We start from the raw sequence: 142,340 nt of genomic DNA on the forward strand, positions 1-142,340 counted from the left end.
ATTATACGGTTCTTGGAGTGAGTGCATACACTCATGAAGTTTAGTAACTTCAGGTCACTGCAACAAGCCCAGGTACAGTTTACCGACGGATGGGACAGGACCTTGAAATGCACCGTGTAGAACGAAAGACCATCGTACGAACAAAGGTAAGTTTACCAGTCTCACAAATCATCGTCATAAATACACATTCGTTAATCAAAGGAGCTTGTAAAGAAAGGCGTCTGGACTTCTTTAAGTTACTTGAAGACGTTTCACCTCTCATCCGAGAAGCTTCTTCAGTTCTAAGGTCAAATGGCGGAGAGTCCCAGATATAAACCTAGTGGGAGTAACCCCCCACAGAGGGACAAAAGGACCCCCTGATGATCCTCTAATCGCCTGAGCCAAGGTGTGAAACTGGGTGTGGGTCCCAATCAGCCAGAGTTTCGGGTGTGTTCATTGTGAAACCTGGCCCCACCTTATCATGCGAATTCCTGAGATCAGATGGCCCAGGATGTGAGTGGGCATTAAGGCGTCTGGGAAGGGATCTCAAAACTGGATTATAGATGGCAGAGAGTTGGTGTCGTAAACCCCCGCCTCTGTTCAAAGATGGTCGCTCACAGTGGACATAGATGGCTTCTTTCACTCCTCTTTCAAACCATCTGTCCTCTCTGTCCAAAATGTGAACATTGGCATCCTCGAAAGAGTGTCCTTTATCCTTAAGATGCAGATGGACTGCTGAGTCTTTTCCTGTGGAGGTGGCTCTTCTGTGTTGTGCCATGCGCTTGTGAAGTGGCTGTTGGGTCTCTCCAATGTAGAGGTCTGAGCATTCCTCGCTGCACTGTACAGCATACACCACATTGTTAAGTCTGTGTTTTGGCGTTTTGTCTTTCGGGTGAACCAGTTTTTGTCTGAGCGTGTTGCTGGGTCATGCTTGGAGAAAACTCTCCTGAGTTTTTCTGATACACCGGCTACATAGGGGATGACAATGTTGTTGCGTCTGTCTTTCTTATCCTCCCTCGCTGGTGTCTGGACTTCTTTTCTGTGCCTCTTTGCTGACTTTAAGAACGCCCATTTAGGATAGCCGCACGTTTTGAGTGCTTCCTTTACATGTGTGTGTTCCTTCTTTTTTCCTTCAGGCTTAGAGGGAACATGTTCTGCCCGGTGGTGTAGGGTCCTAATTACTCCAAGTTTGTGTTCCAGAGGGTGATGGGAGTCAAAGAGGAGGTACTGGTCCGTGTGTGTGGGCTTCCGGTAAACTTCGATGTTGAGGTTGCCGTTCTCTTCAATGTGCACAGCGCAGTCCAGGAAAGGCAAACAGTTGTCCTTTGTGTCTTCCCTGGTGAACTTGATGTTTTTATCCACCACGTTAATGTGCGCAGTGAAGGATTCCACTTCTTATGTCTTGATTTTGACCCAGGTGTCGTCCACATATCTGTACCAGTGGCTGGGTACTCTTCCTTTGAACTTTCCACTTTCCTTTCAACTTCCTCCATGTAAAGGTTGGCTACAATAGGTGACACGGGGGAGCCCATGGCACAGCCATGTTTTTGTCTGTAAAAGCCTTCGTTGTACTTGAAATATGTAGTGGTGAGGCAGAGGTCTAACAGTGTGCAGATCTGATCGGGTGTGAAGTTGGTCCTGTCCTCCAAGGAGCTGTCTTCTTGTAGTTGTTTTCTGACAGTCTCCACGGCCTCCGTGGTGGGTATGCAAGTTAAGAGAGAGACTACATCAAAGGACACCATGGTTTCATCTGGATCCAGGGTAAGTTTCTGGACCTTGTCGGTGAAGTCGGTGGAGTTCTTGATGTGGTGTGGGGTGTTCCCCACAAGAGGAGCAAGGATGGTAGCAATTTTTGCCATTTCTCCACAACAGTTGCCCATAGTGGACCTCATCACAGCCACAGAATCTGTCATACGGATTAATAAATTATCACAGACAGAAGCAGAGCAAATCAGGATGAAAGTCTCAGCCACGCTCCCTCCATCCAACCTCACAATACAGGAAAAGAAGGCCGTCGCTTCCCTGAGCAAAGACCACAACATCACTGTTTTACCAGCTGATAAGGGAAGATGCACCGTGGTCCTAAACACTACAGATTACCATACAAAGATCACTACTCTCCTCAGTGACAACAATACCTACGAAGCCTTAAAGCGAGACCCCACAAGCAGCTACAAAAAGAAAGTTATAGCTTGCCTTCAAGACTTTGAAAAGGACAAAATTATTGACCGCCTTACATATCACCGCCTTTACCCAGGGGATGCGATACCCTGCATTTACGGACTTCCTAAAATCCACAAGGAAGCTGTCCCACTCAGACCCATAGTCAGTAGCATAAACTCAGCCACTTATAACATTGCTAAACACCTAAAACACTGTCCAGACGCCTTTCTTTGCAAGCTCCTTTGACTACGATGACCTGGATGACTGAAAACCTTCACAGACATACACATTTGTTAACCGTTTATTAATATAACCTTTGAGCTCAACGGTAATTAGGGGGGCGATCGTGGCTCAAGAGTTGGGAGGTCGCCTTGTAATCGGAAGGTTGCCGGTTCGAGCCCCGGCTTGGACAGTCTCGGTCGTTGTGTCCTTGGGCAAGACACTTCACCCGTTGCCTACTGGTGGTGGTCAGAGGGCCCGGTGGCGCCAGTGTCTGGCAGCCTCGCCTCTGTCAGTGCGCCCCAGGGTGGCTGTGGCTACAATGTAGCTTGCCATCACCAGTGTGTGAATGGGTGGATGACTGGATATGTAAAGCACTTTGGGGTCCTTAGGGACTAGTAAAGCGCTATATAAATACAGGCCATTTACCATTTAATTAATTAGTAGTGGAAATAATTTCTGGTAGCATTACAGAAATGTAGCAGTGACAATAATATTGTATGTTGTAATCGCAATGGACAATTAGTGATACAAAACAACTGTTTTATCCTGTGAATAAAAGTATATGTTTTTGTCAATGTACCATAATAACAGAAGTGAAACGCAATATTGTGTCAGGACAATTCACTATTTATGCACAATAAATAAAGGAGCATAGCGCGACAATTTCTGTTCAGCGCCAGACTTGCTTGTAACCTATATCACCAATTATGTTAAGAAAAATGACGTATTTACTACTACAAAACTCTGACCTTTGTGGGAATGCTTGGAGCAGACTAACATGTGAGCTGGAGTGTTCTGAGACGTTATATTTGGTATATCCAGGCCATCCGTCGCCTCTTTGTTACTTCGGAAACATGGCTCGAACAATTTCTCTTCAACGACGTAATCCGATAACAACCGATCCCTTTACCCGTCGGCTTCCCGTGGCTGTCATGCGACCGGCTATTGCAGTTAATAATACAACAGCTTCTTGCCATCTTTTGGGTTTCTTTTAAGCGCTGTGTAACTGAGTTCAATTGAAAGCCTGCGTGCGCTAGTACCTCTTGCCACAAGTTCCCAGAATCCTTTGCGGTTTTACCCCTGAATGACATCACATTTTCAATCTTTATCCTGGTGGGCCGGTCTCTAGTCAAAATGCCCGGGCCGATTTTTTGTCCCAGTCCAGCCTTGGATATGGAGGTCCCCCTCTGGCTTCTGCTCCGTGGCTGCTGGGTGACCCCTTGTCTGGGGCTCTCCTCAGCTCTTCCCAGGAGGGTGGCACGGATGCCCCTCCGATGGTCCTCCTTGGGCTCTCAGACTCTGGGGCCTCTGGATGTCTGGTGCCTGGATCACCTGCTTCATGCCCTGGGGGACGGGGCTAGGTCAGTGCTGACAGGAGCCTGAAGGTGCACCCTGGGGGTGTAAAACTTGAACGTCCATGCAGATTTCTGCTGCACCGATGAACTGCTGACCAAAGATGATCTAAAACACAGGACCCGACCCCTGTGACCTCTCAAAGTGTTCACAGTATGAAGGTTAAACAAATATGCTGAAGTAATTGAATTAAACTAAAAGACATGAAATAAAAGTCAAAATCGTGACTCATTTCTAACAATTATAACAGTTGTCTTCAAAACCTTAAAAAGGTTAAAAACTTAAAAAGTTCAGATCTTTTCAGTAGAAACTCTGAGCTGCAGACACATACAAACACACAGACAAACACACAGAAACACTCACACACACACGTGGACCGTGTGCTGGTGCAGGATCGGCAGCTACCAGCTGGATTCGGGAATCATTAAATCGGACAGCGCACTAACTGTTTTATCCAGAAGTTCACTTTATAAACATCCACAATCTACCTGTCAACTGTTACAGCAGCTGGCAGGTAGAAGCCCTGACTGTACCTGCATTTCAACAAACACCAGGTTAATTATTTCATTCGGAGGGATAAAAGGTCCTAACGGCTCTCTAAAAGCTTTAATTTACATTTTAAAGGGCCTGAATCCCCCAGCAGCAGCCGAGCTGTGCTTACAAAAGCTTCATATGCACTGCTCCTGGTTTCTTGTCACGTTGTGTGTAAATTCTTTTTTTATTTTATTTTCTGGTTTAGGAACTTTATCCACAGAAGGAGGTTTTTTTATGTGATTTTTTTTTATTGAAATGTGACCTTAAACACATGTTCCCAAGGACTCGGACCTGTGTCAGCTGATGTCTGGATGTTTATTTGCTGTACAAGTGGGAATCTCTGCAGGGCGGCCGGGGGGGCGTTGTCTACCTGACTGTCCTCACACGCTGCTTACAGATGGAAATTTCCTGTAGGGCAGTTAGAAAGGCTTGGTGCTGGGCGAGGGGGGACTGAGGGCACTGGGTGAGGACGGTTGTTCAGCTGAGGGGGAGCAGTTTTGGTTTCAGACTTCTTTTACCTGAGAGCATTAAAGCAGTGCAGCAACAACAGTGACCTGTGACCCCCTGAGAGGCAGTGTCTCTGTGGGGCTCCTGTGTGTGTTTGTTTGTGGTCGTGCACAGGAAGTCCTTCATAACTGTAACGTAAGCAAACACGGTTTGCTCAGTTTCTGATGCTGACTGTCTCTCCTGATGAGCTCAATGTTCTCCTGGGGTCCAACTGTGGTTCTGGAAGAAGCCAAACCAGCTCCACATCAGGAACTGAGATTATCTAAGCAGAATAACTGGAACTCCTTGAAGACTCCAGGAACCTCCCAGCCTTCCTAAAGGATTCCTGGGATGTCCTTAAGGACTCTTCAAGGAGCCTTAGAGGGCTTGTTACCTGAGCGCTGAGCTTTTCACTCATTTAATATCAGAAACACATGAGATCCAGCTGTGATTGTTATTAAACAGTGAAATAAACCAGGCTTTATTCAATATGTAAGTGACCACCAGTTTGTTCACACTGAACCATCTCTCATACACACACACACACACACACACACACACACACACACACACACAATGGGAATATTTCTCTTTTGTCGATAGAGAGCCGCAACCATTGATTACTTTCACTGATTGATCTATTGAGAATGATTTGGAGTAACGGCCTGAGGCGGGTGAGCTAACACGCGGGGGAGGAGCTCTACACTGTGACTCGCTGAGGGCGAAGCGGAGGCGGGAAGGTGTTCTTGCAAAACAACGCTGATTGGTTGAGGGCGGGAACGACTTCTACTTCGGTTAAAAAGACGCCGGTTTGAGAGCTCGCGCACGAAATGCATTAAGCGTGACTGAGGGGCGCGAGTACAGACAAACTGAGAAACTGAAGGAAACCGCGGGAACATCAGCGGGATCAGCCGGTCCGGCCCGGTGGCTTTCAGGGATTATTTCAGACGATGGGTCTGCACAAGGAGCCCACTGAGGCGAGGCTCACCGCCGGCTACCGTGAAGCAGCTGCCCCGGAGCGGAGCCGGACGGTGGGGGCCTGTGCCGGCAGCCCCTCGCCGCAGAAACCGGAGCGGCGTAAGACCGCCTCGGGCCACATCAAACGGCCCATGAATGCCTTCATGGTGTGGTCTAAAATCGAGCGGAGGAAGATCATGGAGCAGTCTCCGGACATGCACAACGCCGAGATCTCCAAGTGGCTCGGGAAGCGTTGGAAAATGTTAACCGACAACGAGAAGGTTCCGTTCATCCGGGAAGCGGAGCGCCTCCGGCTGCAGCACATGGCCGACTACCCTAACTACAAGTACCGGCCCAAGAAGAAGCCCCGGACCGAGGGGAGGTCGGCCGGTCAGTACCAGGAGAGAAACGACACACCGTCTCACAAGACCCCTGCTGCGGCGAAGAAGTTCCCCCGAGCCGGCAAGTCGGTGGGCGGGGCCGTCAAAGCGGGCAGTCTCCCCCCGCAAGACCAGCAGACGGACTCCCGCCACCAGCGGAAACCACAGGACCGAGATAAACCACACCAGCAACTAGACCCCCGGTGCCAGCAACTAAACTCCCGGTACCAGCTGAAACACCAGCAGCCGGACCCCGAGTACCAGCTACTGAACCCCCGCTATCAGCTCAGCGCCCGGCAGACGGATCACCGGTTACGGTACGTGCCGAGCGCTATTACACTCAGCAAACGTGACTATACGGACAGCGAGGAGGAGGACAATGACGACTCATCCTCATCATCCTCAGAGGAGGAGGAGGAAGAAGAGCTGCCCTGCTACAGTATCACCAAGCTGCCCCCCCGGGATTCCGCTGTGGGACCCAGCACGCTCCCGTCCTCTGGCCGTCTCTACTTCAGCTTCACACGGCATAGCACGCCGGTCCACCCCGCCTCCCTCTCCCCAGCTTCCCCCTCCCGCTCCGTCTGCACCTCCGCCTCCTCCTGCTGCGGGGAAGACCTGGATGACCTCCCCGTGGAGCCGCTGGATTTCACCTCCAACTTCCTGGGCGGCCTGCAGTCCTGCTCTGACCCGTGGAACTCGTCGTCTAGCTCGGCCTCGGGGAGCTTGAGCCTGTCGCTTGTGGATAAGGACCTGGACGCCTGCGGATGCACGGAGGGGGGCAGCCTCGGGTCCCACTTCGAGTTCCCGGACTACTGCACGCCGGAGCTGAGCGAGATGATTGCCGCTGACTGGCTGAAGGCCGACTTCACGGACCTGGTGTTTACCTGCTAGTCTGACCCTTCACCCCCGTTCGAGCTCCGGTCAGGGAGCGGGGTGTCGCGGCTGCTGCTGCACGGGCTCCAAGCGCTGTGGCTGGCTGCGTTCTGGCGTGGACTTGGTGCTCGTGAGCAGATGAACCGATAGGCTTTTATGGACTCGTTTCTGCCGCTCGGGTCGGACCCGGACGACACCGACTGACTTTTTTTTTTTTTCCCGTTCAGGTGTGGATATTTGTGATATTACCGAACCGAGCATACCTCATCTTTTTAAGGAAACTAGATTAAATATTTTCAAGCCTATTTTTGTACAGTCAAAGGGAATGTCAGACTCTTCCACTGGTCTCCTATGTGAGGGTTCAAACCCGTGTGGCCTGCCTTGCTTTACTCCCTTGTTTTACTGGTTACACACATTCAGGCCTGTCTGTACCTACTGGTGTTTAAAAAGGTTTGAGGGAAACAAGAAGTTTGTTGCTTTTTCATGCTGTTGTTTGCTCATTATTTTTGGTGCAATATGAAGGAAAAAAGGGAAATCCAAAAACCAGTGATTCTGTGCGTTATGATGGAGTGTGTATGTGAAGCTGAATAAATCAGCTGCAAACTGATCAGCGCCTCTGTCTCATTATTGATCCTCCTGGGATCTGATTGGCTCCTTTAAGAGCCCTGCTGCTTTATTAAACCTTCCATCAGTTTGTAATGTTCATGTTTTTGACTGTTGGTTAGGTCAAACTCCGTTTTCAGTCCACGTCGGGCAGATTTGTGCAAAATGAGCTGCTGCTGTGGACAGACGCGAAGTCATCGATGGTTACAGCCTCGTACGGTGAACACAATTTGTGTCACAGACACAATGAGAGGCCATAGCAACATTTGGACTTTTTTTCTCTAAATGATCAGTAACTTAATTTTTAATTCATGCTGTGATCATTTAGAATTTCTTGAGATTTAAATTTTTAATCACACGATAGAGAGAGAGAGATATCTATATATAGATTCTTCCATATGTTTCAGCTGGACAGCATAATTGCACCTGAGACATCTGAAGCCTGTCTGTGTAAGTGAAACTTTATTTTTTTTCACGTCTGGTGTTTCTGAGGCTGTTTGCAGGCATGCATCACATTAAATGAGATTAAGCTTCCACACTTTGATGACCCCAGTGATGTCTGACCTCTTCTGGCGTTTCCAGAGTGTGAACTAGTCCTCCCAGTTTATCAGAGCAAGGCAGAGCAGGGCATGATGTTTTCAGTGGTCACATGACTCATGTTAACAATCAGTGGACTTCAAAACTGATCATGAAAGAGTCAAGAAGTTAAGATTTTTAAGGAGTCAGAAAAGAGAAAGTGACATCATCGGAGGCACTGTGAGGGTTTTTCCTCACGCAGCTTTAAAAACAGGACCTTCTCTGACCTACAGTATTCCTAGGACCCTTAAACAGTCCCAAAGATGTTATACAAACATGGCCGCTACAGCACAACTCACTGGCCTGTGGACAGTCTTATCATTTTTTTTTTAATTTTTAAAAAATTATTTAAAAAATAAAAAGGACAGTCTGTTATCAGCCAACTCTTGATTATTGTACTACAGCCAGAGACTGTTTGGTACCATCAGATGCAAAACTGGAGTACTGTCTTCTTGGACCATCTGTTAGTACAATGACCTCACAGCAATCATATTATTGGTCACATGATGTCATTAAAATGTTCAAAAAGGCTCCCACAGCACAAACATGGGCCAGAGGTCTAGTCCAGGTGAAATTAGCAGACAGCTAGCAGCTACAGCCACCTGTATCACCATTCACCTGTCCGTCACAGAGACCACACCCCTAATAACGGAATTTTTAAATTAGCTATAGATACCAAAAGAGTTTTTGTATCAGGTGGAAACATATTTATTTCTACTGACTGACTCACTGCTACCTCTGCTAGACGCTAGAGGAACTGCAGCTTTTGTTCTTTTTCCAACTCCTATTGATGTTTGGTCTGAACTTCTAAAAAGCTCTGTCTCAAAATGATGACCTTACATGGACCTTTATCTAACCTCTATTTAAGCAGGAAGTCCCAATGATCTATATTCAAACCTGTTTTAGAGGACTGGCCTGACCTAAGCAGCAACATGTTCATGCTTTTATTACGCACTGTGAAAATGTGTTATCAGTAAATATACAGAGGAGGAGGGATGAAGATGGAGTTTGCTTAGATGGCAAATGGAGAGCTCAATACCTGCTAACCAGGTGTGTGTGTGTGTCTTGTCACACATTATGGTAATGCCTCTGGACAGTTATTTTAGCTAGTACCACCCTATAACTTTAAAGCCAACGCTCGAAAGATCATAAAAACTGCACGCACTGGTCGGTTTGGCCCAGTTTTAAGGTTCTCTGCAGATTACTCTTCCACTCACATCCACAAACACTCAAATGTTAACAGCTTGGTACTTTATTTGTTATATTGTAGAAATTAATAAAGAAAACACTTTTGAGTTTCATACAAACCAAGCCATCGTTTTCTTTTTTTCTCCACATTTTCTCCACTGGTCAGCAGTGTTGATCCTGAACCAACATAATGATGATAATGGTGACGACACAAGTGTATCAGATACATTATTGTGTTATGTGCAGTAATGTCTAAGGTCAAGAGTACCACAGATTTCAGACACATTACTGGTGTCTTTTCTGAGAAGGTTGGTTTTGATTGGCTGTTGTTTGCAGAGCATAGTTTGTCTTTGTTCAGTTGTTTGCTGGTTGTTAACTCTGACATCAAGGCCTGATAAACAGTCAATCAGAGAGCAGTATACTTTCCTTCACCTCTAGGTTGTTAGAGAAGATCCTCCTTGGTTTTCACCTGTGCATACATCACAGAGGTCGGGAAACGTCTGGGATTTGGAGTGAGCTGACTTCAGCGCATGTCGCTGCTCATGGTCAAATCAGAGGAAACAGTCAGACTGCTCACCTCTCTATCCCCACTACTCTCTGATCAGATGTTTGGCAGCAGATTAAAGGCAGCCGGATCCCCACCGGCCTGATAAATCTGAAGGTTCTGCTCTGGATAATTGAGGCCAACACAGCGGCATTCTGGGTAATGAGAGGACGAGGTCATTGGGGAAGTAAAAATATATTTAAAAATGTGCTTTTAGCAGCAGAAAGAAGCAAAAGTCCGAGAGGCTGAGCAGTGAATCATATCAATAATAGATCAGTGAAGCAGGTCGGCACCAGAAACACTGTCTCTTCCCAACAAACATGTGAGTAATTAACCACAAAATAAATATTGTATAAGGAGCTTGAAAGAAAACCAACTAGACTTCTTTAGGTTTCTTGAAGACGTGTCGCCTCTCCTGCAAAAATCAGAGCTTTGTGAAATCAAAGGTAAAGCTCATCTTCCTTGGGCCGACTCCACCTCCTCAAAAAGTTTAATGAAATTCAGCCTGGAGGTTTTTTTTATCACTGACGTCTGAAGCAAGAACAGCAGAGACAAACGAAAAGTAACCAGTAAAACATGAAGAGAAACAAACACATAGGAGCCGACGCCGGTACCATCACAGACCACGGTGACTGCAGCGCCCCTGTCAGGCTGGCAGGTGTGGCCTTGTGTCTGGTGAGTTGTGGAGGCGAACATCTGGGATCTGATCTCAGCTCTGATTGGCTTCCTCTGCTGTGTTTGCATATTTTCACCAGAGCGTGAAATCGCACTCTTATCAACCACTCGCTTTTATCTGAAACATCAGAGCAGCAGCCGCGATGCATTCACTGACACCCCACAGGGACTGCCATCAAGTTCATCTGCATAGCAATGCATTCACTGACGTGCATTTTTGAGCTTCATGTTTTAAAAGCATCTGGACTTCTTTAAGTTGCTTGAAGACATTTCACCTCTCATCCGAGAAGCTTTTTCAAATAAGAGGTGAAACGTCTTCAAGCAACTTAAAGAAGTCCAGACACTTTTCTTTCCTCCATCACTGACTACAATGACCTGGATGACTGAGAACCTTCACAGACAAAGTCACCCAGACTTCTTCCTACATTTCCCATCATGCTTCTAACCTTCTTTGAAGCTGATTGAGGACATCTAAGCGTCAACTGACTGATCAGCTGTGTTTACATTTGTGATGTTTGATAAATTAACAACAATAACTCAAAAAATAAAAGAATACAAAATAAAACTTAATTAAATAAAACAAATATCTTCAAACAGCTCATCTGTGGCACCTGCTGGACAACAACTCCCATCTTCCACTCTGCTCCTGCAGTTTCAGAAAAGAGCAGCTGAAGAAGAAACTTCACAAGTCAAAAAAATTGTAAATGAAGAAAAAATACATTGAACAAAGTCAGCATTTAGAAATAAAAAGTGAAATGTGTATATATATATATATATATATATATATATATATATATATATATATATATACACGATATATATCCAATCCAATTAAATCCAAATATAAATCTGAATTTAAGAAGTCCAAAGAAGTCAAATTAAATATGTGAAGAAAATAAAGTCTTTAAAGTCCAACTTTTTAAAATTATCCTAATGGTTTAGATTTGTTTGCCACAAATGTTTGTTTGCTTATTTGTTTGTGAAGTGGAGACATCAACAGATTTATTTCCTCACAGGAAGTAATTGATGAACATCAGCAGGCTCATTTGGTTCAGTTCATTCCTACATTTCACATCATACCCTCACTTTTACCTGGTTGGCTCAAATTAGAGTCAATGAAGGGGAGAGTTGTGTCATTCCAGTCACTCCTGTGGACCATTTTTTGCAATAATGGCAGATCATGGAGCGTCGCCATAGTTACAATAGTTAGCAGTCTATGCTAGTCATGCCCCAGAGATGTATCAGTACAGACTCCAGGGCCGTGCAGAGATGTTTGAAAGGGCGGGTGCTCAAATTTCCTTCACATCCCCCCTCCCCTGCATGTGTCTGACAGACTCTGAGGCATTTATAAAAGGTCAAAACAGGTCTGTGTCACAATCCAATGGGCCGCTCAGCACTGTGGGAATTATGTGATGGCAGCAAATTCTGCCCCCTGCTGACACGTCTCTGATTTAACATTTAATCAGCTTCAGACTGTCTGATGAACTGCAGTTTTAAATAAAGCACTGTTAAAAACTTTAATTATCCTTCAGCTCCACAGACAAAGGACGAACAGCCTTCATCATCATCACATCTTCACCATCAACATGTTTACCATGTTTCATTGTTGCTGTTTCCTGCTATAGTCCAGGCGGATCAGAGTCATGTGATTGCAGGAGAGGCAGATGTTTGGCATCTTATCACCCATGGTAACAGCATTCCGATCCAGCTGGAACATCCAAACCAGGACACACACACACACACACACTTGTTTTTATATCTTTGTGGGGACATCTAATTGAGATAATACTTCCCCTATGCACTAACCCTAACAGTCAACATGAATGCCCAATTCTAACCCTGAGCTTAAACCTAACCTTAACCTAACTGTAACCCTGACACTAAAACCATATTTTGAGTCTCAGACATGTCTTCAAACTCGTGGGGACAGACATTTTGTCCAGTAACGGCTGAAACTTTTAAAATATTGAAATGTAAATAGTTTATGAAAATATTTTTAAACATTAATTCTAATAAAAATATTTTTCCACTCAAATGAAAAAAGTATAGGGTCTGTAAAATGAAAATAAGAAACCTAGCATAAGTTTTTGGATTTTTCCCTTTAAACTAAGGAAGGCCAAAAGTTAAAAAATCCAAATGAAATACTGAAATAAAAAAATAAACACACAAAAATAAAAAATGTCTTTTAGAAACTGTAAATATTTGTTTTTGCTTCTTTATGTCCAATTTCCTGTAAAAGTTCCTAAAAAGTGTTCAGAACAAAATAAAATATTTATTTATTTAAAATGCTCACTACTGTGTTCATTGTTCAATAAATGTACTCTGATACTTTCAACATGCAGGTTTTTTATTTTTAGTTCACAGAAACATTTTTTCCATTAACTTCGTCCTGAGACAGGTCACATGATCACTGAGAGCGCGAGACACAAACGACAGCGTTACAGAAACATGCTTTTAGAATCTAACACTGAAAACAGCTATATTATTCATTATTTATTTTGAAGGAAACATTTATTTTTGTTATTTTATTCTGAAATCTTAAGATATCTGGATAATTTTGGTATCTTCATTTTCATTTCCTGTCGTTCATAAATGTCCGACAAAGCTCACGTTCACTGCTGATTGGTCAGAATTTTTTTCCTGATGATTGGAGGACGTTAAACTCATCCATGATTTCAAAGATTTTCAGACCAAACGACATGATCACAGATTCACTTCACTGTAAGAGCACCACGTCAGTGTGACACCAAACACAAAAAGCCGATTAAATACTCGTTCACGAAGATCATTGCAAAATAGTTAACAAGGTTTTTTTCTGATTATAACTGACTGCAGTACACCTCAGCAATGGGTGAATAACCCATTTGTAATGCTGAATATCACCAGGGGGCGAAGTGGAAGTCTGCGCTCACCTGTCCAGGTAATTTCTCAGGGTGCTAGTTCACTGTTTGATCAGTTAGAGCAGGTGTTGTTCCAACTCTTTCTCCTGATTGGTCCTTGAAGGATATTCTACTAAACAATCAGGAAGCTCTGCTGATGTTTCTGGACTCACAGGAAGCTGGTGATTTGTATCACCATGGAAACCTTGCTCTAACTGATGAAACACCAGATCATTCCCATTGGCTGGTTTGACCCTAAATAGGTTAGGTGTCTGTCTCTAATTGGCCAATTAGTTTGTGGTGTTCTGACAGCAGGAAGTCACCTCTCTCGCTGTTAAACAATTGGATGCGATGTCAGTGGCGATCGCTTTCAGGGGCGTGAACGATAAGCATCAATAATGAACTCTGTCACGATGTAAACAGGCCGGAAGCGCCCAATCACATCAGAGCAGGACAATAACGACATGCAGCAGCTTCACGTTACGTCTCTACGAAGCTTCATGTTACCTACGGACTACAGGTGAGCATGCACAAACATCTACCATTAACACTGAAATTGAGGTCCTCCAGCAGCCACTCTTCTTCTTCTGCTCAGATTTAAAGTCCAAAACTTCTAAACATATTTTTTCTTCCTAATTTCAGATTTTTGATAATTTTTCAGTCAAATTGAGCTTTTTTTCTTTTTCACTGATCAAATGTTTTTTTTCTTCGTCAAACTCGTCAAACCATTCTAGAGTCCTGATTGGTTGCAGAAGTTGAAAGGCGACTCTCAGTGGACCCTTGGCGCTCTTCCCCTCCTCGCTGTGAGGTCACAGGATGCTCTCACGCTCCTCGCCGAAGGTGACAGTGTCGGAGGACACAGTGCAGATCTCCGGCGGGTCTCCGGGCTTCAGGCCACGCTTCAAGTGAACCACTCTGACGTTCTCGTTGTTTGGCCCCGGCCGAGTAGAAGTTGTGGTGGTTGTGGTGGTCCCGGAGCTCGGGGGGATGATGACCTCGCTGGTGGAGGAGGTGGAGGAGGAGGGGTTGGAGGAGGTGGAGCCCTCTGGGGGCTGGCGGGCGCGGTTGGCCTGCTGGGCATTGGTGTTGTTGTTGAGGGTGACATTGCTTGGCGTGCGGTTCAGGTTGTAGCTCCTGGACGACGGCCAACTCTCCTCCGGGCTGCTCGCCAGCAGGCTGCACTGATCCTCGGAGCAGATGGACATGCGCGCCACCGCCGGGTCCTGCAGGCCGCTGAGGCTGCTGGGAAGGCCACGCTTCTGGGCTAGGCTCTCTTCATTCAGCTCAATCAGGTTGGCCCTGTCCAGCTGCGACAGGTCCGCCTCCTCGTCCTGCAGCGAGTGGTTGGGCGAGCTCTCATTGGACCTCACGCCAGAGTCAGACGAGTCTTTCTTGTCCAGCATGGCATCAGAGAGGTAGTCCTTCCCTTTCAGCGCCAGTGAACCGCCGGGCAGTTTGGGGTCCACCACCTTCTTGCCATCTTTCAGCAGGGGGGCGTGATCCGACTCTTCAGACTCCTCGTCATCGCTGGTCAGCTTCTGGTAGCGCAACCCACCACTGGCCTTCAGCTTGAGATCAGCAGCGCCCTGGAACAGCCCGCCTCTTTCAGCTGAGGACTTGCGGGTGAGCACTGACTTGGAAGACCCGTGGTCACCCTTCTCGTCTTCTTCTCTGATGGGATCTAGCGCCTCACCATTGGAAGCAAAGTCAGTGTTGTCCGCTGCCGGTTTGCTGCTGCTCCTCTTGTTGAAGGATTTGCGTCCATCCTGCTCGGTGCCATCCTTGCTCTTATCCTCAGATGATGATGTCATGAACTGTCCCGGTTGTGGTTGGATGGGCTTCTCCCCAGTGATGACGCCCAACTCCAGCTGGGCCATCTGGGCGATGTATTCCTGGTAGGCATCGCGGTACTCTGCCTGCTGCTTGTCCGTCAGCTTGGAGATGTCATTGGAGGACTCCTGCGAGTTCAGACTGGTCATGCTGGCGGTTCTGTGAGCGCCACCCTGAAGACAGACAGAAAACAACATTCTTCAGCATCAGACCCCTCACATCTGACATCACAGATCACATGTTCTATAGTTACCATCCACGGCATGTTTCCGTGTCGCTGCGGGTCATCCAGTCCCACCGTGCTCAGCTCCTCGAAGCTCAGGTTGAAGCTGTACATTGGTGATGCATCCGTGTTCGGGGCGCCAGCGTGGGGTGGAGCCATCACTCGCCTTACTGGCTCGATGTGACCGCCAATGACGCTACCTTGCTCGCTGGCAGTTTCCTCATGTAGCACCTGGCTCTCAATGTGACGCATGTCCAAAACCTTCAGCAGGAAGGAGGAGGTGGATCTTATTTTAAGTCATTACATAGCAGTAAACCAAGATGTGTTTTATGTGGAAATGAACCCAAAAGCTGCTGCAGGTCACTGAAAACTGTTTTAATAAACCCCAATTTTTTGGTTTTCCACTGCTACAGGGTTTCTGTTTTAGAAAATTCACCTATATGGAGATAATTTTACGCTATTAGTCAGTAATGCTAATGATATTCTTAGCATTAGTGACGCTCTATGGTCCTAGTTTTACTGGACCTCTCTTCGGCCTTTGATACGGTGGACCATAACATTTTATTACTAAGACTTGAGCACACTGGGTATTAGAGGCACTGCCCTCGACTGGTTTAAATCATACCTCGCTGATAGATCCTTATCAGTTCACTTAGGCACCTTCTCCTCTTCCTCTGCTCCGGTCTGTTGTGGTGTGCCTCAAGGATCAGTTTTAGGCCCTATTCTCTTCTCATTGTATTTGCTCCCTCTAGACGCAATCTTTGAAAAATACAATATCGCCTTCCACTGTTATGCCGATGACATACAGATCTATTTTGAACTTACTGACGACCTTGCTGTGTCCCTGCACTACTTTCAAGAATGCATGCGGGAGGTCAAAGAATGGTTCCTGAGTAATTCCCTCGTTTTAAACGATAAGAAGACTGAGATTGTGGTGTTCAACAGTAATATCCCTCGTGCCCAACTCTGTGCTGCCCTGGGTTCCTTTGCTAGCTTTTCTTGTGACTATGTCAGTAACTTGGGTGTACTGCTGGATAGCTCGCTCAAACTCGATAAGCAAGTGTCTGCTGTAGTGAGATCTAGCTTCCACCAACTGCGCCTTATCTCTAAGGCTAGGCATTATGAGGACCTGGAGAAGCTTATTCACGCTTTTGTGACCTCCAGGTTGGATTATTGTAACTCTTGGTACTACGGTCTTCCCTCTTCTCTTCTTCTTAGACTGCAAACAGTCCAAAATGCAGCAGCCCGCCTTTTGACTGGTACCAGGAAATTTTGCCATATTACTCCTGTCCTAGCTAGCCTGCATTGGCTGCCCATAAAGTACCGTATTCAATTTAAAATATTACTCCTTACTTTCAAAACTATTAATAAATTAGCGCCAAGTTATCTTAGTGAACTTCTCAAACCACATACTCCTGCTAGAACACTCAGATCTGCCACTCAACTACTTCTGACCCAACCCAGATCTCGACTGAAGTCCCGGGGTGACCGTGCGCTTGCTCTGGCTGCCCCGGTACTGTGGAACACCCTTCCTCTCGACCTCCGCGCATCTGATTCCATTGCACTGTTCAAATCACGATTAAAAACCCACTTATTCAATCTTACCTTTCCCTCTAGTTAATATTTCTTTTATATCATGCACTTTTATGCTCATTTAAATTCTTGTTTGCTCTGTACCTGTTGCTTTCCTATGTATCAGTGAGTTATCTGCTTGCATACTTAGTACTTACTTTAATCCTATTTCTATTATCCTCCACCTATTCTCTATCTTACTTGTTAAGCACCTTGGAATAACCTTGGTTTTTAAGTGTGCTTTATAAATAAAGTTTATTATTATTATTATTATTATTATTATTATTATTATTATTATTATTATTATTATTATTAATGCATTCACTGCCTGGACTGACCGTTGCCCTGAAGAGCTGCCAGTCTCCAAAGTTCATGTTCATTTCCTTCTTCAGCTCGTCGATGTTACACTGAGACAGAACTCTGCCGTTAACGTTTGCCTGAAAATGAAAAACATTTGTATTTCAGTCTCAGGTCCCTGGCTTTCTGCTTTCCTGTGAAGTTGTGTCACTGACCTTCCTGATGGTGGCGGTGTACTGTCCTATCATGCTCTGGTCGATGCCTTCCATATGCCGCACGCGCTCACAGACAGCCTCTGTGGTCATGGAGCTTAGGAGGACGGGCGGAGTGGCAGACGCAACGGAGGCGGAGCCCTGAACACAGATATATTTCCCAGGGAAAAATATCCAACATTTTTTAGATTTTAATAACAAATGTCATTATTTTCAGATGTGACATCCAGCTGTGAGATGAATAGAAACTTCATCCAAATCCTGGCAGGTTAAAGTCTCAACCTGAGCTTAATGCTTTTAGCTCAACATTTCTCTTCAGTGACTCCACCAGACTAAAAACATAAACGCTAACTCAGGTAAAAGTACACCTGACAGACATGTAAAAGACGGATGTAGCCACTGTGAGATCGCCCACTGATCAGCTTCACCACTGTTAACTTGGTCTTTAGAAATCAGATGTGAGGAAGAGCAGCAGCTCTGAAAATCATCATGCATAATTGGAAAATTTTCTCTCATGCTCAGAATGACCAAAATTTATTGAATAACCTTGTTTTGACCCGATATGAGAGACTAAGCAACATAAGGAAGGTATTTATAAATGTCAGAGGTCATCCCACAGACTTCTATAGAACCAGAAGAAATTTTACAGTGTCACCTCCTGGCGGCCATAAAATCCAAAACAGTTTAAGGCACACGTGACTGCTTTATTTTTTGGACCCAGAAGCTACGTCCATGTTTTGTACTACCTCTGATGTACAGTTTATCTGGATCTGGATAACCATGTCACGTGACTTAGCACAGCTAGCACAGGACTCATCTGTTTCTTTTAGGCCAATTTTTAATTTTAAGATAACTTTTTGCTGAAACGTGGCCTGAAACACAGAAATGTCCCCAATGACGTACAGAAAATTACTGTCCAACAGATGTTTTAAAGCTTTGTGAGCACCTTTAACTCACAGTCAGGACATTTTTTCACCATGCAGAGGTGGGGCTGGGGGAGTTTGGGGTGGTGAGCAGCTGTGTGGGTTAGCAGTGAGGGGTCAAAAGTCAAGTTAAAGTTTCTGAATAGATCAAACAACAAATTTTTGATCTATGCCACTACTACTTTTTGAAGCCACATGCTAGTAGAGGCAAGGTGCATGCTGGGGGGTTGTAGTGGTTGGAACACTTCCTCCTTTGGTCCACAGCATCCGGCTCAAGTCCGGCTGAAGTTCAGATCGGTCACGGCTCAATCACTGGCTCATGTTCATGCTTGGATCTGTTTTTCATTTCACTGTAACTACAAATCAGAAATTTTGCTCCTTAAATAAAAACAGAGCATGCTCAGTTGTGAAGCGAAGTATTTCATAAAAAGTCACTTGTTATGTTTCAAGTGTTCCTGTGGGAACCTGTTGTGTCTGAAACATCCTTGAGAACCTCACAGAAAACTTCTGAGGCCGATTTGTCAGCTGGCTGAACGAGAGCAATCAACACCAAAACACGCGGACGCTTGCTGTGGACACTTCAGGAAGGAAGGAGGGAAAGAGACAAGGAGGGTCATGTTAGGTAAGGTTAAATACCTGCTTCCTTTTCAAAGAAGAACTCTTAGACTGCAGACAGACAGACAGTTTGGGGATGAAAACATGAGGAAACACAGATGAACGACAGGACAGCACAATGATTTCTACTGAAGGCACAGTTTTAAGAAACCGCCACTGGTTCAGTGTTTCCAGAAACCAAAGAGGAGAATAACAGCAGCAGTAAAAGAGGGGAAAACAGAGGAGCCTTCACAGACCACAAGCAAAGAAAACTAAAACTCTGACTTAGACTCTTTCTAGATTTCTAGAGGAAAACCTCTGAGCAAACAAACATCTGGTGGGCGGAGTTTCGAAAAGATTTTATTCTAAAATATTTTATGTTTCTTCTTCACCAGGTAATAAAACTAAACATTTTAAGTTTCAGATTCAAAAACTGAAAACAGACAAGTTTCATTATTTTTTCACATTTTAAGACGAAATATCAGAAAAATAGAAACTTGTTAAAAACGTTCATGTTGAGTCATAGCTTCCAGCTACGGCCGTACTTACAGGAGCGGCGGGAGCAGCGGCATCCCTGCTGAAGGAGCTTTTAGGAGGTGGTCGTGGATGGAGGTGTGGTGGGAAGGAAGCCACGAGTGGGCGTGGCAGCTGGTAAAGATGGTGGGGAAAATATGGCTGAGGGGGAGGAGGTGAAAAATTTAAATAATGTCGGTGGATGTGATGAAACATAAAAAAACCTGTCAAATCAAAGAGCGAATCCCTGCCGCCTGACACCCGGTCAGCGTCAGCAGACAATTGACAAGAATAAAACAGGAATGTAAAACTTTGAATTTTTATTTCAATGTGTTTCATGAACATTTGTGTTTTTTGTCGTTTCTGTTTGTATTTCTGTGCTTTTTTTGTTATGATGTCAAAACTTTTGACGCATTCAAAATAAAAAAATCATCATTAGCTGAAGCTAGCTGAAAGTTGAACTTTATTCAACTCTCTGTGAAGCTTTCTGTCGACTCCTTTTACTCTACGGAGCTGGACGGCAGCCTGTCAGCTGATCGGTGGGCTGTGTGAGACAGCAGGGATTCAGTGAAACAGGAAATGAAATCAAATCAAGCAAAACAACACAAACGATGAAAGGGACTGAGGCGGGACAGTCGTCACGTGAACCGATGACATTGCTACGCTACCTGCTGCTCAGCCACCTACAGGATTCAATGACATCATGAGGTGTGGGCAGGGGCGGGGCCTTTACTCACTCTGTTGTAGAAGGGATGCTGTGTGCTGGCCATGCCGCTGTAGTAGCTGCTGTGAGGTGGCGGGGAGACCACGCCCCCCGCCGGTGGGTTGAAAGGCCCGGTGAAGGACGCGGAGGGCGAGCACGTCGACGACACCTGACTGTAGACTGATGTGGGGCGGGGCTGAGCTTCCTGCAGGGGCAGGGGTGGGTACGTGACTCCGCCCATGTTCATCTGCTCACGGGCAGCGCGAACATCTGTGGAGGAATCTCAAACTGATGATGTCATCAAATCACGCCACGCTCATGAGAGCAACAGGAAGTACAGTCAGCAATACACTGAGCAGTATTTTCAGCAGTACTGAGCAGTACTCGTACCTGCAATGATTTCACGGAGTTTGGGGTCCAGGTTGACGGTGCAAGGCAGGAAGGTGCGAATGTCCCTCGCTGTAAGGACAGGTGTCCGTGATGACAGGAAGACCTCGAAGCTGCGCACGTCTCCGTCGATCTCCAGCAGCGGCTCCACGTCCTTTGTGGTTGGGATGTTCTTAGACACTCTTAGGGAGAGAGGACACACTGATCAGCTGACGCAGTGTCGTTTTACACCTGTGGAGGGAGGGTGACCTCTGACCTCTCATAGATGGTCTTGAGCGTGGCATGGTCAGGGACTCCGTCGGTCTCCTCCAGGTACAGGATGAGCCAGGACGTCCTGTAGGGCCACTGCTCCGTCAGGTTGATCCACGACGCCAGGCGGTCCCAGTTAAAGCTGATCTGATTGGCTCGTAGCAGACGGCCTGGACAGGAGCAGGCGGGGTTAAAAACTGCATTATTATTATGATAATAATAATAAAAATGTTTTTTTAATGAAAAATACTGGAATGAACCAACAAGATCAGCAGGAAGTGGCAGACGGGCTGACGGCAGTCAGACCGTGTCCTGCTAATAATGAAGGTGATGGAGGTCACCTGTGACGGAGACAATGTTCAGCAGCCTCCTCATCGTCTGTGGGCTGATGTCGCTGAACCAATCCTCCGTCACCATCAGCTTCGTCAGGTCGAACGACATCTGACGCGTCACCGAGCGCTGCACCTGGCGGCGCCGGTACGTTTCCTGCAAAGTGCACCACACAGGTCACATGACCACACGCACAAGGGATAGAGTATATTTACACAAGCTGTCAATCAAGAAACAGCAGCTCATTGACACAGTCAATAAACGGACCTGATCACATCTAATCACATCACACCCTTTTCAAATTAAAACCTGAAAAGCAGCTGGATTTAATTCAATCAGAGGAAACATGAGACCACCTACAAGTCATTAGATTAACACACACACACACACACACAGACACAGACACACACACTCACCCGACGGTTGAGCGTCGTCTTGCTGCCAAACTTGGTTAATTCTCCCAGACTGTGCTGAGACAGCTTCCTGTCTAGCTCCTCATGCCACCCTGCTGACACACAAACAGATGTAAACATTATGTCGTTCTGTAACCACAGACAGAGGTGAGTATGATGTGTGCAGATATTCTGGGATTACAGAATAGCCTCTGCACTCCTGCTCCTCTAATTCATACTTTTATCTTAGTAAGAAAAATAAAACCGAAGGTTTATTTTCAGGTCCAGACTGAATCTGAGTGAATCTCTGTGAGACTTCATCGAACATGATTTCAGAGCAGACGCGGTCACGTGACAGCAGAAGGATGTGACAACAGGCTGCTGATGTCACCTGCACGCTTCATTAATCGGCTACGATAAAAAGCGATGTAACTGCAAGTCTCGTATAACGTAGTCATTGTGTGTGTGGATACCATCGGCGGTGGTGACGTCTCCGTTGGTGGGCGTGGCAGTGCACATCTTCCTGGCGCTGGAGAGGCCCCTGCTGTTGAGAAAGACAGGCAGGTGCACGATGTTCCTCATGTAGTCGTGCCCGTTGATGTTGGAGTCGCGTAGGACGCTGTTCAGGTTCTGGTTGATGGCCTTGATGATGATGTGCGGGTCACTGGCAAAGATGGAGATGAAGGGCCCTTTGGAGAACAGCACACGCACCTGCAGGAGGGACATGCCCACACTGACCATCTGAGGCAACTTTCTGCCCTTTCAAAGTAAATCTGACCCACGTGATGAGAGCTGAGCTGTTCCGACTGATCACATTCATCTAATGAAAACACGATTCAGCTTGACTAAGGCTGTGATGTCACAGCTAACGTTTGCGTTAAAGATGACGATGAGGTCAGACTGTGTCCATGCTTCTGCTCCGTTATCTTTAAAAACACTGACTGAATGAAGCCGTGCGAGCGTCTCACCGTGTCGAGCATCTGCAGAACTTTGTCCTGTTCGCAGGAGTCCAGCCCATCAATGACCACCGCCAGCCTCGTCTGGTGCTGCGTGAACCCGTCGATCGTCTTCGCCATCCTTGCCATCAGCTCCACCTCGTGCTTCAGGACCTGCAGGAGAAAGTGTGCAGAAGCATCAGAATTCAGCTCAGACAGACTCTTCAGTCTCTGAGCTCACACTAACAAACTCAAATGACCACCCCCATGCTCTTATTCTGAAAGTTCACCACAGCACACAAGCTACATGAAGCTTTTTCCTGTGTGCAGAACCAGCCAATTACGTTCAAGGGCTCATTCAGAACCAGGAAGACTCCTGAGCTACACCCTTGCCCCCGCCTCTTGTTTCCCTCCACCAGAGACATCAGAGGATTAAAAACACTGAAACTAAAGACCCTCAGGCTCAAGGAGACCCCCTCGCCGCTCCATAGACTGTGTCCTCTCCTCACCTTCATGAAGCCCTCGCTCTTCAGCTTGTGCATCCTGTTGGCGGCACTGTGGAGCCTCTTCCTCTGCGAGTTCAGCACCGAGTCGGTCACCTGCCACCACGTCCTGCAGTTGAGCAGCAGAGCAAGGCCAACCACGCTGCCGATGGCGATCAGCACCGCGTTCACTGTCCGGTTCTCGCCATCCACCTTGAAGACGGCCAGCAGCGCCATGCCGGTGACGAGACAGGCCAGCACGACGGTGAAGAGGATGAAGGACGGCACGCAGCACGTCTTCTTCCACTTCCTCTTACCTGAGAGCACCGAAGAAGAAGAGATTGAGCCAAACTGGACTTGGGTCAGGTGACCTCAAGAAGCGCAGGCTGCCAGACAGGACGTGATGCAATACCTTGCGTCTCCTCGGTCTTAAACACTCTAAAGAGTCGTGTGGCGAGGAAGCCGAACTCTCGCTCGCAGGCGTCCGACAGCGTGGCGATCATCTCGGCCATCGATGTTTCTCCTCCAACGCTGGACAGCCGGTTATAGTCTGTGAACAGGAACCTGCAGGAGACAAGTGACATCATCATGACATCAGCGTGACATTACTGTGACATCATGACCTCCCTATGTGGTGGCGTTACCTGACGGGCAGCGCTCGTGTGCTCTGCTCCGGAAGCTCCGGCGGGTTCACGAACATCAGCTTCAACAGCAGCTCCAGGTACCCGATGTGCCGCGCCAGGCGGGTGCTCAGCAGCCACGCCCACGTCCAGTTATCTCCCTCCCTCCGGCCGCCAAAGTACACCACCACTACAGAATGTAAAAGGTTATGTGAACACCGGTGGCAGTACAGGAGGTCATGTGTTAACGTGCGGCATAACATCGAAGCGTTTCTCACCAAAGAAGAGGTAAAGCAGGGCAAGCAGGCTGAGGGAGACCGCCATGGCGAGCTTGGGGTCCACACTGAAGCCGAGGATGATGGCGATGGAGCCACAGAGCAGCAAGGACAAGAAGACAACGAGCCAGGAGAACTGAAACAGCGGCTCAATCTGCTGCCCAGCAAAAGTCTTCATCTCATCTGAGGAGAAAGAGGAGTGTCAGTACGTGTTGGCCAGGTGTACCCTTAGTGTAACGAGCGTGGTGAGCCTGGCGAGCGTGGCGAACACGAACTCACCCTCCAGCTTCTTGAGCAGGAAGGACTTGCCGCTGCCCCACTGAGCGTACAGACCCACACAGATGGGCGGCTGCATGGTGGGCTCGCTCAGGATGTCGGCGAGCGCCGAGCTGTACAGATCGTAGCCCAGCATGTCACCGTCCGTCTCCGAGGGCGACAGGTGACCTGGAGGGGGTGGAGACACAGAGAGTCTTTTATTCTTTTGATTTGAGGATCCCTGAGGACAGAACAGATAAAAGTAATCTGCTGTGGCATTGTAATCAGATTTCTGGAGTCAGAATGATTTTGGTAAGATGAGCTGATCGATTAACACGAGCCTGCGGAGCAGTCCCAGCGTGGCTGATTTCACTCTTTGTATCAATTTACAGCAAACACCAAGTCTGAATGAGCAGAGAGTGCAGAGGGAACTCAAGCCTGCAGCTTCTGAACTTCATTTTCTACTCATGACATTATTTCCTGTGAGTGGGTGTAAATATGTCAATATGCTGATGATACTTTACTGTTCATTCACTCACTCTGCATTCAGTAACCATAAATCAGCTCTTATTGCAGATAAACTACAAGTTTTTCCTTCATCTTTGTTTTTTTTGTTTTTGACTGTCCTATTTGGTTCTTTAGCCATCAAAATTGTCTGAAGGCCAACAAGGATACCCAATAGATTTACTTTACCAAGTGGATCATCACAGCCTTGCTGTATTGGTCCATTTGATCGACCTTTGGTGTTATTATTTATTTATTTTATTTTCCGGAAGAGGTCCGACCAAGCCACGGGCACCAGGCCCCGCCACGCAGCCACCGGGAGTGAGCTGGTACATACTTGAGCACCCAGCCCCGGACACCAAGAACCACCAACGCACTGAAACACATCAGGCAGTGTGGTGAGGATAGATAGGCCTCCATACCTTGGAGGGCCTGAGATGTTCCCAGAGAGGTGCAGTCTAAGACCCGACCTGACATATAAACACAGACGAACAGGCACACAGAGACACAAACCTGCATTCCCACCCTCATGCACACATATACGAATACTCAGCACTCACCCAACGGGAAGACAGACACAAATGGACACTGTACACACAATCACACTCCCCAAACATACTCTATACCCCGGGTCCAGGTACCTTCGCCCGTAGAAAGCAACTAGACCCAGGAGATGTTACCCTTTCCCCCGGGATGGAGACAAGCAGACCGCCCCCGGCTCCGTAGCAGCAGGGAGGCCCCGCATCCGGGACCCCAATCGGACGGTCAACACCTCCTCCCAGCCCCTCCGCCCTGATGGCTAGCAGAGAACAGGGGTGTGTGAAGACCCCATACATCCCTTCACCTGCTGATGTGTAGTGTTGCTGCGTGTTGTTCTAAAGTGCATTTAGAACACGGGAGGGCATGGTGCTTCCTGCCAGAGAACAGCAGGTGTCAGCACAGCCCCGAGGTGTCATTGAATGCACAGACCATCCTCTGGACGCTGTATAACGTGCCCGTTCCCAAGGCCCTATATGTATGTGTTATGAGAGGGTGATAATGTGGATGTGTGGAATAAAATTGAGGCACAAGTGGCCATAAGGGGACAGAGGGGGAATGCCTCCCCTGCACCGTGGTGGTAACCCAAGCCTCCAAGGTCCAGCCAGGGCCCCAGCCCGGAGGCAGAGCACCCCCAGAACCCCAAGCCCCCACGCCTGCCCCAGACCCACCCAGGGCAGCCAGGCTACCAGGCCAGTAACCTACGTCTGCCAGCACAGACCCTCCCCCAGCCCTGCAGCACGCAGTCACGAGGGAAACACCATCTAAGAGCCACCACACCCCCTAACCATTTCATGACCACAACCCCCGGGTTAAGGCCTCCAGGGAAAATGTCCCTAAGTAGGAGAGGAATGCCAAGACCTCTACGTTGGAGAGACCAAACAGCCACTTCACAAGCGCATGGCACAACACAGAAGAGCCACCTCCACAGGACAAGACTCAGCTGTCCATCTGCACCTTAAGGATAAAGGACACTCTTTCGAGGATGCCAATGTTAGCATTTTGGACAGAGAGGACAGATGGTTTGAAAGAGGAGTGAAAGAAGCCATCTATGTCCACTGTGAGCGACCATCTTTGAACAGAGGCGGGGGTTTACGACACCAACTCTCTGCCATCTATAATCCAGTTTTGAGATCCTTCCCAGACGCCTTAACGCCCACTCACATCCCAGGCCATGTGACCTCAGGAAATCACTTAATGGGGTGGGGCTAGGTTTCACAATGAGCTCACCCGAAACTCTGGCTGATTGTGACCTACATCCGTTTTCACACATTGGCTCATGTGATTAGGTAGAGGATCATTAGGGGGTCCATTGTCCCCCTTGGGGGGGTCACTCCCACAGGGCTTAAATCTGGGACTCTCCACCTTTTGACCCTAGAACTGAAGAAGCTTCTCCGATGAGAGGTGAAACGTTTTCAACCAACTTAAAGAAGTCCAGACGCTTTTCTTTCCAAGCTCCTTAAACTACGATGACCTGGATGACTGAGAACCTTCACAGACATGTCCCTAAGGACTCTCCAGATGCCTAAGCCAATCCCTACCTCCACATCAACCACAATAGCGAAGGCAGGACCAAACTACCAGCTGCTGCTAGTGGTTTGATAAAAATTGCAAACAGTGAAGGGGAGAGTGGGCATCCCTGCCAGGTACCCCTCAGGAGACAGAAGCTGGAGGATGTTTGGTCATTTGTTCTGACGCAAGCTGTTGGGGAATTATATAATAATTTTAGCCAGTTTATGAAAGAGTTTCCAAAACCAAATTTGTGCAAAGTTGAAAATAAAAATTTCCAGTTAACTGGAAACGCTTTTTCAGCATCTAGAGACATTATTGTGGTTTCAATGTTTTTACTGCATGAGTAGTCTATTAAATTAAGTAGTCTACGCGTGTTTGTTGATGAGTGCCTACCTTTTACGAAGCTGGTTTTGGTCAGGATGAATTAAAAGGGGGGTTATCTTCTTATCTTTTTGAGAAAGTTTTGCAGATTATTTTGAGGTCTACATTTATAAGGGATACTGTTTAGAATGATCCACATAGTGAAACAGTCTCACAACTTTTAAATATGAGAAAAACTAAGAAGTTTGGTTTCAGCCGAGGATGTTATCACTGTGAGCTGTGCACTGAGGCCAGGCTTTGATTTCTTCATAACACTCTGATCTCTGACTGCAGACTGATCCAGTTATGTGTAACAAGCTGAGGATATCCAGTCTGGCTCCCTGAGCAGCCGCAGCCTACAAAAACACAAAGCACCATGTAAAGCTGCCTCATTACTTCATACTTTCCAATTACAGCTTCTTTCACCTGATTCACTCTTAAGTTTCAGCAGTGAGATCGGCCCAGGTTCATTTAAAGGTTGAAGGAGTGACGAAGAGACTCAAAGCTGAGCAAACATCAACCATAACACTGCGTTTGCGTGCAGTTCAGGCCCACTATGAGGTGAGACAGAAAAAGACGTACGTGCTCCAAAAATCTGCGTCAGGATGCTTTTCTGGTGGCTGCAGTCAACGTTGTACGGCGTCTCTCCAGCCTTGTTGGGGCGGTACAGCAGGCGACCATCTTTGGGGTTCCTGAGGAGGAGCTCGGCCAGGCGCCGGCTCCGCCCCCGGATGGCAATGTGGAGAGGAGTGTCCCCTTTCTGTGAAAACAGGTGTCAGCATCAGGTCCTCTGTAACCTGTTCATTCATTTCACTCTGTGACAAATCTACAGACTAAAAAACAAGCTAAATATTTAAACCTGCTTTTACTTTGAAGGGCAGGTAGATACACGTGATGCTTGTGTCTATGGACTGATTGGTAAATGGTAAATGGACTGATTCTTATATAGCGCTTTTCTACTCTCCCAGAGTACTCAAAGCGCTGTATACAACATGCCTCATTCATTCACCCATTCATAAAAGCACTTCTAAACTCAAGTGCAAACTAACCAACATACACACTCCGATGAACGCATCGGAGGGCAACTTGGGGTTAGTATCTTGCCCAAGGATATTTGGCATGTAGAAAGCCAAGGATCGAACCACCAACCTTCCAATAAGTAGGTCATCTGCTCTATCACCTGAGCCACAGCCACCCCTAGTCTATCTGGCTCTCACCTTGTCCACAGCAGACACCTTTGCTCCTTTGTCAAGTAGTAGCTCCACGATCTCGATGTTCCTCATCTTTGTGGCTTTGATCAGCGGAGTCTCTCCATCCTGAAAGCAAAACTCAGGTTAACCACAGAACCCCACCCCCTACTCTGAGACAGGTGTTCTCAGGTGTGCTGGGCTCTCACCTTGGTGCAGGTCTCTGTGTCGGGGTTACACTGCAGGATGTCTCTCACCATGGTGGCGTTTCCTTTCTCCACGGCCCAGTAAAGAGCCGTCTTATTCTCCTGGAGGTGGAGCAGAGAGATAACATTAGCAACATCACTTTACGCTGCATCTGATTGGCTCCGATCCTCAAGTTCTTCTTTACTGAATGCTCGCAGAGTAACAGCAGTCGTCCTTCTCATCAGAATGTTGAAGACACCAGCAAATCAAAACAGAGACAAAACTGCGGAGGACACCAAGTGCCAAAACAATCAAACCTAAACCTGCAACTGAATTAAGTAATGATGACACATTTATAAAATATCATCTGTGTTAGTCTGACTGCAGCGTGCGTGAAATTGGGAAATGGGAAAGATTTTTCATGTTCATAAACATCTAATGAGCTAAGAAATGAACTCACTGTTTCCAATGTGATGAAGGAAATGTGTCTCCAAAACCTCACCTGCCCTCTGATGTCGATGTCAGCGTATTTGTGCAGCAGAGCTCTGACGATCTCCACGTGCCCGCCCCTCACGGCTCCGATCAGTACCGTATCGCCGCTCTGGAACACACAGGACGCCGTTTAGTTTCCCTGTTATTGAAACCGCGTGTGTCATGTGACGATGCCTGTTGGCGCCTCACCCGGTCAGGGATGTTTACATAGGTGCCGGCATCCAGCAGATCCTGGACGATCTCGGTGTAGCCCTCCTTGGCGGCAATCATCAGTGCCGTATTCCCGTCCTTGTCGGTCATGTTGACGTTGGGGTTCCTCTTCAGCAGCTCCTTCACCACCTCCGTGTACCCGCCCCTCACCGCCACGATCAGTGCTGTCATCGAGTTCTGGGGACAGACAGGAAGTAGTTAACAGAGGTGGGCGCGTATTATTCTGGCATGCCGGCAGTGATGGTGATGATGAAGGTGGTGACGGTGATTAAGGTCGTACCGCCCCCTCCTGGTCAACGTCAGCACCGTTCTCCAGCAGGTGCATCACGCAGTCAAAGTGTCCTTTCCTCGCCGCCCAGATCAGAGGGGTGGTCCCGTACTGTAACACACACACGAAACACACACACCTCTCTGAGCTGCTTTATTGTGAAATATGGCATAGTGTTTGGTGTGTGCTCCTGTGTTGTGTCACTTCCTGTTGTTGTCCATCATGCTACTTATTGTTGTATTGGTGTTATTTTGCAGGACGTTTCCTGTGCAGGTGTTTTTACTTTCTTACTCTCGATTCACTCGAGCCCACAGAGATTAATTTATTTGATGTCAGTCGGATGTTGTGTTGCACTGTTTCCTGTGGTTTCTTGCTGTTTCAGGTCAGGTCATGCAGGTGTGTGTGCTCTCTGTTGGGCTCTCGCCCCCTCACCTTGTCTGAACAGTTGACTTTGGCTCCATTTTGCAGGAGCAGCTTCACGATGTCAGCATGTCCTCGACCTGCGGCCCAGATGATCGGATACACACTGTACTGCTGCGAGGGGCACAGGAGGACATGTCAGCACCATCACTGAAACACTGTGGACTGAAACCGTCCAAAACACAACAAAATCTTCCTGCCAAAATCAATTCTCTCGTCCGTGTGTGTTACCTGTGTTGTCTGTGTGTTACCTGTCCTGTAGTGTTGGGGTTGGCCCCGTGTTCCAGCAGCAGTTTTGCAACCTCCACGCGACCTTTATAAGCAGCCCATGTGAGAGCTGTCCAGCCACCCTGGGACACACACACACACACACGTTAACCCTCGGTTTAGCTACTCCATTCTCTGCACGACATTTCCCATGAGGCTTTGCTCCCACCATATCCCTGTGCTCGATGTAGGCGCTGTTCTCCAGCAGCTCCTTCACCACCTCCACGTGACCCTCCTTGGCTGCGGAGATCAGAGCCGACCAGCAGTCCTAAAATACACACAGACAAGGTTACCATGGAAACAGGAGCCGGCCAACTTGCCCACCTGTCTCCTAGCAACCATAGCACCGGAGGATGGGGGAGGGTTTTTTTTCCTCATTGGTGACAGAGCACTCGTTTCGCTCACCACATCATCCAGGTTGACATTGGCTCCTCTCCTGATGAGCTCCTGGACGATCTCCAGACTGCCCTGCTCGGCCGCCAGCATCAGAGGAGTCTGACCATTCTGCACACATAGGCAAGTACACAAACAAACAGGTAAACAAACCAGAAAAATAAAACAAGCACTAAGGTAAAAATCACTAAAGAATAAAAGTCAAATAAAAAGTGACCAGAAATGAAAATAATATAATACAACAGCATTAATGAACTGAATTCAAAGAAAAACTACAGTACAAACAATGACACTGAACATGAATGTCATTAAATACAGTTAAAGGAGGGATATCTGTGCTCAAATGCTCTAAAATGTCTTCTGACTGTGAAGCGAGCGCTGCCACCATCACAGCGCAATTACATACGTCACTGCGTCCATCCACTTCCTTGAAGCGATCCAGGTGAGCCTTCAGGGCGGACAGGTTCTCCTCCTCCACGTAGCTGAATAGGTTCTGGATGGCCAGCGTGGTCATCTTGATGGACGTGGTAGTGTCCATGTCTGCGGTCTCTCACGGCGCCCCCTGCTGACACAACAACACGGCAGTGAAATGCTTGGCCTGCTGGGTAAAACTGAGCTGAACTTCTGAGATGAAACTCTTAGATTCACTCAGCTGTTGCTCCTCTAACTGCAGCCAAACAGTGACCTTTGAACCTGCTGCAGAAACATGCCGTCCTGTGGTATAAATCAAGCTGCCCCCGTAGCTCCCCCACTCCACCACCACCACCGCCTCATTCCCTCATCATTAGTTTTTATTTGAATTCTGTTTAAAGGACAAAGACGTGTTTCTGCATGTTGTTGTTTGAGTTTATGAGACAAAGAAGATTTTAATTACTGATAAAAGCAATTAGCTGTACTTGAGTACTTCCTGTTTGTCAATAATCACACTGAAGTGTCAGTTTTTCTCCTGGTTTTCGGGAGCTGAGCAGCCTGCAGGAGGCGCTGGCAGGTTTAGTGAGAGGCAGCTGCAGCCTGTTTAAATCTCTGTGACATTTCTGTGGTGCAGACATCAGCCAGTGTCTGAAGACAGTTTCCTTTGAAACAAGCTGACCTGAGATCTGCTGGCGGCTCTGCTCTATGCCTGATAAAACAGGAAGTCATCATCTAACGGACAAACCGCCATGAACAGACAGCCTGAGGTCTGTCCACATGAGCGAGCGTTTCCCTCTAATCAGCCACAAACACGCCCACAGCTTTCTGCCAGGAGCCGAGGGATAAAAACAACCCAGGTGAATATGTTCCAGGATTTCTCCAGTCGTGGATCCTCACTTTTACACCTCAACTCATCCTCTTTTACACTAAAACCCATTTCTCCTCATTCGCTGGCTTCTGGAAGCCTACTGAGGGGCACGGCACAGATCTGCTAATCTGTAACATCCAAATAAAATTTTAAAACTGGAGCTTGTTGGACAGTTTGTCTAGAGGCCAGAGGTCACACAGAAGAGTCAGAAAAAGGTCAGAGCTGCTTCAAAGTCCCAGAACAAAGATTGAGATGCCGGCATGAGCAGAGTCACAGATACTGAAATCTTTATGGATTCATACTGAAGAGCAGACAATAACTGTGTCTGAGGAGCAGCTCCAATATGTCACAGAATTCATTAATGTGCTAACAGTGACGTCTTCGATAATCCCACTGTTTACAGCTCAGGACCAGCAACAAATAAATAATAGATAAATAAATACATGTAGATAAATCAGACAATTTTAATCCAGTCACAATAATAATGATCGATTAACTGCGGAGTTTTTTTTTTTGTCTGTAGTTATATTGATTGATCAGGTTTTATTGTAAGCTGAATAAGTAGGTACCTGATGACGTCATTTAATGATTTATGTTATTATGTTGACTCTCTCGGGTCCAGTGTTAATAATAACAACCACACTGTAAATGAAGAAACCGCCATGTTTCCGTGCAGTGGTGTATCTGACCGGCCCGGCTGGTCCCGGTGAGGGCAGCGGACTCTCGGACTCATTACCGGTGAAACACCGCCGCCATGTCACCTTAACAGCGCCGTTATCTCCCGCGGTAACCGGGATAACCTTCACCCATTCACCGCCCGGAGCCCCCACCCCTCCCACCACCCCCGAACCAACCAGCAAAAAGCCCCATATTACACCGGTAGCACTCAGATTTTATGTTTTACCGTCGGGGCGGAAATCAAACCGAATCACCCTAATCTGATTTTTCTGACCGATCCGGCGACGTGTCAATCAAACAGCGATCGATGGCAGGGAGGATGCTGCAGAGAGAGCGACGGGAGCAGAGCCCCTCTACCTTCAACGGAGAATCAGAGTGAGTTCGGGCGGTCCGGGTCCGGGGTTTGGCTCCCGTAGATCAGCGGGTCGGTGCGCGTGTCCTCGGCCTGTGTTCGGATGTCAGCCTGAGCTCACTCTCCATCCCCGACAACAGCAGCCATCTTGATCTGATCAGAACAACAGCAGGAGGCACGGAGACAAGGCAGCCAATCGCAGTCCACCGCCCGTCAAGCGTGCCAAAGCCAGCTCGCCGCTTCCGCTCTCGGCTGCTACGATAAAAGCACACATGACAGCAGTTTCCTGTTAGTTTAAAATGACTTAAAATAAAACACCCGCACTCTAAGCCCAGTGTGTTTTTCACTTCCAACGCGTCTTCATCACACATCACCCCCGACCCCCATCTCCACCCAGCCTGCACTCTCTTCTTCACCTCTGCTTAACCTAACTTACACACCTGGTTCCCGTGTTTTCATCACGCTGTACTTCCTTCAGCTCTGCACATCACCATGTTCTCGAAACTCAGAACTGGTACACGTCTTCTTCATTTCCATCATCCGCTCAATTTCCAGCATTGTGCTGTACTTTTTAAACAGACTATTAAAAAGTCCACCACCCTCTCTCCCAGACCTCCCCATACCTGCACAAGTGTCGTCTGGACCAACCTCCTTCAAGTCAAATCAAGTGGCTTTATTGTCATTCCAACCATGTACAGTGGTACAGTACACAGTGAAGCGAGACAGTGTTCCTCCAAGACTTTGGTGCTAAATATAACAGACAATAAAGACAGGACTACATACAGTGCAAGTGTGCAAAAATTGCAGAACAATTGCAAAAGAATAAAAGAATAAAACAAAAACAGTGCAACACCAGACAAAGCACAGCAATACAGACACAAGACAGCACAGTAGAAAAGCAAAACAATGACAGTGGGTTGTGCAAAATGACTGAGCATTTTGCAAAAGTAACTTGATGTATGAAGGTATACCTGTGTGTGTCAGTCCAGTCACTGAGTGTTCAGGAGTCTGACGGCTTGGGGGAAGAAACTGTTTCAAAGTCTGGCAGTGAAGGCCCGAATGCTCTGGTACCTCTTGCCAGAAGGCAGCAGGGTGAAGAGTGTGTGTGAGGGGTGTGTAGGTTCCTCCACAATGCTGATGGTTTTGCTGATGCAGTGGGTGCGATAGGTGTCTGTGATGGAGGGAAGAGAGGCTCCAATGATCTTCTCAGCTGTTCTCACGATCCATTGTAGGATATTGCAATCCAATACGGTGCAGTTACCGTACCAAACAGTGATGCAGCTGCTCAGGATGCTCTTGATAGTCCCTCTGTAGAAAGTGGTGAGAATGGATGGTGGGAGATGGGCTTTTCTCAGTTTCTGCAGGAATTAGAGATGCTGCTGGGCTTTTTTAGTTATGGAGCTGGTGTTGAGGGACCAGGAGAGGTTTTCCACCAGGTGAACGCCAAGGAATTTGGTGCTCTTGACGACCTCCACAGAGGATCCATCGATGTTCAGTGGACAGTGATCTCTCCGTGCTCTCTTGAAGTCGACAATCATCTCTTTTGTTTTGTCCACGTTCAAAGACAGTTGACTCTACACCAGTCTGTTAACTGTTGCATTTGTGTAGCACTTTTCAAAACACAGAGTTGCAGAGTGCTTCACAGTTTCAGTAAATGCCACACATTAAAGATAAATATACATATTTCAACATACACACATGCATTTATGCAGGGTTGCAAACTATGGGTGAAAATTAAGTGGAAAAGATTAAGGCACAGCTAACCTATAAAAATGAGTTTTTAGCAGGCGTATAAAGAAAATGAAAAACAGTGATCCTGATTGCAAAAACCACAAAAGCACAATCTTCTCTGGTTTTAAAATCAGTTAAGAGACCCTGGTTAGAGGGTCAGAGGCCAGCTGCCGTGACAAGGTTTCAGAGACTGCTGGATAAGCAGGGGCGAGTCCGTGTTGACATTTATATGTTGGTAACAGAATTTTAAAGTAGATTTTAAATTAATATGAATTGTGCAACATGAATTCTGAAATATCTGTAGAAGCTGGTGAAGGCATGCCTTCGCCAGCTTCTACAGATATTTCGATCAAAAATGATCAAGGTGAGAGAAAAGTGTGAACTACAGCTTCCAGATGATTGAATGACAGTAAAGGTGCAATTTTTTCAATATTTCTGAGGTGAAGGAAAAAAGACTGGATGAGCTCTGAGGTGTGAGAGTAAAAGTTAGTCAAAGATGATTCCAAAGTTTTTAGCATATGATTTCATGTTATTGGCAAGGGGGCAAAGCAATGGCTAACCTCCTTAGAGAAGCTGTCTGGGCCGAGCACTAGAACCTCAGTTTTACTGGAACTGAGATGGAGGAAATTTGAATATATACACTCAGTAATGGCAAAGAAGCATTTGTTGAGTCAGGAGACGCTGTCGAGGTTGCTGGGCTTTACAGAAAAGTATAGCTGTGTGTCATCTGTATAGCTGTGGTAGGAGATTCCATTAAAACCATTAGACAGGTGACCCAGGGGTAATGTATGTAAAGAAAACAGAACTGGTCCAGGGACTGAGCCCTGTGGGACTCTACATACGAGTGATGAGAACTTACACTGCAGCAGAGCTTGGGGAGAGTCTGTGCTGGCGGACATGGGTTACTGGACTGGTAGTCAGGTTTGGGGGCTTGGGGCTCTGGCTGGGCCTCAGGGGCTTGGGTCCTGATGGTGGTGTGTCACCGAGGTTGTGGATGGGTGTGTGCATGGGGGCCCAGCCCTGGCATGGGGGGCCTCTGGTGCATTTGCAGAACTGAGGGTCCCTTCAAATGGCGGGGAGGTTGTTACATCCTTGCAGGTCTCTGTTCTTCAGGAGTTCACTCTGCAGGTGAGGGAGAGATATAGGAGAGGTGGAGAATGAACTCAACCTAGGTGTCTATTGTCTTACAGTGGGGCAAAAAAGTATTTAGTCAGCCACCGATTGTGCAAGTTCCCCCACCTAAAATGATGACAGAGGTCAGTAATTTGCACCAGAGGTACACTTCAACTGTGAGAGACAGAATGTGAAAAAAAAAAAATCCATGAATCCACATGGTAGGATTTGTAAAGAATTTATTTGTAAATCAGGGTGGAAAATAAGTATTTGGTCAATAACAAAAATACAACTCAATACTTTGTAACATAACCTTTGTTGGCAATAACAGAGGTCAAACGTTTACTATAGGTCTTTACCAGGTTTGCACACACAGTAGCTGGTATTTTGGCCCATTCCTCCATGCAGATCTTCTCGAGAGCAGTGATGTTTTGGGGCTGTCGCCGAGCAACACGGACTTTCAACTCCCGCCACAGATTTTCTATGGGGTTGAGGTCTGGAGACTGGCTGGGCCACTCCAGGACTTTCAAATGCTTCTTACGGAGCCACTCCTTTGTTGCCCGGGCGGTGTGTTTTGGATCATTGTCATGTTGGAAGACCCAGCCTCGTTTCATCTTCAAAGTTCCCACTGATGGAAGGAGGTTTTGGCTCAAAATCTCACGATACATGGCCCCATTCATTCTGTCCTTGACACGGATCAGTCGTCCTGTCCCCTTGGCAGAAAAACAGCCCAATAGCATGATGTTTCCACCCCCATGCTTCACAGTAGGTATGGTGTTCTTGGGATGCAACTCAGTATTCTTCTTCCTCCAAACACGACGAGTTGAGTTTATACCAAAAAGTTCTACTTTGGTTTCATCTGACCACATGACATTCTCCCAATCCTCTGCTGTATCATCCATGTGCTCTCTGGCAAACTTCAGACGGGCCTGGACATGCACTGGCTTCAGCAGCGGAACACGTCTGGCACTGCGGGATTTGATTCCCTGCCGTTGTAGTGTGTTACTGATGGTGACCTTTGTTACTTTGGTCCCAGCTCTCTGCAGGTCATTCGCCAGGTCCCCCCGTGTGGTTCTGGGATCTTTGCTCACCGTTCTCATGATCATTTTGACCCCACGGGATGAGATCTTGCGTGGAGCCCCAGATCGAGGGAGATTATCAGTGGTCTTGTATGTCTTCCATTTTCTGATGATTGCTCCCACAGTTGATTTTTTCACACCAAGCTGCTTGCCTATTGTAGATTCACTCTTCCCAGTCTGGTGCAGGTCTACAATACTTTTCCTGGTGTCCTTCGAAAGCTCTTTGGTCTTGGCCATGGCGGAGTTTGGAGTCTGACTGTTTGAGGCTGTGGACAGGTGTCTTTTATACAGATGATGAGTTCAAACAGGTGCCATTCATACAGGTAACGAGTGGGGGACAGAAAAGCTTCTTACAGAAGACGTTACAGGTCTGTGAGAGCCAAAGATTTTCCTTGTTTGAGGTGACCAAATACTTATTTTCCACCCTGATTTACGAATAAATTCTTTACAAATCCTACCATGTGGATTCATGGATTTTTTTTTCACATTCTGTCTCTCACAGTTGAAGTGTACCTCTGGTGCAAATTACTGACCTCTGTCATCATTTAAAGTGGGGGAACTTGCACAATCGGTGGCTGACTAAATACTTTTTTGCCCCACTGTATGTAGTCCGGAAGATAATTGGATGATGGGGTGGGAGTAGAGCCCTGGGCTCTGTGGGGCTTGGTGGTGCTACTGCTGTGGGTCCCGGTCTGGATGGGCCTGGACCCCCTGCCCTTGGTGGGGGTCCAGGCCCAGGGAATGGGGGCGCCTACTGAGATCAGCAGGGGATCAGATAAGTCGAGCGGGACTAAAATAGAAAGCTCAGCTTTATCTGATTGTATTAGAATACCCTTAGTCAATAAAGCTGGTTCAGTGCTGTGGGTTTATCTCTAACCGGACTGGAATTTAAACGATAAACGACCTGACAGACTTTCTCAAGGATTTCAGAAATAAATGTGAGTTTGGAAATTGTCCTGTGAGTATCTGAAACAGTGGGATCTAAGTAGGGTTTTACAGCAGAGCAAAGATGCTAGCTGTAATCTGGAAGGCAGCCAGATAAAAAGGATTGATTCATAATAGAAAGAATCTGAGGGAGATGAGGCATAACGCCTTTGATGAATTTAGGAGGGATAATGACCGCTGGGCAGGATGACAGCGTCCATGTGTGAGACTATATTGAGAAGATCTGTTGAGGAAACTGGTTTAAAGTCAAAGAACAGGACGTGAACAGCAGACTGACGAGTCTGCTGATGGCGTCAAACAATAACCTTGGATTGTGTTTGTCGTTAATCAAATCAGCAAAATAAGATGTTCTCACATCTTTTATAAGCTGGTCGAGGATAGTTAGTAACTCCTTCACATGGGAGGGAGTCACTCTCACCTGCTGCACATCCTTTTCAGCTCGGTCTCTCTGCCTCTACAAGTCCTTCTCTCCTTCCTCAGAGTCCAGCCTCACTATAAACCTTACCTTTGCCTCATAATCACATTTATCTCAGTGTTTAACATTTTGAGCATGTCAGGCTGTGCAATTCATTATTATGACTGTTTGTCCTTCAGTCATGACTGTACTATGTAAAGCACCCAGATACTTACTGAGGTTATACATACTGTAACAGACTGCACCCCTGTACAAAAGCCAAAGTTAGTGCAGTGGAACATTTGGTTAACTCAGAATTAAGGAAGAAGCAGGAAAATGCAAGCTCAGGCTGAAAGGCCGGAGTGTGTGAGGATAGCAGAACATCTGGTGTATTTGATAGAAATCCACTGAGTGATAGCTTTAAATAAAGTGTTTGTGCGTGCATGTTTGGGGGTTTAATGCTGTGCTGGTGAAATCTCTGAACCACAAACATCACCCAGCGACTTTATGACCTGATATTTGAGGAATTATTAACAGAGTTGTTCTCTAGTTTGATTCCTATCAGCCTGCCAAAGTTTAAAGTGCAGACTCAAACTTCCACCCATCCCAGCAACAATCACACATGTTCACTTGGTCAGGTGTCAAAAATCAGCTTTAATTCACATTTACAAAACCATGAAGCCCACAGAGAGGTGTCTGTGTCCCAGAACATCTCCACCAGGAACAACACTGACGATACAAATATGGCAACAGGAAACAGAAATGTGTTTTCCTCAGTTTACAAAAACACACAGCAGTAAACGCATAGCACTTCCTGTCGGAACGTCCTCCTAGATCCGAAGACCAGACTACAGAACCACGATGAACCCAACCCGAAGCACTTTCTTTATTTTCTTACATAATATTAGCATGTGTTCATACGAAACATGGCCCAAGGTCAAAGTAATAACACTAGCATGTGAACGTAATCCAGAGTAATCTAAAGTAACCCAACGTAAAGTAATCTAGTCTCAAGCCTGCTCTTAGCACTCAGCTTCAACGCTGTTCTATATTTTTGTCATTACATTAGATTTCTTTATGTGGTCATCTCCTGTGGGCAGCACAGCTCACAGGTACAGAGTGCTGCCCCTCAGTGGGTTTTCAGAAGCTGGCCAATCAGAAGGAAGTGGGATTTTAAAGAAGGATGACTTTAAAGAGAGAGGAGCTAAAAGAGTTTATTGAGCTGAGAAGCCAGAGTTAAATAAAGTAAAGTTGTTGTTTTTTTTATTTTATTATTTTTGAATCATTGGAGGGTAATACAGCTGAGTAGAGCTGCAGGTTAGCTCAATGGTTCTCCTTTAACGTGAAAGATGATCATATGACCCTTACTGATCTTTCAGTTCATTTAATCTTCGAGCTAAATCTGCAAACACCTGACTGCTTGGAATGAAATGACATAAATCACCTGATTCAGACATCTGCTAATGTAAACGTGATGCCACCCTCTCCAGGTAACACCTGCAAAAACCCAAACGGGTAAGACTGCTGAGTGGACCTTTATCGGCCCCTGTGAACACTGTCATGCTGTGGTTTAACCTGCCTGACTTCCATTTGTGCATGCTTCACTCATCCAGCCACTCTTCCCGTCCTTCCTTTGTTCTTCTTCCTTGCAGATGAACAGTCAGCAGGTGTTTAACCACAAAGAAACACTACACAGGTGATCATGAGAGTTTGGGGCAGCTCAGCTTCCCACACAGCAGCTCCATGTCAACTTACACTGTATGTATTTATACACATGAATCCTCCATCACCACACATCTGTCTGAATCTGAGCAGTCACGAATCCTTTTGAAGACAACACGGGGCCTGTTTCCATACCCCTCCCTATGACTCCAAGTAATCGTCATCATGTTTCTGTACCCAGCCAGCAGGAAGCTCCATCTGCCCACTTTCTGTACACGTCCATGTAATGCATGATGTCACATCATCGCTCTCTGTCCTCTGTCTCATGTGGTTTTCGCCTTCTGGCTGCAGGTCCTGTCTGTAGCCTCTAGGTGGCGCTGAAGCGATTCCTGCACTGGGCTCTTCTGCTGGTCTTTGAGAGGGAGATTCCTCCGTTTGACGGGCAGCACGAATGCGACCAGAATGCAGCCGATGTGGAGGCTAAAGTACCAGGAACTGCAGAGAAGATGAAAATTCAGAAATGCTGCTATGAGCAGTCAAAGTTACACATGAATTAAACCTGGGTTAAACAAGGTTTAAACCTGGGCTGCACCAGCAGTAAACCTGAAATATATCTGGGTTAAACCTGGAATAACTTATATTAAACCTTGGTAAAACCTGATTTAAACCTGGGTTAAAGCTGTGTTAAACATGCATTAAACCTGGATTGAATCTTGATTAAACTTTGGTCAACCCTTTCTGACTTACTGACCTGTAGAACTTCATGGATGGACCCACAGACAGCAAGACAAAAGGTATCACCGTGTAGCAGATGGCAATCTGAGTGGCTGCCCACGTGATGACATCATAGACCAGTTTGTGTACAGAGGAGTGCAGGAAGTATGGTCGAACGTTGTGTCTGACCTGAGGATGAGAAGTTAACATGGATGACTGCTAAAATGGACACAGGTCTCATTTCAAAGGCTTAGCAGCAACATCAGTTAACAGATAACAGCTAACTGCTAAATGATAATGGCTAACAGCTAGCGGCTAATAGCTAACAGCGGCTCACCGCTCTGGCTGCCAGCGTGATGACGATCCCTGTGAGGAAGGTGAGGTAATATCCTGGATAGGCTCCGTGCCACATGGCTGACAGGATGAAGGTGGCTGCTGTCGGATGGTAGGGACATCGCTCATAACACACCCTGTCAATCAGAGATAAGGGGTCAGAGGTCACAAACAGTCATTTTTACACATGCCAGGTACAGATTCCAGATCAGGTAACTGAGTGTGACCTTTTGAGCCAGTGTGCTGTCTGAATGTTCCAGTTGTCCAGGAAAACTTTGAAGCTGGTGGCAAACTGGAAGCAGACAGAGATCCATTAGACTGATGTTATCAAACCATTTTAGTGACTCGTAAATAGGGATGGGTACCGGTATCCGGTGCCATTATGGCACCGGTTCTGACATAAACGGTAGTAACCAGACCGAAAAGCAGTGCACATTTCGGTGCTTTATTTCGGTGCTTTTTTTTCCTGAGCTGTGATACACTTTAGATTCTAGCCAATCATTTTACGTTTCCGAGGATAGTAGGCGGGTCCAGGTACGTACGTTCTTTTAGAGCAGAGCTACAGATTAAAAATGACCAAGGCAAAGCGGTCAAAAGTCTGGCTGTACTTCACAGCAAAAGATGCAAACTCAGCAGCCTGCAACAAGTGCTTTAAGCTGATACTGTGATACTGTGCAAAGGAGGTAACACCTCGAATCCGATGAAACACCTGGCGACGCATAGCGTTTTTTTTTTAAAAGCCGAGAAATGCGCCGTATTTGATAGCTTGCTGTGAGACCTCACACTGTGCACATCTACTGCGGGTGTGGTGCCTGTTATCGGACCCTGAGTTAGCAACATCCCCCAAGAACCCGAAGAATAGAGTCCTGGCCCCTAGCCCTGCCAGTGTAGCAGAAATGATGACGGATGATGATGGCAGCAGCAGCCGTTCTTCTCTGCGTGAGTAGCTTAATGTTGTCTGTGTGTAATTTACGCTGAGTAGGCTAACAGCGTTATCAAATTAATGCATGTAAGGTGAACTAGCAAACATCATCATAGCTACATGCGGCTGTCTTCTTGTTTGATGGCAGATTCTCCCTTCACCCTGGCCAAAAAGGCTAAAATGACCAAAGAAAAAGTGGAAAACAGTTAAACATGAGAGGTTTTTGGACAAAGTTTGTGTTTTTTCCATTGATTAAGCACTGCTTCCAGCCAAGAGTGATGCCATAAAAAAAGGCTAACATTGTTATCTTTTTACAAAAAAACAGCTGAAAATGAGAGGTTTTTGGACCAATTTTGTGTTCTCCATTCTTTCAAATTCAAATTCAAATTCAAATTCAAATTCAAATTTAAGCACCGGTTTGAGCACCGTTTAAGCACCGGCACCATTTCAAAAGTACCGGTTTGGCATCGATATCGGATAAAACCTAAACGATACCCATCCCTACTCGTAAACTTGTCCAGGTCTGTGATGGTCCTGACCTCAATCTTCAGGATCCTCAGATTGGAGATGAGGTCCCAGCGAGCAGAGCCGTCACTGTCGTAACCATTGAAGCCAAAACCGGCGGCGTTGTTGATGGCGTCAGCTGTAGCACAGATGTGACTGGTCAGAAATTTAGGTATGAACAGTGTGTTTGTGCTAACAGTGAACCCAGCATTTTCATTTCAGCACAAATGATCGGTTAGATTTTGATTTTAATCCAATTTCTCTAAAGCAGCACATGAAAGTTTATTTGCACAAAGCAGATTTCAGCCACCCACCAAGCGTCCAGACGAAGTAGTACTTGGGTCTGGTAGTCAGCATGGACAGGTACAGGTAAACCACTTGAGCATAGAAAGGTGTGTTGGCAATGAAGTTGTCGTCGATGTTTCGCTCCACTGGGAAAACCTTACACACTGACAGAAACACCAGCAGGCAGAAGAAGGAGGTGGTGACCTTACGTACGACCTCCATCTGTGGAGAAACATAGTATTCATTCAGGTTCAGTATGTCTTAAATTCAGTCAGCAATCATGAACAAAAGAAGAAATGGATTACGCTCCTCAGTTTAAACGTCTCAACGGTAAATGTCTTAAACCTGCTTTCTGTTTAATGTCAAGCGGGGGCGACTGCTCATACTGTAAATACAGGTATACCTTAGTCATGCGACCTACGTTTGGGGAGGGCTCACTGTGCCTCAGCTTGCTGCTGGACTTCCTTTCATCCTTGTAGTCTCTGCAGCGTCGAGGGGCTCCCTCGATGAAGCCGATGTAGTCGTTGTAGGAGCAGGTGGGGCCAGCCAGGATCCCCATGAAGTTACAGTTGTAGCTGAAGTACTCCAGCAGACTGGGCATTCTCCTAAATAAATAGAGGGTTAAGACCATTTCACCACAATGCTTTCTATTGGCAACTCCTGTGAATGTTGTATGCTATGGAAACAGCCGTGCTCCGAAAGAAGGCATGGAGAACTATTCAATTTTCAATTCAGTTTTATCTATACAACGCCAAATTACAACTACAGTTGCCTCAAGGTGCTTTTTACAGTAACTTAGACCCTACAAGAATACAAAGAAAACAGAGAAAACCCCAACAATCACATGAGCCCCGATGAGAAAGCACTCTGGTGACAGTGGGAAGGAAAAACTACATTTTAACAGGAAGAAACCTCCAGCAGAACCAGGCTCAGGGAGGGGCGGCCATCTGCTGTGACTGGTTTGGGTGAGGGGAGGAACACAGGACAAAAGACACACTGTGGAAGAGAGCCAGAGATTAATAATAAATGAACAAGTTGTATATGAAAGATCTGTTTTCACACGCCCTAATTTCTATCACTGCTGGGATTCTGTTCTGCTGTGGTGGGCCATCAGAGTACATGCAAAATGGTTTCATTAAATTCTGTATGTCAATAAATAATGTTCAGTTTCTTGTACTAATCTCTTTTTATTGAACCAATGATTTAATGCGAGAGGTGTACGAACACATGAGTGACGTGAGTTAAGAAGAAACACCCAGTGCATCATGGGAATTCCCCAGCTACCTTCACCTATTGCAGCATAACTAAGGGAGGATTCAGGGTCACCTGATCCAGCCCGAACTATATGCTTTAGCAAAAAGGAAAGTTTGAAGGCTAATCCTAAAAGTAGAGATATTGTCTGTCTCCTGAATCCAAACTGGAAGCTGGTTCCACAGAAGAGGGGCCTGAAAACTGAAGGCTCTGCCTCCCATTCTACTTTTAAATACTCTAGGAACAACAAGTAAGCCTGCAGTGTGAAAGTGAAGTGCTCTAACGATATGATACTATAAGGTCGTTAAGATAAGATGGGGCCTGATTATTCAAGACCTTGAATGTGAGGAGCAGGATTTAAATTCTGGATTTTTAATGGAGCCAATGAAGGGGAGACAGTAAAGGAGAACCAGAACACAGAACAAAGAGCTAATGTGATTGGCATAGTGAGACTTGTAGTAAAAACCTCAGTTAGAAAAGCTCTCTAAAGTACATATCCATTTATCATGTCTGATATTTAGCTAACATCTGCACAGACAGCATGCTAATGCTAAGCTAGCCAAGAACCTAAGAGTGATGAAAGAGTGGAGTATATGCAGACCCCAGTCTAGCAGCCAGACCCTGAACTTCAATAGGTTAACAAAGGCAGTTCTACCTGTTCATGTTTCTAAAGCAGAATCACCATGACGACTGCTCTGAAGTCTGTTTGGCTCGTTTTAACTTTGCTTTTATTCAAACTTCAAGAGTGTGTGTGTCCTCATTAGCACAGAGATCTGTGTCAGTGTGCGACTGTAGCTTCAGGTGTACACTGTTCATTGATAATTATCAGACTGTGCTTCAGGTTGGAGTGACATGGAGGTAATGTAACAGGTTGTGTAAGAAATTACTTTCTTCAGTGAGTAATTAAGTAACATACAACACTACTTTTAATATAAGTAACAAGTAATGTGCAATAGATTAGTTTTTTGAGTGACAACTCTAACACTGTCTTGATGCATGCTAAATCACCCAGGGAGGTAAATCCCAAAAGGTGATTCTGTTCATCTGGATGTAACGTTTTTAGTGGGGGAAACATTTCGTCATTTATCCAAGCGACTTCTTCAATCTCAGTTGACTGCAGGTTTCCCTAATCTTATAAACAGTAGATTTGCGCAATAATTGAAACCAGCCCACTGATTGAACAATTTGCTGTGAGGTTGGTTTATGATCATTAATATGCAAATTGTCGTCAAAGGAGCTTGCAAAGAAAAGCGTCTGGACTTCTTTAAGTTACTTGAAGACGTTTCACCTCTCATCCGAGAAGCTTCTTCAGTTCTAAGGTCAAATGGTGGAGAGTCCCAGATATAAACCTAGTGGGAGTGACCCCCCACAGAGGGACAAAAGGACCCCCTGATGATCCTCTAATCCTCTAATCAATCATCCAGGTCATCGTAGTCAAAGGAGCTTGCAAAGAAAAGCGTCTGGACTTCTTTAAGTCCAGACTTGATCTTAAAAGTTTATTTTGTGACCCAGAAGGAGCAATAAGAGTGATATTAAAACTAAGTAGCTGCCACCATTGTTGGAAACTGGAAATTGGCTGGGCCACACTGTGAATTCTGAGATAGGTTGGGCTACGAAGGATACACCTGACCCATCCTTCAAATCTGGGGAAAAGCAGGACGCATTTGTCAACCGCATTTGGAGGAGTCTTTGAATTGGGACAGCCTTTGTCGCGTCACCTTTACGTACTCGGCCTACAAAAGTGCAGCTGTCTATTGTAATTTTTGAGTGTATGCTAAAATAAAAATAAAAGTGTTCTATATCACCTGTTTGTTTTTATTCAAGCATACGTGTATACTATTTTTATTGATAGAGAGATTAAGCTTGTGTTTCAGTCATGTAGTGACTGTGCTTATTATGAGGCTTATTAGACATTATAAAACAGATGAACGTAATTTTGCCAAAGTGCTTAAGGTCGCATTTGGAGGAGTCTTCAAATTGTGACAGCCTTCGTTGCATCGCTGTCACATAATCTGCCTACAAATGTGGCTTCCGAAGATATGCAGTCCCTGAATCTGGACACAGCTATGATACCGGAGACTGCTTCTTCTTCTTCTTTGGCGTTTAACGGCAGCTGGCATCCTTGTAGATGCATTGCTGCCATCTTCTGTTTCAGTCCGTTATTACACTCTTAAATCCTACTGCTTATTCCTGTGTCTTGCAGGATCTTAAAAAGCTTAAATTGATGCATCGACTATTAAATTACTTGGCAACGATTTTGATAGTCGACGTAATCGTGACTAGTCGACTAATCATGGCAGCTCTTCCTCCCTTGTGAATTTGATGTGTTGGTCCATCGAGTTAATGTGATCCATGAATTGTGGTACGTCCCGTGCTGAGATTTGATTTTCACCCAGGTTTCATCCACATACCTGAACCAATGACTTGGTGATGTTCCATAGTAGGATAAAAGAGCCCTCATTCCCACTTCTTCCATGTACACGTTGGCCACAGTGGGTGAAACTGGGGAAATCATGGCACACCCATGTTTCTGACTGTAGTACTGACCCTTGTATGCGAAATAGGTGGAATTAAGACACAGTTCCAAAAGTAAACACACTTGGTCAATGCTGAGAGTGGTCCTGTTGCTAAGGTTGGGGTCATCCTGTAATGTCTTACGAACTACCTCCAACGCTTCAGTGACTGGAACACAAGTGAAGAGAAATGTAACATTGTATGAGACCATTGTTTCATCTGCCTCCATAATGACATCTCTCACCTTCTCACCTGATCAAGGAACTGACCTCACAGCTGATTGTTCATTTAGTGGCTAATTTCAGTTATTGTGTAAATGTACTGTTTGTAAGGTTGAGGAAACATGCAGTCAGCTGAGACTGAAGAAGTCACCTGGATGAGTGACGAAACGTCCAGACGAGCAGAATCAACAATTTTGAACTCCAACACTGCCGATAACGTGATGAAAAATGAAGGCCACAGAATGAGGATTGTTCATGCAAAGATCTACTAAGAGCAGGAAGAAGACCATTCAAAGGGTTCCGCTATGTCATGAGTTTTGAAGGACTGATCCAGTAAAAGTGACTCAGCCGAGTATTTTTTGTTTTTAGTTTAGGTGAAGCTATTTTTTCATACTAAACCTGTTTTGCATGAACAGAAGTACAGCAGGAAGTTGCATTACTTTTAGGGAGAAGTATTAGGGCGGAGATACCTTTGATTGACAAGTGTCTACCATGGAGGCATGGATTTTGTCTTAAGCTCCACCCTCCTGCCTAAACACAGTGATTTCTGTTCCAGTAAATAATGTTTCTACCATGAACAAACCTTATTGCCAGAATCTTCTGTCCCGCCGTCAGATGTTCCTCCTTCCGAGCCATTCCTGTCAGAAACACAGAGTGGACAGTAAAACCTGCAGGATTTACGGAAAACAGCCTGTCTGAGAGTGCAGCTCACCGTCATGGATCTCAAACGCCAGACTGGTGATCTTCTGAGTGATGACCATCATGGGGCTGGAGAGAGGGCAGAGGCAGAGATTAGAGCCTGGACACGGAGAGGCGTTTAGGAGTGAATGGGCCACAGAGCGGAGGCGTTACCCTGTGAAATCGGCGGTGTACATGCCGTAGTCAAAGACGTACACTCGAGTGATCTGACACAGACTCAGGTATGTGAGCGCCACCACTAGGCAGTACCTGGAAAAACACAGAGAACAGGCTGTTATTCAACTTGGGGTCGGCGGTCCTGACAGAGGTCCTCAGACTGAGGTCTGAGGACCTCTGTGATGATCTGGCTCACTCAGGTTTCTGGCTGTAGCTCATGTGAAGCTCCACGGGTTTAAGACCTTCACCAGTCTGAAGTTTGCATCCTTTTGAGGACAGAACACCTGGTGCAGTCATGTTTGTTTGGCTGAAAGGAGCACATTGTTACTTTTACAACATCAGAATCTGTGGAAGTCCTTTTGTGCCAGTATGCATGACCTAATGTTCACAGAGCTGGAAATAACAGAGGTCCGACTGTGAGCTGCTCTCCTGACATCAAAGGTGATAAAAGGTTTCCTCATTAACCCTGAGCTTGTTAATGGCTTGTTAGCAGCGTTTTAATGCATGTCGTGTGTGACGCTCACTTGTGCATGTGTTCGACTCCGGTGAGGATCATGATGCCGTAGGTGAGTCCGCTCTGAACCAGGAAGTGGAGAGCATACCTGTAAAACAAGGAGAACACAGAGCGTCATCTCCAGACACCAGCTGACCAGAACACGTGATGTGTCTAATAATAATAATAATAATGGATACTTTATTGATCCCCATGGGGAAATTACTTGTTTTTCTCTGCATTTGACCCATTCACTCAGTGAAGCAGTGGGCAGCCCACTAAGCAGGCGCCCGGGGAGCAGTGTGTAGGGACGGTACCTTGCTCAAGGGTACCTCAGGGTAGCCGTTAAGTGGATTCGAACCGCCGACCTTCCGATCATGGGGCGACCACTTTACCTACCTACTACCTACTGAGCTATCCCTGCCCCTGCTGCTCCTGTGACGGATGCTCACATTAAACATAATCAGCTTGGTGTACAAACAGTAATCTCTGTGAGCCAACGCTCAGGCTGCCCTCAACACTCAGTCAGTCACAGCATTTTTCCCTCTGGGATCTGGATGATGTCATAGAGAGTTTGTTTTAGGGTCATCTGACACACAGACCGAATCAGAAGAAAGCTTTCTTAAAGGGGGAGAGGAGCTAAAAGTTGTTTCAGACGGCGAGAAAATGAAAGAAGGATTATTATGACTGCGAGTCATGCAAAGCTGCTCTAACAGCGGATTCTTATTTAGTCCAGCCACATCTGATGTTTTCTGCTCCTGACAATCATTATTGTGTAATTTTTCCATTACAGGTGAGATGAGCGATGCACGTGTGACCTCTATCAGAGTTCAATTTTAGGATAAGTCAGACTTTGGAGAGCTCAGTTTTACTGATCCTGAGTCGTAGTTGGTCTTACCAGCCGAAGCAGAACATGGCAAAATAGAGTCCCAGCAGCGTGGCCACCACGTGCCGGATGATGGGACTGGTCTTACTGGGATGGAGGAAGAGACGAAACCAGAAGGCGGAGATCAGAGCGCAGAGCTGGCACGCTACGAAGTTCACCTGCAGGTGAAGCAAACAGACAGCACCTCATTGGTGCTTCAGTACATCCAGGTGAGAGACTGCTCCGCCTCCCTCAGGCTGACCCCTCACCTTCTCTAACACCTTCACAGAGGGGTGCTGCATGCTCATTGGCTAATCCTGCCTTCCTCCTGCTGAGGGGACCAAACCTGAGCGCCACCGCCCCCTCCTGGGTGTGAGAGAGGTGTCACATGACTCTTTCAGAACCAACACAAGCACAAAATGGCTGCCCTTTTCTCCAAGCAGCTCCTCCTGCAAGAAGGCGAGGAGGAGGATCTTCATCATCATTAGCACAGTAACACCCATGTTATTGTCCAGTCACCGTCTACTACAGACTAATACCAGAATACTAAGAAAATAACATCAGAGTGCTATCTGACTAATATCTGTAGTAATGTCAGAGTATCAATAGCGCTGTCAGTTTTTGTAGTATTGTGTGTGGTATTGTGAGTGTTTGTAAACAGAGCAATGATATCACCACCTGCAGTACTTTGTGTCTCTTTGTACTTCAAAACTCAGAATTTGACTTTCAAAGTTCTCTTGTGTTTTTTTGCAACACTGTGAAGTCGAAGTACTCATCACTGAGTCACTGTCACGAGGTATTTTCTTACAGTGTGAAGTTTTTATCAGAGTGTCCTGAAATATAAGACGTTACAAGACGCCTTGAAACTACCTAAATGATACTCAGGCAGGTTTTACTGTGCCTGTCCCAAAGTACACATCTGAGTCAGGACGATGGGAATAAGGAGCAGCGAGATCTCTGGCTTTGATCTTTTACAGGTTTGAGATTTTCATGTTTGAATGTGTGAAAAAGGCCTGAAAGTTTGCTGATGCAGCAGTTTTCAAACAGTTCTCTGTAATACTCTCTGTTGTACTGTTAGAGTATCTACAAACTGTTTAAAGGTTACAGCGGCCGTGTGTTCACACTATGGACGATAAATATTTATGAAAATCAGAGACGGTCGAGCAGAAGATGAAATGTGCTGTTTGAGAAGGAGCGACCTTGGTGAGGGTCGCACCCCCCGGCCTCCTTCTCGGAGCACCTCTGGCAGTGCCCACTTCCTGCCTTGGAGGGAAGTGACACCAGAGCCTCCACTCAGAGGCGTGAAACTTGCTGTGTGGTGTAGAAACAGGATTTTTCTCTGAAGACTCACACACAATGACATCAGCCCACAGGAGATACTGGTATCATCAGTACTTCCCTGTAAAACTAGTAAACTGAGGCAGCTGGTCACCTGAACCGGCTCCAGAGGCCTGGCTGTCAGCCAGTCAGAGGGTAGGTGTGTGCAGCAGCTCACCAGGATCACCTGGTGAAGGTCCACACAACCACACTCTGATCTACCATCTGCTGAATGAGTAGCTGCTCCACCCCCTCTGAGCTCTGGACTGAGGAATGACCAATCAGGAGCTGACGTGGAGGTCATGGCTGTGCCTGGTTATCACCTGAGCCACACCTGCGTCAGAGAAGCTCCACACCTGACCCCAGCGCAGACGAAACCTAAGAGGAAAGGTGGAGCCTCAGGAGCATCACGGGTGAGAGATCACCCCCCCTCCCCTTCCCCCACCACCACCGACATGCCTTTCCCCTTCATCATCATCACAATAGGAACAGTCCGCACAGCTACATCCCCTTCCTCCTCCTCCTTACGTGAATGAGCAGCATGAAGCCTCTCATCCATCACAGCTGCAGGAGTCTGCACGAGGCCTCCGCCCTTTACTTTTACGGACAAAGCCCTCCTCCCTTCCCCGTCCTCGCCTCTCTTTGTACCCCCGTGTCGGACCTCCGGAGCGGCGGCCGCCGAGGTCCGGCGGCTCTTACCTGGTCCAGCGGCAGGTCGGTGAGCTCGCTGAGCGGCTGCAGAAGGCTGGAGCCTGTGCAGGCCGTGGATGGAGCTCCGTCGTCGGCCATAGTTCCGATGTTAGGCCGACCGTACTGCTTCTGATACCGGCTGCAGCTGCGCAGAGGCGGCGGAGGCTCCGTGATCCACCGGAGGTCCGTGCCCGTGCGTCTGCGCGTGCTTCTCTGCTTTCTGCTCCTCCTCCTCTCCCCCTCCGTCTGCCTCCTCCTCCTGCTGCTTTCTCTTCAGATCAGTCTCAGAAACATCTGTTGGCATCTGGCTAAAGAACACACACACAGCTCACCGCATCTGAAGGCAAAGTCTTTTTTAATCGTTTAAGTCTTCAAGGATAAAACTGGCAAAACAGGAATCAATAACTAATAAATTAATAAATTCATTCATTAAAAAAAAGTCTGTCGGTCGCACTCAAAATTGAGGGACTGAAGGTGTTTTACTGTATATGAGAGCCATTCCTGATTTGATCAGAATCAGAATACTTTATTAATCCCTAGGGAAATTATATGGGTTACAGTTGTGTCAGTACAGTAGCATTAACAAAAACAAACTAGACTATTTATCAATACAGTATGTTAAGATATGAGAAATAGCATAATGTATACAATACAAGTCACCAAGTAATAAATATTCAGGGTTGACATATGTGATTATAAATAAATATTAACAAATTGACAGAAACATTACAGAGTAAGAAAGAGTGTGTGCCAAAAGGATGTAACTATTGTAGTGTTTACATTGTATTAGAAGGAGGAGAGATGGCCACAGGTAGGAATGATTTACTGTGGCGTTCATTGGTGCTTTTTGGTCATTTCTGGTAACCCTTTTGCATGCAGTATTCTGTGCAGTACAGCAGGCACGTGCAGAGGGGGGGGGGGGGGGGGGGGGGGGCTAGAGGGGCTTGAGCACTCGCCCCTTTCCTGGTGGGTGCCCAAAGTGCCCTTTTGTTGAGGCAACTTTTAAAAAAAAAAATTTATGTGTGCGTGCGTGCGGAGTCCTGTCTGTACCCCTCAACAATAATATTTAACTATTAATCACAGTTTTGCTAAATAAAAGGATCTGGCTTGCATCAGTCACATGATCACATTTAACCAATGATCGCCCTTGACGGCAGAACGCGCTGGTTACGAGCCGGGAACGAGCTCACAAAGAGCACGCGTATTTTTAGCGGTCCGGAGCTGTAGGAGAAACACAAGTTAACTCAGAGACACAGACTGATGCGACAAAACCAGTAAGTAGGTGTACAGCGTACACTGTAGTGTGTAGCACACAGGAGTATTAGCTTATTACGTACACGTTGGTAAGTTGTCTTGTGGCAACTGACGAACTGAAACAAATGAGCGTGCTGTGTGTGCAACAGCGCGACAAACATTACCTGTCCTTTTATTAACTGCACAAGTAGTGCTGGTCATAGCTGCTGGCTACCTGGCTGTCATGGGTCTGTAGCTCTGTCACCGTTTTAGGGAACATATTTAGTTTTAAAGTATTAAGAAACATATTTAGTTTTAAAGTAAGTTACAGGGCTTTTCCTGCCTTTCTGGAGGGATTATATTTCACTAAAAAACGATCTAGTATGCATGTCCACATAATTATGCATTATTATAATTATAATATATTAAAAAACACGCTGTATTTTAAAGAACATACATTAAGAAGCAGATTATATTAGATTTATATTTTAAATAAGACAAAATTTGGATTTTACAGCAGTAAAATTATTGTATCGCTACAGTTTAAAAATGTAATAAGCTTTGCCCCTGCACAGAGTGGATAGTGAAACAAATGGAATCATCATAAATACATTATTTCATATTTATTACTTCCCCCTCCTCATTGCTTTATTATTGTAGCTCTAGTAATAAATAATAATGTAAGGATTCTGGATCAGCACCATGATGCCCATAGTATATACAGTATTCTGAAGAAGGTCTAAAATGTCACTGTGTGTGCGTGCATGTGTGTGTTTTATTTAGATGGATTTACTCATGATATAACATTGTCCAGACATGCCTGGTAAGGACATGAGGAGGAAACAGCAGGAGCTGTGTGAGGCTACTAAAGGCAGTGCTATAACATTTTTCTGTCATCATTTTATTAAAGATTAAGTGCAAGAGTTGTTAGGTGTGGATAATTAGATTATAGTTTATTGCAATAGCAAGTTGTGCCTTGTTCTCAGGTAGACAGCAAGTGGAGAGTGATATATGAAATGATGGGATGGAAGGAAGAAGAGAAGCAAAGAGTGATTCACAGGCAGAGCCTAAATTATTTCTCACAGTTTTTTGTTGCCTTATGGTTCCAAGCGCTGTCACCAATCTTTGCATTTTGTTATTATCTCATGACACTTGTTTAATCAGCTACCATCTCTCCTATGGACTTTTTAATGTCTACAGTCTCAGATCAACACAGCCCTGCCCTTCCTATATTAGATTCTTGATGAATGTGTGTTGTTGTTATTCAGCCTGGTTCAATGTGCCCCCTTTTAACTTCGAGCACCCGCCCCTTTAAACCTCTCTGCACGGCCCTGCAGTACAGTGCAGTATTTCTACTCACCGGGGATCTTATGAGTCTTCTGTTTTATTTTTCGGCCCCTCTGAAGCTTTTTGTAGCAGACGTGCAACGATTGCAGTTATTAATTTAATGTGAAGACAGACTCCGTCTGGAGAAATAATAAATACAAGGTCACAAACTAGCTCAGAAACTTAGAAATCATAAGATAAAATAACCTTTATTAGTCCCACACGTGTGAAATTTGTTTTGTCACAGCAGGAAGTGGACAGTGCAAAAGTTATGTAGCAAAAATTAGAATATAATAAGAATAAATACAGTACACAACTGTACAGAATAGAATAGAATACTATATACAGTAGAATAAAATAGAATAAAATATACAATAGGATAAAAATAGAATACAAATTCTATATACAACTGAGTAAAAATACAACGATGCAAGAAAAGAGAATTGCACTTAGTGTTATTGCACATGTGTGGATGTGTGTGTTTGATCAGTTGGAGTCTTTGTTGTACAGTCTGACAGCAGTGGGGAGGAAAGACCTGCGAAATCTGTCCGTCCCACACTGAAGGCTTAAATGTAAAAAATAATAAAAGTAGAAATAACATGAAAAACGTGAGGCTGAATCCCTCTCACGGACCGTGAACGCCGTTTGTTAAACTGGTAAATTATCCAGCTGTAGTTCCGACTGCAAGCCAGAAGATGGCATTCAGGCTGAACTGCGTACAGATCGGCTAAAGAGCAACAGAAGAATAAAGGGCGGAAGTTGCGTCAGGTTGTTTTGGCGTGTTGTCCTGGCAGCAGCAGTTAGCTACGTTAGCACCTTAAGCTTCAGACAGAAAAATGTCAGCAGCCGAGGACGACACGGAACTGCGGGACCTGCTGATCCAGAATCTTGAGAACAGCGGAGCTCTGAACAAGCTGAAGGTGAAAGGTCACGTTTAACGTGAGACGCCCTGACGGCGGGATAGGCTACAGCTACTCGCAGCTAACGACTGCTAACCGGCTGCTCAGAGACTGTTTCAGGTTTATTTTATTTAACCTGAGAGGAGAGATGAAGTTCTGACTGAGTGTAGAGGTTCAGCAGCTGTGTGAGCTCTGTTGCTGCTGTTGTCGATCAAGCAGGATCTAACCTTTGAAACCGGTTTAAACATCCGTGAGAGTAGATGAGACATTTTATTACTAATAACGTGTAACTGCGGCTCAGCATAGAACCTCAAAGCTCACAGCCAGGAAGAAGAAACCTCACAGAACAAATAGAAATAGTTTTCCTTTTTTATTTCCTTTCACGCCCTGTTTTTGTCATGTGACTCGACAGCGTCAGGTGCTGAGAAAGACTTACCTCCAAACCTGAAACCACTCTTATTGATATCTGATCAGTTTGTGACTGATATCTGATCAGTTTGTGACTGATATCTGATCAGTTTGTGACTTATATCTAAACTAAGCGCTGTGTGGATTGTGCAGGTCTAGTTTCGTGCGTGCTAACTTCAGCACAGTTGGAACCCGTCAGCCTAAAATCTGATCCAGGAACCAGGAAGATTTGCGCCGAGAGCTCATATAAAAATAATGTGAAATACAGCAAATGAATGAAACGCTGTTAGTCCTGCAACACGCTGGTTGGTCCAGGTGTGTCCCACCTCTGGGAGAGGCTCCACCCCCCACGACCCTGAATACGATGACTGGAAGAAAACTGATGAATGGAAATGAAATAATATTTAGGAAACCCTTTTAGTTTGAAATATCTGTCATGAATGACATGTATGAATTTACTGATAGGTTTCAATAACTACCTGTATTGATGACATGTTCCTGCAGGCGGAGATGAGAGCGGCGGTGTTCCTGGCAATGGAGGAGCAGGACAAACTGGAGGTGAGTGATTCACACAGAAGTTCCAAGCACAGTGTTGATCAGTCAGTGCTGTCCGTCATAGTCCAAGATCAGGACAATGCCGGACAATACCTCCCACTCACTCTGTGACATGCTGGCCAGTCACAACGAGAGCATGAGATTATACGTAATGTAGCACTGAACAACTCCTCCATCTAATACACAGCACACACTAAAATATCTGCACATAACAAGGGCAATCTTAACCAAATATATTTAATTTGTGTAGCATACTGGAATATTTATAATAAGAGCTATTTTGCTATATTTTAACTTTAGTTTAGTCAGTTCCAGTTTTTAGTGTCTTGGAGCGACTATTACTACGTCATTAATAAAGTATTCAAATTCAGGAATACGTGAGACAGCAGGTTCATGGTGTGTTTAGATTAAAATCTAAGTTTGTAGTCTGGAAAAGTGAACAATGAGGTGGGAGGAGTCAGGAAGTTGGGAGGGGTCAATGATGGTCTTGATGTGTGACTGACAGCTTTGACCTGTTCTGAGCTCTCGCTGATGTTTCTCCTCAGAATAAAAGTCCGCTGGTCAACGAGAGCCTGAAAAAATGTCTCAACACCAAAGACGGTGAGTTCCTCAACTTCCTCTTCCTGCCTGCAGCCGGTTTCACTGAGCAGCAACATTTCACGAGCAGGTTAGCAGTGATGAAGGTCATACTGCTTCATGGCTGTTATTTTACAGTTTTACTAAAATTAGTCCAACAGAAAGACTCATCAGCGAGAGAGTTCATAAAGGTTTAAATAATTTCAAACATGCTCTAAAGAATCCCTCACTGATCCAGCAGCTTGCACTAAGAGTGAAACCGCCCGTGAGCACCATGGCGGAGCATCCGCAGGTCACCATGCGTTTCTTTCTTATCCTGATGTCATTGATCATCAGACTGCAGTATTTGTTACAATGGCAACAAGTAATAATAATAATATTAATAATACATTTTATTTGAGGGCGCCTTTCTAAAACCCAAGGTCACCTTACAAAGAGAAGAAGACATCAATAAAACAGTAGATTAAAATAGATTATAATAAATTAAAATACAAAAAACACAAAATACAACCACAAACAACAAATTTTTTTTTCTAATCTTTATTTTCATTTTTAAATTGGAAACGAACAAAAAAACAAACATACACACAAAGCAAGAAAGAAAACAAAAACAAAAAAACAAACAAACAGAAAACTCACAACTGACCACAGAAGCACTCCCAGGTGCACACTCTTGTATCTATGCCTTTCATGGATAACCTCAAACATCTGAAAACCAAACACAGAAAATACAGGCATAATAATAATAATAATAATAATAATAATGACAATATTGGTAATTACAGAAATTTAAAACAAACACACAAACAAACAAAGAACAAAGAATTCAAAAAAAATAAAATAAAAAATTGAGCAAAACAGAAAACACATCATGTGAACCCCTCCCACCATCCCCCCACCCCTTTACCCCTGTATGGCTCTCAACCTCATCACATTCGTGTATCCAGACAGCCCATATTTACACCTATCTATAGAAACTCTCATACACAGGAATCAACATCCCACAAGATAAAACTACAGCATTCAGGAAATCAAGTCAGAAGGGCCTAACCGGGGATCAACTCAAGGCAGACCCAGGGGGATTTGCGTCATCTCTATGATCTGTTAGGTCCAAAGACGGTAGTACTGACAGGAAGGGGCCCCAAATTTTTTCGAAGGTTCCATATTTCCCTTTTACACTATGCAATATCTTCTCAGGTGTGCAGTAGGACGCTAGCTCATTAATCTAGTGTCTCAGTGTTGGAGAGTTTTCAGATTTCCAATGTAGCAGAATACATTTTTTCACTGCAGCACTCGCAAGTAAAATAAAAAATTTCTTGTGATAATTCACATTTATAGAACCTGTGTCACCTAAAATCCATAGTTTTGGGTCCAGTTCGATTTGGATCCCCATTACCCTTGAGATTATTTCAATGGCCCGTCTCCAGAACTCTTCTATCACTGGGCAATTCCACAGCATGTGGAGGAGATCACCATCTGTCACCTTACATCTCAAACATTTGGGGGAGTAATTAATATCAATTTTATGTAACCTATAAGGGGTATAATATATCCTATGAAATATATTAAATTGCATTTGCCTGTGATTTGTAGAAATTAACATGGTCTGTGCCTGTTCCAATAAATGGTGCCATTCTACCTCTTCATAGACATAGCCCAGGTCTGTCTCCCATTTTCTTTTTAAAGACGCTTTATTATAGTCAGGTAACTTTTCATTGATAATAGTGTATATAGAAGATGCTATTCCTTTTATTGACTTCCATGGTTTGGTGCAAAGATGCGTTTCAAGAGGAGTTTCTTTAGGAATCTCGGGGAATAATCCTTTGGATTTCTCTTTGACCCAATCTCTTATTTGTAGGAATTTGAAGAAATTTTGTCCTGGGAGTTTGAATTTTTCCTTTAGTTGTTGAAAGTCAATAAATGTATCATTATTGTATAAGTTGGCAACAGTTCGAATATTTCTGTCTTTCCATCCCCGCAATATTGGGTCAGCAATATGATAAGAGAGATCAGGGTTGCCCCATAGGGGTGTCCTTCTAAGAAAAGAGATATTTATTTTCAGAAGTGAGTGGGATTCCTGCCAGGCACAGAAGGTGTTTAATATTATCAAATTGTTTGTGAGCTTGGATAGACATTTTTTTTGTACCTAAAAATGGAACATCTTTTAATGGTATGGGGTTCACCTCATGTTGTTCTATTGGAACCCATCGAACCTCACTCCTCTCTGCATGTAGCCAGATCCAAATTGATCGGTACTGGGAGGCAAGATAATAGTTCCTAAAGTTTGGTAAATTAAGTCCTCCCCTTGAATATGGGGCCTGTAGTGAGGAGAGTTTGACTCTTGGATTTTTCTTTTGCCATATGAAAGACGTTATGAGTTTGTTAAGCTCTTTGAAGAAACTTTTAGGAACATTTGTAGGGAGACATTGAAATAAGTAGATAAACTTAGGCAAAATGTTCATTTTAACAACATTAATTCTCCCTATAAGAGATAATGGAAAATCCATCCATCTCTGAATATTAAATTTGGTTTGCTCCAACAGTTTGATATGATTTAATTTGAATATTTGATCCTCGGATTTACCAATTTGTATACCCAAATACGTAAATCCATTATTACACCACTGTAATGGGTCAGTAAGAGCTCTAATACGGCTATCTTGTATATTTAATAACATAATCTCACTTTTGGTATAGTTTAACTTGTATCCTGAGGCTGCACTGTATTCTTTAAGACACTTCATTAAAGAGGGAATTGATTTAAGAGGGTCCGTTATATACAGTAGGAGGTCATCTGCGTATAGAGAAAGTTTATGTTCACTTGTGCCGAATTTGATTCCAGATATGGAGGCATTAGTATGGATGGCAACTGCTAGTGGTTTGATCGCAATCGCAAAGAGCAAGGGGGAATTTGGACAACCTTGTCTGCAACCTCTAGTTAAAGAGAAAGTGCCAGAAAGCACATTATTTGTTATGATATTGGCTCTGGGGGCATTAAAAAGTGTCCTAACATAGCGGGTGAACTTTTCTCCGAAGCCCATGGCTTCCATTGCCTGAAATAGAAAGTTTGGCTCAATCCTGTCAAATGCTTTATTAGCGTCCATGGAGATTATTAGCAGTGGGTCTTGGTTTTTTTTAAGCAGTATTCAGTATATGGAGCAAACGCCGCACATTATCTGCTTCATGTCTGTTTTTAATGAAGCCTGTTTAGTTGGCATTTATTATCTTAGGCATAATGTCCTCCAATCTAAGTGCAATTATTTTAGATAATATTTTATAATCTGCATTTAAAAGGCTGAGGGTAAGAGTCACATCTCTGTTTGTCCTTGCCCGGTTTTGGCAATAATGTGATTGTTGCAATTTCCAATGATTCTGGTAATTTATTATTTTCTAAAGCTTCTTTAATCATATTTGTAAGTGGTGTCAATAATTTATTAGAAAAAGCCTTATAATAATCAACTGGAAATCCATCTGGTCCAGGGGTCTTATTATTTTGTAAACACTTGAGGGCTTGAAGAACCTCCATCTCAGATATATCTGCATCAAGCAGTTCTTTGTCCTCATTATGTAATTTAGGAAGAGTTATTCCATCTATAAATCTTTTTGCAGCAGTACTGTCGACCTAGAGCTGGGCGATATGAGATTTTTTCATATCACGATATGTTTTTTTCATTTCAGGCGATAACGATATCTATCACGATATAAGCCAAATAACTATATTTGTAAGATTTAAATGTGCCGTTGCTCACAAGTAAAATGTGAAATAATCAGCAGCTTGTTTTTATTTAAATATTTATTTCCCATAATAAGTTCAACAGGGTAGATGTACTTAAGGAACATGAGACTTTTTCAGATAAATAAAGGCAAATATTGCAAACTACACAAAAGGCAGCCGCTAAAGCGTTTAAGTTTCAAAATAGAACAAACGAAACAGACTAAATTGTCAATTCCACTTAGAAACAAAATATTAATTCTAAAAATAAATCTTAGTTTGTTTTACAGAAGAACAGACAAAACTGACTAACCTTTGTTAATATCAAATAAACTGAGAACTAAAAGGAAATTCTCAATCTCTCCTTGTTGTATAGCTTAGCTTTTCAAACAGTTTTAACAGTTACTTTAGTCTGACAAAAGCCGAATGACGAATTAGCGCTTCCAGTCAGAGACTGAGGCTACGTCCACACGTACACGGGTATTTTTGAAAACGGAGATTTTCCGTTTTCGTTTTAAAAAATAATCCCGTCCACACATAAAGGCAGAAATGAAGGAAAACGCTGCTATGAACATGCCAAAGCAGCAGGTGGCGCTAGATTCCTAACCGTGCAGAAATGTTGGCCAATCAGAAGTCTAGAAGCCTCGGCGGGAAAAAGTAAACAAAGCTGGGGCATAGAAGCAGAACCGAGTCGTATGTGTGGAGGGACAGTAACTGTGTGTATATGTAAGCATTTAAACACTGCAGAGAGTAGAATTAACAGTAACAGTATTGTAGAAATTAATTTCACCGAAACAATAACGTGGCGCACAGTGTGACGCATGCACCAGTTTATTGTATTTCCAGACTTGCTTTCGGCACATTTACAGTGCACGCTACTCTGTTTTTTGTCAGACTTGAAATAGCCGAAATACCTTCACACTACGGAACTTCTATGGCTCTTCCGTTCGACAATCTCTCCGGCATTGGACCCATCATCTGTTTTCTCTTCGGTCACGCTCGGTTGATTTTTCTAGTCGGCACACTCATTTCCTCCATTACGCGCTGGCTCCATTACCCGCTGGCTGTTTCCCAAACAAACACACGTGCGGCTTGGCACTTGTGCTGTACGTAACAAGTCACGCGACGTGACGCTGCGGCTGTGATTGGTTCGGCTCTGCGCTGCTTAATTTGGATTGGCTGACCTTTTTTTTTTTTTTTTTTAAGAGGACAAGAGCGGCGAGGTCTATCGCGATAGCTTAATTTCTCTATCGAGTAAAAGTTATATCGCGATACATATCGTTATCGTTCTATCGCCCAGCTCTATGTCGACCCCTTGCTCAGATTTATACAGATCTTCATAGAACCGTTTAAACTCTGCATTTATGAGTGCTGATTCATCAAGAAGTTTATCATCTTCCGTTAATATTGTCCGTATAAATTTATCAGATGTTTCTTTCTTAATTTGCCAGGCCAGTAGTTTACTTGTTTTGTTTCCAAATTCGTAGTTCTGGCCATGGCTGCTTCTGCTCTGCTGGTGCATAAATTATCATATTGCAACCTTATTTTTGTTAATATATTGAGGTATTCTTCCTTTTTGGTAGCAATATATTCCTGTTCCAAGTTTTTAATGTCAATCTCCAATTTAGTTATCTTCTCTCTGACCTTTTTAACCTTATTGGCACCGTATGACATAACCATACCTCTCATATAGGCTTTGAGGGCTTCCCAAATATTGGTATGTGAAGAGGAGTTTGAATTGGCATCTAGGAATATTTCAATATTAGTGTTCATATATGAAATAAAATCAGAGTCTCCTAGCATATAATTTTTAAACCTCCACCTGTAGGTTACACTTTGCGACATATTGGTAGCCCAGGAAAGTTTAATGGGATTATGGTCTGAAAAAGTAGCTGCTAAGTAGGAGCAATCTATCACTGTTGCCATCATATTTTGTGGTACAAGAAACATATCAATTCTAGAGTGTGTATTATGTACTGGTGAAAAAAAGGAGAAGTCCCTCTGGCCTGGATGGAGGTTTCGCCACACATCAATTATGCCTATATCCTTCATACCTTGGTTCAGTGCTGTTGCTGCCTTGGATAGTGAAGCTGACAAACATGAAGGTCACACTGCTTCATGGCTGTTATTTTACAGTTTTACTAAAATTAGTCCAACAGAAAGACTCATCAGCGAGAGAGTTCATAAAGGTTTAAATAATTTCAAACATGCTCTAAAGAATCCCTCACTGATCCAGCAGCTTGCACTAAGAGTGAAACCGCCTGTGAGCACCATGGCGGAGCATCCGCAGGTTCACCATGCGTTTCTTTCTTATCCTGATGTCATTGATCATCAGACTGCAGTATTTGTTACAATGGCAACAAGTAATAATAATATTAATAATACATTTTATTTCTAAAACCCAAGGTCACCTTACAAAGAGAAGAAGACATCAATAAAACAGTAGATTAAAATAGATTATAATAAATTAAAATACAAAAAACACAAAATACAACCACAAACAACAAATAAAATAAAAAAAACACGATTTGACAGCAAGTAAAATCTGTATTAAAGCGAGTAAGCCAGTTTAAACAAGTAGGTTTTGAGTTGTGACTTAAATAAGGGAAGGGAATCTATATTTCTTACGGCTGAAGGAAGTGAGTTCCAGAGCCGAGGAGCAGAGCGACTGAAAGCTCTGTGCCCCATAGTGATAAGGCGAGTAGAAGGAACAACAAGATGAGTGGCAGATGAAGATCTGAGTGAGCGGGTAACAGTGGGGATATGAAGCAGATCACAGAGATAAGGAGGGTAAGATGAGGTTATGAATACACTTAAATGTGAGAACTAAGATTTTAAAGTTTATCCTGGCTTCTATGGGCAACCAGTGAAACTGTTGAAGAATTGGGGTAATATGGTCTCTTAAGGGAGTAACGGTGTGTTCACACCGAACGCGATGGACGCGAATAAAACGCCCCAAACGCCCCTAATTTGACGCGTGTACATTCGCGTCTCAACGCGTGTCCAAGAAAAATCCATCGCGCGTCAAAATATTTTGACGCGCGTGAACCGGAAATGTGGGAGGAATGTGGGAGGGAGTTGTGCCAGACCGGTATCTTTGCAAGATGGCAGCTATCGAGCTAGCGCTTGAAGAGAGAGTCTCCCTTCTCTATGTACTGTGGAGAGCAGAGCAGCAGCGTAAAAGACGTCCTCGCCGTACCTGGGTCCATCAGGTCCTCCAGAGGCATGAGCAGTTTGGTGAGTTTCACCACTTGCTCCAGGAGCTGCGCCTGGATGACGGCCGATTCCAGCGCTATCACCGTCGGCCAGTTTGAGGACCTGCTTTCCCTCGTCGGTCCCAGCATCGCCCGCCTAGACACCAACTACAGACGCTCAATCCCACCTGCAGAGCGCCTGTCCGTCTGCCTGAGGTTAGTAAAACTATTTAATACGGTAGTCCTTTATTGATATCTGTGCTAATATGCTAATCCATCCAGTTATACACTGCTAACATGGATGTGCTATGCTAACAGTGAATGCTGTCGGTGTTTACTGAAAGCAAACTGTGGTACAGAGACGACTCTTTATAATATTTCTAGTGATACTCAGAAGCTCTCATCAAGTCCCGATTTAATTCGATTTATGCTGTTATCAGTGTTTGCATGATAGCATGGCTGTGGTGTCACATCAATGTATGCGCTCGGTGTTTGCTGATATCAAACTGTAGCATTAGGACCACTGAGTTAACCTTTGTAGTGATACTCACTCCTTTTTATTTAGACCTGGTTTAATTCTGGGATAGTTGAATATTTGTATATAATCCCTGCAGCTGTCAGACTCTATAGCAGGGGTCACAGCCTTTATTAAAACAGAGTTAGATAAAACTGTGAACAGTTTGGTTCATCTCTAGTTACATGGTTCTATCTTGATAAGCTGTCTTATCACAGATTAATTTTTCAAAAATATTAATGATTTAAGCAAGGAAAGGGCTACATGTCAACACACAACTCTTTATTTCTATTAATGTCTCACTTCATTCCTACCTGATTGACATGTTTAGGAATTATGAGTGATTGGCTCACTGTAGTTGTGAAAGTTGCTACCAATCAAATTATGATATGTTAAAGTTAAAACAAAACACAACTGTTTTAGATATTATCTAATATACATTTTGTAATTATCCTTATAATTACAAAATGTTTTATGTAAGATTTAAGTTTTGTGATTTATATCTGACATCACAAAAGTATTTTGGAATTTGAATAATGTATTTTGTAACTGCAGTACACATAATACTGATTTTGAACAATTTTGTCCAGGTTCCTTGTCACCGGGGACTCCTTCAGGACCATCGCGTTCAGTTTCAGAGTCGGTGTGTCCACGGTGAGCCAGATCACCCCCCAGGCAGCGACGGCCATCTGGGACTGTCTAGTGGACGACTTCATGGCTGTGCCTTCACCTGGAGACTGGCGGTCCATCACAGAGGGATTCCAGGAGCGCTGGAACTTTCCTCTGTGCTGTGCAGCTCTGGATGGGAAGCACATCCAGACAAAGGCACCCCATATATCATATAGGAGACACACACATTGATATACACTAAATATTCATTTCATTTCTTTTTTGTGGTGCCCAAATTGATGCACCTGCTTGATTTTGTTTAAACAATTATTGCACACTTTCTGTAAATCCAGTAAACTTCTTTTCACTTCTCAAATATCACTGTGTGTGTCTCCTGTATATTTAACTGACATTTTTTATTGTAACAACCAACGATTTATACAGGAAAATAATGTCTATTAACAAGGTTGCCCAAACTTCTGCATCCCACTGTATCAGTATATTTTGTCATTAGTATAATATGAAATAAATTCTACATGTGTCAAGTTGTGTGCCAACATTTGCTGTGTAGTAGAACTGAGACATTAGTCATTATAAACATTTATTTGAAATAATATTAAAAGTCTCAAACAGAAAAACATTAAACATAAATATATAAAATATAAGAATTTACAGAGAGACAGGAATAAAAAGGACCAGCTGCTCTCCAGAGCAGGAACAAGGCTGAGGAGGAAATGCTCCATTGGAGACTGGTGTGGCCTCTTCAGGGACTCCAGGATGGCCAGCTCCACCGCCGATGGACCGTCCTGGGACCCGTCCCTCATCTGCCTCGGAGCCGTCCTCCTCTGTGGGCCTGTAAAACAGCACAAAACACAAAGAAATGAGAAGGCTGCTACTAGATTTTAATTTCAACATTGAAAAAAACAAAAAAAACAATAACAGGATATAATCAGATGGGTTGTAGATATTTAGTAAAGGTGATCACAAGGGAATCCCACCGACTAAAAAGGTATCAGTGCTTGCTGTACATATCTGTGGGTGCAGCAGCAGGAGCTCAGGGACTGGGGATGCTCTGCTGCAGAATCAGTTGGTTCTATCAATACAGTATTAAATGTTAACAGGTTGGATATAATAATCGTAGAGTAGACAGTGGTCCCTCATTTATTGCAGGGGTTCTCAGAATAACTAGCCCCTGGTCACAGTTCTCACAATTGATTCTCAAAGTGCAAACCTTTGTAGATTGCAAAACGTAAAAGTATTATTATGCCGCGGTTTGTCTTCATCTGCCCGCCACTTTCGTGCGCCTTTTTCCCTCACGGTGCAGGTGTCTCCGAATGAGGCTCATAGTTATGGGTGTTTTTGTGCTGTTTTTTCTATTGGACGCGATGGTTATCAAAACCAAACGTGATAAATTTGGCAAGCGCAGGAGATTTGTCAATCAGGCTGCAGAATGCAATGCTGTACTGTGCAATAAAAAATCAGCGAAAAAGCAAAGCAGTGACGGATGAACAGCGGGACCACTGTGTGCTGTTTATTAATAAACAATAAAATATATTCCTAAATGACGACATGCATAAAAGCAGAACGGTATTTGTACGTCAGTGGGAAAATAGCGGTGGCTTGCTAGCTTTTGTGCGGCTTCCCCGGGTCAGTGAAAACTTTCAAAAGAGAAATGAATGAACTTACCAGGTTGCCCGATCTCTTCACATATCTTCCTCCAAGCTCGGTCCTTTTTATTCCTGTCTCGGTACTGAAAGCAGCTGGTGTTGTACAGCTCCGAGTTGTTTGCTACCGCATTGATTAGCCTTCCCCTCCATTGAAGTATGAAAGGCTTTGGCTGGATCTGCCCCTTTGACCTAGGTAACAGCCACGTCACCAGGCTCCTGATTGGTTGTCGCGGCGCGATTTGACGCTGGAGTTCAGATTTTTCCAACTCGAGCGGTAGACGCGAAACGCGCGTATGCACAAAATGCAACACAAAAACTCACGCGCGTGGTTTTATTCGCGAGTCAAACGCGCCAGACGCACTACACTGACGCGCTACACTGACGCGCGTTTCACGCGTTTTGGCGTTTTCGCGACGCAAATCTGCTTCCGAATTTTCGCGGGACCCGCAATCGCGCGTCATCGCACCTTTCCATTGACTTTACATGTAAACCTGACGCTCTATTCGCGTCCATCGCGTTCGGTGTGAACACACCGTAAGAGTTATGACCCGAGCTGCAGAATTCTGAAGAAGTTGAAGTTTATGGAGGGACTTATTAGGGAGACCAAATAAGAGAGAGTTGCAATAATCGATCCAGGAAGTAATAAGACTATGGACAAGGATGGCAGCAGTAGGACTGGGCGATATATCGAGGTTTTTTTTTTTTTTTTAAATATCGATATATTTTTATACGAGATATAAGATGTGACAGCATCGTTTATATCGATATGGTATATGTTGCGTTATAATTATACTTGTGGAGCCGCAAGTTTGCCTCTCTTTTGTCTCTACTCGGCCTCGCCTCTCCTTCACTGAACACAAGTCCCCCTCCCCCATCGCTTCACCTGCAGGCAACAACAAGACGGACACAGCAAATCTCCGTTACCGCGGATCGCCCTGTGCGTGGGGCTGGACGCATCAACGTGTTAACGAGCTAACCGCGCTAACAGCTTTCTCAAAAGTTGACAGTGCACGTTATGTATGAATTCTGGTTGTTCTTAATGACCGTGAACCGATTTTATGTGGTACACGGCGCTCAGCAATCTGTCAAAAAATGTTTTAGTACGACTTTGGTAAGCTACGAACTACGAAGCCGCATCGCTTGATGGATGATGTTGGAGCATTACGGCTACCGTAGTCTGGAGCCTCACGGAGCAGTAGCGGTTTTAGATACGGGCGACACGGGCGGTTGCCCGGGGCGGCATCGTGGTGGGGGCGGCATCACGGGCATCGGCAAAAAAAAAAAAAAAAAAATGCTCGTACTTATGCTGCCCCGACGTCATGCCAGCGCATATTGGGAATGGCATAGGCACCGATCGGTTTTCTATCGCCCATTTGCTGGGAGTAAGGTCGCCCTCGTCTGCGATGCGCGCCTGCGGCACAGGGAGTTGAGGGCGGGGCGGCGGGGGATTCTCTGACTGGCTGGAGCAGCATCTAATAACCAACTCGCAAAATAAAACAAAATAAAAACAAACCAACAAACACGAAAATACCAGACATTATAATACAGACTTATAATTTGCACCCATGTTTTTTCGAAATTCTATACACGAAAAGTGGTGCGCCTGCTCGCTGCTGAAGTCAAAGTAAACTTTATTGTCATCTCCTCTAAATACAGTCCAGTATACAGAGAGACGAGACGACGAGGCTCCAGTTACAGCAGTGCAAGTAAACAAACAATAAATATAAGAATAGTAAGAAAATAAATATACACTTTAGGACCAGGGGTAAAGGGATCAATAACAATTTAAAATTTACAGTTTGATGATTTAAAGTCTTACACACAACCCATCGAAAGGGGAGGGGGCCCTGCTGCTTCCAAATAGAGCACATTTAATTTATAATGTTGTAAATCCAAGCCCATTATCTATTCACGATTTGAATCCTGGGTTGTGTGAAATCTCAGAAATGCACCCTAGACAAAGTGAATCTGTGAACTAAGGCAGCGGTCCCCAACCCCCGGGCCGAGTCGTTTGGTACCGGGCCGCGAGAGTTGAGGCTCGGGTGTGAAATGCATGGTTTTCAGGGTTTTTATCAGTTTTTGGCGTTATTTTGTTATCATTTTTATTGTTAACTTGGTTTTCCTGGGTCTTTTCACGTGTGTTATGAATAAATCTTCTTTTTTTTCGGTGCCGGTGCTAGTTTTATGTTGTTGTATTTATCCGCGACACCTTAAAGGCCGGTCCGTGAAAATATTGTCGGGCATAAACCGGTCCGTGGTGCAAAAAAGGTTGGGGAACGCAGAACTAAGGTGTAGGTGTGTTAGATTATGTTGTGGTGATCCTCGAGTTGAGGGATGGGTGTTCATACTGGAGTGCAAAATTAAAACCAATGGAAGATGGACAAGAAAAGTGGGGAGTGTTCGCCCAGAGCGCCAAACAGGCTAGGACCGCCACTGTTGCGGAGTAATACGTACTGTGCTTCAACGTAATGTTACCGTATTGTGTGCGTATTGGGACCTCAAATGGCTCCTGTTAAAAGACACGGTTACACAGAGGATTTCAAACTCCAGGCTTTCAGTCACGCTGTAGAACTTGGGAACAGAGCAGCTGTGAAATCTGTCTCTTTGTTATTATACTCAGCGTCTGTTAGTTTACATTTTGATTGCACAATTGTGAGATTTTTGTTATCACAAAAACAACATTGTTTTCTTTTATTTATGGAGCACTATTAATAAATGCTGATAATTTATTTTTGAGTAATTTTTTAATGTACATCTACGCTGTATGTTAATAAAAGTGCCTGTGTTACATCTGGGACACAGCTTTGACTAAGGATGGGATGAAGCTGGTTAATGTTACGTAAGTGAAAAGTATGCAGATCGGGTTATGAAATGAGAGAGGACTGTCAAGTATGACACCCAAACTCTTTACCTGCGGGGAAGGAAGGATGGGGGAATTTTTAATGGAGAAACTGTTAGATTTGGTTAAGATAGAGGCTGTGCCAGTGAGTAAAACTGTTTTATTACTGCTAAGTTTGAGAAAATTGGAGGAGAACCATGATCTGATCTCCATAAGACGGTTCAAGAGGGAGGTAGGTGGAAGGGATGAATTAGGTTTGGAGGAAATGCAGAGCTGGGTGTCATCAGCATAACAATGAAAATTGATATTATATTTTTGGAATATTTGGCCAAGAGGGAGCATGTAGATAATGAAAAAGGGCCCTAATACTGAATCCTGGGGCACACCAGCAGAAACGGGAAAGAAACTTGAAGAGTGTGATTTAAGTTGGATAAACTGAGTGCGGTCTGAGAGCTATGAGGTGAACCAGGCAAGGGGGGTGTGACTAATGCCAATGGATGCTAATCTGCTCAGGAGGATACCATGAGAAATTGTGTCAAATGCCGCACTAAGATCGAGAAGGATGAGGATGGTTAAAAGACCAGAATCAGCTGCCATCAGAAGGTCATTAGTAATCCTTAACAAAGCCGTTTCTGTACTATGATTGGGGCGGAAACCAGACTGAAATTTCAAAATAAAGGGGAGGTTTGATATAGGGCGGAGATTATCAAAATTATTGGGATCTGCACCAGACTTTTTGAGAATTATAGTGACAGAAGCAGTTTTCAGGGATGGAGGAATGATTCCAGTGTTAAGGGAAGAGTGGATAATACTAGTTATAGGAGGAGCCAATGAAGGGAGACAAGCTTTAACTAACACAGTGGGAAGAGGGTCGAGCTGACAAGTGGTTGATTTTGATTTTTGAGTAAGATTTGGTACATCAGCTATGGAGGGAAGAGGAAAACAGAAAGTCTACTTCACAGCTAGAAGCTCCTACAGATTTAAGTTGTTGGTGGATATCAGCGATTTTATGAGTGAAAAAAGATATGAGAGTTGCAAAAATCAGCAGTCCGGAGGTTTTGTAATTTTACTAAACAATGAAACGAGAGACCTGGAGTTACCTTCACTAGAACTGATTAAACCATAGTTTAATAGAATACATAGAATAGTATGTAGATTTGGCTGAAGCAGTGCAGTCCTTATACAACAAGATATGATTGTTATACATTTCTTTGTGTATGGTAAGTCCGGTTTTCTTGAACAGACCAGTTGGCGTTCTTTGGAGCTGTGACAGCAAAGGTTAAGGCTGCAATGACCTCGGTCAGCAGGCGTTGCAGCTCCTATGTGCCCCACAGGGGGGCACTGTGGCTACAGCTGTCAGCTGGTCTTATCTCAGACCACTGCAGGGAGCAGACAGAGTTGACGAGCAGGAGTTCACCTGGATTTTAGGTGTTCATTGTGACGTTTACATGGTGTCAGTATTTTTATAAGGTGTGCTCCATTAACAGGAATCCACCAATCAGAGCTAACTCCAACTCACACCCTGAGATTCTGGGTCACTCCTGCATTATGTGACTTCCTGTTGGTATGTGATTTTCTGTCCTTTATTTAGCAGCAGTCACGTTGATGATGATGAAGATCAGAGCTTTGATCTCTTTGGCCCTTGAGGGTGTCACACAAACACACAGCAGCAGGACGCCACAGACATGCTCACACATACACATACATGCACACAGACATACGCTCGTTTAAACCACTGGGGTCAAACTGGAGGCCTGCAGCTGAGTCCTGGTTGGTCTGTGGCATGAGTAGTGACCACGTTCAGTGGTGTGAAAGCCGAGCAGAGAGTTGGAGGTCAGGACGTGTTCGTCTGACCAAAAATGGTTTTCTGGTTTCCTAGTGACATCACAGTGCTCATCACAGTGTTCCCTGCTTCAGAGGCATGTGAAGAGTTTGGACATCTCCAGCAGGATGTTTTTCACCTTTTGGGATTAAATTGTGTGAATAAGTGATGAGATGCTGATGCTTCGTGTGGCCTTCAGGAATTAAATGATGTTAAACAATGAGAAGAAAAAAGCTTCATTAAAATTAGTGTCAGGACAATGCGAGCAAAGTCACATCAATCAGATTTTAGTGTTTGATCAGTCTTACAGATCATGAGTAGTGACACGCCAGGTAATCAATCAATACGTGAAGTGATTGATGAGTGATAAGGATTGGTAGATTGTCTCTGAACACAGCATCAGATGATCTCAGCTGCTGAGAGAGAAGTTTTCCCTGTGATGCATCTTGATTATGGTGATAGTGATGATATCATGCCCTTGCAGGTCGTCTGGTGGCGAGTCTGATCGTGGACTTCCTGCAGGTCTTTAACCTGGACTTCAGCCTCGCCGTCTTCGAGCCAGAGATCAACTCTGTGAGTACCAGAAGCTTCTCCTCCACCTCTTCCTCCTCGTCATTGCCGCTGACTCCTCATGCTGCTTTCAGGTGTCATGAAGCTGTGAAGAAAGTGCAGCTGTATTTGCTGTTTGAGTGTTTGAGCTATGAGAGCTGTGGTATCAGTAGAGGATCCATAATAATACATATTCCAGTGTATCGATAAATCAGAGGCGTGATGATGGCGGCTTGTGACTGGAAAGAAAATGTGAGCGATGATGTGTAAATAACAAAGGACCGAAGCAGCTCCTGAACGCCGTGTTCAACACTTGAAGCTCAACGCCACACAGCGAGCGGTTTCCTCCTCCTGTAGCCGAGGACTCGCTGAGGCGCGCTCGCGACCACAAACTGACTCAATTTTCCTTCTCGTGGTTTGTGGGTTTGAAGCTTAGATCACTGGTTGGCTTCCCCTCGACTGTGTGACGGTTTCTGTTCTCTGTTTAGTTACAAACTCTGGAAAGCTCACAAACCCTCGAGGACGATGCGATTCTCCCACGTTAGAACAAACTGCTCGGCCCAAGCAGAGAAGCATCCAGCTGCACCTCCACCTCTGCATCCCCTCATACAACCTTACAGCAGAGGTGTTTCAAGGACCAGCACAGATGGAGCTAGACGTGCAGAGAGCCATCGGTAACAGTAATGACTGTCAGATCGGCTGATGATGATGATTTTACTGGTATGCTGAGATTAAACTCTGTTAGGCCTGACTTTACTCAGCAGGAGCTTCCTGCTGTCGTTTTCAGAACACTTGATCTCTGACCTCTGAGGACACTAAGATTTGAACTCCTCTGAGATTTTTAGTAGATACACTGATGGAGTCAATTTCAGGCTCCTGTGTCGCCTTGTTTTCAAGTTCTCACAGTTGCAAACTAGCGTGTTCACGCCGCCCACCCTGCATGGTGACAACAGTAAGAACTTTGTTTCTGTTTTAGATGAAGGGTTCAATGAGAAGCTGCAGGGCAAGGGAGGCCTGCTGACAGGTGTGCAGACAGCGCCGGTGTCGTTGGGAGGCTCAGGGGTGATACATTCAGCCCACTCGCGAGTTCAGACTTCAACCTGTACGCTGTCAGCGAGTAAGGGTGCCGATGGCTCACTGATGAGGGTGAACAGACTGCAATAATGCAAACATTATTGCTGACAAATGCAACACGACCTTTAAGTGTCCGCTCCATGTCTGCTCAGCGTTTAAATAAAGTTTTGTCTGTGTGGTTTTTTTTTTGTTTTTTTTTTTAAACAAAGAAGCCAGTATCAGCCAATAAAGGATGTTTATGCTGTTGCTGAGCGTGAGGCCTGTGCCGGCTGGACGAGTTCTGGTTTAGTTTTATTGATAAAGCTTTATTTGCTTCCTGCTGCTGTGTTTGTCCAGGCGAGCTGTCTGGATGGGCGGGATCAGGTCTCCAGGGAGCTCGGCCTCTCCGACTTGGACCTGAACAGGAAGTCTCCACTGCTGCTGGAGCTTGTCAGGAGGGGGCGCCACCGGGACAAAACGGCCTCCTTGGCTGAGGTGAGACAAACCTCCTGAGGATGATGATGTCAGTGAAGTGATGAAGAGTTATTGATGGAATGTGTGCGTGTGAGAGCAGGGAGACCAAGGAGGGAGCATTCCCAAGATGAGCGGACTTCTCCTTCACTGTGTGTGTGTGTGTGTTGGTGTGTTTGTGTGTCGGTGCGTGTGTCTGTGTGGGTTATTCTGGGTCATGATGTCAGTAGATGGAGGGTTTTGGTTTCCTGTTGATCTCAGGGTGTCCTAGTTTCTGCTCCGAACTCTGCAGCACACGCAACCAGCCCACAGTACTGGTATTACAGTACTGCTACTGACACTAGTACTGATAGTAACGTGCATGAAGTCTTCTGTTCAGCTCTGGACTCTGACACGGCAGCTTTGTATGATCCACATCAAGTTTGTTTAATTTTTGTGTAGTTTGAAGACATTTGGACTTTTATTCGTTTAAATGCTAAAAAAGTCTGTGGATGACAGAAGCTAACCAATCACATTGGTGGTTACATGCAAGTAAACAATGAGGTGATCAGTAAGGATTATTTGAAGCAGCAGGTGGGCAGGGCTTCACCCCTGACAGTCAGGTGGAGCTAACATGAAGAACAATACAGAAGATCAGAGCGACTATGAGAACTGAAATGGACCAAAATGTAAAATTAGGCTGCACACGTTTGATCCTTCTGAAAGAAACGGCTTAGCTGACACAAACATGAGAATCTGACTTAAAATGATTCATTTAACTCACTTCCAACTGAACACTGACGCCACAGAGGGATGAGTCAGGAGGAGCGTGGAGAGGAGGGGGGGGCTCCGTGCTATTTCTGGAGCTCGATTGGTCAGTTCGTCAACCCGTCCTGCTGTTAGGGGCATTTATGGGTTAGTGTGGGCGTGGTCTCTGAACATTTTTCCATCCGTGGCATCACTCAGAGGCCAATTTGAGTGTGAGATTAAATAATCCAGAGTTATCCCTTAACCCCCCAAGGTTTCTGTTCAATGTGTGTCTGTGTGTATATATAAGGCGTGTGTTTTGTGTGTGTGTGTTTGCTTGCACCGGTTTGGTTTAATCTGTGGTTTGTTTTCTGTGAGCTGCAATCTAATCTCAGCCAATATCTTGCTTCAGCTCTTTGATCACTGAGCGTGCTCAGAGAGGTTTAGCGTGAGGTCACAGGTTCACACGTGTCACATCTGATCCTTATCAGCAAATAAACTACTTCCTTCCTTCCCCTCGTTGTAGGAGCTGACTCAGAAACAGATCACAAATGCCAATAAGAAGTTTGACTTTTACGACAAGGTGAGCCCCACACTGTACCTGTGTGTGATGTCATCAGCTATTGTCCAACCACAGGCTGCAAGTATTGATCTTTTGTCTTTGACCCCCGGCAGGACCACAGCGGCTCAGTGCTGAGAGAAAATCTGAAAAACATCTTTACTGATTTGTTCCCCGCTGTGAACAAGTAGGTTTTACTTCCTGTTTCAGACAGTGAAGAGGGACACGGAAAGAGTCTGAGGATGATGACGATGATGATGAAGGTTAATCTGTTTGTGTGATCTACAGGAACTTGTTGGAGAGGTTCGTCACTGATGAGCTCAGAGCCTCAGACAAAGACTTCTCTACAAGTAAGAAAACGATTTTAAACCAATCACACTGATGAGAAACTCTGATGGCGCTCTGACTGATCTGTGTCTGATTGATCTGGTTGATTTGATCAATACGTTTACAGCTATAGACTTCCAGCAGTTCCTCGGGATGTACCGGCGGCTCTTCTCTCAGTGCAGGAGTGTGGTGAGACTCAATTTTTGGTTTCTGATCACATTTTATGAGTTAATGTGAAACATTTAGAGTATAAATCCGAGAAAATGCTCTTCAGAAACTCCGAGTCTCACAAGGTCTCATCTTTGTTCAGGTGCTTCAGGACTCTGATATGGGTGTGACTCATAGCCAGTTACCTGAGCAGAAAGTCAGTAAGGTACGTTTGCTCTGTCATCTGACCGGTCAAAGGTCATTCCGCTTTACTTCATCTCCCTGTATTTAAAGCTGGTGACATCACAGCGATTCTGGGTTTGTATTTTTGTTTTTTTCCCAAACGCGACCGCCTTGAGGTGACAGTTGCTGTAATTTGGTGCTAGCTAAATAAAATAAAATTGAGTTGGATAAGGAAAGAATATTTAAAAGAATATTTAAAACACATACAGAAACAAACCTAAAAGTAAACAGTTCACTAAAGGTCAGGTTGCAGCAGACTTTAGCACATGTGTACACGATAGAAGGAAAACTGTGGGATAAATAGTTCACAAAATAGAATTAGAACAGTTTAATTTGTGTTCTAACACAGTTACAGCTGCTGGCACCAAGATGAAGATGCTGATGTTAGCCTGTTAGTTCTGCTGGTAGCTGCATTGAGTTAATGCTAGCACTGATTTCAGCTTGTTAACTGCCATGTAGTGAAGATGATGGCCTGTTAGCTCTGCTGATAACCATTTAGCTGTAATGTTAAGAGCTGATATTAGCACTGATGTTAGCCTTTTAGCTGATAGCTGTGTAGTGCTGATATTAGCCTGATAGCTCTGCTGATAACCATTTAGCTGTAATACTATCCTGATAGCCATGTAGAGCTGATATAACCTGTTAGCTGATAGCCGTGTAGCACTGATGTTAGCCTGTTAGCTGATAGCTGCTATCCTGTCCTGCACAGATCCCCAGGTATAAAGGCCTCAGAGGACAAAGTCAGACAGCAGCCCAGGTAACACAATGAGGAGCAGATGAGAGACTCACTTTGTGCTATTGCTAACCATCACCATAAACAGCAGCACTTCTGACTAACGCTCCTCTCTGGCCTCCTCTGTCACAGCTCAGAAACAGGAAGCTATTCATGTTATGACTTATGTTCATCTCATAAGACATCAGCTATAATGATCACAGCTCTTCTGGTTAGGAAATAAAATGAAAGGCTCTAACTTTAAATCTTTTAATATTCAAACATCCCCAACTTTCCAGAGTACTTTTGCATCAGTCGTAGTTCAGAATAATCAGTTATCCGATTATGGGAAAATACGTTTTACCTCCTTCCCCTCACTGCTGTATTTCTCTTGATTGGCGGACTTCAGGAAGCCTGCTGAGGGGCAGTACACTAAGCCTGTGAGCGACAGCATCTGAATTCACCAGACACTATCACTGCCACCATAAACCTAGTTTATTCTGTGTTTATGTGGTAAAATGGCTTCTTCCTGTTCGCATCTTTAAGAATAAAAGCTGCAAAAGAGTACACATCTTTAGTTTTACTGATTAAATAGATTTGTTTATTTCTGAATGAAGACGTGAACATTTTTCTAACTTGTGTTGCTGCCTCTTTAAAAGCTTGTATTGTGAAACATACAGGAAGTTCCCGGCTGCTGAACATCAGCTTTTGTTTGAGACCTGCAGCTGATTATGATCAAATCTAACTTTTTTGCTCTGAAACACTGTGACCTCGTTACTACAGCTTTAATCGGCCTCCACATCTTCCTCTTTACCGCGTCTTCATCACCTGCTCACCTCCAGTCTGGGGTGCACGGTGTGATCTGAACTTGTCATGTCGCTGCTTAGGACTCAGAACGCTCTCTGAGTAAAGGAGATTTCCAGCAGAAGGAGGAGATCTCTGCCGACAAGAGGGAGCACCTGGACCTGGAGGAGGAGGAAGACCTCGATGAAGGAGATTCTTTCTTTGACGACCCCTTGCCCAAACCGCAGAAGACCTATGGCTGGTGAGCTTGGCTGACCTTTGACCTCTGAGTCAGTGTGAATTTGTGGGTCAAACGTATTTCCTTTCAGCTTCAAACCACAGTAGTTATCCTTCCCCCTCACATTTACCCTCCCCTCCAAAATAAAAGGAAAATTTCCAGAAAATATTTGCTGAATCCAAAAAAGGAAAATAATTTTAAGATTTTCTTTCCTACAAATTGTTTCAATAAAATAAATGTTGCAAACAATCTGAACATTTTGATACATGCAAACATGTTGTAATAGAAAACTGAATTTTCTGCATTTAAAAGAAATTGTTCCAGCTTTCTCTCTTTCATCTCACACCTGAATTTTATGGGGTTATATTTGTGCCACTATTTTGAAATAGTGGCAAATAGTTGCACAAAAATAACACCATAGAACTTTACCTGTCTGTGCTGTTCACACCTGTGCTGTGTCTGAACGTGCTCCCTGTCCTTCCTCTCCTCCTTCTCCTCCTTCTCCTCCTACTCCTCCTGCGGTAGTGCCGTCCCTGTGTTGGAGGAGAGTCTCTCTGGCTCCAACGTGTCCTCCATGAGACGAGGCAAAAGTCTGAGCGAGTGAGTGTGCACGTCCCGTCATGCCCAATCAGAGGAGCTGTACGTTCTTTATTTAAAGAACTTTAGTGAAACAGATGCGCAGAGACCAACACAGACACACTTCACTACAGACTGCGTAAAGAATCGTTGTTGTTGTTGTTGTTGTTGTTATTATTATTATTATTATTATTATTATTATTATTATTATTATTATTATTTATAATTTATTTGTATTTGTTCTTAATGAGCAGATTTTCACTGAAGTGTCTCTGTGCTCTGGGCTGTTTCACTGACGAATGCAAACATTCAGATTTATCCAGGATGATGATGATTGGCTGGAGAGTTTCCTCCATGGTGGGAGCGATCCTGTGTTTCTAACAGCTTGTCAGGAGGCGTTCAGAGCTGTGAGCTGGGGTTTGAATGTGGAGCAGGATCACGGTGTTGGTGTTCCCTAGATGGACTGGGTGTGGATTGAGCCCTCTGTGGCTGTGACTGAGCCCTCTGTGGGTGTGACCGAGCTGTCTTTGTGTGTGTGACTGTTTTATGTGGGTGTGGCCAAGCTCTATGTGGGTGACCTCCTGTAGAGCGTGACGCAGGTCTCAGCTTAGCGTTTGTGATGAAAGTGGAGCAGCCGGAGTCTGGGCAGCACCTGAAACCATGTCAGTCTGATCAAACAGTTTTTAGATCAGTGATCGATCAGCAATGAGCAGATGTTATTGATCTCCCTGCTCCCTGTCTACGTGACGGGCTCTGCACGCTGCTGCCCATTAATAGCAGGGGGCGTCACACCCACAGATGGACACAGAGATACAGGAATAACACTCGTGTAAGCACCGCCTGACGGAGCGACCACAGAAACACTTGCCGAAGATCTCCCTGCTCTTACCTGTGCCCGCCCTGCTGTGCCTCGTGTCACGTGTTGGGGAAGGTAAACTCGGAGCTGCTCGCCTGTCTGCCTCATTACGCGTGAGTTAAATCAGCATCCCTGTTGACGCCAGTCCCGTGGACTAAGCTGTACTCAGCTCAGATTACAGTTTGATGGTGGCGATGTAAAACTTTATTGACGTTTGTGGAGAAAGTGGGTCACGGGGGAGCTCCAAGCTTCTCTTCCTCCTCTGCTCATGACTCTGAGGGCGTTTAACAGTTTTCATGGCTGATTACGTCCTCCTCAATAGAAGCTCAGACTTTGATGTTCACTGACTCCTTTCTTTCCTTCTTTTCTCCTCTTCCTCTTTCTCCTGGCTTTAGCCTGTCTGTGCTGGCTGCTGACTCAGAGGGCGAGCGAGACGAGCCTCTCTCTGATCCCTCTGAGCTCAGGTGAGCTGCAGGTGCACCTCTCTTCATGTGATTGGCCACTGATGAATCCTTCCAGGTGAAGCAGGTCAGCATCAAACCTCTAGGCTTTCCTCTCTGCTCTGACATTTTGGTTCCTCTCGTGAGCACGAAAGTGTTTTGATAAACCGTTTTTATATTCCTGGAACTGTCTGATGTCAGAGAAAGGGGATCTCCTTACATAGTCAAATGATTTATAGGCTTCATTAATAGGTCAGCTTTGAGTTTCAGGGATGACTTTAGAAATCATAAAGACAGGATAAACTGATTAAACACCATGTTTTCTATATTTATTTTTGCCTTGAAGCTGTTGCTGGCTTCTCTTTGTCATAAATCAAGTGCACCCCTTTCGGTTTTCAGTCAGACTCTTGCTGACTTAACAGGAGTGTTTGATCTGTGCAGAAAATGTAAAATCTACGAAAAGTTTCTGAGTGTTCATATTACGACCCCTAAGGTTTATCTCCTGACCTGGTGAAGGGCCATGCCCCACAGCATGGGAACCAGCAGTCTGAACTGTGCAGCTGTAGGCGGAGCTGATAGACCAGCCGCTTTACAACCCTCCTCTTCTCTCGCTGTTTCTGGTCCATGTTCAATCTGCTGTTTGATGCTGTCTGCTCTGGTTAGGTGGAAGAGAGGATGTCTAATCTGGGGTGGAGTGGGGGGTGTCTGATTAATTTGACTTGCTGGACTGTCTGTCAGGGTCTTCAGTCTTTGCGGTCTCCTCTTCACAGGAAGGGGGAGGTGTCCGGATCCAGGGGGAGTCAAGGAGGGTCGCTGGAGGGTCAAGGAGGAGGAGGAAAAGGACAAAGCAGCATGTCGGAGCCAAACCTCAGCAGGAACGGTCAGTTTGATTTCTCTCGGAGCGAGTTTGGGTCGAGTGTGTTTCTGTGAGGTCACCTGATCTTTAACAAACTGATTGTGATCCTGAACATGGCCGTTCTCTGGACTCCAACTGGTATGGTTGTGTGTTTGGATGTTCGTGTGGTTGGATGGTTGTGTGGTCTGGTGATGTGGACCTTCCTGTTTGATCTGGAGCAGTCTCAGTCACGCTGTTGGTGCTGACAGATAAAATGGAACTCGTGATTTCTCTGCAGGAGCATCTCAGGACAAAGACAGAGGCTTCAAGGCTCCAAGTGACAGAAGTGGATCTCTGCACTTAGGTAGGATTCAGGGCTGACACGCATCAGGTTCAGATCACATAACACAGAGTACATGAAACATATATAAAACACGTTAACAATATATGACTGGACAAACACCCGAACAAGGTCAAAACTCCTTTTTATAAAATGTTTTTCTAACCCGATTGGTTCTCTTCTAATATTGTCCCAATCTTTATGTTTGGTAATGTAGTCTGTTAACTACAAATATCTCTAATGGTCCCCTGGGGATAAAGCATATTTAGCCCTTAGTTGGGCAAAACTTTTAAGAGTATTCTTTTCAAACAGCTGATTGACTGTAATCAGTTCTTTCTCCGCCCACCTCTCAAAACTCCGATCTGACAATGATGGAAGGAACTCAACATTTCCATTTATGGGAACAGCTCAAGACATGGTCAAATTCCCTTTTAGCATTTTTAACACTTGGTTCCAAATCTTTACAGTATGCTTGACCCATGGATTAGTTATTAAAAAATTTTTTCCCGTGATTGTGGGTTGAGAAATGGGAGACTCCGAAGGGAGATACCTGGTAATGAATACTCTTCCATAGATACCAACTGCATTTCTGAATTATGAATAATCCAGGCAGCCATTGATTTTAATTGAGCTGCCCAGTAGTACATTCTGAAGTTAGGCAATTTGAGGCCCCCTTTTTCTTTTCCATTAACATTTTGAGTCTGACCCTTGGTCCTTTATTCTGCAAAATAAATTTAGATGTAATGCTTTGTAATAATTTGAATGCAGACTGTGGGATCAAAATGGGTTGGTTCTGAAATAGGAATAATAGGTGTGGAAGCGCCTTGAGGTGACTGTAAGCGCCTTGAAGCGACTGTTGTTGTGATTTGGCGCTGTATAAATAAAATTGAATTGAATTGAATTATTTTTATTCTCAATAATATTAAAATTTCTATAAACAAGGTCTTAAGAAATCTGTGAAAGAGTGGTGATTTATAATTAATAAGAATATTCATCCTTATACATTCAATCCTCCCCATAAGAGTGAGTGAGTTTGTTTACTTCTGAAAAACATTCAGAAGTAAACAAAGAACATTAAGAACAGTAGCTTCCACGTACCCGACTGAATTCAGAACAACCTGAGTAATCCAGACCCCGGTGTATCCAGGGCGGAGGGTGGTGACGAGTCCTCCGAGGGGGGAAAACACAATGTGTTACGTCGTCACTGTTGCCCGCTCGCAGATCGGTTCATTGCGGCTATATAAGTGGGGAATTGGTATCTACTTGTGTGTGCACATTCCATCCACTGAACAAGCAAAATTTGGTTACCTTTTCCTAACATTTATGTCCAAGAAAAACTAAAATGAACTCGGCAAGAGTAATATCTCAGTGCTCCATAAAGACATTTTTCATTTTCTGCAATGGAGAGGGTCATACCTGCCCTAGTTCCCTCAGCTGACCATCGGCACCGGGATAGCTCCGCTTCCATGCACTCCGTCTGGTCGACTCGCACTTGTATCCCCAGCTCTTGAAGCGTCAGCAGGGCATCCATCAAACTTGAGAACGTCTTCTCACCACCATCCTTGAACAGTCTCTGTTTTGCTGGAAACACACACTTGGCTCTTATGTTTTTCAGATTTAATTGCTTTACTGCATCTCGTACCAGTGCTCTCCTCTTTTGCAGTTCCGGGGAAAAATCATGGTCAAAATATATCTGTGTGCCCATATATAAGACTCGCTTCTGATCCCAGGCTTGTTGTAGGATGGTCTCTTTCACAGAGAAGTCCCAGAATCTGACCACCAGCGAGCGCGGTGCTGACAGGGTTCTTGGGCTTAGCGGCGAGGGCTCTGTGTGCTCGCTCTATTCCAATCTTAGTCTATATTGCATGTCCTCGCATCGTGCAGTGAGATCCATTTCTCTATGCAAGAAGTACCGGAGGGCTCGTTTATGGCACCTGGTGGAGTCTTCGCTGTCACCAATACGCTCCTCCATCTCCGTTGTTCTGTTTTCCAGCTTTGTCATATCTTCTCTCAGATTCTTGACAGATGCCTCCAGTCTTGTCAGAGCTTGCTGTGTTTCCATATGCCCATCTTTCTTATCTTTTCTTATCTTCTCTAGTTCTGCTAGTATCCTCGTATCTGCATCCCAAGTGCTAGCAGTAGCATTAGCATCTGCATTCAAGGACAGAGTTAATTGCGTCAAATGCTCGCCTTTATCTTTATTTTGATCCTGTTTGCTGGATCCCTTGCCTCTCAGGGACGATGCCATGTTGGTTAGAATGGAAATTGCATTTTTAAAAACTGCAGTTTTAAAAACTGTAGTTAGGAGTATTGTATTAATCTGGACGGAGCTCGTTCCTTATGCTGCTTGACTAGATCATGGCGTCAACGGAAGTCCCATGGTGTACTCCTTTAATCAATCAGATGCTGCTTTCTTTGTCTGATACTCTGTCTGAAACTAACTGCTTTAGCTCCTTCCCCTTCACAAAATGTTTTCCTGATAACTGCCCCCCCCCCCTTCTGTGACATCATACAGGTGCAAGATTAAAAAAACAATTTACTGATGAAGTTCAGATGAGCCTGAGCTTGCACACCTTTAGCTGGTACTGACAACTTCCTGTTTACACAAGTGTCCACCGCAGGAACAGGAAGTGAGCAGCAGCAGCGCATACAGCTAGCTGTATGTTCTTCTTGCTCAATGACAGAAACATAAATAAAACGCAAACAAACAAATAGGTCCTCAACCACCCTGACTCTGAACTGGATGAAGTCAGACGATTAACGAGGTTTTCACTTTTTTCCCTCAGATGACGAGGTCGAGTACGACGACGACTTCAACAGGTACGTACCAGTGTGTGAGTTTCTCTCTCTCACACACACACACACACACACACACACACACACACACACACACACACACACACACACACTTGTTTTTTATTCACGTCCTTTTTATTCACGAGGATTCAGAGGGTCTGATGTTCCTGTGATATCTGTGAGTCGAGCACTCACACTTCGAAGGTGCTGCTGGATCTGCTCCACGCATCATCATCATCATCATCATCATCATCATCATTATTATTAGTAGTATTATTATTATTATTGTTATTATTATTATTATTATTATTACATCAGAGCGTTTTTTCTACGGCATCGTGTTTGTACTTACTTTAGTACTTTATTTGATCTTTCACTGAGAAATCCAGCCTGCTCCAGATGTCTGATGAAAGTCCAACCCCGAACACAGCTAACGGCAGTCATAGCACCATCTAGTGGCAAAATGAAGTTATGTTTCATAAAAGCGTGTTAGACCAGAGTTTAGACATTGACAGGAAAAGTAGTTTGTGTTTTTTCTTGCATGGTAACCACTGATGTGCATGATGGATTAAATCAGTGTTTGATGTCACAGCTGTGATTTTTGCAACGTTTTTGCTGCTCCCAGATTTCAGGGATTTTTAAATGTTTCTGCACAAAGTAAGCTCGCATCCAAACAGGTTTTAACTGACTTTTATTCAAGTTTTGAACTTCTGTGGTTTGAAGTGGGGCATCCTCGACCGACACTTGTCACAGCAGTCTACAGACCTCCAAAATACCATAAAGATTTTATCAAAGGCTTTTCAAATTTTTTAGTAGGAAATGTCCCAAATATTAATTGTTGGTGATTTTAATATTCATGTGTGCTGTTCTTCAAATCCACTGGCCAGAGACTTTTTTACCCAGTTTGTGTCGGGACCAACCCATAAACAGGGTCACTCTCTGGATCTTGTGCTGTCTCTAGGTCTACCAGTCTCAAACATGGAAATATGTGACGTGTTTTTTTTTCTGACCACTGTCCCGTTGTGTTTGACATACTTTTATCCTATTGCCATACTACATTTTTTATTCCAACACCCTGTATTTAAACCATCTGCAACAGGACAATTTTCTATTGCTTTTAAAAAAGTGTCAAGAGCAGATTGTATCAGCTTTTAATTATAAATGCAAAATTGTTCTTGATTAGATTGCCCCGTTTAAAACTTTTTTCATTCAGCCAAATGAGAGTGCAGGTAGGCTGAACGTAAGTGGAAAAAAGATGGGTTGCAGGTGTCTTTCCTGATGCTGAGAGACAGCCTGTCTAATGTCCTGTCTAATACCAGGACATTGTAAAAGCAGAAAAATCAAAGTTTTTTGCCAGTATTATTGAGAATACCTTCAACAACCCCAGGCTTATTTTCTCAACCATTGACTCTGCCCTGAATATTTCTCCTGCTTCCCACATAAATAGTTCCACACAAACTTGTGAAAGATTTTTGCATTTTTTTTTTATAAATAAGATAAAACATCTTCGATTTATGACCGCCCTGCCTTCACATGACATTTTTGCAATATTCATCTGATTTTGATCAGTTTGAGCCTGTGTGTTTTGATCAGGTGGAAGAACTTTGTAATGGCATAAAGACATCTTGTCCAAATGATGTTGTTCCAACACATTTCTTAAAAAAAGGTTGTCAGTTCTGACATTTTTAATAGCCTTAATAGTCTTAAATCAGGTGTTGTGCCAGCTTGTGCTTAAAAAAACCTAATCTTGATTCCTCTGTTCTTGCAAACTTCGGGCCTATTTCAAAGCTCCCATTTCTGTGAAAAATTTTAGAAAAGGTTGTATTTGTTCAGCTGCAATCTTTTCTATATGGTCACAATGTTCTCAAGAGGTTTCAGTCTGGTTTTAAAGCTTTTCATAGCACTGAAACAGCACTTGTAAAAGATCGTTAAGAACTTTTAATAGCCACTGTCTCAGCTGTGCTTTTGCTTTTGGATTTGACCGCTGCATTTGATACTGTTGACCACAACATCTTAATCTCTCGGTTGGAGCACTGCGGCATCAAAGGTACTCCATTAGAGTGGTTCAGATCTCATACCTCTGTGATAGGACTTTCTCAGTGAAGGTTGGAGATTTTATTTCTTCCACAGCCCCCTTTACTTGTGGTGTTCCCCAGGTTTGTGTACTGGGGCCAATTCTATTCTCTATCTATATGTTGCCTCTGGGTCTTATTTTCAGGAAATGTAATTGTAACTACAGGGGTCCAACAAAGAATGGCCACGCATCATACTGATGTCTTCGGAAATTTATTTCTCTCTCTCTCTCACTCTTATTGTCTTCAGACACCGTGAAAACTGAAGAAACACAAAGTTTACAACATAAATGTTTTGAGCTTTTCAGTCTCTCATATCAGTGTCCATAAACAGTCTTGTGCAAGCAGAACAGAAAAATGCACAATAATGGATATCACAAAAAATGTCCTCTCATTACCAGTGTAGAACACGTATGCAACATTATACAAACAATATACATGAAACCATACCGTGTGCGCCTCTTGGACCACATGCAGAATAACATTAACGCTGAGGCTGTAGATACATCTGTAGCCATGTATCCATGCTAGCTCCACAATGCCATGGTTGTGCTCTCAACCAAACTCTGGTCATGTGACAATTACAAACTTTACCTCATACAAACTTTACAGCACTTTACATATTTAACAAACCCATATTTTGTAATCACATATTTTAGACATGTTTTTTAATTAATGTTACACTTTTATCATCTTATCTTGTAAATAAAAGAACTAAATTAAGCATGAATCTATCACAGAAACATGAAATAACCAACTTTATTTTAACTGTCTCAGGGACAGTTACACTCCCACTCCCACTATGATTTATGAAATCTGTAAATAATTTGAATAAATCTAGGAATTTACAGAACCAAACAGTACTTAATTGTGACAAACTTGCAAGTCAATCCTAATACTTTAACCATCCCATACACACTTACAGAAGTTCCACTGGAACATTCTAGTTACTTTCTATTAGGACCACTAATTTATGTATAGGGCGTTCAAGAGTGGATGGTTTATTGAGCCTTTCACCCTCTTTCGATAGTTTTCTATTTCCTAGTTGTATTCTGGCTTTCCGAACCAGACCATCTTCATCTTTGCAAACATCCAGTACTCTCCCAAGCTTCCATTCACTGCGAGGGATTCCTTCGTCTTTCACAATGACAATGTTGCCTATTCTAACATTTCGTCTTGGAGAGTGCCAGTGTTGTCTTAGTGTGATGTTTGAGAGGTACTCATTCCTCCATCTACTCCAGAATTGCTCTGCCAAATATTGAACTCTGCGCCACCTTTTCCTGGCATACAGATCTTCTGGCACAAATTTTCCAGGTGGAGGCAGTGGTACAGAGGTTTTCATGGTGAGTAAATGGTTTGGGGTGAGTGGCTCTAAGGCTTCGGTCGGTGGTGAGAGGACGGCTATTAACAATTGCCATGGCTTCATAGAAGAATGTTCTCAAAGAAGCATCATCTAATCTTCCAGCACTCTGTGAAAGGACCTTGGTTAAGACACCCCTGACTGTCCTTATCTGCCGTTCCCAAACACCTCCCATGTGACTGGCGTCAGGCACATTCATGACAAAGTCACACTGTTTCCTGGCCAGGTAAGCAGACAGTCTGTCCTTATCTACTTCCTTTAAGGCCTCTGTCAGTTCATTTTTTGCCCCCACAAAGTTTGTTCCTTGATCAGATCTGATTTGTCTGATGGCTCCACGAATAGCTATAAAACACCGCAAAGCATTTATGAAGGCATCTGTCGTGAGATCTTCCAACATTTCTATGTGGACTGATCTAGAGGACAAACAAGAGAATATAAGACCGTACCTCTTATAGTCCTTGCGGTTTTGCTTTGTATGGAAAGGTCCAAAGCAATCCATCCCGCAATAGGAAAATGGTGGTGAGGGGTCAACACGAGTGGCCGGTAAATCAGCCATCCTTTGTGTTTCTGTTGGCCTGCGAGCTCTCCTGCATGTAACACATTGCTTAATGTGATTAGCCACAACTTTGCTCCCACCAACAACCCAGAAACCATTTGCTCTCAGCTCATTAAGTGTCTGTCCTCTGCCTTGATGTTGGGTTTTCTCATGGCACTGATCTAAAATCAGGTGTGTAATTATGCCATGTTTGGGTAGGATTATTGGATGCCTCATGTCAAGCGGTAAGGAAGCCTTCCTTAACCGCCCTCCTACCCTGAGAACACCGTCTTGCAATATTGGGTCAAGTTGGAACAAAGGATGGCTCTGTGGTAATTTACCATGGTTCAGTGCTTGGATTTCCTCCTTGAAAGCATCTTCTTGTGCTAATTTTATAAGCACATGACTTGCTTTTCTCCTGTCTTCCACATTTATACCCTTTGTTGCATTGGCTCTTTTGGCTAGTTGCTGAATCCTAGCAACTAGATTTACTGCTGTATGCCATTTTGAGAACCTTTTGAGTCTCTCCAAGAAGTTCCTGTCCTCTACTACCTTTGTTTGTAGTATTTGTGTCGTTTTGACCTCTGGATCACCTACCAGAAGGTCTGGAGTTGAGTCTGGTGTGACAAGCTCTCTTTCCCACAGGAAATGAGGTCCAATGAGCCAATTTGAACTGATGAGTTCCGCTACTGTGAGGCCTCTGGAAGCGTGATCCGCTGGATTTTGATTGGTGTCAACATAGTGCCACTGTGCAGGATCAATTGCTTCTCTGATTCTTTGCACTCTATTAGCAACAAAAACGTGAAATCTGCGAGCTTCGTTGTTAATGTAGCCCAAAACCACCTGTGAATCAGTCCAGAAATACTCTTGGTCAATTTTGAGCTCCAGTTCCTCTTTTAGCATTCTGCTGACTGCTGAGGACACCACTGCTGCTGTTAATTCCAGCCTTGGTATGGTTACAACTTTTGTGGGTGCAACTCTTGCTTTGCCCATGACTAGGGAGCAATGCACTTGGTCTTCACTCATCACCCGAACATATGAGCACTGACCATACCCACGATTGCTCGCATCTGAAAAGTGGTGGAGTTCTATTCTCTGGACTTTCCCAAGGCTTTCAGGTACAAAGCATCTTGGGATTTGGAGTCTCTGCAGGTTCTTCAGATCAGTGACCCAACTCTCCCATTGTGGCTTCAATTCACCAGGCAGTGGCTCATCCCATCCAATGCTCTTTAGACACATTTCCTGTAGAATTTTCTTTCCTATTAGAAGTAGAGCTGGGCGATATGAGATTTTTTCATATCACGATATGTTTTTTTCATTTCAGGCGATAACGATATCTATCACGATATAAGCCAAATAACTATATTTGTAAGATTTAAATGTGCCGTTGCTCACAAGTAAAATGTGAAATAATCAGCAGCTTGTTTTTATTTAAATATTTATTTCCCATAATAAGTTCAACAGGGTAGATGTACTTAAGGAACATGAGACTTTTTCAGATAAATAAAGGCAAATATTGCAAACTACACAAAAGGCAGCCGCTAAAGCGTTTAAGTTTCAAAATAGAACAAACGAAACAGACTAAATTGTCAATTCCACTTAGAAACAAAATATTAATTCTAAAAATAAATCTTAGTTTGTTTTACAGAAGAACAGACAAAACTAACTTTTGTCAGTATCAAATAAACTGAGAACTAAAAGGAAATTCTCAATCTCTCCTTGTTGTATAGCTGAGCTTTTCAAACAGTTTTAACAGTTACTTTAGTCTGACAAAAGCCGAATGACGAATTAGCGCTTCCAGTCAGAGACTGAGGCTACGTCCACACGTACACGGGTATTTTTGAAAACGGAGATTTTCCGTTTTCGTTTTAAAAAATAATCCCGTCCACACATAAAGGCAGAAATGAAGGAAAACGCTGCTATGAACATGCCAAAGCAGCAGGTGGCGCTAGATTCCTAACCGTGCAGAAATGTTGGCCAATCAGAAGTCTAGAAGCCTCGGTGGGAAAAAGTAAACAAAGCTGCGGGATAGAAGCAGAACCGAGTCGTCTGTGTGGAGGGACAGTAACTGTGTGTATATGTAAGCATTTAAACACTGCAGAGTAGAATTAACAGTATTGTAGAAATTCATTTCACCGAAACAATAACGTGGCGCACAGTGTGACGCATGCACCAGTTTATTGTATTTCCAGACTTGCTTTCGGCACATTTACAGTGCACGCTACTCTGTTTTTTGTCAGACTTGAAATAGCCGAAATACCTTCACACTACGGAACTTCTTTGGCTCTTCTGTTCGACAATCTCTCCGGCATTGGAACCATCATCTGTTTTCTCTTCGGTCACGCTCGGTTGATTTTTCTAGTCGGCACACTCATTTCCTCCATTACGCGCTGGCTCCATTACGCGCTGGCTGCTTCCCAAACAAACACACGTGCGGCTTGGCACTTGTGCTGTACGTAACAAGTCACGCGACGTGACGCTGCGGCTGTGATTGGTTCGGCTCTGCGCTACCTAATTTGGATTGGCTGACCTTTTTTTTTTTTTTAAGAGGACAAGAGCGGCGAGGTCTATCGCGATAGCTTAATTTCTCTATCGAGTAAAAGTTATATCGCGATACATATCGTTATCGTTCTATCGCCCAGCTCTAATTAGAAGGAAAGGAGCCAAGAAGCCTAATGGGTCAAACACAGAGGCTATAATGGACAGAATTCCCCGTCGTGTTACTGGTTTCTCCTCCAGGGCAACTTTAAAGGTGAAGGTGTCACTGCTTACACTCCACCTTACTCCCAACACAGTCTGAACTGGGAGTTCATGATGGCTGATGTCCACATCCTGGGCTCCACTAGCTCGTTCACTATGTGGAATTGACTCCAGGACTTCTCTATTGTTGGATATGAACTTGTGGAGCCTTAGTCTTGCCTTTGCACACACCTTCCGCACATCTCTCACTAGTTCAATGGCTGCATTCACAGTTTTTACACTGATTAGCCCATCATCAACATAGAAACTACTTCTGATGAAGTTGGCTGCTGTGGGATGTTCCCTTTCATTTTGGCTCGCAAGATACTTCATTGCATAATTTGCGCAGCCTGGTGAGGATGCGGCCCCGAAAAGATGGACTTTCATGCGATATTATTTTGGCTCTGTGTTTGTTTCACCGTTTTCCCACCACAGGAATCGCAAGTAATTTCTGTCCTCTCTGTTTACATGAAATCTGTGAAACATCTTTTCTACATCACAGATGATTGCAATTGGGTGTTGGCGAAATCGGCAGAGTACTCCAGTCAAACTGTTGATGAGATCAGGTCCAGTCAAGAGGTGATCATTCAGAGCTGTGCCACTGTACTTTGCAGAGCAGTCAAACACAACCCTGATTTTTTCCGGTTTTCTCGGGTGATAGACGCCTTGATGTGGAATATACCACATATTTCCTTCTCTGGGATCATCTTCAGCTCTTTCAGCATCACCTTCCTTGAAGACATTGTCCATGAACCTTACATAATCGTCCTTAAATTTGGGATTTTTCTCAAACTTCCCTTTCAGGTGCTTAAGTCGCACCAGAGCCAGACGCTTATTTTCTGGCAGCTGAGGGCGTGCCTTAAAGGGAAGTGGCATCTCTAGGTGCCCATCAGCATTCTGGTGTATTTTCTCATTTAGCAGTTGCATGAACTGTATGTCATCTTGTGATATGCTCTTTTCTCCACGAGCTGTGTCTTTGAAGTCTGACTCAAGCACTCTGATGATGGTGGCTGGTGTCAAGGGTGGAAGTTCCTTAACAGATAAGCGATGGCACAGGCCTGTCACTTCTGCTGATGTTGCCATTTTTTGTGAACTGCCAACAATGCTCCAGCCCAGGTCTGTCTTGATTGCATATGGCTCTTCGTCACCTCCCGCGATTACTTGCCGTGGTGCCAGTGCTCTAGGACAGTCGTAGCCTATTAACAGCCCGACCTTGCAATCCATTAACTCAGGCATCTCCTGTGCTATTCTGATTAGATGTTCCCATCTTTTGGCAGTTTCAGAGGTGGGAATGTGTGAACGTTCAAGTGGGATGAAGTCTCTGGTATAGGCAAGTGGCAAGTTGATAAAGCTTTTGGAGGAAAACCCTCTAACTCTGAGCCCACTAACTCTTTTGCTCTGAACAATGGAATCTCTTCCTATCATAGTGGTTAGCTTTAACTTCACTGGCTCTAAACTCATCCCCATCTCCTCACATACCCCTTGATCTACAAAAGTGTTGCTACTCTGTGTATCTAATAGAGCATACACTAAGGTCTCTCTCTCTGGAGTGGTGGTTGAAGAAACCCACACAGGCACGATCATGGATGTGCTCCCACCATCTCCTCTGTCCATGCAACAAGAAAGTGCAGATATGTTTTCTTCTGCCTGCATTCTATGTGATGATGTGTTCACTGGAGTCTTTGGACGGTCTTCGTGAAGAGCTGTTGGATGATGTTTTTTTACAAACTCCGCAAGTCGCCTTGCGCTTACAGTCTTTTGAATTGTGTCCTCTTCTGAGACAACCAAAGCACAGGTTATTGTCAAGTATGAACTTTCTTTTGTTCTCCACGGACATTTTAGCAAAGATCTGGCATTTGTGAATAGAATGGCTTTCTCTACAGCAAATACATGTGCTGTATCCTGTGGTTGTTCTCTCTGATGCTTTCACATTTGTGATGTATGCATTAGCTTTTGGACGCTTTATGTCTCTAGCTGACCTTTCTTCAGTGTGTTTCAAGGCATGAAATGATGTTACAGGATTGCATGCAACTTCCGCTTCTTGTGCAACAAAATCAGCAAATTGTTTGAAGCTTGGATATTCTTCTTTTTGCTGTAACTGCACTGTGACGCGACGATTCCAACGAGAAGTCACCCAGTCAGGAAGTTTTTGGAGCAATTTTTGATTCTCTTCACAGTCATTTAACACCTGCAGTTCTTTGATGTATGGCATAGCATTGCTGCAGGCTGTCAGAAAATCACTAAATTGTCTCAGTTTAAGTGACTCTCTTGAACCAATCTTTGGCCAGTTGTTCAGTTTTTCCCTAAATGCACGCTGAATTATAAAGGGGTGGCCATACCGAGCATTCATGTCCATGAAGCCAGATAACACACACCAATTAGTTAAACTGCAGGAATGTCTTAAAGACATAAAGACCTGGATGGCCGCTAACTTTCTGCTTCTTAATTCAGATAAAACTGAGGTTATTGTACTCGGCCCTGAAAATCTTAGAAATATGGTATCTAATCAGATTCTTACTCTGGATGGCATTACCTTGGCCTCCAGTAACGCGGTGAGGAACCTTGGAGTCATTTTTGACCAGGACATGTCCTTCAACGCACATATTAAACAAATATGTAAGACTGCTTTCTTCCATTTGCGCAACATCTCTAAAATTAGAAATATCCTGTCTCAGAGTGACGCTGAAAAACTAGTTCATGCATTTATTACTTCCAGGCTGGACTACTGTAATTCATTATTATCAGGATGTCCAAAAAACTCACTGAAAAGCCTTCAGCTAATCCAAAATGCTGCAGCAAGAGTCCTGACAGGGACTAGAAAGAGAGAGCATATTTCTCCTGTTTTGGCTTCCCTTCATTGGCTTCCTGTTAAATCCAGAATTGAATTCAAAATCCTGCTCCTCACATACAAGGTCTTAAATAATCAGGCCCCATCTTATCTTAATGACCTTGTAGTACCATATCACCCTATTAGAGCGCTCCGCTCTCGCTCTGCAGGCCTACTTGTTGTTCCTAGAGTATTTAAAAGTAGAATGGGAGGGAGAGCCTTCAGTTTTCAGGCCCCTCTTCTGTGGAACCAGCTTCCAGTTTGGATTCGGGAAACAGACACTATCTCTACTTTTAAGATTAGGCTTAAAACTTTCCTTTTTTCTAAAGCATATAGTTAGGGCTGGACCAGGTGACCCTGAATCCTCCCTTAGTTATGCTGCAATAGATGTAGGCTGCCGGGGGATTCCCATGATGCATTGAGTTTTTCCTTTCCAGTCACCTTTCTCACTCACTATGTATTAACAGACCTCTCTGCATTGAATCATATCTGTTATTAACCTCTGTCTCTCTTCCACAGCATGTCTTTATCCTGTCTTCCTTCTCTCACCCCAACCGGTCGCAGCAGATGGCCGCCCCTCCCTGAGCCTGGTTCTGCCGGAGGTTTCTTCCTGTTAAAAGGGAGTTTTTCCTTCCCACTGTCGCCAAAGTGCTTGCTCATAGGGGGTCATATGATTGTTGGGTTTTTCTCTGTATCTATGAAGCGCCTTGAGGCGACTTTTGTTGTGATTTGGCGCTATATAAATAAAATTGAATTGAATTGAATTGAATTCAAAGCTTCCCAAGCTTGGTCATATGCTTCGTCATCCTTTCTGTAAAAGCTTCCCTCCAATACAGACCGTGCTTCTCCACTGATGTATTTGCGTAGGTAGAACAACCTGTCAGCTGGATTTGTGCATCGCCGCTCTATCAAAGCTTTGAAACTAGTGCTCCACTCTAAGAACTTAAGTGGGTCCCCTGAGAAGACTGGGGGCTCAGGTGCAGGAAGTCTGGTGAGGACCATTGTGTCATGCAAGGCTTGCATTAACAATGACTCATTGTTATTATTGTTTGGTTGTTCATTGTTATTATTCTTGTAGGTTTGCTCTGGTATGATTTCTTCAGGAGCTAATGGAGGACAACTGACTACCGCACTGTGTGCGCTTTTGTCTTCTCCACAGGCTTCACTTGAATCTGCTTGAGAATAAGCCTTTAGCTTTGCAGTTATTACCTGAAGATCTCGCTGATTTTCTAGTCTTTTAAGCTCTTGCCTTTGTGTAGCAATAGCCTCCTCCATCTCTATCTCGGCCTGCTTCGCGGCAAGCTGTGCAGCACACTCTGCCTTTTTTACATTGATGCTTTGCTGCTCCGATAAACAGCTTGAGCGGCAGCTACGTACAGAAGGTCGGGAGATTGTAGTCCCAAATATTGACTGAGCATATTCTCTGTCTAGCACCATGTGAAGTCTTGCATTTTCTGCCTTAGCATCAAACTCTTCTTGCCCCACTTCACTCATACGTACTTTAAGTATTCTCATCAAGTCCGCTGTTACTGCTGTGCAGGAATCAATTTTTCTTCTAGTCTCAGTAGAAGGGGCTGACTGCGATCTCATATCTTCGTATGTATTTTTCACTTGTGACTCTAGCCCTTCGACAGTATCCATCATGTCAGCTAATTCCTGGTCAGAGCACTCATCTTTAAGTTTGGAACGTGTAGCTTTAACTTGTTCTTTCCAGCTTTCATATAGTTTGATAAATTTACTCTCCTTCTGAGAAAACTCTTGTTGCTTAAGTTCTAGCATTTTGGGCGTTAATTTTCGCTCCCTTGAGGATTTCCTGGGCTCTAGTCTTGAAGTATTAGAGGCAGGCTTCTTCAACATTATCTGCTTGATTTCTATTTTAGCATGAATATCACCTATGAGTAACTCCAATTTCTCTCTTTCGACATCATCAGTGTGTAATTTCAATTGTTCATTCAATCTACTTAGCTCTTCCTTAAGGGAATCAATTTGTTCTCTGCATTCTTCAATATGTGATTTTTCTGTGTTTACTGACATTGTACATGTTTCAGCAAACCTGCTGCATAAACAAGTTGTTGCTATATGTACATGCGATCCTGGCAAATATACAATTCTCAGTACAATCTGATTCTTGCAACAATTTGCTTAACTACACCCCTTGTTATTCTTCTTTTAAGTTGAACTCTTAAACATTTTTAGAACACTTTAAACAACACCACTTGTAAAATAAAAGGGAACACTTTGGCTATAATGACAGGTTGGTTACCTTTAACTCAGTACCTTTCTTAAACAAAATAAATTATTATTTTAATAGACCTCTCCAAACTCCAAACCTCTCCATGAAGTTGTGGATATATCACAGCCCAACCTGGCGCTGACTGAAGAGCCGTTATCTTTTCCTTGAAGACCGCCAGGGATTTTACAGTTCTTGCTGTGTGCAGCGGCAGAGATTTGCAGAGCTGTAGTTTATGATGGTCAATGTCGCCCTCTATTGGTGAAGTCGTGGTCGTTGCCGTCCAAAGCGCCAATAATGGTGTTTCCTCTTTTTAAGTTTGCAAGCCTCTTTTCCGCTGTGTTCTCGAACCACACACACTGCGCTGTCAAGAACGTTTCTTCTTTTCTTATTCTGGAACATGCATTGCTTCTAACGTCGAACTTCCAGCCACGTTGGCGGTACGTTTTCACTGTAACTACAGGGGTCCAACAAAGAATGGCCACGCATCATACTGATGTCTTCGGAAATTTATTTCTCTCTCTCTCTCACTCTTATTGTCTTCAGACACCGTGAAAACTGAAGAAACACAAAGTTTACAACATAAATGTTTTGAGCTTTTCAGTCTCTCATATCAGTGTCCATAAACAGTCTTGTGCAAGCAGAACAGAAAAATGCACAATAATGGATATCACAAAAAATGTCCTCTCATTACCAGTGTAGAACACGTATGCAACATTATACAAACAATATACATGAAACCATACCGTGTGCGCCTCTTGGACCACATGCAGAATAACATTAACGCTGAGGCTGTAGATGCATCTGTAGCCATGTATCCATGCTAGCTCCACAATGCCATGGTTGTGCTCTCAACCAAACTCTGGTCATGTGACAATTACAAACTTTACCTCATACAAACTTTACAGCACTTTACATATTTAACAAACCCATATTTTGTAATCACATATTTTAGACATGTTTTTTAATTAATGTTACACTTTTATCATCTTATCTTGTAAATAAAAGAACTAAATTAAGCATGAATCTATCACAGAAACATGAAATAACCAACTTTATTTTAACTGTCTCAGGGACAGTTACAGTAACATTAGTCTTCACTCCTATGCTGACGACACTCAGATCTATCTTTAGCTAAAGAGAAACAGTTCTGCCTCGCTAGAACCTTTATTTCAGTGTCTCGTCGAAGTTGAGGCCTGGATGGCCTCTAATTTCCTTAATTTCAACGAAAATAAAACTGAAGTGATCGTTTTTGGACCAAGTTGCAATTCTAGAACCTCACATTTTAATTTTCGCAGTTTAAAACCTTTTATCAAATCGCATGCTAAAAATTTGGGGGTTATATTTGACAATAAGTTCACCTTTGAGAAATAGATTAGCTTAGTTGTACAGCGGTCTTTCTTTAAACTGAGGCTTTTATCCAAGGTGAGATCTTTTTTTTGTCCTTTAAAAACCTAGAACGGGCAATTCATGTTTTCATCCTATCCCAACTGGACTACTGTAATTCTTTATATTCTGGCATTAGTCAGACTTGTCTTTCAAGGCTCCAGCTGGTCCAGAATGCCGCTGCTTGTCTTTTGACACGAACGAAGAGAAATGAACATATCTCCCCGGTGGTTGCCTCGCTTCACTGGCTCCATGTACGTTTTAGAATCAATAAACAAAAACCTTGGTAACTTATGAAGCACTGAATGGACAGGCCCCAGGGTATCTGTCAGACCTACTGCAGCCTTATACGCCCCCTAGAACTCTTAGATCGGATAATATTTTGCTCTTGGGCACACCAAGGTCGAGGTTGGTTTTTGGAGGTGATTGTACATTTGCAGTCGTGGCATCTAAATTGAGGATTGATTTGCCTCTCCACATTAGACTGGTTCCTACCCTCAACCTTTTTAAATCCTATCTTAAAACACATTTCTACTCACTGGCTTTTAATTCTGCATGAGAGTTATTTACTTATTTATTTGTTATTAGCTGTTTGGTATTGATGTTAATTGATATTGCTATTTTATTGTGTAATTTGTATGTTTGTACAGCACTTTGGTCAACACCACTGTTGTAATTAAAAGTGCTATATAAATAAATAAATAAATAAATAGAAATAGAAAGTAGTTGAAACCTTCCACACCTTTACAGCAGCTGTTCAGATTCAGCTCGAAGGAACAGAGGACAGATGTGTTGCTGACCGCAGTGCCACAGAGCCACTGTCATGTTTTGCATTAAAGTGATATCTGTCCTGCGGTCAGGCTGAGCAGGTGGAGGATTGTCTCACTTTTTTTTCTTCTATTTGTTTAGTCACCGCTCTGAGTTCTCCAAGAGCGAGCTGAGCATCGGCGAGGAGATCGAGGAGGTTTCCATTGAGGGCCCCGACCACAGCGACAAGGTGAGACCATGCCCCTGCAGCTCCACCTGTAGCTCCACTTGCAGCCTCAGGCTCATTTCTGTCTCTGTCCACAGGTGGATGAATCCACTCAGGACGTCAGCATCTCCCAGCTCAGTCAGAGTCATGGAGCCGACTACATGGAGGACGTGAGCTGAGCCTCCCATCATGCACCTCTTCTTTATATCCTGATATTTAAGCTTGTACAGTCTCAGTGAAGAATAAAGCTCTGTGTTCATAAATCAATACATCCTCCCTGGGTTTTAGAGTGTGTGTGTGTGTGTGTGTGTGTGTGTGTGTGTGTGTGTGTGTGTGTGTGTGTGTGTGTGTGTGTGTGTGTGTGTGTGTGTGTGTGTGTGTGTGCGTGCGTGCGTGCGTGCTATCATGACCGTTGCTCAGGGGGTTGGGAAGCGCATCTGTAACCGGAAGGTCGCTGGTTCGATCCCCGGGCTCTCCGTCCTGGTCATTGTGTCCTTGGGCAAGACACTTTACCCTGCTGCCTACTGGTGTTGGCCAGAGGGGCCGATGGCGCGATATGGCAGCCTCGCTTCTGTCAATCTGCCCCAGGGCAGCTGTGGCTACAACTCTCACAATGTGAGAGTGAATGAATAGTGGCATTGGGTGCCTTGAAAAGCGCTATATAAATCCAATCCATTGTTATTATTATTCAATGAGTGTTTAACATCGCTGTGGACAAATTTTGGCCCACTAGTCTTTACCCAGTAAGCTTTAGGGCAGGAAATGATGATGGCCATCAGAACCATGAATTCCGCTCTGTACCAGAAAATGGTCGAAGGCAGAATTCATGGTTTGTCCTGAAGCTGCAGTGTTAGCAGACCATCACACTACCACCACCATGTTTGACTGTTGCTGTGATGTCTTTATGAAATGCTGTTAGTTTGACGCAGGACTCAAATGCTTCACAAAGTTCAGCTTTTGTCTCGTCAGTCCACAGAATATTTCGATTCCGTTTTATTTATACAGCACCAAATCACAGCAACAGTCGCCTCACAGCACTTGATATTGTAAGGTAGACCCTACAGTAACATATACAGAGAAAAACCCAACAATCATATGACCCCCTGTACACTTTGGCAACACTGGGAAAGAAAAACTTTCTTTTAACAGGAAGAAACCTCGGGCAGAACCAGGCTCAGGTAGGGGCGGCCATCTGCCACGAACGATTGGGGTGAGAACAGGATAAAAGACATGCTGTGGAAGAGAGCCAGAGATTAATAAGTATGATTCAGTGCAGAGAGGTCTATTAACACATAGTGAGAGAAGAAGAAACACCCAGTGCATCATGGGAATCCCACACCTATTGCAACATAACTTATGGTCACCTGATCCAGCTCTAACTATATACTTTAGCAAAAAGGAAAGTAGGAAGCCTGATCTTAAAAGTAGAGATAGTGTCTGTATCCTAAACCCAAACTGGAAGCTGGTTCCACAGAAGAGAGGCCTGAAAAGGCTCTGCCTCCCATTCTACTTTTAAATACTCTAGGAACAACAAGTATCCTAAAAGTAATAAATGCATGAACTAGTTTTTCAGCGTCACTCTGAGACAGGATATTTCTAATTTTAGAGGTATTACACAAATGGAAGAACGCAGTCTTACATATTTGTTTAATATGTTCATTGAAGGACATGTCCTGGTCAAAAATGACTCCAAGGTTCCTCACAGTGTTACTGGAGGCCAAGGTAATGCCATCAAGAGTAAGAATCTGGTTAGATACCATATTTCCAAGATATTCAGGGCCGAGTACAATAACCTCAGTTTTATCTGAATTAAGAAGCAGAAAGTTAGCGGCCATCAGGGTCTTTATGTCTTTAAGACATACTCATCACTGCAGTTTAACTTATTGGTGTGTGTTATCTGGCTTCATGGATAGATAAAGTTGGGTGTCATATTCATAGCGAAAATGTATGCTATGCATTCTGTTGATACTGCCTCTAAATGAAAGACTCTAAATGAATATCAATGGTACTGAAAGTAGTTGTAGGTAATGTTACATCTGAGATGATTATGAGTCTTTTTTTTTTTTTCACTTTTTGTCAGCCTGGCTACAGTGCTGAAGAGAAACCTCGGGTTGTTCTTATTTTCTTCAATCAGTGATGAATAGTAAGATGTTCTGGCTTTGAGGAGGGCTTTCTTATAAAGCAACAAACTATTTCTCCAGGCTCTGCAGGTCTGTCCTCAGGGTGTGTGCCGCATTACGGAGGGAATCTTCCTTTTTACATCTCTATTGAATATTCACTCTGCTGCTGTGCGTGAGGGAGGTCAGCTTTTCTTTTACAGATATGAACGTGGTAATGACTGTTCTCCCTCCCAATAAAGAATAAACCTGCAGGCCTATGCAAGCTTATAATGATGTTCTTAGTTTATACACGGGCAAAGCTTACTTACAGCATGTGTTTGTATGTAAATATAATTACACTGTAATTTTACAGAAAATCTAAACATGTAATGATGCCATAGACTGTGTTACTACATGTTTCTGACACGTCTGTAATGCTGAGCGGTCCATGCAGAACTATATTAAAGCTGAGAGTCTGAACGTCACTGATGGTCTGAGAGTCATCTGAGGCGAAGCAAAACTACAAACAATAAATCATGTGTAATGCTGCTATGGCACTTTTAACCCCCCACAGCACGAGAGGAACCACAACAGGAAACCGACACAACAGATAATACAAAAATGATTTTTATCAGCAAACACACACACACACACAGCCTTTAATCTTACAGCAGCGACCCCCAAATGTTATAATGCTCTGTCTCCACAGGAGATATAAATAAAGTTCAGTGTGAGTAAAGACGAAGTGACAAGACCTTGAGCAGAAAAATGGAACAATTCTGACTTTTATTTTATTTCTTTTATCAAACTGTGAGAGGAAGCTGAGACGAAGAGCTGACATCACAGTAATGTGTGCTGAGCCGGGCACACACACACACACACACACACACACACACACACACACACACACACACACACACACACAGAGGGCAGGGTAAAGAGGAAGGCTCGCACTGGGGTTTCTCACTGCTTTGTAGTTCTCTTTAATTGCAGCGCTTAGTGTTTGTTGGATGCTGTGCAGCTGCATCATCGCCCTCCTCATCCTTGTCTTCACCTGTGTGGCCTCAGCAGCCAGCTTCATCATCCACCGCCACACCTGTGAGTTTTCTCTGACTGGAGTTTTTGCTGTAGCGCTGACTTGAACGGTCAGACCCCAGCTTCTCCACATTGCTCTGCAGGCTGTGTCAACATTTCAGGCTGGAAACAGAGGCTGAAGCTCAGAGGTGGCACTTTGAACCTTCAGGTGTGTTTTTCCTGCTTTTCAATACAGCATGAGAGAAAGTTTGAGGTTAAACTCTGTTAAATGATGTAATGTGTGATATTTTTTAGATAAGATCAGGTGTGGTGCAGTGAGGCGTTTTCTGTTGATCGAATCGATAAGACAACGTTTCCCTCTGAATGGCACGTTCTGTCAGCTGCTCGCATGAGCACAGAAACCACACAGTAAATTCCTCTTTACTGCATCAAGAACAAAGTTTAATCAAAGAGAAACTGAGTCCATCAGCTTTGCAGCATCTCTGCAGCTCAGAAACATTGTCGTTAAATCACTGCAGGATAAAGTTTGTGCTTGCTGGAAGAAGAGGTTGCCGTCAGATGCAGGTTAATGATTGTCAACAGAAACATCAAAGCAGAAAATATCATGTTTATACTTTATCTGATTTTTAAACTTTGAAAAACAAAGAAATAAAAACCGTTAGAATCAATTTAACACGTTTTCTGGAGCCTGAACTTTTCCACTTGTCAGAAACGCTCAATAACCTCTGGCCTACCCAAATGTGGGTGAGTGGCTACTCTCAGAAGGACTCTAAGTATAAACGTGCGAGCCCAGGCAAGCTCCAAGCTGTCATGAACTGCCAGCTCACATTTCTCCACAAGCAGAATAGAAATCTTCCCATGAGCCTTGGTGGAACGGCGATGCGGCATCTGTGTCATGCAGGTTAAACTGATCTTAAAGGAGAAATAAATAGTTCCTCAAACACCTCGGGTTCCTGCTCTGCACTTCTGCTCCCAGGGCCCTCGGCTCTAATTTGTCCCCTCAGACTTCCTGTATTTCAAATGTCACCTGCGGGGAAGCGAAAGGTCCAGAAGACCTCAGACGATTTCATCCACCACGCTGCCCCAAACATCGGACGTGCGAGTGGTGGGAAACGGCCACTTCTCGTTTGTGTCTTTCTGTCACCTGCTCAGGTGTTTGTGAATTAACTTCCTGAAAACCAGCAGTTGATCTCAGGCCAGCATTGAGCACACCTGCCCGCATACTCCAAATAATCTATTACATTTCCCGTCCTGTGATTAATGGACTGACTGAACTTTATTTAAGGCACAAACACACCTGTCAAATCAAAAATCAATTAAAAACACAATAAAAATATAAAAGCAAGACTTTCAAATAAATATAGTTGCATTAATTTAACATAAGAAAATAATAAAGATAAAAATAAAAACTGTAGACTACATGAGACTATATTCAGTTTAGTTTTATTTATACTTTTTATTTATACCAAATCAGAACAAAAGCTTAAAAACACAATAAATAAATACAGTTATATTAATTTAACCTATGCAAATGATAAAGAATTATAATAAAGAAAAGAAGACAATACAAAATAAACCAGACTATTAAACAAAATGAAGTTTAAAAGAAAACTAAAGGTATAAAAATCAAATATGAAGAATACAATAAAATACAGCAAACTGCAGAATAAATAAATTACACAAAGGTAAAAATATAAAGATATAAAAATGAAAATACATCAAATAAAAATGAAAAATGAAATTACATTAAAAAGATGATAAATAAAAGTTACTTTTCATTACTTTTGCTCACACTGGGTGATTACAGCTGGTAACATGAAATGAACTTGACTCGTGCCTTGCATTCATAGAGCATTTAGTAACATTTGGACATTTATTGATGACTAACTGCAGCTAAAGGTTAGGAGGAAGTTCTCTTATTTACAGGAAGCACATCGATAAAAAAACACACCTGAGCCTGTCAGTTAGACACACCTGGCTCTTTCGGCTCGACTTTAATCTTTGCCGCTCTCCGATGCATCCATCCATATGAATGTGTGCAAATGTAGTTAGACAGCACTCAGTTTAGTGTCAGTGCTTGTGAGAATGGGTGTGATTGGGTGAATGTGGCATGTTGTATAGAGCGCTTTGAGTACTCCGGGAGAGTAGAAAAGCGCTATATAAGAATCAGAATCAGTCCATTTGATATGAAGGTAAAAATGTGAATATGTGAAGAAGAACATAAGAGGGGTAGGTGTTTGTTGGCTGCGGATTGTGGGGGAAGTAACCAGGGGGGAAACCATGCATGCACGAAGTGGGTCACTCGCTGTTTCTGACCTCTTTTCTGCAAACTTCCTGCAAAAGCTCAAACACCTGAAATGGCGTGACGCGCACACCATTGGCACTGCAACAAGCATGTCTTCATCTGAGTTTACGAGCAGCAGCAGCTCAATGTAACCGGTCTCTGCACCACTTTCACACGTTTAACATGTCAAAGTCCCGTTTAGGTTTCAGGACTCGTAGCTCAGCGGGGATGAGTCAGATCAAGAGCAAGCGCTGAAATCTGGAGGCTGTAAAGTGTGTCACTCATTAACATCTCAAAGCTTTCTGTGACTGACACTGTCTGTTTTCTCTTTACAAATCAATCCAGACTTTCCTCAGAAGCTGTTTCCAAAAACATCTCACTGACAGACACCTCAGTCTGTGCTGTAACCAACACTTACCATCAGCCTCACATTGAGCTCAGAACCCAAACGAGGGCCAGGAGCCTCGCAGAGTTCTGCCTAGTTTACAATGACACAACAATGATCACATCACAGTGCAGGAACATGAACATAACACATGCAGAGAACAGCAACGGCAACATGAAAATGAGATAAAACTCATTCTTCAGATTCTTAAGAGGGAGATTATGGGAAAATGGGAACATTTAGAGCATTCAAGTGGACAATGGGACGTTTCAAAGAAATAAGCTTACACCCACTGTGAAGCTTTGTCACTGTGTTTGCATCAAAGTCACCAAAAACAGTGTTTAAATTAATGAATAAGAAGAGTCACTGTGGTATTTTGAAATGCTGTTTCATCAGCCGGAAACATGCCTGCTTCAGGTTAAAGTTATGGTAATAGTGTGGCACTTAGTTCTTGGAGTTGGTAATTTAGGATGACGTGTCTGGGATCCACAGGCAGTTCTGTGGATTTCCAGCTCAGGCTGCTTTCCACTGTCTCACAGCCTTGGACAGTGAACTCATCTTAGTGCTCCTAGAGTTTCACTGCAATAAAACGCTGGTGTTAAAAAGAAACACTGCGCTGGTTTGAGTCGTTTCTCTCTGATAGACTCCAAAAAACAGAGTTGTCATCACACACAGCGTTAGTCATGGAGACCCACAGGTTTCAATGCTGCGACCAATACTTATTCACATCATACATGCATGAGAAAGAGAGAAGGAAGAGCAGGCTAGAATTAAAGGGTGGGTTTGAAAACAGTAGTGAGACTTGCTGTGATGGATAGTTTGAACATGTGCAGAGGGAGACTGGATATATTGGAAAAAAGATGATGAAGATGGAGCTCCCAGGCAGGAGGAGAAGAGGAAGACCTCAGAGGAGGTCCATGGATTTAGTGAAGGAGGAGATGCAGAGGGTTGGTGTGACAAAGGAGGATGCTTGGATAGGAGAAGATGAATGCACATGATCACATGGCTAGAGAAAGGAGCTGAAAAACAAGAAGAAGAATTAAATTCTCTTGTGCATTACCATTAGAAATATCCTGTCTCAGAGTGATGCTGAAAAACTAGTTCTTGCATTTATTACTTGTATAATACTTGTTCTTCCTTAGGCTTCAAATTTTCCTTTTTGCTAAAGCATATACAGGGAGTGCAGAATTATTAGGCAAATGAGTATTTTGTCCACATCATCCTCTTCATGCATGTTGTCTTACTCCAAGCTGTATAGGCTCGAAAGCCTACTACCAATTAAGCATATTAGGTGATGTGCATCTCTGTAATGAGAAGGGGTGTGGTCTAATGACATCAACACCCTATATCAGGTGTGCATAATTATTAGGCAACGTCCTTTCCTTTGGCAAAATGGGTCAAAAGAAGGACTTGGCAGGCTCAGAAAAGTCAAAAATAGTGAGATATCTTGCAGAGGGATGCATCACTCTCAAAATTGCAAAGCTTCTGAAGCGTGATCATCGAACAATCAAGCGTTTCATTCAAAATAGTCAACAGGGTCGCAAGAAGCGTGTGGAAAAACCAAGGCGCAAAATAACTGCCCATGAACTGAGAAAAGTCAAGCGTGCAGCTGCCAAGATGCCACTTGCCACCAGTTTGGCCATATTTCAGAGCTGCAACATCACTGGAGTGCCCAAAAGCACAAGGTGTGCAATACTCAGAGACATGGCCAAGGTAAGAAAGGCTGAAAGACGACCACCACTGAACAAGACACACAAGCTGAAACGTCAAGACTGGGCCAAGAAATATCTCAAGACTGGTTTTTCTAAGGTTTTATGGACTGATGAAATGAGAGTGAGTCTTGATGGGCCAGATGGATGGGCCCGTGGCTGGATTGGTAAAGGGCAGAGAGCTCCAGTCCGACTCAGACGCCAGCAAGGTGGAGGTGGAGTACTGGTTTGGGCTGGTATCATCAAAGATGAGCTTGTGGGGCCTTTTCGGGTTGAGGATGGAGTCAAGCTCAACTCCCAGTCCTACTGCCGGTTTCTGGAAGACACCTTCTTCAAGCAGTGGTACAGGAAGAAGTCTGCATCCTTCAAGAAAAACATGATTTCCATGCAGGACAATGCTCCATCACACGCGTCCAAGTACTCCACAGCGTGGCTGGCAAGAAAGGGTATAAAAGAAGAAAAACTAATGACATGGCCACCTTGTTCACCTGATCTGAACCCCATTGAGAACCTGTGGTCCATCATCAAATGTGAGATTTACAAGGAGGGAAAACAGTACACCTCTCTGAACAGTGTCTGGGAGGCTGTGGTTGCTGCTGCACGCAATGTTGATGGTGAACAGATCAAAACACTGACAGAATCCATGGATGGCAGGCTTTTGAGTGTCCTTGCAAAGAAAGGTGGCTATATTGGTCGCTGATTTGTTTTTGTTTTGTTTTTGAATGTCAGAAATGTATATTTGTGAATGTGGAGATGTTATATTGGTTTCACTGGTAAAAATAAATAATTGAAATGGGTATATATTTGTTTTTGTTAAGTTGCCTAATAATTATGCACAGTAATAGTCACCTGCACACACAGATATCCCCCTAAAATAGCTAAAACTAAAAAAAAACTAAAAACTACTTCCAGAAACATTCAGCTTTGATATTAATGAGTTTTTTGGGTTCATTGAGAACATGGTTGTTGTTCAATAATAAAATTATTCCTCACAAATACAACTTGCCTAATAATTCTGCACTCCCTGTAGTTAGGGCTGGTTCAGGTGACCCTGCACCTGAACCAGCCCTTAGCTGTTAAGTGTTTGCAGAGATGTAGTTGAATAACATGTGGATTTCATTTAATTTTTTATGAAAATACAGAGCTGATTAATGTGCGAACTGAAGATGCTATAGCATTCACACAGCTTCTTCATCATGTGTTCTCTGGTCTTCCTCTTGCCATTGTCTTTGTTTCACTGTGAGTCCATCAGACACATGTGCTGTAGTTTGATGTTTTCTCTCTGCTTGCTTTACAGTGATCTACTCTGCAGAGGATTTGGTGTCCAACCGATCATACCCCACGGAGATGTCCAACCAATCATACACCACGAATATGTCCAACCAATCATACACCACGAATATGTCCAACCAGTCATACACCACAAATATGTCAAACCAAGCATACCCTATGTCGACGTCCAATGATGACAATAATGTCACTGATTACCTAGATTACGGTGGATTTTGTTCATTTCCCAACAACCAGAGTGCGGCGAAGGTGATTGGCCCGTACATCCACTCTATCATCTGCATCCTGGGCTTTGTGGGAAACAGCCTGGTCATTGTTACCTACGCCTTCTATAAGAGGACCAAGTCCATGACTGACATCTACCTGTTCAACGTGGCCATCGCTGACCTGCTGTTCGTGCTGGCGCTGCCATTCATCGTCTACAACGAGCAGTGGTCGTGGCCGATGGGGCAGGTGGCCTGCAAGCTGCTGCGTGGCTCCTATAGTGTGAACTTGTACAGTGGCATGCTGCTGCTTGCCTGCATCAGCACTGACCGCTACATCGCCATTGTCCAGGCTCGGCGTAGTTTCAGACTGCGCTCACTGTCATACAGCCGCGTCATCTGTACCATCGTCTGGATCTTCGCTATACTTGTGTCCGTCCCCAGCTTCTACTTCTACAACTGGTACGAGCCATCACACTTGAGTGATCCTAATAACCAAACGCATGTTTGTGAGTTCAAGTTTAAAGACTCAGAAACAGCCGCTGCGGTGAAGGTGGGCATCCCCAGCACCCAGATCAGCGTGGGTTTTTTTCTGCCACTCTTCATCATGATCTTCTGCTACAGTGCCATCATCATCACCCTGCTGAAGGCCAAAAACTTCCAGCGGCACAGAGCAGTACGGGTGGTGCTGGTGGTTGTGGCCGTTTTTATCATCTGCCACCTGCCTTACAACATAGTGCTGCTGTATGACACGGTCAGCCTGTTTCAGGAGGTCTCGTGTGGTGAGGCGGACATGTTGGAGATGGCCAAGACGGTGTTCCAGACCATTGCTTACATGCACTGCTGCCTGAACCCAGTGCTGTACGCCTTCGTAGGGGTGAACTTCAGGAACCACTTCAAGAGGATCTTCAGGGACCTGTGGTGTCTTGGAAAGAAGTACATGGCCCCACGCCGCTTCTCCAGAGTCACCTCTGACTTCTACATGTCCTCCACTCGTCGATCGATGGATGGGTCCAGCAACAGTGGCGCTTCTTTCACCATGTGAAGACATCCATGTGTTGATCTCTGAAGCTCCAAGTCTCTAACTCACCTCTCCTGACTCACTTCTGTTTTACCGACGAGATTCTTAATCCAGAGTGAAATATTTTGAAGATAAAAAGATCTAACACCATGCTGCACATCTTGTTGTACTTCATCATTTTAATTGAGAAATATTCCAACTCCTGCATTTGACTGAAGACGAGTCTCCTGCAGAGCCTCCTGCTGTCTGTATTACACAATTGAAGCCCAGAGCTCAACATCTCCTGCAGCTGCAGATGATGAGCTCTAAGCGAGGATAAAAATAACCTTGAAGAGTTTCTCTGACTGATGTGTTCCTGAAAAGACTGATAGCGACTGGAAACTTCCCAACAGGCTGAGTGTTTCCTGTCTTCTGAAGGTCCAGAAAGGATGCAACAGGCTCTGATGTGTAGTCCTGCACACCTGAAATATTCCTGTGCTCAGGTAAAATAGCTATGTGACCTGCATAGGCAGCAATAATCAGCTGCCTCTCCAGTGAGTCCCTCCTCCCACAGCTGAACTACGCCCCCTGGTCCTGGTTCTGCTCATGAACCAGTTCTCCACCTGCTGCACTTTCTGGTTAGAGAGACCCTCAAGAGCAGAACCAGAACTAAACCCACTCTAATCGGACCATCTGTACCAGGAACCCCGACAGCGAGCACATGAATTTTCAAATTAAGAGTGAGGGGGATTGTCCAATCCCCAACACACCTGATCAGCTCATTGTAGTAAACTCGTCATCAGACCAACACCTTCTAGCTCCTTGTCTGGTGACAATGTCTGTGATTGCTTTGTGAAAACTTTTAATGAGCTGTTTTTACTCATATCGCTGCCAGCCACCACCCATCAATGCAGATTAATAAAAGATGGCTGGCATTGCGTGGAGTACTGGTCATCAGGGTCAGGGGTCAGGCTTAGAGTTTGGTTGTGTTCCAGCCAGATGATCAATGTTACAGTGATTCTGTCATGTAAGTGTGTCACACAGTAAAATATATCCATATAAGGGATGAGCCTAAACCTGACCCCTGACCTGTTAGAAGGTTCCTCAGCAGACTAACTGGACATTGACCATTAAAACCTACCAACAAATAACAGCTGATAGGCTCCATCACCCACATTACAGGCATGTTTTCAATCCCTTTTTAAAATTTTGTACCTAAGAATTTTTTTTTAATGTTAATTTGCTGTTTGTCATTTCATTTATATCAGAACTGTGCAAGTAGTCTGCATTGACGTGAATGTGTAATCCTAATCTGCTCACAGGTGATTTCCAGGATTAAGAATTGAAACTTTTCAGAGGTTTTCACATCCTCATTTAAGCCCTGATGAAATACAGGTTTTCAGTTTTAATTTTGTCTCAAGGCTCAAACATTTCAAAAACTCTGCTTTTCTTCATATCCAACTCTTATTTGTTGCAATTCCTCTCATTCTTTTTTTTTAACTGTTCATGCCTGGGTTTATTTTTATGACACCCAATGTATCCTTTGAATGTAACATTACAGCTCAGTTGTCAGATTTGTGCCTTTCAGAATAAATGCAGTTTATTTCGTCTATTTCTACGAGTCTGAGTTTTTATTTTAACGTCTCTGTGGCTTTAATGGGATTTAAAGCTCTGGTGTTTAAAGGACGTTTACTGATTTCCTTTTAAAGGAGTGCAACAAAATACTTTTAAAGGAGTACTTTGTTGCACTCAGCTGAGTTACGGCATGACCTCAATGTTCAGACTCTTTGCAGAATTAGACTCCACAAAAACAGGACTATGGCTGTATAGGAATTTCTTTTACTTATGTATTAATCACATTATTTTATTGTATAATGCAGTGTTGCAGTGACGTGCCTGTGAGCTCCGCCGGCAGCCAGCTGTGCCAGAGTGACCGAGCCCCAGGCCCAGAGGCCGAGGGCACCCCACCCCCCAAAGGGCCCCGAGTGAGCCCCAGGCTCCAGGCCCCAACTAGCAGCCACCAGGAATGAGCCGGTGTGTACCTGGATGCCCATCCCCAGACACCAAGAACCACCAATGCACCGATGTCTGAGGGCGTCTGCCACTGGCAGGGGGAGTGGTGGGGGGAGATAGCCTTATGGAGGCCTATCTCCCCCCACCACTCCCCGAGGTATAGAGGCCACTGTGTGTGTCGCTTAGACAGGTGGAGAGAATACATCACTTGTTCGTAAATAGAGAGAAGGAGAGAAAAAAAACGAGTCTGATTATGTGTGTGCATATTTACTAATATGAGTACGCTTGACTTAAGTGTGTGTATCCTATACATCTGTGTGCACTGTGTGATTGATGTAAATGTGCTGCCGTTGAGTGCATGACTGTCCGTGATCATGCTTTACGTATATGTCGAAATAAAGGATGTTGTTTGTGGATGAGTCTGGAAGTAGGTGATGGAAGCAGTGAAAGAAAATAAGAAGAAAGAAACCAAGGACAAGGGTGAGCGGCATAAAAAAGACATGGGAAAAAAGACAAAAAAAACGAGAAGAAAAAAAATGGAAATGTTCCAATTAGACCATTGACGGAGAGTGACAGTGTTAATTCTGCTACGATATCACACTTAAATTGCTGCTGACAGCTCTGCTGACAGTGTAACACTGGGCGGTGAATTCACTGTGTGCAATGCATGTTTTAGCCTCTATCTGACAGTGGAAATTGGAGCGTGTCTCTTCACTAACTGGACCTCTGGACTCCACATACCGAAGTCTCAGTGTCAGTGTTCTGTCATCTGTCCTGCCTTTTGGTAAATAATAAAACCATGTCTGTGACTTGAGTTCACACGCATGAATCAGAAGGACACACATGAATGATATGACCACACTGAGGACAAACTGTGGATATGTGAGCGTATTAAATCAGACCGATTGTAACAGGGCAGCCCTTAGCGGCTGGAAACACAGTGAGACAGACCAAGGCAAGTGTAGTGGAACAAAGTATTTATTTGCTATATGGCTCTCCTTAAAACAATTAACTTGTCGAGCTTCTTCACAGCACAAAAATCCATCCTCTAATGACAACTGGCAGCCTTAAATATGTTCAGCTGTCACAGACTTAACCATTATTCCACTCTCAGGTAAATTCTTAAATCCCAACCTTCCACCACAGTATACAATATATCAATAAGAATAAATAAATACATAAATACATTTTCACATTTACATATTAATAAATACTTCACACTTTAATGTTACACCAAACCCAATATTATAAAAACCCAGAAACCCAAGCACAAAAAGATTCACCACACTCTCTTTACCAATGGTCTCTCCCGGAACCTTTAAATGGTGTCTGGACCCCCGGGGAAACATTTGCCCAAACACCTTGAAGAGGACACAGGCAAGAAAGGTGAGTAATCATTAACTTACAAACACTTATTTGCAACACTTTTCCCTAGATTTCACACACACATTTGCATTAGTTTTCCTTATTGGTAAACCTTAATCACAATCTCAATCACCATTCTTCTCTCCTGACAGACAACCACCACATTCCTTGACGAGGAGCAGCTGTGCAGGATCTGAAATAAGGCCACCAACTGATTTTAAAATTCCCCATAAATAGTCAATAAATATTTAAACTTCTTGTGTGCAAATCCATGCTTAAAGTGCAATGCTCATAAATTGCTTGATAAGGTGCTTTTAATAAAGTGAAAGGTGTGCTCTAAAGTGCTATACAGACAATACAATATAAATAAATGCAGTAAGGGAGTCCTCTTCCTTACACCGATGCATGAGTGAAAAACACAGACTGTCCAACACAGGAGTGTTAAAGTCACAACCTTCATGTACTGATTTGTTTCTGGGCATGAATTTTCATCAGTCCACTATAATGATACAAACGGGTATGGTATATTTGAAGTGATGTTTTCTACTCTTCATGGTACAATGTGTAACATTTTCACTGCTAGGTGTCAGCAAACTTCAGATTGCAGTTAAGTTGTGTTTTTTTTTTTTAAATGAAGATTTAATAAACACAAATGGTGATAACTATTTATTATCACTTTTCCTTTTAACAACCAAATATAACTTCATTTACAAACATTTTGAATCCTGAGATAGGCTGCTTCTACTAAAACCTGACTGCTTCAATAAAACCAGAACAAGTTCCTGTATTTGAATACTTTCCTCCATCCTGCACATAGCAGCTAGCATCACACTGGTAGCGTTAGCACATTTTAAAGACCTATACCACACTAGAAGTAACAACAAGAAAAGTAAAATCAATACACAACATTCTCATAGCTCCCAACTGGATTTTACAAAAATATCTGAGCTTTACTGGCACAGTTCTTGTTGGGTCTGCGCTTCAGCAGCCCTGCTGGTTCAGAAACGTATTCCCGTTAACAAAGCAAGACAAACAGCGACTGATCGGTTTTAACTTGCGCAAGGGAAACCCCGGTCGGTGTCTCAGAAAAGCACTCTGAATCCAACCTCAGATGACTCCGACCCAGGTCTCTGCTTGCCGCCTTTTTATTTAAAGCAGTTACAGTACACACAAGCACCACCCATTGTAAACCCCCCCCCCCCCCCCCCCCCCCCCCCCCCCATGGTTATAAACGATAAGGCACTGTGTGTGTGTGTTCTCGTGAGTGTGTGTGTTAGTGTTTGGGGGTGCGTTTGTGTGACTTCCTGCTCAGAAAAGGGTAATCTCTCCCACCCTGTACGTGGCTTAACCCCTCTTTAACAGTCTAACCATACACAAACACAGGTGAGGTCATAAAGGGCAGGAAGTAAAACATCCTCACTAAATAAGAAAACAGAACCCTCACATAGGATGTGCCTATAATAAAACACTACAGCCTCCCACACCATTCAACACGCTGGGGAGGGGGTCAGAAACAAAGGGATGTCTTTGATCATACAGTGTGAAACAATGTAGAGATGGTAAGCATAAAATTTTCAACATTTAACAATTCACTCTAACATTTCCCTCCTGTTTTGTCATGCCAGATTATTTCTGTGTAATATATTCTTATCCATACACCACTTGCTTGACATTTTCAGTGCAGGCGTCATTTATACACAGGCTTCTGTCATGTCATTTATTTCATATTGTTGCAAAAGTACATAGTTAACAAATGTATTAGAAATCATTTTAGTTAGCATTGATCTTATACAAAGTAAAATGCATCCTATACATAAGTAAATCAATGTTAACAGTCCAAAAACAGGAGTTAACATTTTCAAAAGAAGATGCCTCCATGGTCCAGACATTAACCAAGCTATCCAGCTTTGTGGTGCATCTCCTCCCGGTGTGCGATTCATCATGTATTTCTGCAGTGTGGTTAAGTTCTGCAGTGCTTCATAAATGTCTCCTCCAGTTGTATATCCATCTGGTAAAAACGTACTACATGTTTCACCTATCAATTTGCATACTCCTCCTTGCGATGCAAGGAGGACCAGCTACTGGTGACTCTACCTTTCCATTCAGGTTCAGGGGAGTTGAGAAGTTGGCAGTATTCCAAGTATGTCTGTGAAGGTTCTCAGTCATCCAGGTCATCGTAGTCAAAGGAGCTTGTAAAGAAAAGCGTTTGGACTTCTTTAAGTTCGGGGCGATCGTGGCTCAAGAGTTGGGAGTTCGCCTTGTAATCGGAAGGTTGTCGGTTCGAGCCCCGGCTTGGACAGTCTCGGTCGTTGTGTCCTTGGGCAAGACACTTCACCCGTTGCCTACTGGTGGTGGTCAGAGGGCCCGGTGGCGCCAGTGTCTGGCAGCCTCGCCTCTGTCAGTGCGCCCCAGGGTGGCTGTGGTTACAATGTAGCTTGCCATCACCAGTGTGTGAATGACTGGATATGTAAAGCGCTTTGGGGTCCTTAGGGACTAGTAAAGCGCTATATAAATACAGGCCATTTACCATTTAAGTTGCTTGAAGACGTTTCACCTCTCATCCGAGAAGCTTCTTCAGTTCTAAGGTCAAATGGTGGGGAGTCCCAGATTTAAACCTAGTGGGAGTATCCCCCCAAAGAGGGACAAAAGGACCCCCTGATGATCCTCTAATCGCCTGAGCCAAGGTGTGAAAATGGGTGTGGGTCCCAATCAGCCAGAGTTTAGGGTGAGATTGCCATGTACCCAATCATTTCATTTACAATGTGTGGGCCATTATCACTATAAATAGTCTATTCCAAGTACGTTTTCCTCCTGGGTGTGTGGCTAAAACAAGCAAACAAACTGTCTCGCTCTCAGTGATACTATACGGCTATAGCCCAGAAGAATGTGTAGACAGTGGCATGTGTGCACAAACATAACAATTAGTCTTGTTGTTTATGTAAGCGGTTGTGTTCATAAACTCCCACCAGTAATTGTTGAAAACCCATGTGGGTACTGGGTGTGGTTTCCTTTGTCCCAGTGTGCTCCTGTCAGCCCACACAGGGTCAACAGGCCCAAGAAGGTGAACAGCACATACCCAGCCATGCTAAGTTGGGTTCAGGATCCGTTGGTTTCTTCACCAGTTTGACACCAAAACGACACTAAAAGTCGCGCACCCTTTGTACCTGGACTTTTCACCATTACCCAGAGTCGGCCAGGAAGTGTGTTACCCTCTTGCAGTAATAATGGATTGGATTTATATAGCACTTTTCAAGGCACCCAAAGCGCTTTACAATGCCACTATTCATTCACTCTCACATTCATACACTGGTGGAGGCAAGCTACAGTTGTAGCCACAGCTGCCCTGGGGCAGACTGACAGAAGCGAGGCTGCCATATCGCGCCATCGGCCCCTCTGGCCAACACCAGTAGGCAAGTAGGGTAAAGTGTCTTGCCCAAGGACACAACGACCAGGACAGAGAGCCCAGGGATCGAACCGGTGACCTTCCGGTTACAGATGCGAGTCCCAACCCCCTGAGCCACGGTCTCCTCAGATTACATTAAGCAGTGCGCTTAATGTATCCAGGTGGGCCTCTCAGCTATCTTCACTGCTGTGGGCGTCATCAGCAGCACCTGATAGCGACCTTGCCACCGCGGACTGGACCAGTACTTCCTCTTTAGGCCTTTATCAGCACCCAATCTCCAGGCCCTGCTCCTGTGGGGAAACAGAATCATCAGGCAGATCTTTTGTTCTCATGACTTCCTTACTCTTTAACATTTTAAGCATCCAATCTGCTAATGTGTTCTTCTCTTCTGCTTTTCTATCATCACTACAGAATACTGGAACTCTGAATGGTCTACCATATATAATCTCAAAGGGTGTCACACCATTCTCTGTCGGAGTAATTCTCATATACATTTTAACTAATTCTATACAGTCTACCCATGTCCTGCCTGTCTCTTCCATTGTGTAATAGGGATTGTCTGCTGGTGTTGTACTACTAAAATGTGAACACCATGTGCTCCTAAAGCTGCCTCTTTTGCAATCTTATCTGCAAAAGCATTCCCTAATGTGACTGGATCATTCCCTCGGGCATGTGCTGCACATTTACAAACAACAATTCTGCTGGGCAATAATACTGCCTCCAGCAAATTTTGCAGGAGCTTGGCATGTTCTACAGGTTTCCCTGTATGTCATACCTCGTCTTGCCCACTGCACTGCAAAGAAATGTAATGTAGCAAATGCATATTGGCTATCAGTGTATATTGTCACATTTTGTTTCTTGGCAGCTTTACACGCTTCCGTTAAAGCTACTATTTCTGCTGCTTGAGCAGACATGGAACATGCTAACTGTCTTACACGGATAACTTTCTCACTATCTACTACAGCAAAACCTGTTTTAGTCTGTCCCTCTGCTGTTGCAAAACTTGAACCGTCAACAAACCAAACCTTTCCCCCAACAAGTGGCATGTCTGTTAAGTCATTTCTTGGTTTACACTCCTTCTCCACGTGCTCTCTACACTCATGAGGAGTGCCCTCATCCTCCGTCGGCAGAAGGGTTGACGGATTCAAAGTTGTGCACCGCTTTATGGTTATGTGTGGTTGTGAGAGTAGCAGTGACATTAAAGACAAGTGTCTTGCAGGTGACAGAAACGTCATTTTAGTGTGCAGCAGTAAAACATCTACCTTGTATGGAACTAGCAGTGTCAAAGGATGAAATAGAACTATTTCCCCACAACATTGTACAGCTTGAGCCGCTGCACATACTGACCTCACACACGCAAAGCGCAAGCAACTGGATCTAATCTTTTAGAATAGTAGGCTACTGGCTTCATTCTTCCCCCGCTGTCTTGTGCTAACATTGAAGTCATGAAACGTCCTTTACAGTCAACTGTTTGGACAAACGGCTTATTATAATCAGGCAATCCTAACACAGTCGAACTTGTCGACAGTTGTTTCAACATGCAAAATGCCTGCTCTCCCTCTGGCTTCCAGCTCAGACTATCTGACATTGCTAAAGACTGGCTATACACCATATCTAACAGTGGTTGAGTCACTTCGGCAAAGTTAGTCACCCAGGAACGACAATAATTAGACAATCCTAGAAACTGCATCGTGTTTCTTTGTCACTGGCCTAGGAGCTGCTAATAGCTGCTTTCCTCTCTGGGTGTATGCTTTTCCCTGCTGAACTGAGCTGGTGACCTAAGAATTTCACCTCCTTTTGTATCCACTGTGACTTTTAAAGTGACGCTTTATTCCCTGTTTTTGTTAGATGTGTCAGCAGCGCCATAGATGTGGTTTTACAATTTTGTTCTTAGTCAGACGCTATCAAAATATCATCCACGTAAACTAGTATCTGTGAATGGGATAGTATTTTGAAATCAGACAAACAATTAGTAATTGCCTGCATAAAAAGGGTAGGGCTGTCACAGAAACCTTGTGGTAATCTAGTGTAGGTGTATTTTTTACCTTGGTGTGTAAATCCAAACCAATCTTGTGAATTCTCATGCACTGGTATGGAAAAGAAAGCATTACTCAGATCTACCACTGTGAAATATGTCATGCCTGGTTTTATCTGATTTAGCAAGGTATGGGGGTCTGGGACACATGGTGCAATACTCTCTACAGCTTGATTTACAGCCCTTAAGTCTTGAACCAGGCACCACGACTGGGAATCTGCTTTTTAAACTGGAAAAATGAGCATGTTACATGCTGCATTTGGGGCTTCTACCAGTATTCCTGCTTTAATCATGTCTTCTACTACAGGCTTGATCCCTACTTCTGCATCTGGTTTGAGGGGATATTGTTTCACTCTGGGTCTATATGAGGTTTTAGGCTGTAATTACTACTGGGTTTGCTGTTATCATTAACCCTACATCAGTCTTCCCTTTTGACCACAAAATGTCTGGGATCTGTTTGAGCTCAGGGTGATCATTTAAATCTACCATATATCATTCTGCTGTTTCATTCTCACTTCCCTGTAAGTGTATCTGTGGTGTTGCATGTGTCACCCATCCCAGTTTCTTACGGAAGATACTGTTGTGCATATCTGCCTCCCATTCCCCTGCAGCTTGCTGCCACTCAGTGTGCTCTCCCTGCTCCACTAAGAATGCCAAATCTCTTCACTCAGCTGTGCTACACTTAACAAAACATGTGGCACCTTTCCCTTAAAACGTTGTTGAGCTGCTTCAGAAATTATCGCACTGCATCCTGCCATTTGTTTTTCATCAGTGTATATTGCATTTACAGTAATTCTTTGAGGACCTAATTTCATTACTTTTTCAGTGTAGGCCTCATCAGGTCCTGGTGTAGTTTTAAACCTAAGTGTGATATGCATTTCATCTGGCACCTGTCTATGATAGCCCTCAGCTAATCTCTCCTCAGCTGTGGTCAACATTTTATGGCTTATCTGGTCTGGTTTAGAGGTTAACAGGTCAAGCGTCCAGTAGTAATGTACATCCCCACTGCCCTGGTGAACCATTGTTTCAGCAGTTTCTCCTTTTCCTGCAATTATCATTCCAACAGCCGTTGGAGTAATCTGCAATGAGTGGATGAAACCCACTCATTAAGCCATGCTTCAACTGCTGTTGATAGGGGCCTGCTGGGTCTGCACTCTCCTCAAGTCCACTATGCCTCTTAAACACTTCCTCTAATCTACCTCTATACCCAGTACACATTGTTGTGGCCATTTTTGTTGAATGTTTATAAAACGCAATTTTTTTGTTTTTTCTTTAAAGTTGTAAGAATATGCTGACCTAGTTTTGTTATGTAAATTCGTAATTAATTTTATTTTTGGAAAAGTTTTTGGAAAGTGATTGGTTTATCAGCTTATGGACCCTCCCATTAATCAAGGGATTAAGCGCACCCTGGAGGGGTGTGGTAAAGTTGTTTTTTGTTTGCCAAATGTCAGATGGGACGACGGGAGGGTTTAAAAATGACTTTTTGACCACTTTTGAAGTTGTGAAAGCAAATTAAGTTAACTTTCATTTAATTTTAAGTTGTAAGAAGTTATTTGGTTATTGTTTATAATTTTCCACGAAATAAACGGCATATGATTTTTAAACAATGAAGTCAGAGGTGCGTTCTAAAACAAACCTCCCGCTGCCACCCACGGCCTTTTCTTTGATGTTTTTGGTTTTGGAACTTAAAAGGCCGTGCCATCTAAGTCAAAAAAAAAAATCATTTGACTCGCTTGGATGTCAACTTGGAAGCTGGGAAAAACTTGCAAGATTGAACTTGGAAGATTGCATCTTTGCAGAATGGACTGAAAAAATGACGCAAAGTTCGTGAATAAATGCGAAACTTTGTTTGGATGAGCTGAGCATCCAAACAAAGATTTTCATAAATCTTATTGTGACCCGTGGTAGGTACCTATTTAAAATAGGACAGAGCCGTAGGCGCACAGTCAGTTTAAAAGAATTTAATTTTTAATAAAAAATAAAAGAAACAGTGTAACAGCGGCACCTAAAAACAATTAAAAGCTTTACCTTATTAAAAACGATAAAACTGTACGATTGCCCGTGAGACAGGACAAGCGCTGCGGGGAACAGTTTAAAAACAAATCGACATAGCACACAGGTTAAAAATGGACGGCAACTCACACATGACCCCAAATGGGTAAAACACTATAGAAAAAAAGACAAATCTTCGGTGCCGTCTTCACTCGGGCCCACCGCTGTGCATGCAAGAGCGGGGAGACAAAAAAAAAAAAAGGATTTGTTTTCCCTGCAGCGCCTTCACAGTCTGCGGCTATGTATATATATATATATATATATATATATATATATATATATATATGTATAACTGCTGCTACAGTTCAAAAAGGCTTCAAGAACAAAGAAAGCCCCTTTAGTTCATTCACCTTTGCCAATGCCCCTAGAGACACATGCACCTGCTAAGGTTAAACCAGAAGGGGAAAGCCCAAGGCCAATCTCTTCTCAGGTTGATGTCCACAGCAGTGCCCTAATAGAGATCATGAGAAAGAAAAATGAGATTACTGAGATGCTTGTAAAACAACAGAGGTTGTCACTGCTTCCAGCAGAAGAAATTCCTGTTTTTGGTGGTGATCCTTTGCATTTTAGATCCTTTCTTAAGGCGTTTGAGCAAGGAATAGAAACTAAGACTGATAACATGCAGGATAGGCTTTATTATTTAGAACAGTTTACTACAGGACAGCCCAGAATTTTAGTGAGAAGTTGCATGCACATGAGTCCACAGAAAGCTTATGTTGAGGCAAAAAAGCAGCTTGAGTGGAATTTTGATAACAGAGCAAAGATAACATCTGCATTTATAGACAAGGCTCTCAACGGGTCAGTTTTAAAGTCTGATGATGCTTCAGCATTACGTGCTTACACATTCTTTCTAAGAAGCTGCTTCAACACAATGGATGAAGCCGGGTTTCTTGATGAGCTGGAAAATTCAACCAATATGAGGATTCTTGTTTCAAAGTTGCCTTTTAGACTTCGTGATAAATGGCGAATAATAGTCATTGATATAACAGAAAAGTGCAATCGCAGAGCAAGATTTAAAGATCTTCTTGATTTTCTTGAAAAGCAAACAAGAGCTGCATTAGATCCTGTTTTTGGAGAGAGTCAAAACACAAAAGAAAAGATGGCTTCAAAGGCACCGTTTAAAACTAAAAGCAGTAGCTTTGCTACTTCTGTTGCTGTAGTTTCAGAACAGAACAATGACAAACACAAACTGGAACGTATTCAAATAAGCCATGAAGATAAAGGGTTGGATCAAACTCGGTGCTTGTTTTGTAACCAAAATCATTTTTTGGACGTATGTGACTCATTCAAACTAAAAGCCAACAAAGAAACGGTGACATTCCTTAAGAGTAAAGGTTTATGCTTTGGTTGCTTACAGAGAGGCCATATAAGTAAATCTTGTCCACATCGTTTGACGTGCCACACCTGTAATAAAAATCACCCTACTGTTCTCCACATAGACTCAAAACAACGGCAGTGGCAAGCAACTAAAGCTGTCTGTAAAGAATCATTAGTCTCAAATGCTCTTGTTTCTTTGAACTTTGGTAGCCATACTGGGGCCGGGGCTAATGAATGTGCCTTGTCAGTTATTCCAGTAAAAGTGAAGTTGGAAAATGGGATGAAGGTTGTTGAGACATATGCCTTTCTTGATCCTGGCAGCTCTGCAACTTTTTGCACTGAGGCGTTGATGATGCAGTTAAATGCATCTGGAAAGAAAGTGGAAATCATGTTAAAGACTATGGGTCAGGAAAGGCCAGTAAGTAGCTATAAACTTTTTGGTATGGAAGTAGCTGCTTTAAAACAGAATGAGTATTTGAGGTTGCCTGATGTGTACACTCAAAAGGCTATTCCAGTCACTAAAGAAGAAGACTTAAGAAAATGGCCTTACTTAAAAGATGTTGAGTTGACACTGATAAATGCTGGCATTGGGCTGCTTATTGGTGTAAATTCTCCAAAGCACTAGAACCTTGGAGAATCATTAACAGTGAGGGTAATGGACCCTATGCTGTGCTAAATCAGCTTGGTTGGGTTGTCAATGGGCCACTCAATCAGGGTAGTGAAAAGGATGAGCATGATGCTAGTTTTGTCCAGGTAAACCGCATTTCTATAAGTAGTTTAGAAGAAATGCTGGTTAAACAGTATAATCAAGATTTTGTGGAGAACCAGTGTAATGAGCGTGCAGAAATGTCTGTAGAAGATAAACAGTTCATGAACATAATGTCAGAGTCAGCTGTACTTAAAGATGGTTGTTAGGTTTTGTATTGTTGATTGTCATTTATGCTTAGAAATATTTAACCATATATGCTTAGAGGTGTATAATCAATTGTGTAGTGATAGGATGTGTGATCTTTAGCAGGCTGCAAAGGCTTGGTGTGCATTCCAGGAATGCACACCCAGGACACCATGGAATGTTCAATGGCAGGAAGAGTGTAGGAAATGACTAAAATCTAGTAAAACAGATTGCACTCTGATCCGGGTTACACTGATCTTTTCTGTGGAAGTTGGCAGGTAGCTCATCATTTAGTCCTAACAAGCAAGTCCTTGGACCCAGATGCAGTCAGCAATTAAATATGATGTATAACTTGTCTATGAGTGATCTCCAAAACTGTAGAATAACAGGACAGGTCCACAGACAATGGGGGAAAAAAGAACCAACAGCAGACTGACATTTGTTTCAGAGATTTCACAAAGCTGGAAACATTGTGTGCCTCTTCTCGGGTGTAATATAAAGCCTATGTAAGAGTTTAAACTTCTTCTCCCAAATAGAATTGGATGCCGAGTCCAAAACCAGCCCAAAGACCAGGTAAGAAGTCAGAATTTTCATGAATGGGAGTAAGAAGGGAGAAACAATTATCATATCCTTCCAGGCACCTGACTTTGTGCCAAATAATGACCATGCTTTTTAACACCATATTATCTTGTGTAAGAACTGTGGCTTTACCTATGGAAATATCAGAGGTGGGTCGAGTATCCAAAAATTGTACTCAAGTAAGAGTAGCATTACTTTAAAATATTATTACTCAAGTAAAAGTGAAAAGTTACTCAAGTAAGATTAAAAAAGTACTTGGTGAAAAGACTACTCAAGTAGCGAGTAACTAATTTTTTAAATAAATGCTATCAGACAAACAAAAATAAATAAATATAAAAAAAAATTGTATTTTCAACAGGAATATATGTAAAAAGATCAACAAAACAAGGTACAACAATTCTAACTTCCAGATTTCAGTTTTTCACAACATAATTTTTTTTTAACCAATACCTACAGTAAATAATATAAACACATAAACAATGCAAAGAATTTCCAGTGACAAGATATGCTGTAAACTTTGTATTCATTTTTGCTCCAAATGGCACAGCAGCCTCAGAGAAAACATTAGAATGAGGCATCTTCAACATATGTACATACAAGGGAGCTCAGTTTACCATAAATTGTATGGGTGTGCATTTATTTCTGCATATTTAGCAAAAATGTGCCATTTCTTCACTCAGTGAGGTGATGGTTAAGCTTCAGCAGCAGTTTGCTCTCGAGGTTCTTTCTGTGAAGCTGTAACTGTTTAGCAGTGAACAGGAGTCCTGCATGACTGAGAAGTCCTTCACAAGCTCCAGATGCATGAAGAGCTGTCGATTTTGATCGACAGGTTCTTGATGTGAGGAACGCCATGCAATAGATCCACACCTCCAGTGAATGGACATGAAAGGTACCTCTCCAGCCCTGCTTCTGGCTTTCCTGACCCCATGGATCCATCATCTTAGTCGGTTAGGCCGCTGTTTGTGCTGGCCTCATCCAGCTCTTAGTCTAGGTGATGTCTGATGAAGTTGAGACCTGTGGAAAGATGTATGGTTTTCAAAAGAATTAGGTCTGGTTATTATAGTGCTGTATACACTGTCAAGCTGCAGATGTTTGGCAAGAAGATGTGATCACACTGGAGATGTTTTTTACTAACTCTTGTAGAAAAACAAAATCCTGTCATTCATAACCCGCACAAACAGTTTGCAATGAATTCCAGATTAAATTTAAAATAAGAATGCGTGCAAGGCTAAGCAGTGCTAGCCAATGGATCCTCCTGTTTGGCTGTTACTCTGGGAAAAGACGAGAAAGACGGTGATGGAAGCGTGACTGGAACTGCGATGTAGCCTATATAATATTTATATTGTACGAACGTGATAATTATGTATATTGTAATAACGTGATATTATATTGTTCAAACGTGAAAGGTATATTGTACTAACATGATAGTATATTGTACAAACTTGAAAAGTATATTGTTAGAACAATATACTTTTCTATTTTTCTTTTGCCTGGGTTGCAGCTCTACACTTCCGTACCACGCTTCCGTATCCGAGGCTTTTCAATGTGGCCTCACAAAATTGTCACGACTACAACAACCATGAAAAGAGTTGGATGGACACTGCTGCTCAATTGCAGCTGTCTGCTCAATGTTTTTCATTAGTAATTTAGCAAAGGGTGTGTGTGTGTGTAAGACATAGAGAGGGAGAGCGAGAGACAGATTTTGTATGATAAGCTTCATGTTATGGACACACAGTTTGAGCACTCAAGTTGCATCAGAGCATCAGGCCGTATAGTGTGAGACCCTGCATCGTGACCTATGAACTTTTAACCCCTGCGATTCAATTGTACAGTTTGAGCAGGAGCTGAATAACGTGACTGAAAAAAATCACAGTGTTTGCCCAGCTTAATGCAGACTGTTTAAACTAAACAAGCTGCTGTTTCACATAATAAACCCTGTCAGCCACAGTATTGCCTTCTGTTTTAACAGTTAAAGCAGTAGAGACAAGCTGTTTGCATGCGCGTTGAACTCTAGCGTCATTAACCAGGCTAGCTGTTAGCTTATAGCTTACGCTAGCTAACCAGTGAGCAGTTAAAAGGACAGCCAAAGCTCCACAAAACACCCACAAACTTATCTCACTACAACGTAGCGCCGAAAATATGACTCGCAGATCAAGCTCGACACAGCTGCTGTAACATAAGACTGACATCCAGCTAACCACAGCTAAAAAGATATTTAGAGAAAACTTTCCTCAAGTTACACAAGCGGAGTTTTTTTCACACTGAAAAGTTGGTTTGTTTTAGCTCTCACTGAAGACATAGCTGTTCTTTTGTAGGCTACTGCTTTTATGCGAAACATTCTTTGTATATGAGGCCAAGGGTGTTCATCCTCTTCAGCTCTAGCGTAGACAATTGGCTATGCCATGTTTTCATGTGTTTCTTCTTTCTGTGTGTCCGCTACTTTGAAACGCTTGGGCGGCTCTGCCTGCCACAGTTTCAAACTGGTCATGTGACTGCATGGCCACATCTGATTGGTAAAAAAGTTACCAGAAACTCCACTGGCGGCATGTTATCTAATGTGTTAAACTAATTATTTTTTAAAAACTAACGAGTCGAATTTATGCAGCGGAGTAAAAGTACCGTTTCTTTTTCACAAATGTACTCAAGTAAAAGTAACGGAGTAAATGTAACTCGTTACTACCCACCTCTGGGAAATGTATAGCAGGTTCCGCAACATGAAGGTATCCTTTGAATATAAGTCTTTTAATTTACAAATTCCCCATCTGCAGGCCTTTGGGGAGTAAGGCTGTATCATCCAGCAAGAGAGAAATTATTCTTAAATTTGTTGCCTAGTAATAATGTATAAAATTAGGTAGAGCAAGTCCTCCAAGAGATCTGTGTTTAGAGAGATGTTCTTTTTTTTATTCTATGTGTTTTGTAATTCCAAATAAACGGCATAATAATGAAACACTGGGATATTTTGTACCAAGTGCAGATATTGCAGGAGAAAGACCATCCTTATTGAACTCACAGATATGGTCAAAGGAGCTTGCAAAGAAAAGCGTCTGGACTTTAAGTTGCTTGAAGACGTTTCACCTCTCATCCGAGAAGCTTCTTCAGTTCTAAGGTCAAATGGTGGAGAGTCCCAGATATAAACCTAGTGGGAGTGACCCCCCACAGAGGGACAAAAGGACCCCCTGATGATCCTCTAATCGCCTGAGCCAAGGTGTGAAATTGGGTGTGGGACCCAATCAGCCAGAGTTTCGGGTGTGTTCATTGTGAAACCTGGCCCCACCTTATCATGCGAATTCCTGGGCCAGTTGATCCTGTAAACGTCAAAAAAGCCAAATTTTGACGTTTACAAGCCAAATTTGTCAAAAACAGAGAGAATTGCTGGGACAGAAGTTTGGGGTTTTGTTATGTATAGTAAAATGTCATCACCATAGAGCGATATAGTATTAGAGGTATATGTTGTGTCGTAACCATGTATATCAGGATAAGTACGAATTGTCTGTGCCAGGGGTTCCATTACCATTTTTTTAATAAACCAATAGATTTAGATTTCTTCAGTTGAAATCTTGGCATTAGGGATCTTGCAATCCACCTGATCCAACACAGGGAGGTCACATTTGTCTAGAAAGTCCTGCATGTCTTTAGGCCTGGCAGTGGAATGAGTAGTATAAAGAGATTCATAAAACTGTCTAAAGCTATCATTGATGTCTTTGTGTGAAGTGACAAGGTTTCCATTGAACGATCTAATTTTGTGAATCATGCTGTCATTTTCTAACTTCTTTAGCTGTCTAGCTAGTAGCTTATGTAGCTTGTCCCCAAATTCAAAATACTTCTGTCTTACAAAGGTGAACGCTCTATTAATGTTACTGGATAGTATCTGATTTAGTTTGTATTTTAATGCACAAATAGTGTTGTATTCATCTAAAGAGGGAACCCTTGCATTGTCAGTGTCCAAATCATGAATAATTTTTTTCTAATTTTACCTGTTCTGGTTTATTATTTTTATTCTGTGAGGCCTGATACGATGTTATACTTTAAATATAGGCTTTAAATGGTTCCCATAATAAATCAGGTGTAGTTTATGTTTATGTCAAAAAATAGAGGTCTGAGAATTTCTATATTATTGAAATTTTGAATCATTCAGCAATTGTGGGTCACATCTCCAGCTCCTATGTGTTTTAGTGAAGTTACCAAGTGTAACAGACCAGGTGACAGGACAATGATCAGAAATAATGATGTTGTGATAGGTTGCATTATGGACACTGGGGAGCATTTTTCCATCTATCAGAAAATAATCAATCCTAGAGTAAACATTATGTGCAGAAGAGTGGAAAGAGTACTCTCCTCCTGAAGGATTTAAAGTTCTCCAGACATCACAAATGCTCATTTTATCCATGTACATTCTAATAAGCTGCTACCTTTACACATTGTGGTCTTTTTGGAGAGGGATTTATCTAAGTATGGGTCTAATACTGAATTAAATTCACCTCCAATTATTAAATTACTGTTAGGTTGAAATGGTTAAATGTTGCCATTATTGTCAGGGCTGCACATAAGTGGTCCGCAGGTGTTTGGTGTTCCCCCACCTCCGAAGAAACATCAGAAGGAGTCCGAACCACAAAAGAAGCGCATATTCTCAGAATTTCTGCGCTTCTTTTGCGGTGGAGGAACACCAAAGTAATTGCTTACGGAGCTTGCTTCTTCGACATCTTTAAGAGTTCTGAACAAATGTCCGTCCTCATCCAGAAAATCTTATGTACACAAACTTCTTATCTGGTGCGCGTCTTTTATTTTGACAGCGAATGCGCACCTGTGGACCACTTATGTGCAGCCCTGATTATTGTACTTAAATTTGTAAGCCTTGCCTTAAACTGTATGATCAAAAACATTTTTGTGATTCTATTGTCCTCCCCAGTGTGTTGAATGGTGGGGGAGGTTATACTGTTTAACTACAGGGACATCCTATGTGAGGGTTCTTTTTTTTCTTATTTAGTGAGGATGTTTTACTTCCTGCCCTTTATGTGCTCACCTGTGTTTGTGTATGGTGAGACCATTAAAGGGGTTAAGCCATATACAGGGTGGGGGAGATGACCCTTTTGGGAGCAGGAAGTCACACAAATGCAACCCCATTTACACGCACAGACACACACGTGCACATACATACACATACACACTCAATGCCTTAGGGTTTATGATGCACCATAGGGGGATTTTACAATGGGTGTTTGCATTAGCGTTTTTTGATACGGGTGACACGGGCATTGTGGTGGGGAGCCGGCATCACGGGAATCGGCAAGAAAAAAAAAAGCTCATACTCATGCTTCCCTGACATCATGCCAGCGCATATTGGGAATGGCATAGGCACTTATCAGTTTTCTATCGCCCATTTGCTGGGACTAAGGGCGCCCTCCATTTGCGAGGTGCGCCTGCTGCTTGTGGCCCAGAGACGAGAGGGCGGGGCGGCGGGGGATTCTCTGGCTGGCTGGAGCAGCATCTAATAACCAACCCGCAAAATAAAACAAAATAAAAACAAACACGAAAACACCAGACATTATGATACAGACTTATAATTTGCACCAATGTTTTTTTTTCAAAATTCTATACGTGAAAAGTGAGCGCGAGAGCCCTCGGTGCACCTGCTTGCTGCTGAAGTCAAAGTAAACTTTATTGTCATCTCCGCTACATACAGTATAGAGAGATATAGAGAGACGAGACAGCGAGGCTCCAGTTACAGCAGTGCAAGTAAACAAAAAATATATATAAGAATATATATAAAAATAAATATACACTCAGGGCTCTAGAGTGCGACCAATTTGGTCGCAAAAAAAAATAAATAAATAAATAAATTCGGGTAACAAAAAAAACCCAAACTGGTCAACAGCAGACACACATTATGCCCCTATAGTGGACTAAATCAATCAGAGATAGTCAGGGGCGGGACCTCTCTGATTGGCCGTGGTCCAGTTGAAAGTGCAGGTGGAAGAGAGAGGTGAGTAGCTTGAATAAAGCGATATCAATTCATTAACGGATTCCACACAAAGACGTAAACACAGAGCTTTGTCTTTCTCGGCTTTCTCACCCGACGGCCTGTACACGGACACACTGTCGGAGCTTAGCGATTCCAATGCGTCGGTTCCGGGTGTTTACGTCTTTTTTGCGCTAGATTCTGAGCTGCAGGTTTTGACTCTCTCCAACCAAAATTCGTCGAGCCAGCAGCAAAAGAAGCAGCAAACTACGCTTCACATTTGATCAATGTCGTCATGAATTCCCTCTGACTTTTATAAAAAATCACACTTCATCTCTCTCTCTCCCTCTCCTCCCCCTCCCCCCCGCCCCCCCACACACAGGAACAGTTTCCCGTCTCAAATCTGTTTTGTGCATTATTCATTTGCTTATTACCCACCAGTCTACCGTTGTTTACAGCGCTGTGTTTTTTTTGTTTTGTTTTTGTTTGTTTTTTTGTGTCCCTTTTGGATCTTTAGCCATCAGAATTGTTGTCTTAAGGCCAAGAAAGATGCCAAGCGGATTTATTTTACCAAGTGGATCATCATGGCCTTGCCATATTGGTCCATTTGATTGACCTTTATTATAATTATGAATTTATTTTATTTTCAGTTGCTACAAACGGGACAGACATGACTGGGGGATAGGACAGGGAGAAAGAATGAAAGAAACCCACATGGAAAAGATATATATAAATCTTATAAAGTTTTTATCTGTCTTGTATGAAACTTGTACGAAAAGCATACAAGAGTGAAAACACATATAAGATCCCTTGAAAAATTATACAATGAAACTTGTATGTTTTGTATACTTACTAAAAAAATATATGAAAGTAATGAGAAATTGGCCACTTTCATGAGTAAATCATATATGTTTTTACTATTTCTTTTCCATATGGGAAGAGAGGGAGAGAAAGAAAACCAAAGGGGAGAAGAGACGGTGAGAAGGGGGGGAAGAAAGAAAAAAACAAACAAAGAAAAAAACAAAACACCTGGGTCACCTGTATGGAGAAAAAAAACAGAAGAGAAAGCAAACAACAAAGAGCAACATAATAAAAAAAACAGCACCATCACAATAAACTAGCTAGCAGTAGATATCAGTAGATACTAAATAATAAACGATATTGTGCAGCACGCAAGATAGACAGCGCACAATGTGCTTTGAGGCAGCAGCCAAGAAAGCTGTAGTCCGCGTCTGTGAATACCCATGTGTACACCTGTGTGCATACCTGTGTGGATCAGCATGCTTGCATTCCAAAGGTTTCTCCATGTAACGATCTGCTAGGGAGTGTGGGGGGGCCACAGCCCCGTCCTCCAGGGTGTGAAGCAGGTATGGAGGAGATCAAAACTCCAGACATCCAGAGGCCCCCAGAACACAAGAAACCATGGAAGACCAACAGAGGGGCAGCCGCGCCACTGTTCCAGTAAGAGCTGAGGAGAGTCCCAGATGAGGGTTCACTCAGCAGCCGCGGAGCAGAAGCCAGGGGGAGTTGCAGTGACGCGCCCGTGAGCTCCGCCGGCCGCCAGCTGTGCCTGAGTGACCGAGCCCCAGGCCGAGAGGCCGGGCACCACCCGCAGGAGGCGCCATAGGGGTCGGGTGCATTGTGTGCCGGGTGGCGGCCAGGAGCGGAGGCCCTGGCGGACTGACCCCCGGCTGCCAAGACTGGCAATAGGGACATGGAATGTCACCTCTCTGGTGGGGAAGGAGCCTGAGTTAGTGCGTGAGGTTGAGAGGTACCGGCTAGATATAGTCGGGCTCACCTCTACACATGGCTTGGGCTCTGGAACCAGTCTCCTGGAGAGGGGCTGGACTCTGTCTCAGTCTGGAGTTGTCCCTGGTGAGAGGCGGCGGGCTGGGGTGGGTATCCTAATATCCCCTCGGCTTGCTGCCGGTACGTTGGGGTTTTTCCCGGTGGACGAGAGGGTTTGTTCCCTGCGCCTTAGGGTCAGGGAACGGGTCCTGACTGTCATCTGTGCTTATGCGCCGAGTGGCAGTTCAGAGTACCCAGCCTTCTTAGAGTCCCTGGGGGGGGGGGGGGGGGGGGGGGTGCTGGAGGGTGCTCCACCTGGAGACTCTGTTGTCCTGCTGGGAGACTTCAATGCTCACATGGGTAACGACAGCGAGACCTGGAGGGGCGTGATTGGGAGGAACGGCCTCCCTGATCTGAACCCGAGCGGTGCTCTGTTATTGGACTTCTGTGCTAACCACAGTTTGGCCATAACGAACACCCTGTTCGAACATAAGAGTGTCCATAAGTGCACGTGGCACCAGGACGCTCTAGGCCGTAGGTCGATGATCGATTTTGTAATCGTATCAGCAGACCTGCGACCATATGTTCTGGACACTCGGGTAAAGAGAGGAGCTGAGCTGTCAACTGATCACCACCTGGTGGTGAGTTGGATCAGGTGGCGGGGGAGGACGCTGGACAGACCTGGTGCACCTAAACGCGTAGTGAGGGTGTGCTGGGAACGTCTAGCAGAGGCCCCAGTCCGCGAGATCTTCAACGCACACCTCCGGCAGAGCTTCGACAGCATTCCGAGGGAGACTGGGGACATTGAGTCCGAATGGACCATGTTCAGAGTCTCCATTGCCGAAGCTGCTGCATTGAGCTGCGGCCGCAAGGTGGTGGGTGCCTGCCGTGGTGGTAATCCCCGAACCAAATGGTGGACACCAGAGGTGAAGGGAGCCACCAGGCTGAAGAAGGAGTCCTATCGGGCTTGGTTAGCCTGTGGGACTCCGGAGGCAGCCGACAGGTATCGACAGGCCAAGCGGAATGCGGCTCGGGCAGTGGCTGAAGTAAAAACTCGGGTGTGGGTGAGTTCGGAGAGGCCATGGAAAAAGACTTTCGGACTGCCTCGAAGAGATTCTGGCAAACCGTCAGACGTCTCAGGAGGGGAAAGCGGTGCTCTACCTGCACTGTGTATAGTGCTGGCGGAGCGCTGCTGACGTCGACTGAGAAAATTGTCAGGCGGTGGAAGGAATACTTCGAGGACCTCCTTAATCCCACTGACACGTCTTCCGAGGAGGAAGCAGAGTCTGGGGATGAGGGGAATGACCCGCCAATTTCCGGGGGCGAGGTCACTGAGGCAGTTAAACAACTCCTTGGTGGCAGAGCCCCTGGTGTTGATGAGGTCCGCCCCGAGTTCCTGAAGGCTCTGGACGTTGTAGGGCTGTCCTGGTTGACACGCCTCTGCAATGTTGCGTGGAGATCAGGGGCAGTACCTGTGGACTGGCAGACCGGGGTGGTGGTCCCCATCTTTAAGAAAGGGGACCGGAGGGTGTGTTCCAACTACAGGGGGATCACACTCCTCAGCCTCCCTGGGAAAGTCTATGCCAGGGTGCTGGAAAGGAGAGTTCGTCCGTTAGTCGAACCTCGGATACAGGAGGAACACTGGACCAGCTCTTTATCCTCTCCAGGATACTTGAGGGTGCATGGGAGTTTGCCCAACCAGTCTACATGTGTTTTGTGGACTTGGAGAAGGCATTCGACCGTGTCCCTCGGGGTGTCCTGTGGGAGGTGTTGCGGGAATATGGGGTGTCTGGCCCATTGCTACGGGCCATTCGATCCCTATACAACCGTTGCAAGAGCTTGGTTCGCATTGCCGGCAATAAGTCGGACTCGTTCCCGGTGGGTGATGGGCTTCGCCAGGGCTGCCCTTTGTCTCCGGTTCTGTTCATAATTTTTATGGACAGGATTTCTAGGCGCAGCCAAGTGGCGGAGGGCTTTCGCTTTGGTGGCCTCAGAATCTCATCTCTGATTTTTGCAGAAGATGTGGTTCTGTTGGCTTCATCGGGTGAAGGCCTCCAGCTCGCACTGGAACGGTTCGCAGCCGAGTGTGAAGCAGTGGGAATGAGGATCAGCACCTCCAAATCTGAGGCCATGGTTCTCAGCCGGAAAAGGGTGGAGTGCCCACTCCGGGTCAGGGATGAGTTCCTGCCACAAGTGGAGGAGTTCAAGTATCTCGGGGTCTTGTTCGCGAGTGATGGGAGAAGGGGGCCGGCCACGCGGAAGGCAGTGGCGGCGTTCAGGGGGGTGCTCAGGAGGGCGTCCACGGTGGCGGAGATGCCCAACAAGCGGCCCGGCAGATGACCGACGATGAGGAGGCGGTAGTAGGGGACCTGAAGGCTGCGTGGCCCCTGCAGCCCCAGGCGAAGCGGAGGCTGGACCAGACGAGGCGGAAGCGGAGGCTGGACCAGACGAAGCTGATGAGGATGATGAGGATGCGGAGGCTGGACCAGGCGAGGCTGATGAGGATGATGAGGATGCGGAGGCTGGACCAGGCGAGGCTGATGAGGATGATGAGGATGCGGAGGCTGGACCAGGCGAGGCTGATGAGGATGATGAGGATGCGGAGGCTGGACCAGGCGAGACTGAAGCAGAAGCGGAGGCTGGACCAGGCGAGGCTGAAGCAGAAGCAGAAGCTGGACCAGGCGAGGCTGAAGCAGAAGCAGAAGCAGGACCAGGCGAGGCTGAAGCAGAAGCAGAAGCAGGACCAGGCGAGGCTGAAGCAGAAGCAGAAGCTGGACCAGGCGAGGCTGAAGCAGAAGCAGAAGCTGGACCAGGCTAGGCAGCAGCTGATGAGGAGGCTGAAGCTGGACCAGGCGAAGCTGATGAGGGTGCTGGAGCCGGACCAGGCGATGCTGAAGACACGGAGGCTGGACCAGACGAGGATGAAGCGGAGGCTGGACCAGACGAGGATGAAGCGGAGGCTGGACCAGACGAGGATGAAGCAGTGGCTGGACCAGACGAGGATGAAGCAGTGGCTGGACCAGGCGAAGCGGATGAAGCCAAAGCAGACGCTGGACCAGGCGAGGAGGATGCTGAAGCAGATGCCGGACCAGGCGAAGCTGATGACACTGATGAGGAGGCCGGACCAGGCGGAGCTGATGAAGCTGAAGCTGGACCAGGCGACGGCGAAGCTGATGAAGCTGAAGCTGGACCAGGCGACGGTGTGGGTGAAGACAGGGAGGCTGGACCAGGCGACGGTGTGGGTGAAGACAGAGAGGCTGGACCAGGCGACGGTGTGGGTGAAGACAGGGAGGCTGCAGCTGGCGAGGATGATGAGGCTGCAGCAGGCGACGGCGTGGAAGCCGGAGACTGTAGCGCTGCAGGCGTGGAAGAAGCTGCTGCTGCCCGCGGCGTGGATGAAGCTGCAGCTGGCGAGGATGATGAGGCTGCAGCTGGCGGCTGGACGGGCTCCTCGGGCCCTCCAGCTGACGAGGCAGGACGCTGGACGGGCCCCTTGGGCCCTCCAGCTGACGAGTCTTGGGGCTGGACGGGCTCCTCGGGCCCCCCAGCTGACGAGTCTTGGGGCTGGACGGGCTCCTCGGGCCCCCCAGCTGACGAGGCAGGACGCTGGACGGGCTCCTCCGGCCCCCCAGAAAAAACAGTCTCAGAACCAGTGGGCACTGGAGCCCCTGGCACACACAGAACAGAACCAGCAGGTGCGGAGACCTCTGGCAGAGACGGAACAGAACCAGCAGGCCCACGGGCCTCTGGCAGGAACGCAACAGAACCAGCAGGCACACGGGCCTCTGGCAGGGACGCAACAGAACCAGCAGGCACACGGGCCTCTGGCAGGGACGCAACAGAACCAGCAGGCACACGGGCCACTGGCAAACATAAAGCAGACTGCAGCTGCACTGAGCAGTGACTCAGCTCAGGCAGCGACAGTCCGGTGCAGTCCTCAGCTGGCTTCTTAACCTCCAGGGGTCCAGAGTCAGCTGGGGGCCGAAACCAAGCCTCTGGCCAGCTCTTGAGGAATGTTTCCATTGTTATTGGGTTTGTCTCTCTGCTTAGAGTAAGAAGTTGTTGAACTGTCCGTTATGGGTTGGCTTGCATGTACAGGAGGAGTAGGTGAAGGTGATGGCTGAACAGGTGGTGGAACTAATAGCTGACCTGCAACCTGAGCTGGTAACTGAGCTAAGGGCAAGTGAGCAGCTGATGCTGGAGACTGAGCTAACGGCTGTGCTAACAGTGGGAAAGGCGATTGCTCCTGAACGACCTGCCCTGGCTCCTTAACCTCCAGGGGTCCAGAATCAGCTGAGGAAGGTGGCTCAGCTTCTGGGGAGGCCCCGGAGGGGGTCGCAGTCCCTTGAAAAACAGGGCTAGCATCTCCAATCCTGGAGTCAGTATTAACCGTACCCTTTAAAGCATCCCTGGATTCAGAGGGTGCATGAAGAGAGCCCCTTAAATCCCTGGGACTGGAAAAAATGGTCTCTGAAACCACAGTCTTTAATTTTGCCGCTTCAGCATTAACTGAGACAGTGATATCTGATCCTGAGCCCATAGAAACTTTGGATTCAGTCTCTGGGGTAACACTTTGCAGTTCGGAGAAAGCAGAAAGACAGTCTTTACCACTCACCACAGCTGGCTGTGTCATAATCTCAGAGTCCAGCTGAGGAGAGGAGCGCTGGCGGCGCATACGCCGTTTCTTGCGGGAGGAGGAGGCGGAGAAGACGACAGAGGAGGCTAGTGGTGATGGGGAAAAGGAAGCTGGCTCCTCATCGTCTGACCACATAGCCGCGAGGAAAGAGGCAGGTGTGTAGTGATCAGAGCGGGACGCGGAGGCTGAAGAATTCCTTGGCACCGGCACGGAAACAGCTCTCCGTGGTAAAGTCTGCTGCTGCGTTGCAGAGATCTCCATCGGCTGCGACTGCAGCGAGGCCTTCCGGGAATCGACGCGCTCTGACCGCTCCCGAGTCCGCCACGCCTCCTGGCCTCGGCTTAATTCTCCCATGAAATCTCCATAGCAGGAAAGCTCACGAAGGAAAGGATTTCCTTCGATGATCGCCTTAATAGCGTTTAGTCCAACAGAAATTGTCCGTGGGTCCGTGGCGCGGGTTATTCGGCTCATCAGACACTGTACGCGGAGAATATCTTCCTCACGGGCGGAGCCTGCGGGGTCCATAGTATGGTCGGATCGTGCTGTCACGGCTGCCGGCGTGAGCCGTGTGGTGTAGGAGGAAAAGAACCCAAAATGCAGGCAGTTGACTGGTGATGAGAATGAAGTTTTATTTGCAGAAGTGGAGCGACTGAACAGGTAGTGAGACAAGACGAATAACTGAAAAAACCTAGACTGGGAAAACTAAATAACAAACCTAAGCATGAAACGGGGAGCGGACAATGCAGAGAGACGTAGTTACACCGAGAAACACAGACGATCCGACGATGAACAGAAGCCAACACACACTATAAATACACACTAGGTAATGAGGAGATGACATGCAGGGGTGGACACAGCTGATACTAATGGACATGATGAGAGGCAGACCTACAAAGTAAAACCGGAAACACCCAGACTGTTTTGCAACAAAAACACAGGGACCTGAACGGAGCACAGAGGGGAGACACAGGTAGGGATAATAAACACGACAACCAACCCAAAGAATTAATACAGAATCAGAATAAACACCAAACACAAGATGAACCCAAAAAGAAACACAAAACGCTGGGTCAACGACCCAGGATCATGACAGATCTCTCTCCAAACAATATTGACCGAACCAGCAGCAAAAGAAGATCCAAACGATTCACATAAAATCGTCATGAATTCACTCTGACTTTTACTGTTTTGCTTCCACCGCGATGCACAGCTCTCTCTCTCTCGCTCTCTCTCTCTCTCTCCCTCCCTCCCCCCCCTCTCTCTCTCTGTACTTCAAGAACAGTTTCCCTTTCTTCATTATTCGCTTGCTTGTTACGCACCAGTCTACCGTAGTTTACAGCGCTGTCAGCCACTGTTTTTTTCCCTTTTACATTCTTCCGAAAAGAAAACCTCATTTCTGCTGTTCAATACTGAACAAATGTAAACTTTTTAAAATTATTCAAAATGCAAAACGCTTAACCGTGTCTCTAATAAAACCGCTGTAACTTCAGAGGTAATGTTCATATGCTGATTAACCCTTTAGAGCCGATCGGAGCGGGAACGCTCTGTTATGCGTAACTATTTTTAAATCCCGGTAGCACTGCAACCACGTAAGCTAGCGCAAAAATTTTTTTACTTACATATTGTGCCATCAGCTTGTCCTAGGTCACGGTTTCCTTCCACATAAAGCTCTGCAAAAACTGCATAAAAAGCGCTTGCAGGAACAAAAACATAATATTCCAGAAACACGCTTTGCCGGTCCGATCAGCTGATCAAAACACTTCCTACGTTGGAATAGACGTCAGCGCGAACTTTTGCATTTCCGCCATTACCTGGCCGAAACCGGAAGTGACGTCATTTTCGCGGAAATGTAGTCTTTTTTGCGATCAGGGCCTCAGGGCCTATACTGCTCTTTTTAAAAGTTATCTTTGACTTTATGACTTTCTGTGTCGTTTCTGGGATGCTTAGGACTCATATTGCACTGCTGGAAATAGTTTATTTTGATGCATATGCTGCTTTTTTGCAAATTTGCAGTATAATATTTATTTTTGTTTTTCCTGCAGTGTATAAAAATTGGTGTATTTCAAAAATAAAACTATGAAGACACTCAAAATAAATTTCCTGTGGTGGGAAACTATTTTGTGCAACTTTTTTGTATTTACAGTTTTGAGGGATTAGCCTCTTAAATTTCTCTAACTACAAATATATGTTAAAAAATCAAAAACGATTTTCAATTTTTTTTGTAGTTTATTGCACTTTTTTGCAATTTATGTAATTACTATGCACTTAATGAATACATATTATTAACATCTGGGCTATAATGGTTGTATTGATGTATAGCAACTTGAAATGCTCCCAAAAATGGCTCCACAGCATGTAAAAATATAATATAAGCTCTGGCGGACTTGGTTCTATGGTAGGTCTTAAAGGGTTAATGGTTTTCTTTCATTTTTGATGTACTGCAGAATATTTTTATAAAATCCCAGGCCAGGAAAATCACCTTCATGTTTTTCTGTGTTTTATCTTCAGCTACTTTGACACAAAGGCATCTGCTGTGATGCTCACACCTTTGATAAAGTCTTGCGTGTGTCAGCTTCCTTTTTATTGATACAAAAATATGTAAATGTACTGATTTGAATTATAATATTTCTGACTGTCAAAATTTCCCAGATTTAAATCGAATCGAATCGAATTAAATCGAATTAAATCGAATCGTGGATCGAATCGATTCGGGACCTTGTGAATCGGAATTGAATCGATTCTAGAAATCAGTGACGATACCCAGCCCTACTTATCATACAATATTTGAGGTAAACATTGATATGACCTTTCCATCGCGGACTGGATCAGCACTTCCTCTCCATGGCCTTATCAACATCCAATCTCCAGACTTCAGACTCTGCTCCTGCGGAGAAACAGAATCATCTGGCAGATCATTTGTTCTCAAGACTTCTTTATTTTTAAACATTTCAAGCATCTAATCTGCTAATACGCTCTCTTCTGCTTTTCTATCATCACTATAGAAGACTAGAACTCTAAATGCTCTAACATATGTAATCTCAAACAGTCAGACCGTTCTCTGTTGGAGTAGTCCTCATGTATATCCTAACTAATTCTATACAGTCTAACCATGTCCTGCCTGTAGGGATGGGTATCGAAACCCGGTTCTTGTTGAGAACCGGTTCCCACTGTTTCAATTCCTTGGAATCGTTTGCCATTTTTGCAAACGATTCCCTTATCGATTCCAGTCGCCCCGAATGACGTCACCACGTTGCGGAGCGTCATTTACCTGGCAGGAAACACGGCGCCAGCGGCTCAAATGCTCAAAAGCTTGGTTATACTTTACGAGAACGGATGACAACAGGGCAACTTGCAATACTTGCAAAGTAGATATTTCATTTAAGGGAGGAAACACTACGAATATGCAAAAGCATTTGCTCACAAAACACGTGATAACCTTAAATGAATGTCGTGTTTTTAATTCCGCTCCGGACTCGTGAATCTCAACCCAGCAGCAGCGGTAACGTTTACACGTCCTCTCCCGTTAATGCGGCAGGTAAATAATCAACTAACAGTGCATATTATGTTAGCGCGATCTGCCTTATTACAAAACCTGCCATTACTGTGCATTTAGGTGACCATGACGAGAGAGACAGACAGAGTCTGGCTCAGATGCTGGCAGTTCTCACTGCAGTCTACCGGTAGCATCTCCTTTCAGGCCAGGATAGACGAATGTCAACGAGCAGTGACTGAGTTTGTGGTCAAAGGCTTGCACCCATTTGCCACAGCAGATGCCCCGATTTCACTTTGGTAAGTGAATGTGTTTAATTGTAGGCAGGACATTACTGGATATTCTTGTGTAATTGCTACAGAATAATTTATGTTACACTTTGTTATTGCTACAGGAGAATATTTATTTTATTATTTTACATTTACATTTTTTTTCCTGGGGACCCTGTGACACCCCATTGAAGAGCCGTAGGCTGGATCTCTTAAGATCTCACTGTTGGGTTTGTAAGGCCATGTTACTCCTAAATTTCTATCTTGTTCAAAGAGAAGATAAAAAACAAAGTTCTAAGCTAATCGACCTTAGTGTTCTCCTTTTTTAAAAATAAGAATCGATAAGAGAATCGATAAAGAATCGAATCGTTAAACAGAATCGAAAATGGAATCGGAATCGTTAAAATCTTATCAATACCCATCCCTACCTGCCTGTCTTCCTAAGTCTTAACTTTACTGTTCTACTAGTTCTCACACTGGCTATCAGGGTATATTGTCTCTACAAATTAAAAAATGACACTCCTCTTGCCACACGGCTTTCGCCATGTGTCAACTCCCCAATGAGACATGTACAAGAATGTTGCACAGTCTCCCTAAAACAATCTCCAGGGTTTGTCCCTTGGAGCAGCTTCACTCCAAGCTGTAACCCTGTGTAAAAACATTAGTCAGCAATTAAATGTTTTGCTTGTTTAGCTCCCAGCTCCACCCAGAGCCTGTATCCTAGAAGAAAAAGTCTTTAAGTTAAAACAACTTCACATTTGCAACCAACTATAGATCATAAGAGTAATAAAGTGTTCAGCGTCACAGAGACAAGTATCATTGCAGGTTTATTCTAAACTCATTAAACTCCTACTTTTTCCCATAATTTGTTCCAAACTTTTAAGCTTAAATTTCAAAACTTACATTAACTACTGATCTTATCTATTTCTGATTTTATCTGTTTTTATTTTATATACTGTTTTGTTTGTTTGTTAATTAGTTAAGCTTAAATTTCAAAACTTACATTAACTACTGATTTTATCTACTGTTCAGATTTTATCTGTTTTGATTTTACATACTGTTTTGTTTGTTTGTTTGTTTGTTAAGTGGGTTAGAGCTCTTGGTAGCTCCCCAGCTGGGTCTAGACTGGGTCTAGAGAGTATTTTAAATTCAGGGAATTTAAAATAGAAAGTAGCTCGTCCACAGAAGGACTGGTAGCTCCCCTTACGATAAGGGTTCAGATCGCGCGAACAGGTGTGGGATTAGAGCTCTGGGTAGCTCCCCAACTGGGTCTAGACTGGGTCTAGAGAGTATTTTAAATTCAGGGAATTTAAAATAGAAAGTAGCTCGTCCACAGAAGGACTGGTAGCTCCCCTTACGATAAGGTTTCAGATCGCGCGAACAGGTGTGAAATGTGTGTGTTTAGTTAGTTTGTTTGTTTGCTTGTTTTAATCAATTTTAAATCATACTTTTTATTTGTTTTTGTTTCTAATGTCTCTGTAAAGCACTTTGTAAAGCACTTTGAATCACCTTGTTGTGCTATACAAATAAATTTGCCTTGCCTTGCCTTGCCAAATCATTTAACATCTCAACGTCATTCCACATTGTAATCAGTGACTTCCCTTAAGTTTGTTACTCACCATGAGCCCAATAGTGGTCAGATAATGAGCCCCATGTAACTATTTTGTAACCACTGCACATCTGTTCAATTGTCACTTGTCTGTCTGTGCTGAATCCTTTACAAGCACTCTTAAAGAAAAACAAACATTAGCCAAACACACGGTTCATCCTGGTTGTCAGGTGTCGGCCATCCAGATTCCAGAGGAGCTGTGAAAAGTCATAAAGTTAACACTCGCTGTGGAAAAAGTAACAATGGTCTCATCACACTGTATTAATTTCTCCCCTGTAACAGTCACATTTTCTCCAACATTCTCTCAACAACACAGTGTAATTTCATCATCAACATATAGCCTGTAACTACAGTTTTCTTCACACAAAATCTCAGTAATCCTGTGGTAGAAAAACATCATTAAGTTGTGTCCTGCTGTAAATCACATGATCAAATCACATGATTAACCATCTGCTGTAAAAAGAAATGTAAATGTTAGCGCTGCGCAGGTGTATACACTCTTTCTCACAGTAATCGTCAGCGATCCACACACCACGTGCTGCCCACTAAAGACTTTGCAGTGTATTTCATCCTCTTTCAAGGCAGGCTTACACAGTTTATTCCCCATTACAAGACAACAATCAGTCACACTCATGCAGACCACGTCTGGCCCGCACACACACAACATAGGCCTACCGCTTGCGTCTACACGCACAGCTAGCGCTCTCTGTTAAACTCTCAAACGCCCCAAATGGCGGAGATTCCAGACTCTCTTCACGGCGGAGTCACCAAACCTAGGTTGTCTCTACGCCCCACACGGCGGAGAACCCTGCGTCTCTCTCACGCGGCTAGTGCGCTCCCGTACCTGTGTTCAACGCAGGGTCACGTAGCCGCTCTCTAAGGCCTCCTGTACTTACTGTTCGTGTTGTCTTCATTCATGGGAAGAGTCTCTGGATCCCGTCAATCGGCATCCATCCCGAGGGGAGTTCAGGCGCAAACTTCCCGGCCTGGTAACAAAGCAAAGTGAAACACCAGGGCTTTACGTCAATCATCCCAGACGTTGCGGTGGCGTCCTCTCCCGCTCCTCGGTGGATGCGATGTTTTAGGATCCAGCTCGAAGGACCAAATAAATGTTGGGTCTGTGTTTCCACAAGCCCCTCCACACTGACACGGAAAAAATTTAAAAAAGAACTGGGAAGAAGGGAGTTGGCGGATACCTCACGTATGGGATTGGAGTGCAGCTCAACAGTCTGCTGGGGCCACTGTGGGTGAGTCTGACTTTTGATTTGCTGTTGCTCTGTTAAAACATGCGCAGACACAAACATCAGTTAGTCTGTAAGTGGTTGTTTTTGGGATAGCACAGAATGCACGGGGGGTCTCAGCCTCTGATTGGATTCTTTAGAGGACGTGATTGATTGATCGATACTGTAGGACTGTGGAGTCTGCAGCTTTCCTCACACTGAAATGAGCACACTAAAATCCAGTCATTTGTGGAGACCGGCCTGCAGGGTGGCTTGCCTGTATCGCCCAGCAGATAAAATATGAAGGAGTGTGTTCTCCGAGCAGACGAGGGAACGCTGTAGCTGTGGGAATATTAACAGCACTGAGCTCGATGTCACCAGTTCAGAAACCGAGAGCTGCATTCGTGCTGCCTCTCCCTTATGTCTCCATTTGAAATCCACTGCTGGAGCAGATGAAAGAGTCAGTTATGATTGTGAGGACTTGAGGTGCCTCACACAGAGCAGGATGTCATAAAGTGACACCGAGTCCACATAATATCTGCATTTCCAGTGAAACCAGCAGCTCCTTCACACGTCTGGATCCTCCTGTCCCTTTATCGCAGTGTAGATGCTCCCCCTGGTGCACACAGTGCCTTTACAGCAATGGGTTAAACAGATGTGTGCTGATAAAGCTGTGTGAATGACTGAAGTGTGAAACTATAAAACAGGCTCATCAGCAGCTTTGTGGCATTGCGGTTTCTCAGCATGATTTGGCTGTGAGCGCCTGAGCTCTGCTTCCTGTTTCCTGAGTGCCAAATTTAATCTAGAGTTGCATCATTGTCGTTGTCTCCAAACGCATTACAGTGAGGAAGAGAGACAGACAGACCTCATGTTACAACTCTTTGTTTCACTAATGGCAGCCGTTACTGCCCTGGCTGTGTCCAAACCTGTGACTGTTCCTGTGGAGGCTTCTTCTGTGCTTAGTGAGAATGAATAAAATCTGTGCTTTAACAGGCTGTGCTGGGCCTGTTCTTACCTCCTAAACACTGCTGTTTGAGCCTGGGACATTTCTTTGTTTTAAAGGAAGTAATCTCTTATTTAAGAGCTTCTAATTCCATTCCAGATATCCTCCCCTGTCGTCTTCTTAATGAATCGCTCCACGTTATTGGGCCAGGGATATAGTACAGTATATTTTATTATAATTTACTTTTATTAAATGCTTTATTAAATGTACCAGCTGAAGCCTATTATCAAAAATGTCCTTGCATGTGTTTTTTAGATTGCTTTGGACTCTTGTGGTGATCATACATTCATTCATCTAAACTGGAGCATGCTGTTGGTCCTGAAGGCTCATGTCTGTCAGAAAGGCTGTTTTCTGTAGCCATCGCGAAATCCTCCTCTTCCTCAGCCTGTGTTTCCTGTGGTGTACAACGGGTCTCTGCTTTGGGTCCTACTCTGTTTTCATCGCACTTGCTGATGATTTTCAGGAAGTTTGCTGATGACATCCAAATTTTATTTCCCGGTTATTTTGATGTCTCTGTTTAAGTGTGTACACGATATCAAAGACGGGTCCTGAAAAAAAAAATGATTGTGGTGCCCCTCTGGATGATTTCACTGATGCCCTTGTGCGTCATGTTTCTTATTGTTCTCTGATTGTTAGAAGTCTCAGAGTGTTTTCAGAGTGTCCTCTTTGTACAGGGAGTGCAGAATTATTAGGCAAGTTGCATTTTTGAGGAATAATTTTATTATTGAACAACAACCATGTTCTCAATGAACCCAAAAAACTCATTAATATCAAAGCTGAATGTTTTTGGAAGTAGTTCTTAGTTTGTTTTTAGTTTTAGCTATTTTAGGGGGATATCTGTGTGTGCAGGTGACTATTACTGTGCATAATTATTAGGCAACTTAACAAAAAACAAATATATACCCATTTCAATTATTTATTTTTACCAGTGAAACCAATATAACATCTCCACATTCACAAATATACATTTCTGACATTCAAAAACAAAACAAAAACAAATCAGCGACCAATATAGCCACCTTTCTTTGCAAGGACACTCAAAAGCCTGCCATCCATGGATTCTGTCAGTGTTTTGATCTGTTCAAATTCAAATCAAATTCAAATTCAAATTTTATTTGTCACGTACACAGTCATACACAGTACGATATGTAGTGAAATGCTTGGACAACTGCTCGTGACCTAAAGAAAACAAAAAAGGAAAAGGCTATGAATAAGATAGGAAATAAATATGAAAAATTAAAAAGGGTAAATTTAACTAGGAAGGAATAAAATATAAATTAAGGTTAAAAATGAAATAACTGTACAACACAAATTAGAATGAAGGGTAAATTTAACTGGGAAAGAATAAGATAAAATATATAAATTAAAGTTGAAAATAAAATAACTGTACAACAAAATACACAATATAGAACTATATAAGAATGTATGAAAAAATATAAATATAAATGTGAATAAATATATACACAATAACAGCAGCTGTACAAGTATTAACCGGAAATGAAGAATATAATGTCCAGTGTTGTGCAATCCACATTATGTCTTGTGCAGTGCAAATATGCTTAAAGTGATTTAAGTGATGAAGTGAAAACAATGTCCAGAATGTCCAGTGTGTGTGTAAGAACTGTATGTGTGGGTCAATACTGTGTGGTGGTGTGATTGAGAGACCGTATCGCCTGCGGGAAGAAGCTCCTCCTCAGTCTCTCTGTGTTGGTCTTCAGGGAGCGGAATCGCTTTCCTGACCTCAACAGAGAGAACAGTCTGTTGTTGGGATGGCTGAGGTCCTTCACGATCTTCCTGGCCTTGGTCCAGCACTGCCTGCTGTAGATTGAGTGCAGGTCAGGGAGCTCGGAGCGGATGGTGCACTCAGCTGACCGCACAACCCTCTGTAGAGCTCGTCTGTCCTGCATGGTGCTGTTCCCGAACCAGGTTAAGATGTTTCCCGCCAGGATGCTCTCTATGGTGCACGAGTAAAAGTTCCTGAGCACCTTGGAGGGCAGTTGGAAGTCTCTCAAGCGTCTGAGGTGGTAGAGACGCTGACGGGCCTTTTTCACCACGGTGTTGATGTGACAGGACCATGACAGGTCCTGCGTGATGTGAACTCCGAGGTTCACCATCAACATTGCGTGCAGCAGCAACCACAGCCTCCCAGACACTGTTCAGAGAGGTGTACTGTTTTCCCTCCTTGTAAATCTCACATTTGATGATGGACCACAGGTTCTCAATGGGGTTCAGATCAGGTGAACAAGGAGGCCATGTCATTAGTTTTTCTTCTTTTATACCCTTTCTTTCCAGCCACGCTGTGGAGTACTTGGACGCGTGTGATGGAGCATTGTCCTGCATGAAAATCATGTTTTTCTTGAAGGATGCAGACTTCTTCCTGTACCACTGCTTGAAGAAGGTGTCTTCCAGAAACTGGCAGTAGGACTGGGAGTTGAGCTTGACTCCATCCTCAACCCGAAAAGGCCCCACAAGCTCATCTCTGATGATACCAGCCCAAACCAGTACTCCACCTCCACCTTGCTGGCGTCTGAGTCGGACTGGAGCTCTCTGCCCTTTACCAATCCAGCCACGGGCCCATCCATCTGGCCCATCAAGACTCACTCTCATTTCATCAGTCCATAAAACCTTAGAAAAACCAGTCTTGAGATATTTCTTGGCCCAGTCTTGACGTTTCAGCTTGTGTGTCTTGTTCAGTGGTGGTCGTCTTTCAGCCTTTCTTACCTTGGCCATGTCTCTGAGTATTGCACACCTTGTGCTTTTGGGCACTCCAGTGATGTTGCAGCTCTGAAATATGGCCAAACTGGTGGCAAGTGGCATCTTGGCAGCTGCACGCTTGACTTTTCT

At 44.2% G+C, this 142,340-nt stretch overlaps 7 protein-coding genes and 1 long non-coding RNA gene across 21 annotated transcripts; 4 read left to right on the plus strand and 4 right to left on the minus strand.

The window, feature by feature from the left end:
* Positions 1–5,502: 5,502 nt before the first annotated feature.
* Positions 5,503–7,545, plus strand: sox11b (SRY-box transcription factor 11b). Its single transcript, XM_086265290.1, has one exon. It carries the CDS (start codon positions 5,688–5,690, stop codon positions 6,963–6,965), a length of 1,278 nt encoding a protein of 425 aa, XP_086121416.1. The 5' UTR covers positions 5,503–5,687; the 3' UTR covers positions 6,966–7,545.
* Positions 7,546–12,836: 5,291 nt separating this feature from the next.
* On the minus strand, positions 12,837–33,041 carry kidins220b (kinase D-interacting substrate 220b). 7 transcript variants are annotated; one of them, XM_086265293.1, is made up of 30 exons: positions 32,855–33,041; positions 30,947–31,102; positions 30,553–30,651; positions 30,317–30,415; positions 30,132–30,230; positions 29,893–29,994; positions 29,473–29,571; positions 29,172–29,369; positions 28,993–29,091; positions 28,514–28,612; positions 28,335–28,433; positions 27,700–27,877; positions 24,229–24,393; positions 23,953–24,132; positions 23,699–23,864; positions 23,467–23,618; positions 23,082–23,371; positions 22,606–22,746; positions 22,111–22,348; positions 21,662–21,750; positions 21,257–21,401; positions 20,923–21,085; positions 20,670–20,848; positions 20,314–20,549; positions 19,613–19,738; positions 19,106–19,135; positions 17,550–17,687; positions 17,376–17,474; positions 15,496–15,726; positions 12,837–15,415 (listed from the first exon to the last, which is right to left on the minus strand). In XM_086265293.1, exons 2-30 carry the CDS (start codon positions 31,076–31,078, stop codon positions 14,222–14,224), a joined length of 5,265 nt encoding a protein of 1,754 aa, XP_086121419.1. In that variant the 5' UTR covers positions 31,079–31,102; positions 32,855–33,041; the 3' UTR covers positions 12,837–14,221. The 7 variants fall into 7 exon arrangements, with proteins under 7 accessions (XP_086121419.1, XP_086121417.1, XP_086121418.1 ...); XM_086265291.1 differs by having other exon boundaries at positions 21,662–21,753; XM_086265292.1 differs by having other exon boundaries at positions 21,662–21,753; positions 30,947–31,105.
* Positions 33,042–38,745: 5,704 nt separating this feature from the next.
* On the minus strand, positions 38,746–54,026 carry mboat2b (membrane bound O-acyltransferase domain containing 2b). 3 transcript variants are annotated; one of them, XM_086265299.1, is made up of 15 exons: positions 53,930–54,026; positions 53,331–53,436; positions 50,747–51,041; positions 48,764–48,909; positions 47,897–47,974; positions 47,370–47,465; positions 47,230–47,285; positions 47,101–47,155; positions 42,953–43,136; positions 42,561–42,753; positions 42,282–42,385; positions 41,048–41,112; positions 40,825–40,957; positions 40,525–40,676; positions 38,746–40,268 (listed from the first exon to the last, which is right to left on the minus strand). In XM_086265299.1, exons 3-15 carry the CDS (start codon positions 50,834–50,836, stop codon positions 40,097–40,099), a joined length of 1,524 nt encoding a protein of 507 aa, XP_086121425.1. In that variant the 5' UTR covers positions 50,837–51,041; positions 53,331–53,436; positions 53,930–54,026; the 3' UTR covers positions 38,746–40,096. The 3 variants fall into 3 exon arrangements, with proteins under 3 accessions (XP_086121425.1, XP_086121424.1, XP_086121426.1); XM_086265298.1 differs by having other exon boundaries at positions 50,747–51,045; XM_086265300.1 differs by lacking the exons at positions 50,747–51,041; positions 53,331–53,436; positions 53,930–54,026 and adding an exon at positions 49,000–49,992.
* Positions 51,917–96,131, plus strand: cep43 (centrosomal protein 43). 6 transcript variants are annotated; one of them, XM_086265304.1, is made up of 19 exons: positions 51,917–52,011; positions 55,108–55,161; positions 55,704–55,758; positions 70,576–70,664; positions 72,051–72,188; positions 73,417–73,473; positions 73,566–73,636; positions 73,738–73,799; positions 73,904–73,965; positions 74,087–74,149; positions 74,876–74,923; positions 75,766–75,923; positions 76,425–76,499; positions 77,727–77,795; positions 78,542–78,651; positions 78,905–78,970; positions 81,733–81,766; positions 95,801–95,888; positions 95,963–96,131. In XM_086265304.1, the coding sequence occupies exons 2-19, from the start codon at positions 55,114–55,116 to the stop codon at positions 96,041–96,043; spliced, it is 1,374 nt and encodes a 457-aa protein (XP_086121430.1). In that variant the 5' UTR covers positions 51,917–52,011; positions 55,108–55,113; the 3' UTR covers positions 96,044–96,131. The 6 variants fall into 6 exon arrangements, with proteins under 6 accessions (XP_086121430.1, XP_086121432.1, XP_086121428.1 ...); XM_086265301.1 differs by lacking the exon at positions 51,917–52,011 and adding an exon at positions 54,028–54,216; XM_086265306.1 differs by lacking the exons at positions 51,917–52,011; positions 95,801–95,888; positions 95,963–96,131 and adding exons at positions 54,026–54,216; positions 81,889–84,607.
* LOC147313259 (uncharacterized) lies at positions 60,941–65,084 on the plus strand. The gene is made up of 2 exons (XM_086265309.1): positions 60,941–62,856; positions 63,745–65,084. The coding sequence occupies exons 1-2, from the start codon at positions 62,597–62,599 to the stop codon at positions 64,013–64,015; spliced, it is 531 nt and encodes a 176-aa protein (XP_086121435.1). The 5' UTR covers positions 60,941–62,596; the 3' UTR covers positions 64,016–65,084.
* On the minus strand, positions 64,348–65,863 carry LOC147313260 (uncharacterized). Its single transcript, XR_015125180.1, has 2 exons — positions 65,450–65,863; positions 64,348–64,616 (listed from the first exon to the last, which is right to left on the minus strand). It is a non-coding gene; the product is annotated as an uncharacterized LOC147313260 (long non-coding RNA).
* Positions 96,132–96,246: 115 nt separating the features above from the next.
* Positions 96,247–107,463, plus strand: ccr6a (chemokine (C-C motif) receptor 6a). The gene is made up of 2 exons (XM_086265307.1): positions 96,247–99,206; positions 104,674–107,463. The coding sequence occupies exon 2, from the start codon at positions 104,724–104,726 to the stop codon at positions 105,912–105,914; it is 1,191 nt and encodes a 396-aa protein (XP_086121433.1). The 5' UTR covers positions 96,247–99,206; positions 104,674–104,723; the 3' UTR covers positions 105,915–107,463.
* Positions 107,464–131,490: 24,027 nt separating this feature from the next.
* On the minus strand, positions 131,491–132,430 carry LOC147313262 (uncharacterized). Its single transcript, XM_086264369.1, has 2 exons — positions 131,878–132,430; positions 131,491–131,642 (listed from the first exon to the last, which is right to left on the minus strand). Exons 1-2 carry the CDS (start codon positions 132,428–132,430, stop codon positions 131,491–131,493), a joined length of 705 nt encoding a protein of 234 aa, XP_086120495.1.
* Between the last annotated feature and the right edge of the window lie 9,910 nt (positions 132,431–142,340).

This window comes from Aulonocara sp. 'chitande type north' Nkhata Bay, linkage group LG15 (assembly GCF_057382095.1).
Source record: "Aulonocara sp. 'chitande type north' Nkhata Bay isolate Kocher_YH1m ecotype deep benthic linkage group LG15, A_spYH_male_GT1.1, whole genome shotgun sequence".
Taxonomy (NCBI): domain Eukaryota; kingdom Metazoa; phylum Chordata; class Actinopteri; order Cichliformes; family Cichlidae; genus Aulonocara; species Aulonocara sp. 'chitande type north' Nkhata Bay.

Excerpts from the sequence above, each read along its gene's own strand:
- LOC147313259 (XM_086265309.1), top strand. The coding sequence starts at position 62,597 with ATGTACTGTGGAGAGCAGAGCAGCAGCGTAAAAGACGTCCTCGCCGTA. Across the intron at positions 62,857-63,744 it reads CGCCTGTCCGTCTGCCTGAG|GTTCCTTGTCACCGGGGACT; the intron begins GTTAGTAAAACT and ends AATTTTGTCCAG.
- LOC147313262 (XM_086264369.1), bottom strand. The coding sequence starts at position 132,430 with ATGGACCCCGCAGGCTCCGCCCGTGAGGAAGATATTCTCCGCGTACAG. Across the intron at positions 131,643-131,877 it reads ACAGCCAGCTGTGGTGAGTG|GATTGGAGATGCTAGCCCTG; the intron begins GTAAAGACTGTC and ends TACTGACTCCAG.
- cep43 (XM_086265301.1), top strand. The coding sequence starts at position 54,133 with ATGTCAGCAGCCGAGGACGACACGGAACTGCGGGACCTGCTGATCCAG. Across the intron at positions 55,759-70,575 it reads ATGTCTCAACACCAAAGACG|GTCGTCTGGTGGCGAGTCTG; the intron begins GTGAGTTCCTCA and ends ATGCCCTTGCAG. Across the intron at positions 78,971-81,732 it reads AAGTGGATCTCTGCACTTAG|ATGACGAGGTCGAGTACGAC; the intron begins GTAGGATTCAGG and ends TTTTTCCCTCAG.
- kidins220b (XM_086265291.1), bottom strand. The coding sequence starts at position 31,078 with ATGGACACTACCACGTCCATCAAGATGACCACGCTGGCCATCCAGAAC. Across the intron at positions 29,572-29,892 it reads AAGTCAACTGTTCAGACAAG|TACGGGACCACCCCTCTGAT; the intron begins GTGAGGGGGCGA and ends TGTGTGTTACAG. Across the intron at positions 23,619-23,698 it reads ACACGAGCGCTGCCCGTCAG|GTTCCTGTTCACAGACTATA; the intron begins GTAACGCCACCA and ends TGTCTCCTGCAG.
- sox11b (XM_086265290.1), top strand. The coding sequence starts at position 5,688 with ATGGGTCTGCACAAGGAGCCCACTGAGGCGAGGCTCACCGCCGGCTAC.
- ccr6a (XM_086265307.1), top strand. The coding sequence starts at position 104,724 with ATGTCCAACCAATCATACACCACGAATATGTCCAACCAATCATACACC.
- mboat2b (XM_086265299.1), bottom strand. The coding sequence starts at position 50,836 with ATGGCCGACGACGGAGCTCCATCCACGGCCTGCACAGGCTCCAGCCTT. Across the intron at positions 47,975-48,763 it reads GCCATGTTCTGCTTCGGCTG|GTATGCTCTCCACTTCCTGG; the intron begins GTAAGACCAACT and ends CTTGTTTTACAG. Across the intron at positions 47,156-47,229 it reads GGCGTTTGAGATCCATGACG|GAATGGCTCGGAAGGAGGAA; the intron begins GTGAGCTGCACT and ends TGTTTCTGACAG.